This window comes from Alosa sapidissima, chromosome 16 (assembly GCF_018492685.1).
Source record: "Alosa sapidissima isolate fAloSap1 chromosome 16, fAloSap1.pri, whole genome shotgun sequence".
Taxonomy (NCBI): Eukaryota; Metazoa; Chordata; class Actinopteri; order Clupeiformes; family Clupeidae; genus Alosa; species Alosa sapidissima.
The window spans coordinates 31,222,931-31,348,518 of NC_055972.1; the positions used below are offsets into that span (position 1 = coordinate 31,222,931).

The 125,588-nt window shown below is 42.1% G+C and overlaps 6 protein-coding genes across 9 annotated transcripts; 2 read left to right on the forward strand and 4 right to left on the reverse strand.

The window, feature by feature from the left end:
- Positions 1-768: 768 nt before the first annotated feature.
- On the reverse strand, positions 769-22,608 carry abhd12 (abhydrolase domain containing 12, lysophospholipase). The gene is made up of 16 exons (XM_042065236.1): positions 22,569-22,608; positions 21,668-21,846; positions 12,428-12,580; positions 11,297-11,353; positions 9,837-9,958; positions 7,824-7,929; positions 6,960-7,079; positions 6,402-6,432; positions 5,955-6,000; positions 5,680-5,809; positions 5,248-5,285; positions 4,298-4,377; positions 4,115-4,197; positions 3,277-3,355; positions 2,827-2,954; positions 769-2,288 (listed from the first exon to the last, which is right to left on the reverse strand). Exons 2-16 carry the CDS (start codon positions 21,835-21,837, stop codon positions 2,255-2,257), a joined length of 1,377 nt encoding a protein of 458 aa, XP_041921170.1. The 5' UTR covers positions 21,838-21,846; positions 22,569-22,608; the 3' UTR covers positions 769-2,254.
- A 212-nt stretch (positions 22,609-22,820) lies between these two features.
- On the forward strand, positions 22,821-25,099 carry gins1 (GINS complex subunit 1 (Psf1 homolog)). Of its 2 annotated transcripts, XM_042065264.1 has the most exons (7): positions 22,826-23,055; positions 23,236-23,300; positions 23,388-23,486; positions 23,580-23,670; positions 23,829-23,945; positions 24,396-24,470; positions 24,605-25,099. In XM_042065264.1, the coding sequence occupies exons 1-7, from the start codon at positions 22,981-22,983 to the stop codon at positions 24,671-24,673; spliced, it is 591 nt and encodes a 196-aa protein (XP_041921198.1). In that variant the 5' UTR covers positions 22,826-22,980; the 3' UTR covers positions 24,674-25,099. The 2 variants fall into 2 exon arrangements, with proteins under 2 accessions (XP_041921199.1, XP_041921198.1); XM_042065265.1 differs by lacking the exon at positions 23,236-23,300 and having other exon boundaries at positions 22,821-23,055.
- Positions 24,756-53,270, reverse strand: ninl (ninein-like). Its single transcript, XM_042065272.1, has 28 exons — positions 53,034-53,270; positions 51,617-51,828; positions 51,344-51,440; positions 49,795-49,988; positions 45,603-45,669; positions 45,168-45,358; positions 44,046-44,201; positions 42,203-42,370; positions 41,357-41,493; positions 40,750-40,890; positions 40,097-40,271; positions 39,101-39,211; positions 38,635-38,724; positions 37,709-37,856; positions 37,398-37,466; positions 37,156-37,277; positions 36,497-36,855; positions 34,301-35,905; positions 33,589-33,693; positions 33,418-33,487; positions 33,000-33,284; positions 32,598-32,690; positions 32,343-32,489; positions 31,885-32,034; positions 31,602-31,715; positions 30,979-31,188; positions 28,065-28,178; positions 24,756-25,949 (listed from the first exon to the last, which is right to left on the reverse strand). The coding sequence occupies exons 2-28, from the start codon at positions 51,797-51,799 to the stop codon at positions 25,758-25,760; spliced, it is 5,493 nt and encodes a 1,830-aa protein (XP_041921206.1). The 5' UTR covers positions 51,800-51,828; positions 53,034-53,270; the 3' UTR covers positions 24,756-25,757.
- A 1,904-nt stretch (positions 53,271-55,174) lies between these two features.
- On the forward strand, positions 55,175-68,385 carry aifm2 (apoptosis inducing factor mitochondria associated 2). Of its 2 annotated transcripts, XM_042065240.1 has the most exons (9): positions 55,175-55,290; positions 55,689-55,870; positions 57,673-57,788; positions 57,930-58,049; positions 58,186-58,278; positions 58,515-58,623; positions 60,467-60,619; positions 61,756-61,956; positions 67,770-68,385. In XM_042065240.1, exons 2-9 carry the CDS (start codon positions 55,696-55,698, stop codon positions 67,919-67,921), a joined length of 1,119 nt encoding a protein of 372 aa, XP_041921174.1. In that variant the 5' UTR covers positions 55,175-55,290; positions 55,689-55,695; the 3' UTR covers positions 67,922-68,385. The 2 variants fall into 2 exon arrangements, with proteins under 2 accessions (XP_041921174.1, XP_041921175.1); XM_042065241.1 differs by lacking the exon at positions 60,467-60,619.
- elovl6l (ELOVL family member 6, elongation of long chain fatty acids like) lies at positions 66,233-73,402 on the reverse strand. 2 transcript variants are annotated; one of them, XR_006023230.1, is made up of 5 exons: positions 73,126-73,402; positions 72,635-72,766; positions 71,423-71,574; positions 70,633-71,288; positions 66,233-66,243 (listed from the first exon to the last, which is right to left on the reverse strand). XR_006023230.1 is itself a non-coding variant. In XM_042065244.1 (4 exons), exons 1-4 carry the CDS (start codon positions 73,224-73,226, stop codon positions 70,843-70,845), a joined length of 831 nt encoding a protein of 276 aa, XP_041921178.1. In that variant the 5' UTR covers positions 73,227-73,402; the 3' UTR covers positions 69,156-70,842. The 2 variants fall into 2 exon arrangements, 1 of the variants encoding a protein (XP_041921178.1); XM_042065244.1 differs by lacking the exon at positions 66,233-66,243 and having other exon boundaries at positions 69,156-71,288.
- Positions 73,403-85,232: 11,830 nt separating this feature from the next.
- LOC121685008 (complement C1q tumor necrosis factor-related protein 4-like) lies at positions 85,233-112,743 on the reverse strand. The gene is made up of 7 exons (XM_042065235.1): positions 112,537-112,743; positions 112,294-112,434; positions 105,694-106,005; positions 103,579-103,719; positions 100,423-100,734; positions 99,441-99,581; positions 85,233-85,668 (listed from the first exon to the last, which is right to left on the reverse strand). Exons 1-7 carry the CDS (start codon positions 112,625-112,627, stop codon positions 85,361-85,363), a joined length of 1,446 nt encoding a protein of 481 aa, XP_041921169.1. The 5' UTR covers positions 112,628-112,743; the 3' UTR covers positions 85,233-85,360.
- Positions 112,744-125,588: the final 12,845 nt, after the last annotated feature.

The window sequence follows — 125,588 nt, forward strand, 5'->3', positions numbered from 1 at the left end:
TAAAACTTTTTCCTGTTTTTGCGATGGCTTAAAATGCAAATCACTCTGACCTCCTTCACCCAAATCATGATGCGCTCACGTGGCTCCATAACCTCCATCATCAGCCCAACTGACCGCTTACTACACGGGAGGAATGTTAGAAGACTGTAAAGGACGTCTGGACATTTGAATAATAATAATAAAATAAAATAAAATAAACTCTCCACACTCTTCAGCAGTAGGTCTTTAAATAGTGCTGTGACTAATAACATTAACATAGGCTATTAGGGAAGTGGGTCATGACTGTTGTTGTTTTTTTTTTAAGTGCAAGAGAGCATTAAAATCACCAGAAGAGATGTAAAGATATGAAGTGTCACCACAAGCGCCCGCTGAGCTAATGTGAGAGGATTTGCTGCCACAAGCTCTCTGTGGTTAATGAAGCTCTTTTAAAAGAAAGAGAAGAGGGAGGTGGTGGTGGTGGCCTTCGGCACTGCCAACGCCCATGTAATCTCTGCCTAAAAACAGCAAGGGGAGGCAGAAGGAGGGAAGAGATGAGGGGAAAAGAGAAAGAAGGCTCTCCTCCCCACATCCCTCTCCCCTCTGAGTCAGCCTGAACATAAACCACAAAAAAGGTCAGAGAAGCAGTGATCCACTCTGAGTAATACCAAAGAAAACCACAAAAAACAAAACAAATCAACACTACTGCCTCAGACAGCCTCCTCTTCCCCAATAGTTGCAGGACCTGCAGGACCTGCAGGACCTGCAGGCCACCACCCCCCCCCTCTCTCCCCCCTCCCAAATTGACCCTCCAGCCCCACCCTGACAGTAATCTCTGCTAGATCAGGTTCCAGCGACTGGCAACCATGCCTAGTTATAATGAACCTTAACAAGCTCCGGACGGTCACCCATAGCGCCAGACAAATGCCCATGCCACTCTTCCCAGATACGGTAGGGCTGCCGCTGAATGAACATGCTCAGAAGGCCGTCTAACCAAAACAAATGGTAGGAAGTAGGAGAGACAAGACCTCTGGAGTCACTGTTGCATAAGAATGTGCTGCATAGAAGCCATAGCGCTCATCATGGAGACAGTGTCATTGTCTTTATTGGTAACACTAGTTGAAGGCAACCACCATCTTCTGTTGAGCTGTAACATTATTCATTAAAAGTCTCAGAGTATCTTATGAGACTAACTGTGACCAAACAAGTGTGTGGTGCGCGTGTGCGTTTGTTCGTTCGTTGTGTGTGTGTGTGTGTGTGTGTGTGTGTGTGTGTGTGTGTGTGTGTGTGTGTACGCATGCGCATACACAGGGGGCAGAGGGAAGTGCAAAGAAATTTAAACATCAGAAGCAAAAAGGAAAAAAGATAAAATTACATTTCCATACATTGTACAAGTTTAAGTATATGACATACTTCACAAATATAAAGTTGCGTGGTGTCCTTGGTCTTCCACTAGGCGCTTCAGGACAAAATAACATTTGGAGTTCACATTATAGCAAGAGGTTAGAAGAATTTGATTGGTGCGAGCGGTCATTTTAGAGATCTGTTTCAGTTGCAATATGTCCAAGAAGATGTGAGGGTGAATAAATAGAACAAAGCTAATCTGAAAAATAAAAACACACTACTGGCCCTCATCTTTTTTTGTAACCTCCCACTCTTCTACATCTCTGAGATGGCAGAGAGAGTACCGGGTAGTACTGTAGACATCTCCTGAGACCATATTCACAATTCACCTCATCTTCTTTCTCTCTCTCATAACCCTTTTTTTCTCTCTTTCCTTACATTGTGCAGTTAAAAACAACTTCAGTGGTGACGCCTGATCTGTTTCCTTCTCCAGTGTTGGCTGATGCCACTCGTTCGTGACGAGGTCTCGTTAAGTTGATGCGTGTTTCGTAGCCTTGTGCCCGAGCTCAGCTGCATTCAGTGACTTGGTAACCGGTGAACACAGGGCCATGCAGATTTTCAAAGTTGCTTTGCATTGCGTTTGTTCATTAGTCATCCCTTCCTCCTTTCCTTCTTTCTTTCTCTTCCTCCATCTCTTTATCTCTCTGTCATCCTGCAGGCATGTCAGTAGCTTAAGGGGAAAAGGACTGGGATGGTGCGAGTCTTCTTTCAGTCCATGCTCCTGTGTACAGTACTAGATCTGTTTCGTGTATGCAATGCGTGTGTTTGAGATGTATCAACTACACAAATTTACGAGTGTGTTTATGTTCTTATGAGTAAAAGGTATGTATGCATGTATGTGTGTATGTGTGTATGTGTCAACCACACTTCTCAGCTACACGTGGGGATGTGTTGTGCCAAGAAAGTCACTAGAGGAGAGACAAACAGGAGAAAAGAACACATGAAAATATACACACACACACACACACACACACACACACACACACACACACACACACACACACACACACAAAATAGAACAGAGAATTAAGCAGCGTCTCATCTCGCCCAACTCTGGTGAAACGTGAAACGTCTCCGCTGAAGGACGAGGGAGGCAGAGAGCTCATTAACTCATTGTCCTCACAATCAATACTTTAATGAGATAGGTACAGTAGGGTTCAATCCAATTGATGATCATTGACCACAGGTCTTACTGTATGGGACAGTAGGGCCGGGTGGTTCTAAGCTCTTCATCAGAGTCAGAGCTCTGACACCATCAAAGTTCCTTTTAATGGGTAAAGGACCAAATTAAGAGCAGTCTTTGAGTCTATGAGAGTGTTGATTACAAAGCCCAATGCTGGCCATTAGGCTTTGTAATCAACAAACTGTGTTAATGAGGGCATGGGTTACAGATCCTGCAAGGGCCAAACAGGGTCTGAATGGCCATTTTGCAGCCCTGTGTTGTACCTGAGTATATGTGGCAGCTCGGGACTCCTGTAGATGAATTTGTGTCGGTAGCCCAGGCTGACGGGGAAAGGGATGAACTGGACCTTGTGTCCACTCAGACTCTTGGACTGGGCAGCGATGTTGTACAGCTGAGCAATGGGAAGAAGAGGTAAGGCGTGAGCACTCACTCTCACACAAACAAAGACACACACACGCACACACACACACACGTTTTCCAGCTGACAACAGATGCTGACTGGCAAATGAAATTCAAAGAAGAAACGGTCATCTGAGAGAATGTGTTATGAGCGGTCTCATGTTAGGAATGTACAACACAGCACAGAGAAAGCAATCATTACAAGAGGGCTTGGAGGAGAAAAACAGTTCCAAATTACTAAGTGGTCTCTGTGTGTGTGTGTGTGTGTGTGTGTGTGTGTGTGTGTGTGTGTGAGCGAGCTTGATCACCCATACCTTCTTTCCAAGGTGGAAGGGTACAACTGTGTCGTCCTCTGCATGCAGGATGAGAACAGGGCACGATATGTGGTTCACGCTGAAACAGCAACAGAAACAGAAAGAGAGAGAGAAAGAAAAAAAGAAAGAAAGGAAGAAAGAAAGAGAGAGAAAGAGAACGACATAGATCTGAGTGAGGCTTAACTCATATGGGAGCATAACAGAGCTTAAAGGAGAAATCCAGCCAATTTTAACACAGAGCTCAGTTGATCATGTTCACAGAATACTGTTGGTCGGAAAAAACTTGAAAAAAATTGGTGCTGTCTGGCACAAGTTAGCCGGCTAGCGGTTAAAGCCGGCAACGTGCCTATAAGCTGTTCTATGAGGGCATGTTCTAAACTGTACCTTTGGGCCTCCTAACAGACTCATAATGTTCAACCCAATAATTGTGAAGGAACAGTAGAAATCCTGTTTTTTGTAAGCCGTCAGCCTACCTGTTCCCGCACGTTGGCTGCTTTAGCCACTAGCCGGCTAACTCGCGTCAGACAGCACCGTTTTTTTCCCACAATTTTTCCGGCCAACAGTATTCTGTGAAAATGATCAACTGAGCTCCGTGTTAAAATTGGCCGGATTTCTCCTTTAAACTCCACATTTTGCAAAGACAAGGCAGCACCCCAAGCAGCATAACCCCAAAAGTGGCCCAACGTGTACCCCATGAAAACACAACAAAAGTAGCTGTCCTATTCTGTTTACCCCACTGAAGATACTGAATGGCTTTCCCCAGGCTTGGCCTTCTTTTCCTGTGTGCACTGGGGTCATACTCTCCTTGGTGAACTTCACAACATGGAGGCAAACTTACTTCTCATCGCTGGCAAATCGAATGTCATTTGCTGTTATGGAATCCAAAAAGAACCAATCAAATCCAGGTAGGTATCTGTAGACCTGTAGCAAGAGTATGAAAAGGAAATGACTTTATAACCGTTTTACCATTAGAATAATGTTTCGAAAGCTTGAAGAGTTACAACAGACATTACATGTTTACCATGGAGAAAGGATGGCTTTTGGCTTCCTCTCGAATATTGGTGAACGGAGACTCCAGTATCAAAGAGTCCGGTGGCGTTCCTGCAAGTTGAAAGGGTTTTGCATTGGGTACTTAATTACCAGGAGATGGAGGAACTGAAACAAATATCAGACTGTAAATAAGATGAAAGGACCACTATATACAGTCTTGTAACTTCCCCCCTCCCACTCACATTGCTATTGACTGGGTCGGGGTAGTGGGGTGGGGGGGGGGGGGGGGGGGGTAATGTGTAATGTGTTGAAACTGAGCTGCCCCTAGAGGTGAAGGGAAACCAATACCTCTGGCTGTAATTCAGGAATCAGAAACCTGAGCCCTAGTGTCAGAACAGGACCTGTGGGTTATCAAGGGTGTGTGTGTGTGTGTGCGTGCGTGTGTGTGTGTGTGTGTGTGTGTGTGCCTAGAAACCACAAAGGATGATCTAGTTTCTCCTCTGCGGTGTGGCATGCCTTCATAGCCACATACCAAACAAGAATGAACCACTGATAACCTTGACTTTGATCTCCATGCTACTGCTGCTGTTGATATGCCTCATCTCTACCTTTAATTCAAGAGCCTATAGTCACTCTCACCCGCCCACCCTCCTCCACCCCCAAAAGCAGTCTTGCACACAGGAAGGACATTCAGACATAGGTCTGCTACTGCACTGTACTGTATATATAGAAGGTTTTTATGGACAAGCTGAACGCGCACTCTGCTGCCAGTGTCCCTTTCTGCTGACCTCTCATTATTCTGCCGAATGGCGCGGCTAGTGTGGTATAGCGCAGCAGGAGCGTGGTGGGGGTGGGGGGGGGGGTCCGAGGGGGAGCAGCAGGTTGAGCTTGAGCCCTGGCTGGGTTAGCAGAGCCTGAAGAACTCAAGGCTACAGGGAGAGAGTGCTAAATTTAGCGCTGGAATAATGAGCACACGCTTACCTCGCTCACACAGATGTCGGACAAGGTTTGTGGCCACGCTGGGGAGGGGGGGGGAAGAGAGAGAGCATCTCATTTGTCACATGAACACATCTTATTAGTCATGATTCAGCAGTTTACCCAGGCGCGCGCGCACACACACACACACACACACACACACACACACACAATTGCCAATTTTGGCTCTTCTTCTGCCTAATTTAAAAATATGTGTTGCATACAAAAAAATAAATATAAATATAAAAATAGAGAAAAAATAATTTGATCTTGTATGTCACTCTGCTTTTGTCAAGGAAGCAGAAAATACAGCATTTGTTTGCAAGTCATTCGTTCACGTGGTCTATCGAGAGCCTAGTTCTCATGGTCCTCATTGATTAGTTTGGAAATGTGGCTCCCTCCCGTGACACCGAGCGACCCTCCAGGCCCACCACTCACCCAGTGCCCAGCGAGTGGCCCCAGATGTAGAGCGGCTTCCTGCCGATCCTCTGCTTCACCCACTGGTAGATGAAGTGGGCATCTGAGGTCATGCCCTTCTCAGAGGGACTGCCTTCAGAATCGCCCCAACCTGAAAAAAAACACACACACACACACACACACTCATAAGTTCCATTCCTGTTGGGTCATGATACATTATGTTACAATGAGCTGTAGAATTCTGAATGAAAAATATTTAAAAAATAAACAAATAAAAATAAAAATGTCACACTTACCCCTATAATCAAATGTGACTACATGGTAGCCCAATGAACTGAGAACCTGATAAACATAGAATGTAGAATTGGGTTAGCATTCCAGAGCATGCCTTATGCCTTTCATGCTCTTTAAACTAGACTCGGATATTTTTCACTTCTGCCATTAAGCTTACAGAAAAGGCTGAAGAATCAACAACAGACAATAAGCCTGAATGCTCATCTGAAATATTTATACATTTTTACAATAAAATACCATGTTCATGGAACAATCCCCTGATGAAAGCTCACCCAAGGCAACAGCACCATGATGGTATTCTTAACATATGGAACCAACTTTTGTCCATATATGCTTCTCTGTCAGATGTTCAGTTGAGTTGAGTTAAATACAAATGTAAACGACAGCAAACAAATGCAGATGCTTTCCACCAGTAGCGGGATCCAGCAGCTAGGTGTGTCCACACTCACCTTATAGAGCTGCACCCTGTGGTCTCCTCCCCTGGAATAGCAGAGATATGGAACTCAGCACACATGACAGGACAGGCGCTGTTCCACGCCTACACTGAAGCCTACACTGTGGGCAGAGGGGGCGGGTGGCGTGTCTCTTGGCAGCCTCGTAGTCATTACCAATTTCAAAAACCAGAGTTGACAGAGTGAGTTCAGAGTTGACAGTTAAGTCCTGTGAGGGCTGAATGTGGGCCACAAAGGGATCACTGAAGCCAAACTTTAATTCAGTACAAAATGGGATCGCTGTCCAGGAAACGTACAAGCCATATTGTGAAGACCCATTTAGTAGGACACTTTATTCAGAGCACGTTCCCAGTGGATCATGTTTGGAGAGTGGGGGTGGTGGTGGATTATATTTTCATTTGAAATTTGGAGTCCAACTACCTAGCTTTTCACACAAGAGAGACTTCAAATCAATGTGCTTATTATAAATACAGTAATACACACTTTTTTTGCTTCCGATACAGAAATCTTGAGGGGGGGGGGGGGGGGGGGAGACACTAACGCCCAGTTTCTTACCTGGTACCAGCGTTTCCGTGGAGATAGAGCATGACTGGATGGAAGGACTGAAGCGTGCTCTCATACCACTCGCGGTCCTTTCCCTGAGCTTCCTTCCACATGTGTGTGGGGACCGTGTGCCTGAGAGACAAACACACACACACACACACACAGAGGAAGATAAATCAGACACTGGAAGAGGACAGGCACAAGAGACACTGCCTCTCAATGAATACTACAGGTTTAGAGGCTGCATTTGTAAGAGTTTGGATAGAGAACAGGGCTTTCTATCTATAATAGAATAGAATAATACAATAATCTATCGATCATTTTATTGTGGGTTTTCCATTCTGCTCTGTATTTCCATTTCTTCTAATGTGCTCAGTAGCAGCCTGTTCCTGTGGTGAACACACTGATGGGTGAAACTTCATGATCATGGCAGTTTATTGTGCACACATCACAAGCTTGCACTTTGGATGTGCAGAGGACCCACGAGCCTGCTCTGTCCTTTTCACTAAAACTAAATGTCCCCCAGCCCTGTGGGCAAGATCCACAAGGTCCTCTGTGTCCTTTCCGCAATCACTCACACAGATAACAGCTGACACAAAGTCTCTTTCCTCACACTCACACACACACACACTCTCCCTGGGCAATAAACTGTGCATCGGTGCCCTCAGACTTAAGGCACTTTTCACACCCTTATGGGTGATGGCTCAAGGGTGAACAAGGAAAAGACGGGGGGGGGGGGGATAGAAAGAAAGAACAGAGGACAGAAAACAAGAACAAAAGCTTCTAATTCTGTCCCTGTGTCCTTCCCCTTGCTCACTCACTAGTGAGGATAAAGGGCACAGGAGCCCTCGAGCATGGGCACTGGTGCCAACGTACCACACGCCGATGTTGATGCCCTCCTCCGGCTGCAGGTAGAAGTTGTGCGTGTGGTTGAGGCCCTGGTCATGGGGCCGCTTCAGGTCGATGAAGTAGGGCATCCGCACTGTGAGGAGAGGAGGAGGAAGAGGAGAAAAGAAAGGAGAGATGGAGAGAGGAAGAGGAGAGGAGAGGGAAAGAGAGGAGAAAATGGAGAAGCGAGGAGAAAAGAGGGGAGGAGAGGAGAGAAAGAATGAGAGAGGAGATGGGGACAGAGGACAGAACAGAACAGGTTAGTTTACAGCTACACCATCATGGCTGGGGACACAGTAACAGAAACAAATGACCCTTGCTGTGAGGCGAGGGATGGGGGAGGGTGGAGTCTGTGGTGGTGATGGGGGTGGGAGGGGGACTGCAGAGTGGGAAGAGTGTGACTGATGCTTTACCAGATAAGGCACCCAGTTAAGACTTCCTGTGCAGACAGGCCTGTGAAGACTAGCGTCATTCACTTCATTTGATATCACTGGCTGCCTAAAGGCTAGCGCTGCCATCACTCGTTACATCCAGAGCAAGAAAACCTGCTTAAAAAAGCTCAATAGTCGCGGCTAGGAGCAGTTCCTATTTACAGCGCCCGAGGAGAATCGTCCCACTAACTGATCTAGTGGAGGGATGGATTTCATGTTACATAAATGCAGTCTGACATATTGAAGCAAAAAGAACAAAAAAAGATCTCCATGATAAAATAAATAAATGTTTTAATAATGATGCTTTCTGAGTGATCACCATGGCTTGGCTCTGTACATTAACTAATAAAACAGCAGACTATTGTGGCCGTTTGTGTGGAGCGTCATGGCAGATGAGCTGCTGACTGAATGAATGAATGTTTTAAGCGCAGGGTGGCTTCTCCCCGGGCCCAGGCAAGCGAGGAGGCTGGGGAGGGCGTTTGGGTTGCAGGTGCCCACAGAGAATATCAGATGGAGCGGCCCGCTTATGCCGCGCCGGCAGATGGAATATCCGCTGCCGCGCTCCACTTCCGTATGGGGTTCCACATAGGGTCCGGTTTCAGGGTCAGTCGACATGTGTTGAATGAATGCTCTCACTCACTCTCACACACACACACTTACATGTGCACACGCGCACACACTCACGTACACACATGCACAGCTGAAAGTCACCCTCAGTAATGTACAATAGTCAATTTAAATCAATAGAATCCTATTTTGTGTAACAGACTGGATTCATGGACTGCATTCAGGACAACACTAAAGTAGTGGTTCTTAACTGGTCTGGCCAAAGATCCTTGATTACCGCTTGAACTCTCTCTGGTCTGGCTTTGGGACCCACAATTTCCCATGTTCATCAAATCACGACCCATATATAACTTCTTAGTGTTCAACTCAAGACAACAGATATGGTGAGCTACATGCTAAGACACGCAAAGTGCCTGTAGTGCAAAGTGCCTGTAGGCCCATTTGTTTGGAACATGCTCATGTTTGTGAAGTCTTCAACTCTAGATGTCACCTTTCAAAGTAGGCTACTCGGCATGTTTGTCTTTGACAGGGGTGCTTGGTTTCCATGTGACATTTTAGTTTAGATGGTTTCATGCCCTCATGTGCCAGCAATTCACTGCACACCACACACTGGGGTTTCTGACCGTCCCATTTTGTTTACTTGTGTTTACCCCTAAAATGATGTCTAACATGACCGGTCACATAAACACTGTCTATCTATGTCCGTGGCAATGACGACATATGAATAAAGTCTATCAAAATAAAGGTCCAATATTAGATTTGATAAGCATTTTAAATGAGCGATTTCTTATTTTTTAACACAAGCTCTGTGACCCACCCAGAACGGTTCCGCTACCCACTTTTGGGTCGCGACCCACCAGTTAAGAAACACTGCACTGCTAAGGATCTGCACACATAGAAATCCTCATAGAGAAAGCTTGAGTGTGGGATCATATCTCCAGCTTGGTTTAAAAAGAAGGCCGTGAATCCTATCTGTGTGTTATGAGAAGACGGCCGAACTCACCAAAATTTAAAAAGACTAGTTTGGCTTGAATGGAGGGGCAGAACTTGATGATGACCGGGATGGCCAGGTAGAAGCCCAGCAACCACATCAACATCCTCCTGAGTCTCCACAGAAGGCCCCTCCTGGAGAACACACACACACACTCATAAGACAAACCATGTCATTGGCAGCAACACTCCTCATCATCAACAACATTTAAGGCAAACCATATTAGTCGCACCAGGTATTTCACAAAGCAACAACAACAAGCAGCTCAATAAAAAAGCAATTGGGCTCCTGGGTGAATGAGCACACAAAAAAACACTGATGGATTACATTTTTATTCCTAACTTGTTTTATTAATGGCATCGCAAATTATATGGAAACAAGCAATCAAACAAATGCGAAAACATTCAGGAAAGGCTTTATGGATTTGTTTTTGGGAAATTCAAAGTCCACCCACCCAACCCAATATGGAATATATGGATATGCAAAAGGCAAATACATGTGAAATGTAGAAGGCTGCATGCCTGGCTGGCTGACTGACTCTCTCGCTCTCCTCCAACCCCCCAGGAGTTTCTGCATCATATGATTCCACACCCGCGCTTCTAATTTGATGATAAGAGCTCCTGACTAATGCAGGGCCTTTAGTGCACAGGAGCTGAGCAGTCGACTCATCATTCTACGGCATGACCCTCACCCCAGCACATACAGTAGTGCACGCCGCCCACATACATTACAAATACCTCCTGCACAGACAGAGCCCAAAAGGAAGCCCATTACAGACAGCTAAAGCAACACCCAGCATTCAGACCTTATTTGAAATTCATGCCCGTTGTACTACTAGGCCTTCTGAAGATACCTCATCCACACAAGACTCTAAACCCAAAGAGCCAGACTCATGTCTAGCTGGCTGAATTTGACACAGATACATGATCATCTGTCTGGGCCATTACAATGTCATGTTCTGGAGAAGCTCAGATACTCAAAACAACATGTACGTATGCTTGTGTGTGCATGTCTGTGTGTAATTTGAGTGGGGAGTGTTTTGTTCCCAATGAGTTGAGGGCTGCCTGGCATCCTTTGGTTTCCCACGGTCTTTGGGCTGGGGGCTGGGTGTCTGACCTGCTTTTACGCCCTCAGCCACACCTGACCGTCAGCCCGCGCTATCGGCAAGCCTCCCCAGGCACAGTGACAGGAGCATTACATCACCACATTTCTATTTGTGTTGCATAAGCCTCCCAGCAGCGTGTGGCGCATAAGCCCGGCATCATGTGTACAAGTGTGTGCCTATCTGTGTGTGTGTGTGTATCTACAGCCAGCCTAGCGAGCAGCCTAACTAGCAGGGGCAGCCTTGGGGACACAGCGCTGCAGGACAGGGGTGGTAATGACGGCATGGTTGCGGTGACTCAGACACAGTGAACACAGGTTTTTTCTGGGTGGGAGTTATTTTGTGTTGGGGGGGGAGGGGGGGGCCTTACCCCTGTGGGAGGCAGCAGAAGGTGATGAGGCCTGGGCCCACGCATACTGCCAAGGCCCTGTTGTGCAAGAACACAAACAGCGGTGACTGCAATGAAGGTTTGTTTAAAAGTGTACTGTGATTCTTAACTGATAGACATTTGCTCCTCGTGGTCCTTTCCGTGTTTGTGATTGTTTTTTAGCATACAACCAGTCCTGGGTCTGCAGATGTGTAATAAACACAATGGCTTGCAAGAGGTCATATACCATTTCAACCGCACAACATGCTGCTTCTTTTTGCCAGAATCAAAGAGAACCAGTAATTCTATATGTTACTCCTCATGACAATACATTGTCTCACCATACCCCCAGAAGGTGTGTGTGTGTGTGTGTGTGTGTGTGGTGGTGGTGGGTGAGGGGAAGTAAGTTGGTCCTTGATTCAGCAGTCGATGACCTCTTTTGCCCTCCGGTGACCTTTGGGTCCGGTGCAGAGCTGTGGGCACTGACATGTCATGATGAGGTGGCTCAACCGTCAGTCAGCCAGGGAGGTAGCACATTGCCATGGCAACCCTCAGGCCACACACTCACATGGACTGCTTATTTCAAACTAAAGGTAGGGCATAACCTTTAGAGCCCTGGCCTCTATATACACATACATAATGATGCATGTGTGAGTGTGTAAGAATGTCATGTGACTTGAGCATGAATAAGCCATATAGGGGTTTGTGCCAACAAGATATCTGGAACTGCATGGTTATTTCTCTGTGAGAAATAATCTATTGGAATAACTAGTCTTTGTTTATGTCCAGTTCCTTCCTGTGGTTCTGTAATAAAAAAGTCAGCACAGCAGTACCTTTGAACCTATAATTATTCCCTATGTAAAAAACACAGAATGTACTTTGTGCTGGACCCAACAGGAGCAGCAGTGGCCTTTCATTACCCAGATCGCATGGTAGCCTTGATATCAGTCAGTCACTGTTGCTCTTGTTTTCCAGTCTTCCTAAGAGAAACGTGATTCTAACTAACAAACATAAACAAAAATATTTGACTCTCTCCCTCTCTGACAGACACACACACTCTCTCTCCACCCCAACTCACTCACTTTATCTCTTTTCCTGTCTCCTGCTCTCTCACACTCAGCTATCTGTACTTACTGTAGATGTGTCTTGTGCAGTGAAGTCTGTGTGAGATGCCAACGCCCTCTGACAGAGTGCACCGAGAGCTCTTCCTTGGCACCATGAATTATGCAGCTCATTTGAAAAGAGACTTTTAGACTCATACAATGCCATTGAGGAGCCGGGGTGAGACTGATAAAGAGAGACATGGAGAGAGAGACAGAGAGAGAGGGTGCGCTCAGAGACACAGGGAGACAAAAAAACAGGGGCAGGTAAAGTGAGATTGAACGCAAAAAGTTAGTGAGGGAATGAGAGAAAGAGAGTTGTGTTGGTGTGTGAATTGTGTTGGTGTGTGAATCTGTGAGTGTGTCTGTGTCAGTGAGCGAGTGAGTGATGCTAATGTGCAATTGTTTACCCTCCTCTTCACATCTTAAAAGGATGCCAATAAGACTTTCTCAGGCTTACCAAGGCATAGGCCTACCCAAACCTTCACCTGGTCTGTAACATCACCAGGCTACGCCCCTGATAGAGACAGAAGAGAATCAAACCACTCCACCTACCCTTCACACACAAACCTCTAACTGTGTCCTCATGATGTGAAATGGAAAAGGGACTGAGATCATTGTGTGACACAGAGAAACAGGATGGTTGTGGCGAGGCCTCCTGCATCATGACTGTGTGTGTAGGCAGTAGGCAGCATGTCAGCCTCTCTGGGTCCACCCAGCTGAGCTTTGAACCAGGCCACAGGGGAGGACCGCTTCCTGGAGGCCTGCCTATGCTGGGAGGCGTCTCTGTTGCCCTGATGGATTAAACTCACGGGGTTTCTTATTCTAAATGCATGTGTGTGTGTGTGTGTGTGTGTGTGTGTGTGTGTGTGTGTGTGTGTGTATGTGGGTGGGTGGGTGTTAGCATAACAGTGACCTGCTGCTTCAGCTGTGGTGCATGCTGTAAGTTGTGAATAACCTGATGTCTATTAATCAATTCCGTGTCTTTGCATGGACCAGGGGAGCAAATGTTAGTGTTTGTTCCGGTGGGTGTGTGTGTGTGTGTGTGTGTGCGTGTTTCCCTGGTGAGTGTGATCACTCCTCCACATGGAGTGGAAAGAGGAAAGATGGAAACACCTGCTATTCAAAACATGGCTTCACAAAGCCCTGACCAAAGTCTGGCTTGACTGGACAGTCACTGTCCTCCTACCTCCCAACCCACCCTCACAACCCCACCCCCAAAACCAGGCCAACAGATGGTAGCCAGAACTGTGGAGCATGTGAGGTGGAGCCTCCACCTCCGCCAAACACATCACACTCAAATATACACCGCTCATGTTGGCTGCAGCAGAACTAACCTCACATCCACCTTCAGCACAAATCAATATGTCAGCAGCACAGAGTCTTATCAGCTATTGTTCAATAGCCTCCTACAATGAAGGGTCGCCCATGTCCTCATCTGATCTGTAAAATGACCAGGTGCTGCCATGCAGAGCGTGGGAGGGAGAGACTAATACAGGAGGAGAGAGAGAGAGAGAGAGAGAGAGAGAGAGAGAGAGAGAGAGAGAGAGAGAGCGCGAGGTGTGATGTGTCTGTGATCCGCTGTGCAGAGTAGACTGAAATACCTGCACGTTTAACACCCTTCCAGCTAATGTATTTAGTGGAGCAGCCAGTCACACAAATCTTCTGCCATCTGGCCCTTATTATGCTCGCGGACATGAAAGGGTGGGGGTGCTCCACACGTCCCGCCGGATGAGACTTATCAGCGGCTTGGTGCAAGACCACTTAAGGCATCCTTGCATGTCCAAAAAGTCCTCCATGGAGCGGAAAAACAAATACTTTCTAGGATTGTGTAGGACTTTCTAGTCTACACATTTATCGTGGCATAATTCATTGATATTGGCAAACACAAAAAGATATCCTCTTTAACTGATGGTGATGAAGTACTTGTTATTGGTTACTGTTAGACTAAAGTCCTGACTCCCCCCCCACCTCCCCCACACACACACTCCCGGTCACCCTCGCCCTGGCCAAGGTCAGTGCGGCTGGGAGGACCTTGAGACACCCGTGGCTGGCAGAATGGGTGCAATCAGAGCCGGTGCGCTAATGCACCCTGACAACGGAGGAGGAGGAGGAGGAGGAGGAAGAGGAGAGGGCATTTCAGAGCAGGACTGCCACGGCGGCACCATCTGCCTCCATCATAGCTGGGCCTGAGGATGAGCGGGAGTGGGTAAATGGGGTCTGGAGGGAGCCGGGTTGAAATGCGGTTCGGGGGTCAGATGTTTTATTGGGGGGGGGTTAGGGTTTGGGGGGGGGGGGGGGGGAGGCGGAGGGGATGCTGTGTGCAGAACAGTCACACTGCAACTAAAGCCCGACCGATATGGGATTTTGAAGACAGATACTGATTACAATATTTGAGGATTTCAAAAAACAATAAACGATAAATAAGCCAATATTCATTTTTAACAAACATAATGTAAAAATGTACTCTAATATTTAACATATTGAAAAAAGTTCTGATTCCAAATGAAAGGCTCTTACAATAAATTATGAAATAATTATTATAAATGTGGGACATTCTACTAGAAATGTACATTTCCTGTTCTGGGATTGTTTCAGTGAATGAAACTTGTATAATACAAAAATGTCGTAAAGTGACTAGATGATCGATTTCTAGGAGTTGTTCTGTGAAAGGATATGTAATTCATTAGGCTCTCTGATCGTTCACATCAATATATTAAAAACATGAAATTAAACATAAATTCAAGAAATAAATGGAAATGTACAACTGTCTGCAAGTTTTTGTCATGCCCCATCATGGTTACATAAAACACTACATAAAAAATGTGCTTTCCAAATGTGCTTTTAAAAGACTGTGACATCATTTAGCCAAGGTGATACTGAAATTGGTCAAGCGTAAGTTCTTTCATTAAATTATTTGCTTTTAAACTTTTATTTTTTGCATGCTGTTTTTGAAGTGAACAATCTAAAGGGTCAGGGCCCATTACACTAAAATATTAAAGGAAATAATGGAATTGTTGTATATCTAAAAAAGGTCACTAGACTCCATGCTTACATGCTAACAGTTTTGATTCTAGCATGTTCTCAGGCATAGAAATGGCCATTAAATTGACTGACTGTGCGGTCCCGTCACGTCAGGCCCTGTATATACGTCACGTCAGCCCTACATAACTGCCATAGATGGCGCGTAACGGGGCCTGACAAATATCTTTGACAAATATCTTTTCAAGATATTTGCTTTATGATGCCATTTTTTGTGTTTTTTACATACCATTAGCAGCATTAAACTGGACAGTTTTAAAAATGTAAGGAGTAGAAAGTAGATATTTCAGTATCCACAGTAAAGTACAGATTAGGCCACACGTACTGGATTTTTACCAGGATTGTTCTTTTTTTTGAGTGACTGTCCCGGATAATTAATAATAAAAAATGAAACGGCTATTCGGTTTTGTTCCTGGTTGAGTTTATCATACATCAACTCCTGTGTAGCCTACATACACAGACATGAAAGGCATGCTTTTTGTTGATTGACAGCAGAAAATTGGTTTATCTTATGACCTAGCAACTGATGCGCAACCACAGCTATGACCCCAGACCCCATTTTGTAGTTACACGCGTCTGTCTAGTAGCCTAGTTGCTCTATAATGTAGAAAGGGACAGCAGCAGGGAAAGAAGTCCAAAGCGAGTGTGTGTGTCTGCGTCAAGGAGTGCATCAGAGCAAATCTAGGTAAGAGACCATAGGAAATGTTTCAACATGGTATATAGGCTACTACACAGTACTGCCGCTCCCAACACCCGCATCATGCACAAGGGCACCAAGGGAACAGAGGGGATATGTAGCCAATAAAAAGCTTTACTTGAACTGCTGTTCTCTCTTCGAGGATGTTTACGATGTCAAAATGCACCAACTCCGTGTTACATGGAAGGAAGATACTCTAATTAATTGGGAACGCAAATTGTGTGCGCATCTGAAAGAGAGAGAGAGGCTGGCAAGCTTCAGGTGGCTCGTCATTGTTATTATCTCCTTTTTAATAGATCTGATCATATCTGATTGTAATAACTTAGTATTATGCATAGTATTGTTAATATTGTGACAAACAAGTCTAGAGTTTATGGATTAGCCTTATATCTTACAAGAGCTGCTGAAAGGGCTTTATGAGAATCGTTTAGACTGAGTGACCTTAAAGTGACAATGCACCATATAAGTTAACAATGCGAATGTAGTTTTTTCTACTCATAAGCCTCATTTGCTGTGGAGTCCTTGCATCATCGCTACTTACAAGCATTGTCTACTGGAAAATAAGATGGAGGATCAGTAGTTCACATTCCATTACTTAAATTAAAATAGTTATCAGATGATATAAATGGCCATACGGATAGATCGGCAAATAGCACCGGTAATATCAGCACACTGATTTTAATCGTCAAAAATTGTCTCTGAGAAAGCCTGTTTCTGCATCGTTAACGGACACTGTTTGGTTTCCTTATCCAACTAAGACAGTTAACAGTAACAAGGTGGGGTCACTATAATAATCCCCATTTTCTCAAAGGGGTAAAGATTGTTAAGCAAACATTTCACACATGACAGAGATAAATGAGCCAAAGGAAGACATCAAGATGCTACATACTATTCCTATTTATGCACCAGCATGCAAAATTTGAGCCTCCTACATGGTTTAGTTCTGGCGCTGTGGGATTGTGAACTTTGACAAAAAAAAAGAGGCCGAACAAAATCAACACCCCCCTCCCCCTGTAAAACTATCTGTATCTTGGAAAGTATTGACCTTATATAAGAGTAATTTTACAGTGTGTCTCCTGGGTAACATAGGTACACCTGGTAATTTTTTCAGAATTTTTTGAGACCTAAGTGCGTGGGCCCTGGTTGAATTGACATGGAATGACCCTACTTATTTCTGCAACAATCAAAGAGATATGTTTGTCTTTTGTAATATGTATCTTACAGTAGCTCAGTACTTCTGCGAGTAATCTTAGATATCTGGAAAGAGCCTTGTTTCTAAAATTGTACAACCGCAACTGGCACTGCACCTCCCCCATGCATGCATATAGGTGCGCACGCGCACGCATACACACACACGCACACACACACATGCATGCATGCACACACGCACAACAGACACTCCACCGAGGAGCGATGCTGGTGAGCAAAAAGGATAAAAAAATATCTGCAGTTCATGACACAGCCAATCTACAGGCACAAGCTCAACACACAGACACAGATTCAAAGAGGGAGAGGGAGAGAGAAAGAAAACAGAACATGGCTTATCAAAACACACCAATTCAGATTTGCTTGAGTGAACAAACAGCTTATTCAAAATATACACTTAAGTCTCTGGCCAACAATGTGTCTCCCTGCTGTGTGTATTGTGCTGGATGTAGCACAATACACGGCTTTATCAGCTGCCTTGGCTCAGGTCAGTCTCCGCAGCAACGTGCTGTTGCACCCACTCCTTCAGAGCGAGCCACTGCTTGGTTATGGTTCTTAGAGAAGACTGTCCTAAGAACTTTTATCAGCTGCTGATCCTTGGGTATAGTTCTAGATAAGACAAAGAACCAATTTTGAGAACTCTCAGGTGATCTGTGGGTAGAATTTTGGATAAAATAAAGCATTGCTGCTAAATAATTCTAAGTTGATCTGTGAGTGTCCAGTACATTGGCGGTTCAGGCACTGATTTAACACAGGCTTCTAGCCTGAAGGGCATCATGAGTAAGGGCTTCATTCTGATCCATGAAAAATGACAAGACGGAAACGACAAGAAAAATTGCCGTCTCGTGTCACAACAAGGATGGATGGAGGAAAGCCACTGGGAGATGCTTCCGGAAGAAAAAGGAGCCGTCTGTGGCCCTCACACAGGCCACTTCAGTGGGACCCGTCAGGTGTGCTAAGATAAACTACCTGCAGCAACCTCCAAACTCTCCACAGAAGTTACAGGTCAGGGAGAGAGAGCGTGAGAGAGAGAGAGACAGAGGGAGTGTGTGTGTGTGTGTGTGAGAGAGAGAGAGAGTCCACACAGTAAGACAGTGGCTGAGCACTTGGCTGGGAGGCCTCTTTGCTGCAGAACAAATCAATCAGCTTTAATAGAGCGATTAAGCATTAGGGCTCTTACTGACAAACTGTGGCTGAATTTGTTAGTTAATGCATGCACAACGGCACAGGACTGCAAGTCTTCCTATTTCTATCAACAAGCCCCTTTTGATTATGTAACACAGACTCCTGGTTTAAAATAGATGCCCTCTGAGTTTTGTACAAAATGCACAGCCTTCCTGTTTTGTGCTGTATATTTCAAAGCTGTACCGTGGATCACTCTATCAGCAATTGTAAATCTGCAAAGCTGTAAATCATGTTGTCTCAGGGAATCATAATTCAAATTTCCTTCCTTACTATACTTATACTTAAATCAATGACCACAACCACCCGACTGAAAAAGAGGTATCTATGTGACCTAAATATAGGCTAGACAGTGAGTGCAGTGCTGAAAACCATGGAAAAAAATATATAAAAGGTATTTCCCCATCTCTGTTGCTTAGCCGCCATAATGCACAATGACAGTGAAGTCAAAGCCACCACATGCAGAGCACAGCCTAAGGGGAGAGGAGAACAGAGTCAGGTGGCAGGGATGCAACCCTGGCAGGCGAGTTCTTCGAGACCCACTGTGGAGCTGGGGAGGAGGTAGGGGATACAGTGCCACGCACTTTTAAATCCTATTCAGATGTATGCTGAACCAAGAATGGTTTGAATGGTTTGAGGAAGACAGACAATAAGAGGGTAACTGGAGTAAATGAGCAATCTCTCTCTCTTGCTTTCTCTCTTTTACACAAACATAGACATACACACACAGTTTTTTCCTTTTGTTGAGTCCTCAGCATTCTTCAGTCTTTCTTCCTTCTTATTTCCCCCCACATTCTACCTCTCTCTTCCCCTATTTTTTCATCTCCTTCCTTCTCCATGCAAAAAGAAGAGGGTCAGCTAAAACCCAGTGGCAGATAGCTTTGTACACTATAGCCTACAAAAAAAAGAAAAAAATATTGCACAAGGCTTCTTTACAGTCCCACCAATGGAACATGGCAACTAACGAAGTAACTTAAAACAGCACTGTTTCTTTCTGCTGCCTTTTAGTGGTTCCAGAATATATTCTAGAGTTCATTGAACTTGAGTGAAAAAGAAACAGGTTACTAGTTCTAACAGAGTTCAAAGCATGACTCAGAGAACCGATCTGTCTGGGTCTTTATGAGGGATGTGGCAATCCTGTGGAGACATGCAACTGTCCACTATCAGTGAGTGAAACTCAATGAGATCGTCCAGTCCCTGGTACAAAGAGGATGGGTATATATAGTTACTGTCCAAATGAGCAGAGCACAAAGGTGTGCGATTTCACATCTAGTGTCGAATCACAGGAGGACAGCACTCTGTGTCTTCTGCCGGCTGGTGTGTGTGTGTGTGTGTGTGTGTGTGTGTGTGTGTGTGTGTGGGGGGGGGGGGGGGGGGGGTACAGAAAAGAGTGACTTCCTCCACAGCAACAGTTCAATAAAACTAAATCTAAGACTATCTCTCCTCTGGAAGCCTTTCTGCTGCTTCTTTGCTTTGCCCACATGTGTATGCCGGTCATATCTACAGAGCGGCTGCTACGCTTCCAAACACCCCTGAGCAAGCCAGCATATTTGAATAAAGCCTAAGGGTACTGTACATGCCAGCAGGAAACTGTTTTTCATCTGCTAGTAATTTTTTGTTAAATGAGATGAATGACTAGCGTGGAATGACTTGGAAGATGGCTACTATTGCAAATCAGGCCATAAGCTTCAACCTTACGTGATAAAACAGAGGATGCAGGTCATGGGTATGGAGAAGCTTTTTTGCTGACTTGGCGTCCTATTCACCTAATACCCTGTCTGACGCACTGAGCAGGCGGAGGGCTGCTTCCTCTGAGCTAAACCCAGACTGTCCTCACAAACAGAACAGCTTTGCGCCACACAAGTGCTCTTCACGAGATCTGTGCAGTGTTAGAGTAAGAGAGAGCTGTTTAATGTCACACTATCAGGGTTCCCACTCTAAGTCAAATGTAAAATTCCATGAGATTTCCCTGACTTTCCCTGACAAAAAAATGAATTCCCATGACTTACTATATAATTAATAGTACACTGGTCCTTTTGGGGCGATATTTCAAACCTTACATAGGTATTGGTTTATCAACAACACAAATTAACAGCATACTTCCCGACATAAATGTAACACTAATGTGTTAAATATTTTAAACATGAGCTTCAATTGTCTAATGACTAAAGTAAGTAAAAGTCAAATCAATATCAATTAATTCAACACTAGACACTCAGGACTGTATTAATACCAGACGTTCAACTTAAGACTGGGGATAATTGTGAAATTCCCAGCTCTGAGAACACAGGCCATTTAAAATGACATGAGCAACACAGGGCATGTGAGGCCCCTTTATGTACCACTATGTGCTCCTTATTTAATGACATTAGTGTGTAAATTAGACTCTCTCACAGGACTCACAATTCAGGATCAGGGGTAGTGGTTACACAAACCAGAATCAAAATCAATCAAAGACCACTGCCCATGTGCACATGAGGAGAAGAGGAGTGGACATTAATCCCACTTAAGTGACACCCATCACTAGCCTATTAATGTAAGTCATTATAAATATCTACAAAACAACTGTGTCATCAAGGATTTTTTAAGTCTCAGATGTAGTAAGTGCCCACTGTTGACCTTTAAGCTTGTAGCATGCAAGCAGCATCAGCGTGCTGTACTCAATGTAAGCACTGGTTAAAGCTTCTTTGGTAGAACAGCCTTCTATTTTTATTGACACCATCTCAACTACCTTTACTGTGGAGTGCAAGTCACCAGACACCCCACCCAGCGTTGTTGCTCCAGACACGAGTGAAATTAGATAGGCTACTTTTTGATTCAAAAAGATGAGGTCGTTTCGAACTTAAGGACTTGGTTCCCCATGAATTCCTCTGCTCTAACTACATCTTAACACCGGGAAAGTGTCAGTAACCTATATGTATGCAACGCATGAGACACAAAACTACATTCTACATTGAAATAACAAGTCTGATTGATCAATACGTTTATTTATGTCTACCCCAAGTGAGACTCCTTTGAGAGCTACTGTGGAGCTTGGAGAGCTACATAACTCGTCTGGCACTGTAGTTAATAAGATTAACGAAATAATTAGCAAGCAAGAGCAGGCACCGAGCAGTTTGTTAGTTACAACGCGTCGATATCTCTCACCTTCTGAATGCTCTCCCCATCGTCTTGTCCGGGTCTGCAGAATTGTACTGGGCTCCAGAGTCTGTGTTCCCCTCTCCTATCTTGTTACAGTATTTCAGACTGCTGTCCGGCAATGTTTTGGTAACAGAGCTGTCATTATCTTGAGTGGGCGAGTTATTCCGCTTTCGCATCACTGAAATCTGAAGGACCAATTAAAAAATATAAAGCAAATATAACCGCAGCAACAAATAACGCTTCAACCTTGCTTAATGTCGTTCGCTAAACGATGCCGGTTTGTTCGCTAAAGACGGAGGGAGCTGCTGTTGTTGAAAAACGCTTCGAAGTGCAGAAGGCAGTGTACGCCACCAATCCCTCTACCGTTGTATCCACTCCCAGCGCAACCGACATTCAGCACTTTTTCTACATTGTTTGCAGAAGTCCTATATCTGCAGAGACCAGCTGATCAATTCAACCTTTCCCCTAAGTTGCAACTGCAGCCAATCAGAGAAGACCTGTCAGCCATGTTTGCGACAGTCGTAAAGTTAGCTAAATATGTAGCTGTAATCATATGCTCGTAAAGTTAAGTCAGTTTAAATACTACATCTTTAATTTCCCTACATGCTACTTGTCAAAACTACTTGAAATACTGTTGAAGAAAAACTTAGGGTTATCAAGACATTCAAATGTGTACTTGTCTATTGCTTACATCACAAAACGAAGGGGTTAGCTTGCTAGTTAGCCTAGACGGGAGGATCATAGAATTTCGAGTAACTTTAGCACATTTTAAAGTTGGTGGCTCTGGCTCTTTAGTAAGGCAGTTGTTTTCAAGTAAGAGCAGATGGTTTTAGATCTAGAGCTTCAAATCGCCCATACAAACGAGAAAACTTCCACCAATGTGCATTCGCATAATACAAGCACTTACATGTTTAGCCACCAGAGGCAGACACTTTGCTTTATGCACGGTTGAGCTAACCCTAGTTGATTCGGCTTTAATGTTAGCCAACTACTAACGTTCAATGTGTAGATCAGCCAGAATGTTACAAAACGTAATTATGGTAAGAAATCAACTACATTTGTTTAAAGTATACTGACAATATAAATTAGTTTACTTTAGAAACAAGTTAGAAGTAAAAGTGATTTTGAACAACCTGCTCATCTTGAAACTTCAAAGACTCCCCATACCAGTTCACGAATGTCCCTTACAGTGTCCCTTAGTTTGGACATGGTCACGTGATCATCACAAACCTCATTGCCGCGAAATTACTCGTTTGCGTGTTCACTTGCTAAGGCTATTGATCAATCGTTATTGCTTATTTAACTGTTACATTAGTAAAATGTTTTGTGAAAAGGCAGTTGAACTTATTCGAGAACTTCATCGGATGGGTGATGGACAATTACCAGCTTTTAATGTAAGTCTGAGTGCTACGTTTGTTATCCTTTCATGAAAGTGGTCTGCTAACTATTAGCATCAAGCATCATAGTTATTTCTGTAACATTAAGTTAACGTTACTTACATTAAAATCCCTGAATGCTTTGGAATGTTCAAATAATAAGTTCATTTGCCAACATCAAAATGTCAATTGCAATAGGAGGATGGCATCCGACAGGTCCTCGAAGAAATGAAGGCGTTATATGAACAAAACCAAAGTGATGTGTAAGTGATTGACATGATGTTAACAATAGTCGAGTACAACAACCTGTGTTGGCAAATGAGATTTCACTTTTTCCCCTGTCATTTTAGAAATGAGGCGAAAGCTGAGGGCAAAAGTGAACTGATTCCTACCATCAAATTCCGTCACTGTTGCCTGTTGAGGAATCAACGCTGTGTCGCTGCATATCTGTAAGCGTTGTGCTTAATAATTTGTTGACCCTTGCCTTTGACATGTTAGTTTATTCTATATCGGCTTTGTGCCAATAAATCTCTATTCTACAGGTACGATCGCTTACTTAGGATACGAGCCCTTAGGTGGGAATATGGAAGTGTCCTTCCTACAAATATTCGTTTTCACATGTGCGCAGAAGAGGTAAATTCGTTTTGTTTTGGGTATCTGTCTGCCATTAATAACATTAGCTTGCCAGTGATATCCGCATGCATGTTTGAGCTTTAGGGGATCATTATTATTTTTCTGTCCAGATAAAGCTCTCTTTGAAGTTTATGCGTTTGTCTTCAAATGTTAAACAGCTGGAATGGTTCAACCAGTACAAAAAGTCCCTTGCCACCTATATGAGATCAATTGGTGGAGAAGGTGGGCTGGACATAACACAGGACATGAAACCTCCCAAGAGCCTTTATATAGAGGTGAGAAAGATGCAAAGGGCATAGTAAACACTCAGTGGCATTGTGAGGAATGAAGTTGTGTAGAATAAGTGTACGTTCTGTTATGCCTGCTTACTATATTGCAGTTCTTGTTTTTCTCAAGTTTACTTACTTATTCACTCGGCTGACGCAATTGACTAATATGTCAATTATTACAAGGGCTGGTCTCCCCAGAAGTTAAGTGCCTTGTTGAAGGGCACAACATTGGCAGCTGGGAATTGAACCTACACCTCTCGGACTACTGCATGCCAGCCCAGCTCTTTAGATATTAGGCTACCACTGTTCTTATTGATCGAGTGATCTAAAGTCATAGCGGCAGACTGCAGCCTTTCCTACTTCATTCAAATCTCTTGCTCTTGTCTGACTTAATGATAAATAATAGGAAATTTGTTACCGTATTAGACTTCCTGAGATATTTTTGTTTGTGTGTAGGTTCGCTGTCTGAAAGACCATGGTGAGTTTGAAATAGATGATGGCACAGTTATCCTGCTGAAGAAAAATAGCCAGGTATGCTCCAGCAACACTTTCCATTCAAATTTGTTTACAAATATTGAATTGATTAATATTTAGGTAAATGTTTCAAGAAAGTGCCATTGTGTATAACCTAGTTTTAACTTGCTCATGCATAATCTTGTTTACAGCATTTTCTCCCACGTTGGAAATGTGAGCAGCTGATTCGGCAAGGTGTCCTGGAGCATGTCATCTCTTGAGGTCACAATAGAAGAGTGTATAAGATATACAGAATTACATGGAAATATGTTAATGTGGGGAAAAAGGTTCTGAAAGCATGTGTTCAAGGGAAGAGGTTTTACTTGGTAAACATTTGTACATTAATTTATACAGTGATGTAGGGCAATAATACATTTACATCCTACTTAATAACAATTACTCTTCATAGAATAATATCACTGTCTGGGGAAAAAATAGGATAATGTTAACCACCATCTCAAATGTTCTTTCCACAATCTTTTGTGATTCTACAAGCTTGAATTGTACAGTAGTGCATAAAGATTTCAAAATGTGCAAGTGTCAAAATGTAGCACCCGTGTATCAAAACTATACATTATGAAATACTGTACTTTTGGTTGCTATTACAAGTTTATTAAGAACACTTTCATAAATATCATTCATTGTTATGACCGGGCATATGATTGTGCCAAACTTGGATCCATGTTAACAGAAGAACCAGTGGGAAGAAAAAGAAGCACCCTGATTTCCCTGTGATGTTAAGATTGGGACCGAAACCCAAGCAGCACATGGATGTAGCATTCCTACATCCACTCAAACATATACAAAGACAGGGATTGACCTGTGAAACTGGAGGCTTTCAGGGGACAGGTTGTCACTGTAGAGGTGGTCCAGGACTACACTTTATCCATGTCTTTACAACAACTTAGCCATAGGATTATACTATGGGTTTTAAGAAAGCAGTAATATTGTAGCATGGTCCGCTACCGGTCATTTGTCTCAACCCACTTCATCAGACACTATAAAAAGCACAATAATTGAACCTATGATTTAAAACCTGCAACTGGTCTTACCTCACAAGAGGTGAAAAAAATAGAGAGCAAAAATTGTACTCGGTACCCTAGATGAAAATACCAAGTTACCTGCTTGGTTTGTGCTCGAACAATATACATGAGGATCAATTATTGCTTTGAGGTGACTAAGGACAATGCAACACCTGCCCCACTAAGCTGTAACTGCATCCTACTTGGTTGTGGTGATAGAGGATAGAGGTATGTCACAATAGTATATATGGCTCTTGTGTAAGCTTGTAGGGAAAGACGTGCTCTAGGCAGACAGGGATGCAGGAGCAATTTTACGAAGGAGTTTGTTAAGAGCAGCCACTTTCTCCTCGAGTAAGAAGCTCTTCTTCTCAGCACTCTTCTGACGTTGTTCTGTGATCTGCAGTGCCTTCATGAGCTGGGAATTCTCCACGTACAAGTCCTTCAACAGGAGATCGGACTTGGCATTCTTGGTCAACTGTAAAACAAAGATTGATCCAAATATGGTGTCTTGAAAAGCCAAGTTATTTGTGTAATTTCTCTCCCAAATTATGAGTTTAGAAATTATTATAACACAATAAGAGTTGCTAAACAAGCCACTGCAGACATGGTTAAAAAAACATTACAAATAAGTCAGATAGCTGCTTAGTTTTTACATCATTCAGAAGCCTCAAGTCTGGAAAGTACAACCAATGCCTACACTGATTTAGCTTGGTTTTCAAATAAAACTTTTACATTAATTTACTAAACCTGCAAGTGACCAATAGGCTACATGCACAAAAGGCTCTCGGTGCACTCATTTGTTTCCGGCAGAGCCAGGTGTGTTTGAACCTGCCTGTGTTAGTTAGTGTCAACACGGACCCAGTTGGGTGTTGCACCTAGTGAATCAGCCTGTTACGATAAAGAAGGATTTATGCGTGTGTTAAAATTATTATTGGGCAAAACAAGATATTCAGTATCAGAGTGAAGATGTAAGGAGCAGAATACCACAGAAGATGCCATTACAACACAGCTCCACCGGAAACAAACAAGCTACCTGACAAGCCTGTCATACATGTAGCCTATTTAGGGCCCGTCCACACGGAGACGCTTTTTAGGTTAAACGCAGAGGTTTTGCTTCGTCTTGGCCGAGCGTCCAAACGAATCCTGTAAACGCACTGCCCGAAACCGCACTTTTCTGAAACCTGGTCCCAGAGTGGAGAAATCTGAAACTGTAGCCCATTTGAATTCGTTTAGACAGCGAAACCGCACATCCTGCTTGCGTATCGATGATGTCATCGCCACACCTCAGCTGCCCTGGACTTGCACTTATAGTATTGCCTAACAATACTAGTTTTCATACATGACATTACCTACGATTACACTCCGTAAGATAAATATCACAACTGGTGCTGCGCAGCGCCGATAGCTTATGACTTGGTGGACTGAACACTGTTTTCCCGGTGTTTTTTAATGCATTCTAGCTACTGTCAGTGACGCGAGAGAACTTAAGTTATTAGGAAAGTGCGGTGTAAGTTTAGGCTACATTAATTTGTGCGTAGTGCCAGTGTCATTCATTTATTTTACATGTCTTACAACATATATACATGCATTCAGTCGAGTGAAATCAGATATAAGCATACAAAGACGCTTAGAACTCACGTTAAGCCGATGGTAGCACACTGAATGCAAATGCGCGATTTGATGCAGGCAAACGTATTGACTGTTACTAACGAAGGTTTTATAGCAATATTATAAATGTGGCGACAGAGTAGCCTAGAACTTGGGTAAGCCTTGCGTTTAGTAGCCTAATTGCGCTGATAGCCAAAACTAATGTGAATCACGGACTATCCTACAACCAAAGAAAGTAAAGGTGATTAGTAGGCCTACCTGCGTTAGCCAAATAAAGGACGGGACTGCACCCTTCACAAACCGTAAAATAAAGTTTATTAGTTTTACAGTTGACAGTTCACCATCAGTCCACACAAACAATTCTGGTTTCCTTACACTAGCCATTACATAGCCTATTCTGTCTGTTTGTAAAGCACAAACTTTGGTCAATTTCTGTAAAGAAACAGTGCTAACTATAGGCCTGGGGGATGAAGTAATGTGTTGAGTCGTGTTGAGATGGATCCGTTTGGACGCAAATATTCTTGATGCGGTTTCAGGGAAGACGGAGGAAAAAAAGATCGGTTTCGTATGTGTGGACTAGCCCTTAATTTTGATTCAATTTAACATGTACATCAAATGGATCAACTGACATCAGCCTTTGTTGAGGTGGAGAATATGATGTCTCAGTAAGCTGGATGGACTTAACTAGCCAAACTTTTTGTAATCATTTACTCAGCATCAGCCCCTACCTAATTCAGTAGAACATGGATTGATGCTTACAGGCCAATTACAATTCAATGGAGCATTTCCAGCCAACAAGCAGTTTGGCAGAGCTAGACAAGCTCCCTGTAGCTTAATGATCAGATTAAATTGAAGAGGGCAGTGTTTAGCTTGGCTGATAGAAATCATGAATGTGCATTTCCTTGGAAAAGGATTGTGGATCTCAGGTGCTTCCTGACAGTTTAAGTTTAAGGGTCACTAGGATTGAGTGATAAGAACCCACCTGCTCTTTTAGCTGATTGACCTTCTCTTGTAACATCATCCGAACATTCTTCAGTTTAGCCTCCACCTCCTCCATCCTTTCCTGCATATGCCCCATTACCTTCTCGTATTGCTCCTGGAGGGAAGGACAGGATGGAAAAGATGTTACTATGGACATGTGGACCTGTTAATGCATCCTGGGTGCTGCAGCCTTTGTGTATCAGATCAATACAGCCATTTATGCTGCACAGGTCTAGTGACTTACTTCAAGAGTTAAATATAATTTTGCCATAATTTGGTCACTTTCACGCTGTACTGCCCACGAGTATCTTTTAAAATGTTAAGGTGAACAATGTAAGATTAAGTCCAACTTTAATGCCATGACTGTCTCAGAACTGAGCTGAATGTTCAAATGACACTAAGGCAGTGGTCCCCAAACTACGGCCCGCCACCTCATTTTGGGTGGCCCCCCAAAACATGTCCGTGGTATATAGCAACCGTCCCGCACGGGAGTAGTCGCTTTGGTTAAAAAGCGTCAGCCAAATGTAATGTAATGTAATGTAATGTACGACATCGTCAAACTATAACCTCCGCAATTTCCCCCATTCATTCTCTATGGCGAGTCTTAACAGTACACATGTAATATTCTTTTTGTCCACTGGTGGTTATTTTGGCGCTGTTTCGCGTTTGCCATCAAAAACGGAATGAAATGTAGGCCTACCTGCAAACAATGTAAGAGGCCTATGCTGACTGCATTAGTGCTCAAAAGTATTCTAAAAGTTTATCAATTAATTGTTAATAACTAACTAACTTCTATTCAAGTCATATTTCTGGGACTTTCTGGGATAATTATTTCTATTTTGTATTCACTCGTTCAAATGTTCAGGCCTACAAAGAGGTCACAAGTTCAGGTGAGTGAAAGTTAGAATGGTGGTCATTTCAGACCACTTCAGCGCTTCATAAAATTCTCATAGTTTGAGAACTTTACATTTTCAGAGTTCACCCATTTTTAATAAAATATACTTTTGGGCAGTGGTGGAATGTAACGAAGTACAAATACTTCGTTACTGTACTTAAGTAAATTTTCCACGTATTTGTACTTTACTTAAGTAACATTTATAGTGCATACTTTTGACTTTTACTTCGTTACATTTTACAGCAATTATCTGTACTTTTACTCCGCTACATTTCTACAACACCATCGTTCCTTTTTACGATACATTTTATGATCAGTTTTTTTTATCTCTCTGACAAACACGTTTGTTTTACCGGGGGGTTGCTACCAAAGATTCTGGAGCGCTACGTGCATTCTTAGAAACATAAGCTTCTAGTCTAGACCAGGCAAAGCGTGAGCTTGTAGCCATCTGCATTCGGTAGGCTATATTCACCAGACCCATGGCTACACTGTACATGCAACTGTGTTCTGTGCCTTTCTCTGTCTGTTATCTGCAGCGTTAGGGCCTCCTCTCCGATGAGATTGCTATCCGCGGATCAGCGAAGTTACAGGCTATGTCCATGCTTCTGTCACACGTCTGATCATTTGCGGCACAAATGAATGGTAGACTATTAATGAACCGGTGGCCGGAAAAAACGTAACATTTTCCAGATTAGGAAATATTCCTTAATTGTGTGTGATTAAATAAAGATGCATAGCCTACAATTGGGGGGTAGTAACGTGAGCGCTCATTCAATGTCTATGCGTCTGCGCAAGTGAAACTGAACTTAATCATAAAGACACCTTTCTCAGCAACTTTTCTGTTCAATCAGCATAATTGGCATTACGATCCACCCGACGTTTCCCTTGTCTACCCCGTTAAACTTCAGGCTCTCGTGTTTTGCTGAATGATATTACTCAGCAGATCACCCTAGTAGATAACCAGAATTACAGTCTCTAGAATTGTAGGTCAGAATGTAAACTGGGCCACAGATGGTAAGCACAATTGCATTAACTTAAAACTATCTAGTCGAGTATAACCTAAAACTAGCTTAATTAAAATGCCACAGCCCATACTGATTTTTCCTTTTAGAATATAGATATTAAGAGAATAAATCATTATGCAAATACTTTTACTTTTAATACTTAAAGTACATTTAAAAGCAGGTACTTTTTACTTTTACTTAAGTAGGGTTGTCATTGTGGTACTTTTACTTTTACTAAAGTAAATATTTCTCTGTGTATTTGTACTTTTACTTAAGTAGGCTACTGAGGTTCAGTACTTCCTCCACCACTGCTTTTGGGAATGCAAAAGTCTTTTTATTAGTATTATTTAATTTGAGTTACACACTAATATGGCATGGCAATATAAACACAGCTAACAATGGTATTAAATTGCAATAGCCTATAGATTAAATGTAATGGAATATTCGACTAAGGTAGACTGCTGTTGTTCACAGCACTAAGCTATTTATGGTTACTGATATACTCCGAGTCTCTGGCCCTCTCTTAGAGCCAGGCATAGCAAGCTGGCCCTCGGAAGAAAAAGTTTGGGGACCACTGCACTAAGGTATGAGCTACACCAGGCGAGTAACTGAATTGTTCCGTTTGCGTAGCGTCTGCTGGAACAATTAGCTTCCACTATAATCAATGGAAGTAGCTACACCAGACGTGACAGCGGCGCGTACGTTCAAAAAAAATAGACCAGTCTTTAAAATGGATTTTACGCGTTGCGAACCGAACGCTTCAGTTACGCGCCTGGTGTAGCTCATACCTAAGGGTATGGGGGTTGGGGAGGCTCACAGCCAGCGCAGACCAGAAGATAAATGAAACTAAACACTAGCTGAAATTGGAAAACTGAGTACCCGGCCAGTTGCTGATTGCCTGAAGTTTTAAATAAAAAAAATACCACCGTGTCCCATGTGCTCTGTGCATGTCCTTGGCAGTGGAAAAGTGTTCTCACCGATACTGTAGCCCTTAGTGCTGGATGGCTGCCCCTTACCTGCTGCAGTGCCAGTTGTGTGCTAGCCTTCTGCGCCTGCGAACGGAGCATCTCCTCCAGCTGCTGGCCCCGGCGCTGGTGCCCAGCCAGCTGAGCCTGGAGGGGACCCAGCTGCTCCCTGGAGCCAGCACCCACCTGCTCCCGCATGTCCTGCAGCGCCCGCACATGCTGCGCCTGTGCCACGGACAGGGCCGTGTCCGCCTGCAGCGCCTGAGTGGACACGCAGCATCGGGGGGGTCAGACACAAGTGCCCAGACACACACTCAGGCACGCACACACACACACACACACATGCAGGCACAAACATACACTCAAGTCTGGAGTTTTCAATTCTGCCATATGAGCATGGATAACATGTAATCACTGAGGTCAAAGCACCTCTGCATACAATAAACGTGAATGGGTCAACGGTTAATCTCACTGATTTTGTAGTAGAGGAGTTTAAAAATGCCTACTTTAGTTATAATAAGACTTAATGGCACTGACTGGAATCTGCATGGATGCAATGCCATCAGTGCTGGCTATTGTTTCAAATCAGAGTTTAATCATTGCCTGGCATTCTGTGCATTCTATGACCAAGGGGTATTTTGGACTATGTTAATTTAGAGAGAAGAAAGGCTCACTTGATTCTTGGCATCTTGTGTAGCTGTCTCTAACTGTGTCTGTTTGTGTTTTAGAGTCAGGCACTCTTGAGTCAGCTTCCGCAGTTCCTTTTCGTGAGCCTGTAGCTGTGCCACCTGCCACAGGAAATTAAATTGTGTTTACTCTGATTATTTTCAACATGGATCTGGTTAATTATCAATCTCTGTATCTCTGTATTTCTGGACTAGAGACATTAAAAAAAAGAAAAAAAATAATTCCATTACCATCGTGCATCATGAGAATGTAAAACAGGGTCATATTAACCTTTTGAAGCAGGTCCTGGTTTTGTTTATGAAGCCTTTGGCATTCTTCTTCCATAGTGCGAGAGGCTTCATCCTCATGCTGCCTTCTGGCCCTCTGCAGTTCTTCCTTCTCTCTGCACAGCTGACCCATACTCATCTCCAGCTCCCTCACCTGAGAGACATCAAGTGAACACACACACACACACACACACACACACACACACACACACACACATTCAGAGTTTAGTCTATAGTACACAGTGCTTAAAGTTCTTAGGCTAGGTCATTCAAGATTTAAGCATAGATAATTATGTTTAGCGGCTTCTGATAATGGAACAAGGCTTTCCATTTCCATTGCTTTAAGCCCTGAGTGCTTCATATGCTGTATGTATTTGACAGAATGAATAACCTGTTCCAGCAATCACTACTTTTTTTACTGAGAGTGATGTGACACGAGGAAAGTATGCATTTGTGGGCTACCTTGTCCTGGGAGTCTTGCAACATTCTCTGCAGTGCTGCAGTTTCCTGGTTGTGCATATGACTCTCCTGGGATGCCGCTTGGAGCTGGGAGCGCAGCTGCTCTGTCTGAGTGTCAACAGCATGGAGTGACTCCTGGAGTTTCTCAACCTGTCAAGACATTAAACAAAGTTATTTTTAAATACACAGAACCACGCGCATGGATTCAGCAAATAGAGAGCACGTTAGGAAGGCAACCTGAGAACTGTTCCCCCCTACCTTGTGCTTTCTCTCCTCTGCCTCTTTAAGCAGCCGCTCATTGTCTTGCTGAAGCCACTGGTGCTCTAACTCAACTTCAGACAGCTGCTGAATCTGCATTCCACACAGAAAAGTAAAATATCACAACCAGAGTCACCAACATAGGATAGACATAGTGTAATTTATGACCAGCTGACTGTTTCTCTAACATCCCACACATGAAATATCAGCAAGACAATGGTAATAGACACTTTAGATCAAAACATCACCTTGTGCATATTCTCAGTAAGTTCCATAGCTTATTATGCTACTATGAAAGAATTTAAGGTTATTCCCAGAGGAGTTTTAAAACCAATGTTCTATCAATTTTACTGATGACCGATGCTTGCATTAGCTCTCAGAACTTGGCCTCCATGAGCATACCTTCTCCTTAGCTGCGGTCAGCTCTCTCTCCAGCCGCTCACGCTCCAGTTTCCAGCTGGCCTGGAGCTGTGCTCCGTCCCGCTCCTGCTGACTGGACACCTCCTGCAGCTGCCGCATGGTGGTCTTCCCGTCCTCCTGCTCTCGGCACACCTGGGCCAGACGTTCTGTCAGCATCTGGACGGCTCCCTGGTCGGCACGGAGACGCGAGCTCAGCTCAGCATTCTCAGTGCTAAGCTGGAGGTTACGCGAGCTGAGGTCCAGAACCTCCTCACGGTATTTTGCATTCTGAGCAAAGCGAAGATAAAGAAAGTCTTAGCAAAGCGAAGAAAACGAAAGCTTTGACAAGTTTTAAATATGCATGTTATGTGTGAGTGTCTTTTGAGAGAAAACAGGTCTGTGGAGGGTAAAACACATTCACCTCTTTGTGCAGCTTTTCCTCCTCCTGTCTTTCCTTCTCATGTTCTCGCTCCATTTCATCCAGTCTCCTCCTGGCCACACATAAAAGTAAATAATACATATTCATATCATAGCGTTCATATTATACAGCTCTGTAACACTACCCCTTGATCATTCCTAGGTTTAAACTCACCTCTTTTTGTCAACCTCCTCTTCAAGCGATTTCACATCTTGTTGTAGCATAGTCAGTCGGTCTTTTAGGGCACAATTCTCAGAATTTACGTCATCAAGTTTAGCCCTGATGCAAACAGCACATAAACATGGTTAACATCTCCATGATGTGACATCAACACCACCAAGCCAAATTTATGGATGGACAATATGGATTCACACAATCACAGTCAGTGAACTAGAACAATGAAACATAAGGTAAAGGCATTTTTTCCAAACGCACAAAAATGGCTTTCCGTTTTCAAAGCAAATCAATCTAGATTAGTTGTGACAAACTGCAGGCGCACGGCACACAGAGCCAAGACCTTCTGCGATGCTGGTGTTATTTGCAACATCTACTACCATGCAATCAAAAGAAATCATTCAGTTAGTGGATGAAAAATGTTTCGCACAATTGTGAATTCCACAAAGTCTGAGTTGAAACTGTGCAAGAGATGCGAGGAGAAAGAGATTGTAGTTAATAATCATTCCATTAGATACAAAACATTCGGAGAGAAAAAAAATAATAATTAAAAAAGTTAGACACACACACACACACACTTGAAGCTACAGTTATTCAGTTCATTGCATCCAACAGTCAGCAGGCATAAATGTCTCAGATCATGGCGGGTGTGGGTTAGTCATTGTTTTTATTGCCTCATTTCCTGGGTTGACCAGTCCGCACGGCGACAAACCTGTGTGGACTGGCAGGGTCCATGCCCTCCTCCAGAGCCATGACCAGCTTCTCCATCTCCAAGAGCTGCTCCCTCATCCTTGTCTTCTCCCCATCAAACTCCTCCTCCACCCGGCTCTGCTCCTCTTGGGATCTCTCCAGGGATTTCTGGAGCTGTGTGTTCGCTCCTTCTGCCTCCTCCAGAGCCATGACCAAGTTCTCCATCTCCAGGAGCTGCTCCCTCATGTTCGTCTTCTCCCGCTCAAACTCCTCCTCCGCCCGGCTCAGATCCTCCAGGGATTTCTGGAGCTGGGCGTTAGCTCCGTCCACCTCCTGTCTGACAGCGCTGAGCTCTTTCTCTTTGTCCACCAGCTGACCCCTCAGCTCCTCCACCTCCCCGGAGAGGCTCTTGCCCTGCTCAAACAAGTGCACCTTCCTTTGGACTCCGGCCCACAGCTTTTCCATCTCCGCCGTCTGAGCGTCCAGCTGGGCGCGAAGCTCCTCTACCAGGCAGTCTCTCCTGCCCAGCTCCCGGGTCATACGCTGGACATCCTCCCGGAACCCGTCGGCCTCCGCCTCCATCTCCACAATCTGTGCGGAGAGCTGGTTGGTCAGCCCACGGTAGGCCGCGTTTTCCTGAGTGAGGCAATCCCTCTCTTCTTTATCCAGCTCCAGTGTTGACCGGATGTCGGTCACCTTGCTCTGCTCCGATCGAAAGGCCTCCTGCAAGCTCAGCTTGCTCTTCCTCATTTGCTCCAAGTCTGTCGTCAGACTTTGGAGACGTGTCTGCAAATGCTCCATGTCTGTCGTCTGCCTTCTCAGCTGTTCGCCGAGCTTGGTTCTCTCCGCTTGAAGAACTTCCAGATCTGCGACTTGTCTCGTGAGTACTGCCTCTTTGAGCCTTACTACTTCTTGGGACTTCTCCATGTTTGCCCTCAATGCGCTCATCTCCTCGTCTGTCTCCTTGAACTGCGCTTGCTGCAGGGCAAAGGCACTTGACAGGTGGTTACAGTTCCCCTCGATCAGTTCCTTTTCGCTGCGCAGTGCGGCCGCCTCCGCCTGAGCGCTGTCCAGTTCCTGCGTCAGGTGGGAGAGCTTTCGGAGCAGCTCCTCCGCCCGGGTCCTCTCTGCCTCCAGCTCCTTCTCCCTCCGGAGCAGGTCGGACGTCAGGCGCTGGATGGCGGCGTCCTGCGACTTCAGGTGGACCGTGTTCTCTTCCAGCTGCTCGCACATCTCCTCCAGCTTAGCCTCCAGGCGCTTCCGCAGCTCCTGCGCCTCCACCTCAGCCCGCTCCTCCAGCTCCACCCGTGTCCGGAGGCCATGGATCTCCTCCCGCAGGAGCTGCACCTCCTCCTGGTGCGATTGGTCCAGGCGCCTCTTCTCCAGGGCCGCACCGTGGCAGATCTGGGCCTGCTCCTCGCCGGTGCGCTCCTCGTGGCGCAGGCGCTCCCTGCGCGCCTCCTGCTCCAGCTGGTGGAGGCGCGCTTCCCAGCGGCCCTGCTGGTGGCGCTGCTGCTCGCCCTGCTCGTGCAGGCGGCGGCGCTCACAGTGCAGCTGGTGCAGGAGGCTGCGCTGGGCCTCGCTGTACTGCTGCTTGCACTGACAGAGCTGCCTGTCCATCTCCTCCCTGATTCAGCACACAGTCACAGCTTGTAAAAACGCATATACATTTACAGTGCAAGGGCATATTTCTTTTCCACCTATGGTATGAATGTGTGTGTGTACACACACAGAGTCTACATGCATACGGTCACAACATGACAGCATTACAAGTTCACACACTCACACAGTACTTAAACATTGAAGGAAACAGTGCTGCTGAATGGAGATTCTGTATATTGGTTGGTTATGCAAATGAGTCAAGGCATTTAGGTGGCAAGACATGCATAATTTGAGAATGGCACCTAAATGTTGACTCATTTCTGTATAAAAGGGGAAGATGATGCGTGTTAGCCATCCGGCAAGAAACCCAATTTCATCGCGTGCATGGCTTTAACTGATGAACAATGGCTGTTTTAGGGATGCAAGATTGGGATTCAATATTATCTGTGGTCAGCTGAGAAATAGACCAGCAACCTGGTCAAAACACTACAATTATAAGAATTTAGGGAATTCCACTCCAAAAACTGAGACTTCTAGTGCAAATGACCTGCTAACCCACAATAGTCCTCAACAGTCCGTCCTCTTGAAATCAATAAAAACAAGCCTGGCCACCCACCTGACCAGTAGCACTTCCTGATCCATCTTCAGCTTCAGCTCGGCCTCCAGCTGGTCCTTCTCGGACGTGAGCCGCTGCACGATGTTGCTCATCTCACGGGCGTAGTTCTGCTCCAGCTCGGCCCGCTCCCGCTGGAGCCGGCGGTCCAGCTCCGAGCCCCAGGCCAGCCCCTCGGCCCGGGCCTGCAGCTGGGCCTCCAGCTTCTCTGCGCTCTGCTTCAGCCTCTCCGCCCGCTCCTCGGCCTGGGCCTTCTGCTCCTCCAGCTCGCTGATCTCCACCTTGAAGCTCTGCGAGATGTCCTTGCGCTCCACCTCCATGTTGCGCCGCATCAGCTCCATGCTGCGCTCGTAGAAGTTCACCTGTGCGCAGGTAGAGAGGAGACAAGCTCACATGACGTCTGAGGCCTCTGTAAATGTGGCCATTCTCAGTACAAGTCAGTATCTCAGTACGGTTAATATGACGCTCACAAAATCATCTGCCTTTTGTCTCTCCCAGGGAGGCTGATGATGGATACCTGTGTAATGTGTACCCTGTTTATCCATTTTCCTATGTCTGCCTCACTGTGTGCACATCTGTCCCAATGGTAATATTTCTAGTATTTCTACAGATCTCGGACCAGATTTCCACTACTATGTTCTCTGTGTCTGTTTGCTCCATACCTTTGTCTCCAGCTGGATCTTGAGATCCTGCACCTCCTGTTCATACTTCTCCTTCAGCTGCTCCATGGCCAGCTCAGTCTCTATACTGACAGGTGCAGACAGACTCTCCAAGGAGCCCAATGCTGAAACACACACACACACACACACACACACACACACACACACACACACACTAAATCCCATTCTGATATAATTCAAGGTAAGTTTATGGTGAGGGTTTTTACACTGTTGCTATTTCTTACCACTTTTATTTTCCACTTCAAGTTTTTTCTTGACTTGAGGAGAACTGCCTTTCTTCATCTCAGGGTCATCTAGAAGTGCAAATCAGAGTGGGAACAGAGAGGCTGACCAGAGAGACATATGCAGCTACTTCATACAGCAGCAAATAAAAAGCAAACCTACTTCTGTGTGGAGGGGTGTGGCTTTGCGCAAGTGACTTGTGAAATGAGGGGGTGGGGCTTTAGTAGTAGTACACACAAAACGTTTACGCTACAACCCACATTCTGTGATCCCAATTAGTGCAGGTGAAAATCCTAATGCGCCCTGAGTGTACCTGAATCAGACTCGTTGGCGAGCGCTCGGCGACCAGACCAGGTGGGAGAGGAGAGGCTCTCCCTCGAGCGTCTGGGTTTCCTGGTCAGGGTCTGGTTCTTCAGCATCTCCAGCTCCGAGCTCAACTCGTCGTTCCTGTCTCGCAACTCCTGCATGGCATACATTCCAACCAGTTAACAGTGCTGGTGTCTCATAGACAAAAACACACGGCAAAAAACAAACACACAGACACACACTTCTAGCAACTTTCATCTATAGGTGTCAGCAAAAGGAGAGAACATCCAGCCTTTTTACAAGCTGGCATGCAACTCAATGGCAAATTTCATTCCTATGCCAGCCTCTTAGCACTACCATCACACAGCTATCAGAAAGCAATCAAAGCCCTGTACACAGGCTCACCTTCACTTTCTTAGTCCCCACAGAGAGAGTGCATTTAAATACAAATCACTCAATTAGCGGTGAAACTTTAGGCACTTTATGTCAGTTTCAACTTCCACACGTCAACTCCCACAAAACAATGGCAGACGCTAGGTTTCAACGCAAGCCAAAGCAAGCAGACCATTACATTCCTTTAAAATAACCACACGTGAAACACTTTCGGAGATCATCAAGTCCGCAGAAAGTCTGATCTAATTTCATGCCCGGCCCACACAGACAGCCTGGACACTTAATCTTCTGCTCTAGATGATGAAGACAAAGGGGAAGTACAAGGGGGGCGAGCATCTGCCTGAGTCATCACTTCAATTACACATTGACAACAGGCACACAAACAAACAAAATAAACTAACAGGTACAGGTGACCCAAGGTCACTTCCTCTGATATACATCAGTCCCGTTTGGGGAATACAGGAAGACAGACTAAATAGACTTATGTCCCCAGCTGTATATGAAAGTCTTAGTTGACATGCGCATGTGTGACGTACTCACCCTGCACTGGACTTCATACTCCTTAATGATATCAGAGAAACGCTCCTCCTGGTTTTCCAGGACAGCTGGGCTCTGATCCAGGCTGGCAAACTGACAAAAATCCATAATTTTAGACAGGAAATTCATGGAATTATGGTTGGAATTATGATTCTGACGAGGCACGATATGTCTCTCAATCCAACACACAAATATGTTCCCATAGGAATAGAGTGAGGGAGTAATAATGGAATTCAATCTGGGGGAAAACATACATTAAAAATGATTGATTCCATGTGTGTGTATAGAAAAGTCCTCCGTTTGTTTCCTTACAAAAGATCTCATAGTCTTTATGAAGTACTTCTTTTGGTTTGTGTCTGTAGGCAGTATGAGCAGGATTTGGGTGAAGCTGCTGCAGCAGGCCCACCTCACCCTCCACCCAGTTCTCACCTCGCGCTGTAACAGGCCTCCTCCCCCAGCCAGCGCTCACCTTGTCCTGCAGCAGGTGCTCCAGGTCCTTCTGCAGCCTGGCCACGGTGCTCTCGGTCTCGGCTAGCTTCCCCTTCAACGTGCTCGCCTCATCCTCCAGCCGAGCGTTCTCCTGTGACAGCGAAGCAGCTGTTATTTAACACCGTGCAAACACACGCGGCAGGGAAACACACACCGGTCAACTACTAGGCAACAACAGGCCTCATAATAACTGCTATTAATCTGGAGGCACAGAGTGTGTGATGCAGGCAATCAGGAAGTATGGATACGGTAGCTGTACACAGCATGTACACCTAGGAGGTTGCTAAATGGTTGATGGTTTGATGGCAGCTTGACTGCCTAGTCATGTCTCTGTCCCTTTAAATCAGGGGTGTCAAACATAAGGCCCGGGGCCAGATCAGGCCCCCCAAGATGTTTTGGGTAGGAAGGAAAAATTAGAAAGAAAAGATATTCACATCCAGCTATCTTCAACAATTTGTAATAAGCAATATCTGTGATAAATTGATTAAACCTAGCACTACAGACCATCCTCAGGAAGGAAGAGGCCAAAAAACTGACATGGAAGTAGGGTGTTTCAAGAGAGAAAGAGCAGGATATGACGAGTAAATGATTTGTACTTGTTTGCTCATGAGTGGGTATAGTAAAGGAGTACATAATGTAACAACACTCTGATACCAATGCAGAGAAATGAAAATGACCATGACAATGACGGCCCCCATGAGGTCTCATTCCAACAAATCTGGCCCACTGCCTAATATGAGTTTGACACCCCTGCTTTAAATGATGCTTGGAGGTAAAGCCTACAATGAATTGCCACAAGCTAGAAGCATTTGTGTTACCACAAACTAGCAGCAGCAACATGGTAGTCACTAACTGAGAATACAGTGCATGACAGCTACCACATCCAAGCATGTCTGACTATGAACTGCACATCTGAACTGTGACCATCAGTGGGTGGCGCCCAGCTCACAGTGTTGACCATGACGGCTCTCCTCACCTGGGTGACGTTGCACACCTCCTCCTGCAGGCTGACGTCTTTGGCCTGCAGGGCCTCCACCTCCTCGCGGAGTTTGACGCGCTCCCATTCCAGCTGCTGCATCAGCACCTCACTCTCCTGCTCCGTCTCGCTCCGCAACGCCGTCAGCTTCTCCCGGAAGTCCTGCTCCAGACCCCTGGCCAATCAGAGAGCAGGACAGTCACAACCAGAGCCTTTTTTGTTGTTCTGATTCAATTTAAAGGCATTTTTAGAAAAGAATGTCACTATATATATATAAAAACCTCGATGCAAGCTGAGGGCAGCAGTGCAAAATTAATGAAAGCTGTGGTCTTTGGTAAATAAAATAATTATTAACCTAATATAATTCTGTGTTCACCTACTATACAAATGCTTAGGAAGTCTTACAGCATCAGTCCAAAGAATGTTTGTTTTTCAAAATAATCTCTCTCAAAAGTACAGTCACCCTACTACGTCATTGTGCTTCACCATTAATTACAATGACAACATGAAGGGTGTGACTCTTTGGCATTCTTGCAACCTGAGACTCTTTAACCAGTAAAGCAGGCTGCACTGATTGTCTGGTTTACAGGAATAACTGCGCATATGGACTACCGGTATATGTGTCTTTGGAGGGAGGGCGTGTAATCGCTCACTTGATTTTTGTTTCATTGAGTGACTCCATGGTGGCGTGACGGTCATCCACCTCCCTGACCAGCTGCAAGTTCCTTCGGTCAGCCCATTCCAGGTCAGCCTTGGCTTTATCCCGTTCTCGACATGCCTGATCAGCCAGAGTCCTTTAAAAAAAAAAAAAAAACATCAAACAATGGACCACCTCACTGTGTCACTTAATACAGAGTACATACCCACTACACAAAAAGCGCACCATTGTATCCACAAGATTTAAAGATTTGAAAAGTGCATGACCCCAGACCAACATGGATGGTGCAACCATATTAATGCCATGCATTTACTACAAAGGCAGTAAAATGGCATGCTACGACACATTGCAATTGTTCCAAAACTGGGAATTAAGATCACTGCACAATGAAACCAGTCCAGCATGTACCAGACAGCATCACAAAATTAGTGCCACCTCTAGATGGAGACAAAATTGAACAAACATGTTCTTTTGATATACATTGGGGATGTTTGGATTTGGATTATGGAGGAGAAATGGGTCAAGCTTTTTTTTTTTTGACTGCAGTTGAATGTCATGTTCAAGCAAAGCAAATTAAAGTGAATGCAATGTAGGCCACCCACTGTAGGAAGTGGATCTCGTTCTTGTAGGAGATGAGTGCAGCCTGGTGGATGCCATTGCCGCTGACCAGCAGCTCGTTGTCCAGCGCTAGGGTGAGCTCGACCAGGCTCAGCCGCTCGTCCAGCGAGAAGTCCAGAGTCTGGAAGACCATGACACATTTCAAAACCTTCCTTCAACCTCAAATGTCAACCACAAATATCTTTATCCCAGTGTAAAAAAAAAATCTTTAACCAATTGTAAAGATCAACAATGTTACTTGACAAAATGAAAAGCTTTAAAGCAGTCACCGGTCATTGGACATACTAGCACACACTAGCAGATAAAGCATGCAAGCGCCATGTGTCGTTACATGATCAGGCATAAGGGTTTGAACTCTGGAAAGGACAAACTCATTATATGAGGTTAATTTAGTCCATTAATTAACCACCCGTAAAACAAAAACTCTACTTCCATCCATTACATTTAAAAATGCACACAGTATTAAGGCAAGGAGGAGTCATGCACAAGTATGTTATGGAGTACACAAACAGCTAATTAGTTATGAAGAAAAGCATTGGACCCCAGAGAGTTTAAGCACATCAAAAAAAGTGGTGCAGGGAGAGCAATTACATTTTTCAAGGGCACATCTGAAAATAACTCAAATCACTCACGGTGACCTCCATATCCCTGTCAAAAGGAAATCCAGATAGCCACTAATGAATAACATCCATTGTTGTAACTAAAGACACAATGTCACCTTCACATCTCCTATCAGCCTGCGCAGTGATAGCTGACAGCAGAGTGTTGAAATTCCTAACAGATATACCAGCCTATCAGGGCAGACATGTAAGGGCATGAGACTGACTGACCTGTAGGATGTCCCTGCTGTTGCGGATGCCCTCCTCGGTCCAGAGGGCGATGACCCGCTCTGGACTGGTGCAGCCGCTCCCATCGTCCAGCCGGGTCAGGAGCTTCTGGCCCACGGTGGCCGAGAGCAGAGACGGGGAGGTGGACCGCGCCACCCTCTCATCGAACGCCTGCTGAAACACAGAGCGGGCCATGACATGAGCATGTGTAGCAGGCCACCCCGAGAAGGATCACGATCTGCCAAGTGCACAGTCGCAGGCGGACTCGACCCCTTTCTCCCCTGACCTCCACCTCACGCTGTGCCGTACAAGCCCTCATTGGTCAAAAGATTGGGACCAGCATAAATAAAATTTCACGCACGACTAATAAGTGTCTTTTTTTTTGCTGGTGTAACCCATAATCTGGCTTAGCCTACTTTCCTTGCCCAGGCGCTTATGTCATGGAGCCAGTGCAATATTCACCATCTACACAGACTCTGGAGACAGCATTGTGTGTTGAGGCGAAACTCTTAACATCTGCTTGTCTACACCAGACAGCATAAGCTATTGTTTCAGAACTTCACAATGAGTTAAATACCCCGATATACAGATTAGGAACTTAATAGTATAAAGCTGAGTGTAGATAAACATTAGGGAATGAAAACAATTATGTTTTATAATATTCACCCTTGGTGAGCCACCACTGTCCGCCTTCAGAGAACAAATGTTAACTTTAATTTTGCGCCTTAACAGGCCACAGCTAGATATGAGGCCTGAAGTGCAGTACATCATAAAGATCTTGCTTGCTTCTGAGTGATAGCGTTAAACAGAACTGAGAGTGGGAGCTCCACCCATCTATCAATTAACTCAACTGGTTACAGGCTGAGGTTACATCACTCATCAGGGTTTTTAAAATGTGGTCCTACTCAGCAGGAAGGTAAACACTTGGCTGCCCTGGCTCTGTGCCTGAATAAAAAGTTCTGCCATACATAAATTATGTTTTTATCTTTGATCATCTGTGGAGCTGAAGTCATTTATCCATTCCAAACATTTGATTTGTTTGAGTTTTTACGCAGTTCAGCTCAGTTTGTTTTCATTTTCGCACACTATTTACAGACAAGCCAACAACAGCCAACAGTTCTCGTTGTGATGCAATTACAATATCCCCACCTCAGAAAAAGGGAGTATTGTGCATTGCACAATTTGCCACATACTCTTTATTCGCACTGATTTCAAATGGGCATTTCGTTCAGATGAAAACATTTCATTTACGCAATGTGAGAGGGAGTGGTTTATCAAGGGATACTGGCACTGGTTTGCTGCAATGATAGGTATGAGGTAAGAGATCAACCCTTGTATGACCTCAAACCTAATAATCTATTGTTGCAAGAGCATAATACGATTAAATGTGACTTAAAATATCTCAGTAGGAGTGTTTCTACATATTCCTCCACCTTCAATCTAGACGCTGCTGATAGGCAAGTTTCACATAGGCCAGATATGCTGGTTACGGAACAAATGACTTCACCAATAAATCCACAATGTATTGAGATAATATCACCCATTTCACCAGCTCTGAGAAAAACACAATGGTAGGCTGGAACCCTAGGTTAACCACCAGTTCCCGTTAATCCCCCAGCTGGCCTCCGAGCTCCCCGCTACGAGTCCTCACAGTCTCTAGAGTCCCATCAACAGCCTCTACGTTACCAGCATCCAATAATCTCTCTACAGTCAGCTTTATAGTCAGAAAATGGGATGGGGGTATTTGTGTATTTGTGTGTGTGTGTGTGTGTGTGTGTGTGTGTGTGTGTGTGTGTGTGTGTGTGTGTGTGTGTGTGTGTGTGTGTGTGCTCTTTCTCTGACTGACCTGTAACAGTGACAGCTGGGCCTTAGGCCTCAGTGGGGTGGACGAGGACTTTGGAGCGGGCAGATCTCCATGGTTGAAGAGGCCTATCTGGAACTCTTGCAGGCTGACTCGGCCATCTTGGTCCTTATCAAGCTTCCTGAAGAGAGCATCCAGCTCCTACACACACACACACACACACACACACACACACACACAAGAACAGATTGAATGATGTCCTCAGGGATTTCATACACTCAGGTAATGATGTTCTGGGGCAGAGTGTTTGTTACAACTTGACACTTTATGGCATAAAATAAGCAGTGCAAAAATCAAAGTAACTAGTGTTACAACCAGTAGCACACAAAATACTTGCATGTCATTCTTCAAAATTGGCTTGGGTCCAAATTGGGTCCTGTTGTATAATATTGTTTGTTGGTGAAGGATTTGTGAGTAGCTGTAACTGTCATCTCACCTAACCCTTGAGACACCTAAAGTATAAGTATAGTATAAGTTTTGATCTTTGATCCCGTGAGGGAAATTTGGTCTCTGCATTTATCCCAATCCGTGAATTAGTGAAACACACTCAGCACACACACTAATCCTGGCGCAGTGAGCTGCCTGCAACAACAGCGGCGCTCGGGGAGCAGTGAGGGTTTAGGTGCCTTGCTCAAGGGCACTTCAGCCGTTCCTACTGGTCGGGGTTCGAACCGGCAACCCTCCGGTTACAAGTCCGAAGCACTAACCAGTAGGCCACGGCTGCCCCAGACTGTGACCAGGGGTGAACAACGTCTTCATTGGGAAGCCAAACTGGGGAGTATCTAGCTACTGGTTCTCCATTCAACTGTCCCACAGCTTCCACAACTTTCCAATATGAGGCCCCAAGGGCGAGCTCAAACCTTCACAAACAAGCAGTCAAGACCTTCAAGACAGGCACTCAAAGCCTGAAAATGGTTTAAAGTCTGTATGTTTTTAGTCTTGTCTTTATCTTGCCAACAATATTGTATGTTGTCACAAAAGAGAACGGTGATCTTGTCCCATATTAATCATGTAAAAATATGACAATCATGAATCATTGTCATTGTCTTCATTAACGAAATGACCACTGGTGTGTGTGTATATGTGTGTGTAGGTAGCTCTGCTGACCTCTGACTGCAGGTTCTTGAGGCCGATGTGCTCGCACACGAGTGACAGCTCCTGTCGGCTGAGTGAGCCCCCGGCACCGACGCCCAGTTCTTCCCAAACCGCCCTCACTTGCCCATCGGTCACTTTCTCCCGCAGACCCGGTGAGTGCAGGCCACTGCCTGTGCTGTCCGGCTTCCAGCGCTTCTGCTGGCCTGCAGACACACACACACATGTGCGTGTGCACACACACAAACACGCACACACACAGACACACAAACACACAGAAAGACATATGGCACCAGCCACCGTTTTAAATGAATGTCAAAATAATGGGCTTTAAACAAAATATCTGAAATAACGATGCTAGATTTGCAAATTTGTTCTTGAGACTTAAGACCGCACAAATAATGTCCAATACCTTTACACCACATACAGTATAATGAAGAACCCAAGTACCTTGTGCTTCAAAAGAAGAGAGAAAGGCCTCCTTGTTGCTCCCAGTCTCTTCATCAGACTTCAGACTCTGAAACATAGACATTGAGGTAGAGTCACCTAAGTCCTTAGACATGGAAATATATGTACTCAAGGGAGCTTAGATAACATCTTTCACTTGCTTGCTACATAATACACTGATAGTGTTTTTGTGGGTTCCCTTTTCCCTGTGTATGCGTGTGTGTGTGTATGTGAGTATGTGAGTGTGTGTGTGTGTGTGTGTGTGTGTGTGTGTGTGTGTGTGTGTGTGTGTGTGTGTGTGTGTGTGTGTGTGTGTGTGTGAGTGAAAAAGAGCGGGATAGTGAAAAAGAGAGTACAGGGTACCCCATGTCTGTGCACAGGGTAGTAACAAAAGACAAAACAATGCAGTGACCATAAGGAATTCCCACCCGCCAACATTACTTCCACAACACTGAGCAAGGACAACCAGCAGACTGTAATGTCAAGCTAAAGAGCAGAGCAGCGCCAGCTCACAACATATGGGCCCTGCACTCCTATCTAAGGGGCTTATCATGCACGTGCGTCTGTTTAAAAGAGAGAGAGAGTGAGTGAGTGGTTGTTTGTGTGTGTGCGTGTGTGTGTATGTGTGTGTATGTGTGTGTGTGTGGGTGGGGGGGGGGGTGGCGCGAGTGAGTGAGTGAGTGAGTTTATGTGTGTGTGAGAACGAGCGTGTGTGTGTGTGTGTGTGTGTATGCGTGTGTATCTGTATGTATGTATACATAACACCCGGTACCAATTCCCAATTATCGATGAGAAAATCCATACTGGTGTCATAATTTATTCCTTTAATGGTACATGACATCACGCATGCCATCAAAACTTAAACTAAATCTCTGTGAACATGGCAATGCATGCGTGTCATTTTGAATTGTATAATTACTGTGTCGGTACAGGCTATGCATGTTTGCGTGTGTAGTTGTTGCCATTTTTGGTGTAAAACTGTGATTGTGTTGTGCACTGGCGCCAACCAGTGGGCAATCCTCTTAAGCACATGAGGAAAAACCTAACTAATTACTTGCTGTTCTTCGTTCTTAATTTACATGTTTTACAGTCTTCCACCTTACACACCCTACCTCTATGTTATTTAATTCATATAAATATTATATAAATAAAATCAGATTGACACGGCACTGCATTGTGACATTCCGCCACACAAACAAAAAGGGCAGCACCAGCAACCACAAAGAAACATGAATAACTCTGCATGTCAGTCAAACACAATCACATGAGCAGGTCAGCATGAGCGAACCACATCGACTTAATCCCTAAGTCATGACCAGAGTCAATCAGCCCACAGCCCTGGGCAAACAGCAGGAGAGGAGGAGGAAGGGGGGAAGGATAGATGTGGCACTGCCGCAATGTGGGACAAGCCACAATCAATTTTCATCAGCTTGAAATATTGAACAACATTACGTAATGGCCCACAAAACCAAACCCTACTGAGGGAGGAGGAGAGAGGGAGTAGGACACTTTGTCTTCCTATTGTCTTCTGTGTGTCTGTGGTGGGATCCCCCTTAAGGCCTGGTACACACAGAGAGAGAGAGAGAGAGAGAGAGAGAGAGAGAGAGAGAGAGAGAGAGAGAGAGAGAAAGAGAGAGAGAAGCCAGTCAGGGAGAGAGGCTGGGTGCCTGGGAGCTCGCTAAATGCACTGGCAGCCTTCACCTGCACTGATTACACATGAGCAAGTATTTATTTCTGGCTCCTGCCCAGTCACACAGTGTCGCTGTGCAGACTGCACTGACATAACACACAAATCTGTGAGCACTGACTTACAGGGATGAACTCCAATTTTTAACATTATGTTAACATTGGATTATTACTCTTCTTCTCATTTTATAACAGAGAGTAGTGGTGGTAGTGCTTCAACAAAAGATTCAACACATATTGACAGCAAGGGGCATTTTTCTAGCTTCAAGCGCATGATATTCACTTCTATTGGCTTTTACCAGTCTTTGCCATGTGACTGGAGAATAAGCCAAAGTAAAAGTTGTCTGCCCCATTTGGCAAATTTAAAACAAAATAAGTTATGCAACACAAAAAAGCATGGATCCAGAAATATACAATATTTATGAGAACTGGTTCAATTATTTACAAAACAAGTGCTCGCTCGGAGCAAAATTCCACAAGAATACCTAGCCCGGAATTTCTGTGTCATAGCAACCAATGTGTGCCCACCCCCTCCCCCAACAAACGTGTGCACACACCCATGACTCCATCATCCAACTTGCCACCCATATTACATGTGCCTAACTGAACTAGCCAGAGATATGTTATGTCAGAAGATTTTATAGTAATGAAATGCCACTTTGTTTGTATGGAAGGCTGGATATATGTATGTGTGTGAAATTTTGCAATTTTATTTTGTCACTATTTATTGCTCTCACTCCAAATCTCTACTTCCTGTTTCCCCTTTGAATCTAGTAGGAATCCAGAGAGGTTTAAGCCTTTTACATAATGTGTAAACAGTTGAAATGTTAAACTATTTAAAAGAGATTACAGACAGGGTGGGAGGGGTTTACAGTTGCAATGAGCAACATGGAACAACTGGATTCGTGGCATGATGCGCCAGACAGAGAGAGAGAGAGAGAGAGAGAGAGAGAGAGAGAGAGCGGTGGCTTTAAAACACATGTAATCTCCCAAGCCACGGAGGCTGCCAGTACAGCATTACATAAAAGGCCTAAATATTTCAAAGCAACCGGCAAAAAATACAAGGAAAGGAAGACACTCCGGGATAAGAGGATGTGATTCTAAAAACAAGTGATGAATTTTGGCTTGTGGAGCATTAGGGTCAAACATTGTTTTTGTTGTGGTATGTGTGATCTGACCCAAGTCTCTCATATCACGTCTCCACCCATCCACCCACATACACTACTTCTCATTATCTGTGTAATCTTTCTTTCTCTTTCTGTTTCTCTTTCTCTTTCTCTCTCACACACACACATACACACACACACGTATACTCTAATGTCTGACATCACATTTTCACAGGGCCAAATGGCTCCCCATAAGCTATCAGACATGTTTATGGACCCCCCACTATGACCCAGTAAGCCTGGTCAGCTCTTAACACTGAGCAGAAAATCTTTGTCACTTAGAACAATAGGAAGGAGACCCCCAACTTTTCACACCTCACAGGGGATTGCCTGTGATCCTCCCTACCACTGATATAATAGAGACAATTTGCGACCCATAACAAAGAACACTAGCACACAAGGCCATCCTCTTGCCATTGTCTTTAAGGCCTTAATGGAATCCATAACAATTATATACAGTAGGCATTCTGGCCACTTTTTGCCCTCACTCTATTGTTTTTCAAAAGATATGGACAAATCGAAAGTAGGAAATTGAAACTACTGCTAAGCAGATGCCAAGCTATTTTTCTTTTCCTTCTCAAACTGCATGGTTCATTCCAATGTCTCAGTCGGTCACAAGAAAAGGACAAGCAAAGGGTGAAGTATGCATAAAAGACTGACTAATTTCCTCTCCATTTCCAAAAATTTTAAAAGGGAAGAGGGAGAGGGTGATATAAAGAGAGGAAGAGAAAGAGTAAGAGAGAAAGAAAGCAAGAGGAAAGTAAGAACCCTGCATGAGAAAGAGGACAATAAGGAGGAAATGACAGAGTGAGGGCAGGTAGAGAAAGAGGTGGAGCAGTAAGGAAGACTTTAACAAGAAAGAAAACGAAAAGGATAACAGGAGAGAGCGTGACAGAGCAAGAGAGAACGCAGGGCACACAGCTTTGATCTCCAGCCAAGAGCACCACGAAGGGGTGAGGGTGGGGGCGGCTAGGCTAGGCTCAATGGGCTCCCACTCTCACATTCCAAACACCACCACACTTCCTGAGGCCAGGGGAGACCGCCTCAAATTTGCTTACCTAGGGGGTTCAGAGCCTAGACTCAGGTATGTAATACCCTCCGCACACCAAACTGGTCTTACACTCTCCATACCCAAAGTGAATCTAGCACAATGCTTCTGTCTTTTTTTTTTCTTTTTCTAGAAGCTTCTGTGGTCCTAGTGCCAGGAGTAATCCATCTAGCTATAGTGGACTCTGCGTGTTTGCCTCTTTTAGAATCCTGCGCCTGGCTGCAATCATGAACTCCAGCCAACCCTCCACAGGCTTTTTCTCAAATGACTCAAGCGGAAGCCGTCGGCCCGTTACCTCCACACTTTCCAGCGAAGTGGAGCGTCGGAGTTTGGCCCTTCTCACTCCTGTGGTTTCACTCGGGTCGGTGTGGAAAGGTCCTGTCTCGTCGGTATCAGCAGTCCGCTCTGAATTGGGTCGGTCCGGCCGGCTCTTACGCCCATAGCGTTTTGCTCCTTTCACAAACTTGGGCTGCACCTCCTCTGGAATCACTAGACAAATCATGAAATGGGGACAAGGAAAAGAAGGGCAAATACAGCTGTGAGCATAAAGATTTACAAAACAATTGGACAAGGCTAGAACTGTGATCTGCCTGGGTCTCTTGTATGAGCATAGTCCCTCTTAAATAAACTTCAAATAAATAAATGAATATATTGGTTAGAAAAATGTTTTGAGTTCAGAAGAGCACAAAATCTATTGAAAATGACCACCATAGATGTTCTTTACCATACTGGCTGGTCTCACATCTGTTTGATATTATACGTTTCTCTATTTAGGTCTCTCCCCAAATGCAGTCCTTCAAAACCATCAGACCTGACAGGACCTCAATTATACACAACTCTAAGTGTGCTACTGACACAAGCAAAACTAAACGAATTATAAGAGGCTACTGAAATGTTACAATGAAATACATACAAAATGGCCGGTTATACAATAATTGCCCTGACCATATTTGGTCTCATCTTCATACAGTGGTATCCAAATAAGCTGAGTTTGAACAAAATGAATGTAATCAAAACATCAGCCTTCCCCACTCAGCCCAACCACAGCTAAGATGACCCATTACTTCTTATTAGACCTAGGCGTTTCCTGCATTTCTTTTAAGCATACTTTTTTGAAAAGATGTAACATTTGTAGCCCCTAAAGCATTAAACAGTCCAAGTAAAGAAACAATGTTATTCTGAAATATGCTCTTTTGGATTAAATTGAAAGTGTATATATCTAAACATTCAACTAAATCTAAAACAACTACAGCTAACTGCTGATTACAATGTGGATGACAAAACTGTACTGATATAATAACACACACAACAAGAAAGGAGACTGACTTTCAGATGGTGATAACATATCCAGCAGAAGTCATCACATGTGTTTACCACCACAGCCAGACAGTAAACAGTATACTGTTCAATAACCAAATCTGTTAGGCCTATCCTTCACGCCAGCACAGACCACTGATCCAATCACAGTACTGATTAAGTGTTTACATAAAGCACTCAACAATCTTGAGTACAACATGTAACAAGTTAACAAATCTGACCATTGTTTAACAAGAGAATTTCAGATAAGCTAAACCCAGCTTCCCTGACATTCCATTCCAAAATGTTAATGCATAACATTCATTGTATACACTTAAAGATTCATTGAATCAATAGTATACTGTAAAACAAACAAATTTAAGACAAAGATGATGCTTATTCTGCACATTGTGTCTTCTGGGGGTATCAATAGGTTTATAGAAAATCCAAACAACTTGTTGTTTATTTAGATGTTTATTTAGTTTAATCTTGCAATCTGATAGACACAAAAAAACCTGATACGGATGTTTTATTTTATTTTGTCTTACCTGGCTCCAGATAACTGCTATCCTCCTCAGAAGTACTGAACTCCAGAGAGCGTGACAACACTGCCACAAAGCCCTCTTTGAATTCTTCAAAATTCACCTGAACACAGAGTGTGAAAAGATGCTAATGCGTCACAGGACAACAAAAGACTGATGATCATGTCTCACACATATTGCAAATACCATTTAGGAGGTCTTTCAAGTTTATGTCTCTACATTAAGGGCAAAGGTGCACAGAGTGAGGAAGTTTAATATGGCATGGTGCATCCCTCTTACCCTGGCATAATGATGTGGCCCCAGCAAGGTATCCAGCATCAGGGGCAGATGTGCATCCAGGTGTAGCTTCTGGCAAAGCACCGAAAGCTCCTCTTTGTCCAAGTAACCGGTGCCAGTGGTGTCACAGCTGTCGAATTCCTCCTTCAGCTGGGCCACATAGCGGTTTTGCTCTTCCTCATCCATCCCACCACATACTGCTGGGCTACGCCGCTCTATCGGTGGGGGTGGGGGAGGTTCAGCGGGGAAAGCCACAATGTCAACAACGGTGAAAGGTGCACGACTTGCACTTGATCGGATGTTGACAAATACTCTGACCTCTCCGAATGTTGTACAAGCGGGGAACTTACACGACGCCCTACTCGGTCGGAGCTCTGTTACCGTAAACTATCACTGGGGAGAGTGCATAGCTGTGGCTAGACTTTTTGCGTCCCTCCAGTAGTGGATCGGTCCTCCGCATTCCAGCGAGGAGTGAGAGGCCAAAATCGTCTGCCTGGGTAGTCATGTCTCGTAGGGGCTACTCAATTCCTTTTGACGTTTTGGAGGTCTCGATTGTGCTTACATAACCTCGAGGGGCACAAAGTGCTACTTGCTGACCTTATTTCGGTGGCAAAACAGACGTAAAAACCAACAATCACACTCTATTTGAACACAGTGACTATTCTTGACAAAACCAACAGCTTTTCATAGAGGATAGGCATAAATTACACAACTCTATAATAAAATAATGCATCAATAGTGATCTTAATCTGAATTTTCTCGACAATGCAAAGTGCCAACTCTCCAGGGATGCTGCACTAATATTTCAAGGCCTGGGGCTTCCCTGATAATCGATGTATTGGTTTGACCCATATTCAGACATCTAGACCAAAACTGACTTCGATTAAACATGTAGCTTCTACAGGCACCGGTTGGGTCAAAGTTGCAAAGATTTCGGAATTTTCGGATCTTCCCCGTCAAACAAGATCATCTTGATGGTCACACACGATTGGGACACAACCTTACTAGGATATAATTTGTCACAACTTTATTGAATGAAAATATCCACTGGTTGATGGCGCAGAATGCATTAATCGCTACTGTTGTGTGTCGCTACTGTATACGTAATTCACAAAACAACACCAAATAAACGCATACATGTACGCAGAGCTTATCTTTTGGGTAGCTCTTTAGCTTCCCAGCGGCATGAGTGAAGTACGCTTCACCATGGGAACGGGAAACTAAGCGAAACAAAAGGTCGTACAAAATGGAGAAAAGCGGACAGTAAAAATACAAGTTGATTTCTACCGTCTTGCTGCGTAAAGTAGATTAAAATATTGTCTCTAAGCATTTAACAGATAAGTTCATACATTGTGTTGCCGATTGTGTGACTAGTGAACACTCGAAGACGTATTATAACAAAATGAAATTTGAGTCTTACCGTTTCAACTGCATTGTGGTCACCACTGTAAAATTCACGTACACGCTTTACGCCTTAATTGTCCTCCCATTATTGACTTATGAGGTTACAGTAGGGTTACTCTTGGTTTGTTGTAGAACACATCTGCAGAGTGACCAAGTGGACTACATTCTCTGTACATTCTCTGAGCAGGGGCAGCGCAAGGGATTCTGGCGCCTGGCACTAGAGGGTACTGAGAGATGCCGTTCTACACTCATCAGGGAAATGAGCTCCACACAGGACACAGCGGCTCACATCCCCTACTGGTTAGGCGGTCGATCACGATGAGCGGTGTCCAAGTGTGAGTGGTAGTGAACAAAATTGGGTATGGAATGTTGACGGATTTCCGTAGGGCAACTGATGGACAAAATCCTAAAATCAATCAATCATACAACTTCTCACTTGAATGTTTGTGCGGGGGCACACATATCAACTATTCCGTAGAATTAGTCGGAAACAGAGCCAGACTATTTAGATTAGAATGTGTATTTAGGACATATGGAGGTGTAACTGCAAGATATTTTTTGTGTATATCCAGAAAAGGTTCACTCATTCTACTAAATTATATGCTCATTTTTAGTAAATTGTGCTCTCATTTTACTAGAATGTGCTCTCAGTTTAGATTGTGCTCTCAATTTAGTACATCGTGTGCACATTTTACTACAACACCAAATCAGAACAAGTTGAGACGTTGTGTAAAATGTAAATAAAAACAAAATGTGATAATATACAAGTCTCATAAACCCATATTTAGCAACAAAAAGGACATAGACAACATATCAAATGTTAATTTAATGAAAATGTGGACTATTTAATGGAAAATAGGCCTATAGGCTATGTTCATTTTGAATTAGATGCCAGCAACATCCAAAAGAGGTGTTGCTTCACCTCTTCATTTAACAAAATTCTGTAAATGTGGAACTGAGGAGACCAGTTGGCTAGAGATTAAATGTTGTCCCATTACTGCCCGATATAGGGTTTCAGTTGCTCAACAGTATGGGGTATTCTTAGTCATGTTTTTCATTCCATGATGCACCTAATTTGACAGGTCTGGACGGCATACAGGCAATTTTAGAACCTGGACTTATCCTCTATGGAGAAATACTGTTTAAATGCAGAATTCATTCTGACATTGTTTTCCTGAAATACATTTTCCAGGTTTTCCCTGGAAAAGACATTGCCTGGATGGCAGTATATATTGCTCAAAACCTGTATCATTCAGAATTGATTGTGCTTTGCCAGATGTGCAAGATGACCATGCTGTAGACACTAATGTACATCATTAGTGTCTACAGCATTATTAGTTGGGGTTCGAACCGAGCACTAAAACAAGTTGGATATGTTGGATACTTGGATATAAGGAGAGTGGCTACAAGGGGGGCAGTGAGTGGGAACTGCATAGCATAGGGGCGCAAACCTCTTTCGGCTAGTCATGTTTTTCAGTGATAGGGACCTATTTTTGTAATGATTTACCAACTGAAATAAAAAACAAACTGAACTGAAAACATTTAACAGGTGGCTGAAAGAAAACACTGCATGGCTGAAAACCAAACATGTAGCCACTGAGTCAGATCCATAAATGCATACACACATAGCAGCCCAGGCCCCTCACTATCGAGGTGGTTATAGGTGAACGGGTGTGAGCGGCTGGGTGTTTGGGGTTTGTGTTGTTATGTGATCTGCTGTTTTGCGGTGTTCTTTATGTAAAAAAAAAAAATGCAAACAGGGAGTGCGCTGCTCATGTAATGTGGTCATGAATCTGTGGAATGTTGATGCAATGTATTAGTATACAATGTATCTGCATGACTGTGAAACTCACTCATGTAGTTCATTAAAGACTACTTTCAATTAATCAATTAATCAACTAACAAATCAAACGCTTTGCATTGAACACTGGCTACATTCATAATTTATTTTAAAATTTGTAGGTTATAGTTAGGACGCAGTCAATCATATCTAGTCAAAATGTAAGGTATTTCATTTCATGCACCAAAAAGAAAGACTGAAAGAAAGAAGAAATGACAGTAGTTACAACCAATCGAGTATCTATTTCCGCTATCTGTACAAATTCAAGAATTGTCATTGGCTTAATGCAGACAAGCCCTGCCCACAATCCTCCAGAGTAATCGTACCATTGGACAAAATGTTGTGTAAATTGCCTAGAGAGCGAAACATCTTGGTTACAAAACTAGTGTTATGAAGTGAACATATCCTACTTAGAAGACACTATTCGTCTCACGTAAGTAGGCCCTAGTCTATTTTTTGTCGACACTGGGCCTATTCTAATAAAATCTTTCATTTTTATTGAATGGGACGTCACGGGCTACTTTATCTAGAATAGAATGTTATTTCGTTCGTAATGTTCTTGTAGCCAAATGTGAGTCACATCATCAAGTTGTTGTTATGTGATGAGGTTAGTATAATAGCCAAAGTTTAACTGCCTGGTAGCTTATGAAATGCTTAGTCATTCTACCGCGTGGTTCTGTAAACAACTTGTTTTTTTTTTTAAATATATTTTGAATTCTCATAGGAAGAGGTCACTTCCTGTGTTTTTATTATTGGCACCTCATTGCTCGATAGTAGCCTAGCCTACTTTGTACAGATTTTGCGTGTCTGTGTTCAATTCTACTTTTGCAGGTTAACGATGGGTGCCAGCATATCGGTAGATCCAGATACACATGTCGTAGTGGTTGGTGGCGGTTTTGGGGGTATAGCAGCGGCACAACAACTCAAATCCAATGGCATAAAATTTACACTCATCGACTTGCGGGACGCTTTTCATCATAACGTCGCCGCGCTGCGCGCTTCTGTTCAAAGTGGTGAGCACTGAGCAGAAGGGTATTCCAGAAAGCAGGTTTACTGGCGTAACTGGGTATGTTAACACAGAGTTAGCGGTAAACCTGGGATTTCAGTTCCAGAACACTGAAATATGATCAGGCTATGTAAGTAACTATGGTAACATAGGCTCTGAACTGAACTGGGTATGTAAACCCAGAGTAAACGGTAAACCTGGGATTTCAGTTCCAGAAAGCTCAAAAATGATCAGGCTATGCAAGTAACTATGGTAACATAGGCTCTGAACTTAACCTGGTAGGGGGTAGGTTTTGTTCAGGTTATGTTCAATTATGTTCGGTTATTTCAGTGCATGTTCAATCAGGCCGCTATTTTTACACTTGTCACACAATGGCGTTTCATTTTGACGAAGGTCCGATTGACAAAGAAGTACAAAGTCATGTAATATTCATCCGTGCAATTCACCGTGAGAGGGCGATAAGACCACGACATCACATGATGGCCTATCCATTCTTTTCCAAACGAGTTTTTCAAGAGCGCTAGAGTTTTTCAGCTGAATCCTAAATATAGGCTACTTGAAAAGCAGCATGGTGGATTAGAATAGAATAAAATAAATCTTTAATGTAGCCTACACCATATTGGACATTTGTGTTTGGCTCACCAGACAGATGGACAAACAACATCTCAGACACATTGAAGATATAATTAAAACAAGTACAGTACAAAAAAGGGGAAACATAGCCTATAAAAAATTGATAAATAAGTTTAAATATAGCTGTACAGCTCAGCCGGGTATGCATGTTGTCACTAAGTTTGGTTAAGAATGCTGATGGCATTTGGGATAAAATATTTTTTTAATAGGCTACACACGCTCTCCGACTGGGAGTTTTTGTAGTGTTGGAGACGCAGAGCATATCGGCAAGCTGTCGGTCGGTGCGTAAAGTTTGCCTTGCGCTAAAGCAGTCCCGGCGCAACTTCATTCGTTTTCCTGGAAACAAACCCACGAGGATCATTAATGTGTAGTTTCACCAACTGGCACGTCAGCATCACTTTATTAAATTTTCCAAATGTGCCCAATAGGCTACCCATGCCTTCCGACATTCACCCTTCCGATGATGGAGCGCAAAAGTCAGCAGCTGTAGAACCCGTGTTAAAATAGAAAATTACATTTGGGATTCTCAAAGAATTCTATGGCCCACTCAATCTGTGATAAGGTAGGCTAGTTTAAGAAAGCATCATTCAAATCAGTCAATACAATACGTGATGTCGAGTGAATTATTTAATTGTGCTTTTGACATTAAATAGGCTATCCTAAACGTACGCATTTACACGGTCAGTTAGTCTATTCTCTGCCAAGCAAGGTCTCGGACGCAGGCGCTTAAGTATTGCTCTTTTTTTGTTATTACAGTTCTCTCCTCGTAAGCCTCGACTATACTCCGCCTCTGAAAAATACGATGCTCTTCGTTTCGCCGGTTTCACTTATTGTTTCGACTCTCAATAGATGATGCCTTTATAAGTTCGCCGTGAACGCGCACAACTCTAGGTTATCTAACACAGGGTTGATTGAACTAACTGGTAACCGGTGTTTTGGAACCGACAGCTCGGGTTTAGTCGCCACAGGTTCAGACAACTCAGAGGTTAAGTTTTATCTCAGTGTTTGTTAAACCTCCTTTCTGGAATACCCCTCAGGTCTTCTAGATACATATTTTGTCGTAGGCATAATAGAGTAATGATAACAATTCTGAATTTTATGGTAGAAACAAGGTTTTATTCTTATAAAACCTTTATTTTGTTTTGAAAGACTTTAATTTGCATGTGCTCCTTACAGGCTTTGCCAAAAAGACCTTTATCCCATACAAGGAAACCTTTGGAGAGAGCTTTCTCCAGGGTCGAGTAGTGAAGGTAGACACAGATGCAAGAGTCATTGTTCTGGAAGATGGACGGGTAGGCTATGGCTATGAAACATGTCCTCAGATGCAAATGAAAGCTTGCAACAGTGCAACCTGTGCATATTTCAAAATGTAAACATGCATGGCTCGTTGAGATAAGTATCTGACTAATTACTTGAATGTCTTGGTCTCAAAGGAAGTGTGTTATACACACCTTATCCTGTCTACTGGAACAGACGGCCCTTTTCCTGGGAAATTCAATGCCGTGGCCACCTACAAAACAGCCATTGAAGCTTATGAGAATTTTATCAAAGAGGTACCTTTGTGGTGTTTTTCTTACTGAAAAGTCTTAGTTCCTCCGTCTTCACTAATGTGTGTCAGGTTTGTAACCAAATATCTTAAATGCAGTAACCTATTAATCGTTGTTTCATATTTGTGTCTGCTGCTTTCAGATCCAATCTGCAGAGTCTGTATTGGTGGTTGGTGGTGGTTCGACTGGTGTAGAGATGGCAGCTGAAGTCAAAACAGAATACCCCAACAAGAAGGTAACTTTCAGACCAACCCTGAGTGGTCTCCGTGTTAGTACGCAATCAGTCAAGCAGACTCTATCACACACATAGACCTGCACCCATCTGTACACACACGCATGCATGCACGTGCGCGCGCACACACACACACACACACACACACACAGAGAAAGAGGGAGGGAGAGAGAGAGATAGATAGAGATACGCACACACACACGATTCTAACCACAGATCTTTAAACACCCAACACCCAGGTTATCCTGATCCACTCCCATATTGGCTTGGCAGACCCAGAGCTGCTCTCTAGTGTGAGACAGCAGGCCAAAGATGTGCTGTTGGAGAAAGGGGTGGAGCTTGTGTTAGGTAATATATCACTTCTGCTAATAAATAATTGATATGTAAGTCCCATAAGGAACCTGTGTTGCATGTGGGGCAGAGATATGGCTTATACAGCGATTCCCATACATTGACTTATTTGTGGCGGCCTACCACAATATCAACATTGACCACCACGCAATGATTTTCCAGGTTGTAGCCTACTAAATTGTGCTTAAATCTGGTTAGCATCATAACCACGCTATGCTAATTTGTTAAAAACTGTTCCATTCAAGTTAATTCTGCAAACCAACCACCACAAATGGAATTCAATTCTGTGGGAAACACTGTTATAGGACTTTAATTTTGTGAATTCTTTATATTTGTGGATTTCCTGAGTTAATACTGGTGAAAATGTCTACAGTACTTACTGAAAAAAAGTGTGCTTTCAATACTTATTTCTCCCACTGTAGATAATGGGATAAGCGTGGATTATAAGATCTTTGCGGTATGTTAATCTACCGCACCTATGTAGTCATGAATCATGATTTATGCGTTATATAACCCAATCAATCATGGGGCGAGTCCCAAAAACTGTACTTTTGCCAAGACTGTGTGACCTTTGTATTTTTGTATTAGCAAACACTTATTCAGTACAGCAAGAGAGGGGACATGTTGTAAACTTGGTGGAGTAAAAGCTGTTTTGAAATAAACTTTGCTCTGCAGTTTCCAGAATAGGGCAGCCGTGGCCTACTGGTTAGCACTTCGGACTTGTGACCGGAGGGTTGCCGGTTCGAACCGTAGGCCACGGCTGAAGTGCCCTTGAGCAAGGGACCTAAACCCTCACTGCTCCCCGAGCGCCGCTGTTGTTGCAGGCAGCTCACTGCGCCGGGATTAGTGTGTGCTTCACCTCACTGTGTGTTCACTGTGTGCTCACTGTGTGCTGTGTTCACTAATTCACGGATTGGGATAAATGCAGAGACCAAATTTCCCTCATGGGATCAAAAGAGTATATATACTTATACTTAATAAACTAGTGACAGCTTTATCTTGCTTATGTCTAAAATAATCATCAGCTATTTTGGTAATTATTAATCGGTTTGTGTCCATTTTTAAGAAATTAAGCTCAAATTTCTCTTATTTTACCACCTTAAACTTATTTTTTGATTTACTTAGGCTACTCCTCTATGACAATTGTTGCATGTGGACTAAACAAGGCATTTGAGGACATATTCTTGGATGGACTTGGGGAAACAAAATGACATTTTCTGTCATTTTATCGATTCAACGTCTACTCAATTAATCAATAAGGCAATCAATAGATTAATTGACTATCAAAAATTATTTGTTGCAGCCCTGAAAATCCATGTAGGGAAAACATTTACTTTGTAAGTGGTTCTCTGCTGCATCTGCCACATATTCCTGATCACACAGCAGCTCAACATGCAGTGTGCACTTCCGTTTCCTGAAGCCCTGTGAGGCTTTTGTTCATTTCACCCAATAGCTACTCCCAGGCTGTGCAATAAGCAGGGTGATATGGCAATGTATGTCTTTCTCCTATGCAAACATTTGAAACTGTTTAGTTAGTAGCAGACTAGAAACAATAAGAGGTTCTAGAAAAGCTAACTTCCGTCACAATCTTGGTATAGTTACAACTCTCGTTTCAGCTGTCGAGTTTTTGATATGCAATACTTGACAGTTGTCTATAATAACTGAGATGCAGTTTACAGGTATGGCACAGATTTACTGTGCATTAATCCTATCTTTCAGCATCTATAACTTCATTTGAAAATTATTCTATTAGTACACAACAGAGTTTCTTGCTGTGAGTTTTATATCGCTCCGATCTTATTCAATTGTTTTCATATTGTTTGTTGGCTGATCTGTTTAGGCCAGAAGGTTGCTAACCTGAAGGATCTGACGTTAAATGTGACCCAGAAGGACATGATCATCACAACAGATAAAGGCACAGAGATCAAAGTTGATCTCGTCATCTGCTGCACAGGGAACAAGATCAACTCACAAGCATACAGCAGCACAATGAGTATGTGTGTTTTATGTGTGTTTGCTGTGCACATGGCGGCATGCCTGTCTGTGATTGTGCATGGTTTTGTTTCTCGGGGTGTGTTTGTTTATGAGTATAACCACAGCTATGCCTTACAAGTAAGAGGTCCCTGGGAATCGGCTATACACAGTGACACAGCAGTGCAGTGCTTGTTTACAGTGTGGGTGTATATTGATATAGACCTGTGCCCAGATACGATTGAGTTTAAATTACCGTCAGGCTGGGACAGAGGCCAAACAAATATTCATACCAATCAATCAATCTATATATATATATATATATATATATATGACATTTTCTTACTACATTCTGATAAATACAAATCCAAAGCCTTTAATGCATTAGTCATTTTTAACTTATTGAAAATAACTTCCTGTAGTGTCGCAAATTCTCTTATATATCCACCAGGGAGAGCCATTGTGTTTAGAATGTCGGCTGGATTTCAGACCTTTCGCAGATACCTTTTGCCAACTGCCACAATAACTGACCACCCCTATTGCTTGTAGATGCCTAATAAGGAAAACAACAAAAATAGTTAACCCTGCTGATGTTCATGACATGAAAAGTTAAGTGTGTTCATGACATGAACAGTTATACAGGCATATTCAAGTGGTCCTTCATACCCTGATTATTATTATTAATGGTTAATGATAATCTAGGAGACCTTAATTCTAGCCATATGTATCATCATAACACATCTGCAAACATTTGTCTGCCCCTCATTTCTTTTTTGCTTTGATTTGTCTTGTGCTGTACTGAGGTTTGTCTGAAATCATATGTGATGGAAATATTTCACACATCCTGATTAACATTACATGTACACTTGCTCAACTAGTCAAGCAGGTTTGCTCTCTCCTTCACCCAATCAGTACTCCCGTGGACGTGACTTTCTTACCCCCTGCTTACTCACAGATTTGCCCCAGTGATGTGTGCTTTTGTTTACGTGAAGCTCATTGTGGGGGGATAGTAATCGTGCACATATACAGATAACATCAGTGTATGTGGAAGGAGTGAGCTTGTGCTAGAGGGGTGATTGGATTGTGTGACTGGCTGGCTGACAACTTTGAACCCTTTCTCATCTGACTTTTTGAGTTTCTTATTGCTGTGTCTTAAAGGTGAATGTCTAGCTCAGAATGGAGCCTTGAAGGTGAACGAGCACCTTCAGGTGAGGGGTTTCGACAGGATCTATGCTGTCGGGGACTGTACCAACATCAAGGAGCCCAAAACGGCGTACCATGCAGGGCTCCACGCCGGAATCGCCGTCACAAACATCATCAACAGCCTCACCGGAAAGCCTCTGGTCTCATACCGCACAGGTGACTAAGCCTGGCATGCAAAGACAGTCATCATTTGTCATTTGGGGAAAAAAGAAAAATGAGCTGTTGTCATTTGTCCCCGCCACATTCCAGAGCCACACCCCACTAAAAGAACTCCTCCCACGTAGGTGGATGTTGTTGATGTCAGACAGGTGCACCCTGGGCGGGGTATTATGAGTATGTGGTTTAGTAACAAAAAGTTCGCTAAAAGTAAGAGGTCAGCGTTTTTTAAATATTTGCTAGGAGTGTGAAGCCTGAGGACTCCTGTCAGGAGGGTTACAACTTAATTAATGTTCATGTAGAAGATGTCAGACAGACCGAGCCAACAAGCAGATAGACGATGAATACACACATGTCGATTAATTTTGATACCACAGATGAATGAATGAATGAATACCCCCCTGGACACAAACTACTTACGAATATAAATCTTACTTTCCAATATTCACAGTGTGCAAATTATATTTTAGACTGGTAGATAATCTAATGCAGTGTTTCTTAAAGGTGCTCTAAGCGAAGCAAGGTCTCTGTAGACAGCCCAGAGGGGTATTGCAGAAAGGAGGTTTAACAAACACTGAGATAAAACTTAACCTCTGGGTTGTCTGAACCTGTGGTAAACCCGAGCTGTCGGTTCCAAAACACCGGTTACCAGTTAGTTCAATCAACACTGTGTTAGATAACCTAGAGTTGTGCACGTTCACGGCGAACTTATAAAGGCATCATCTATTGAGAGTAGAAACCATGAGTGAAACCGGCGAAACGAAGAGCACCGTATTTTTCGGAGTAGTCGAGGCTTAGAAGGAGAGAACTGTAATAACAAAGAAAGAGCAATACTTAAGCGTCTGCGTCCGAGATCTTGCTTGGCAGAGAATAGCCTAACTGACCGTGTAAATGCGTAGGCCTACGTTTAGGATAGCCTATATTTCAGGGCCCTAGTCACCATAGACATTGAGCGGGACGTGTCCCCCCCCCCCCCCCAACGTACGTTTACGTAATCAAACGTAAATAACGCACAAATTAGTGACCTATGGTTCCAGAGTAGCCTACACCCCTGAGTGGTTTGTCCTGGTGATTTAACGTTTTTCGTTAGTGGCGTGCGCTATCAAAAGCTTCCATTTACTGCACTATACTGCGATGAGGTAGGGCTGTCAACAATATCGCAAAAGTTACTGGTACAATTTTCACAAAACTTCTTGGAAAGGTGTAGCACAGGCTAAGGAAATCCCATACATGTTTGGACCCGATCAGACTGAAAGGGAACATTTTCCATATTGTAGACTATTCTCGCAATGATAGCGAAAGTGAAACGTTTTATTTTAAATGATGAATTTGTGCAAGCCTGTGTAATTTCTTTCACGTCTTTCAACATAAATAATGCATTCATATGCTAGTAGTAATGCCAGAAAATACCGTATAGGCCTCTTAGAAATTATTGTTGCATCTTGCATATTATTTAGATGCGCACTCAATCGCGCATCCATGCAGGCAAAACGTGATAAAATGTGGCGACATTTACAATACGTGATAGCCTACAGTTAATGTGAATCGCGGACAATAACCAAAGAAAGAAATTTGCACCTCCATTCACCAATTAAAGGCTGTAGTAGGCCTAGTGTTTCTACATGTTGGCACAAAACGTAATTTCTGTCAGAAGCCAGTCTATAATGCATACAGGGGTAACATGAGGTGAATCAAGTTTGCAGATGACAGTGATCTTGGGCCTGATTAGTAACAACAATGAACAGCTCTACTTGGATCAGGTTGATGAGGTGGCACAGTGGTGTCAATCTAACAGCTTGACACTGAATATCAATAAAACCAAGGAAATGGTAGTGGATTACAGAAGGCAGCAGCAGAACTACAGTTACACCCCACTAATGATCAGCGGGCAACCTGTAGAGAGAGTCACAAGTTTTAAATACCTTGGTGTCCACATTACTGAAGACCTAACATGAAGACTGTTAACACTCTATGTTCTGAAGAAGTCCAGACAACGACTCTACTTCCTTCGTCAGCTAAGGAAATTCAAAGTTTCTACATCCATCATGAAGGCCTTCTACACTTCAGCGGTTGAGAGTGTTCTAACTGGTAGCATCATCACCTGGTATGGGAACTCCACAGTTAGAGATTGTAGTACTCTGCAGAGAGTAGTGCGCTCAGCTGAACGTACTATACGAACTCAACTCCCTGCTCTACAAGATATCTATTCCAGAAGAGTACTCCTAAGAGCCCAAAAGATTCTGAAGGACTCTTCTCATCCTAACAATGGATTATTCCTACCGCTGAAATCAAGAAGATGCCTATGTAGTCACAAAGCCAGAACTGAGAGACTCAGGAGAAGTTTTTATCCCCAGGCCATCCGAACTCTGAACTCACACTATACTGACTTTGCACACATTCACTCTTCAGCACTCTCAAACATTTCCCAACTCTGAACCCCCCCCCCCAACACACACCTACAAGACTTTTAGCACTTTTACATCCCTCACCCTATGCTATAGACCTTTTATTTATTTTCTTATTTCATCACACGTCAAAACACACACACACACACACACACATATCTGACTTTCTCCAACTTTTGCACATCTCCATAGAACTTTTTATTTATTATTTTTGATTTCTCCTTCATCTACCCATGTCCTTGATTGCCTAGCCTTTCTGCCCCCCCCCCCCCCCCCCCCCCAACCCCACCCCACCCCACACCACACACACACAAAACACACACACTTACATCATCACTGTCATCACCTCACATACATACAGCACACTGCTTGCTACAGTAAGCCTCCTCTACTTGCTGCACACTGCCCCCCCTCCCTATACACACAGCACATTGTCTTCAGGATCTTCTCCAACACACATCCTCTACATATTTACAGCACACTGCCCCCACCTACCCACACGCACACTACACACACACACACAGTCACTGCTACACTCCCCTCCCGCCCACACACACATCTTCATCACTCACATACATCATACATACAGTACTCTGCTTGCAATAGTAAGTCCCTTCACCATACTTGCAGTACACTGCCCCCCCCCCCTCTCCCCTACATACACAGCACATTATTTCATCAGGAAGCTTCTCCAACACACATCCCCAACATGCTTACAGCACACTGTCCCCCCCCCAATACACAGCACATTGTCTCATGTGGAAGCTTCTCCAACACACATATTGCACACTGCCCTCTCCCCACATACACAGCACACTATCCCATCTCCCCTGTCATCCCCCCAACACACACACCAAGACCCCTGGCAGTTGGGTTAGCCCCTTGAGCCGTGGATCTGCCCAAGGTTTCTTCCTTGGTAAGGGAGTTTTTCCTTGCCCCTGTTGCTCTTGGGTGCTCCTTGTTGCTGCCCCCCCCCCCAATTCCAATCCTCCCCCACCTTTCTTATGCAGCCCTTGCCACTTAATCTACTAAACCCCTCTTCTACTGCACTTTTTACCCCCCCCACTTTGCACAAATAGGCTGACACCAGACATAATTTCACTGCATTTCTTACTTCCAGTAACTATATGCATGTGACAATAAACTTCCTTGTATCCTTGTCAGACAGAAGAGGGGCCTGTCTTAAGTGCGCCACATACTTGACGCACCCGATCTGTAGCGCGACAATGTGACGTCACAGAAGCGCCGTAACCATTTATACTCGCGCATCGTGGTCACGACACTAGTTGCAATATTCTCCTGAACAGAGGTGTCACTGTTGTGAAAAGATTAACGCTAACTACGTTACACAGCAGAAGAAGCTGCATTAAGAAACACTAGTAGCAGAGAATGTAAACGGGCTCTGCTATTAGCTAGCCTCTGTGATGGTACTTCAGACTTTGGTTGCTACTATTCACAACTACCACCATCATTATCATCTAGTTTCCAAGGTGTGCGCACAGGTGGATAGATAGATAGATAGATAGATAGATAGATAGATAGATACTTTAGTCATCCCGAGGGAAATTTTAATAATTTAAACAGTTTAGTTAGCTGGCTAGCTAGCTAGCAGCTGGCTGAGTTTGCGTAATTTCCTGAAGTGGAAAGAGATTTTGTTCAGGCCTTAATAGATATCCTTTGTTTGAAAATAAATCGTTTCTATTCTTTCCTCTTAATTCCATGTGTTGCAACTCTCGCTGGTAACTTTATTAACTTATCCAGCAAACTATTACAAATTTACGACTGTAACAAAACACTGCAACTCTCGCTTGCCCTCGAACTAGTCCATCTTCCTGTTTCCGCTTTGTCGCGCTCGTCTGAAAAAAAATGAGTGGTGCGCTACCTCGCGCTACCTGGCTAAAATCCTGGCGCGCCAGCAAGATCTACGTCATTTTGACGTCACGGTGTCGCGCTACCGGTCGGGTGTGTCGAGTATGTAGAACGCCTTAGAGGCCGTTTACACGACACCGCCGGGTGGATTTTCTCTTACCGCTTTCACACCTTTAACGACTCCGGCAAGAAAAAACCTCGCGTGTACACACAGAGGTGTAACCGGCTAAATGTGCTGTAGTGCATATGCCAGACCAGTCGATGGCGCCGCTGTGCAGAAGATTCACGATAATTTTGCGTGCATCGCGTAGAAGAAAACATTGTTGAGTTTGTTAAGCCAGAGAATGTCTAATAAGTGCTCTAGTTAAGCAGTCGCATGAAATAAGGAGACTACAGACAATTCGGTTTTCAATTCAACTGTTAAACTAATAAAGTTCATTTTCAAGGTATGTGACTGCTATGTGAAATTTCAAATGCTTAGCCTACGCATTGCATTAGGTCTGAGCACCACTGGAGAAAACACTAACATGCAGTAAGTTAATGTTTAACTAAGTTAAGCTAACTTAGCCACTAAAGGCTGATAGGGGAAAGAAAAACATTTTAATATGATAAATAAAAGGTTTGGTTTGTTTTGAAATGCAACATGTCAGGTCGAGTGCCGTGGCTGAGTTGAGAGGTGGGGCTATGTCGTCATAAAGTTGCCGGCTTCGCACCTACAGGCGTCTACACGGCGAAAGTTAGCCGGCGGTTTCAAAAGTTCCCACTTCGGAAGCCGGTTTCAAAAGCTATCGGTTTCAGTCTCCTAAACTGCCGGCGTTGTGTACATGCAAGGCGTAACCGTTAACAAAACCTCACCGGTTTCACAAAAACCGGCGTCGTGTGCACGGCCCCTTAGTAGCCTATTCCTGAATCCTGTCCCTTTCAGTTTCAATTGCACGGGAGGGAGGGGCGAGCTAGCTGATGTTACCCAACATCGCTTAGAGCACCTTTAACTGGTGGTTCTCAGAATTGTTCTGGTCCCAGAGCTTGTGGTAAAAAAAATGGGCTATTTAAAATGCTACCCTTTCAGCAGATCTAATGTCAGCCCTTTATTTTGATAGACTATTCGTATGACAGTCGTTTTATTTAGCAGTTGTTTCATTTTAGCATTAGGCGGGCCTAAATATGGTGAAACGCAAGTAGCCTATGACCCTGAATATTTGAAGTATTCACTAATGTTGAGGACAAAAAGGGGCAGAATCCCCAGTGTATGGTGTGCAGTGAATTGCTGGCACATGAGAGCATGAAACCATCAAAACTAAAATGCCACATAGAAACAAAGCACCCTGCTGTCAAAGACAAAACCTGTTGAGTAGCCTACTTTGAAAGGTGACACCAGGAGTTGAGGACTTTGCAAATGTGCCTAACATCAGCATGTCCCAAACAAGTAGCCTAGCCTACAGGCACTTTGTGCGACCTAATGTCCAGGGAATGGGAGGGTCGCAAGGCCAGACCAGTTAGGAAGTCTTTACTGACCTAATGTGTTTTTGTATTTGACAGGCAATGTGACCATGCTTCTGGCCATGGGGTGTGATGATGGAGTGGGACAGTTCAACGGCTACAGGCTTCCTCGCTTCCTTGTCATTCAAGGCAAGAGCAAAAGCCTTCTCCTGTGGAAGAGTTGGAAAGACATGGGACAGACATCCCCATAGGATGTGTCAGCCAGAAGTGTAACATTGTCCGTCCATCACATCTGTGGCTATGAACCTTTGTCCTCACAGTTGACTTCTTTATTTGTGTAGAAACAGTGCCTTTTGATACACGACCATAAAAAGGATAGACATTTGTTCTAATATAAAGCCATCTTTTTTCCAGTTTTGTTTTAATCACAGATGGAATATTCCACCATTTTAATTTGATATGCCAACTGTGCAAAGGTACATGTTATTGCATGTGTGCATCTATCATTTAGCACATTTGTTTAAATTGTATGTTGCTGCCAAATGCCATAATATGCTATGGGGATCAGATTTATATTATGCCATATGTTTTTCCAAATGTGGAAGTGTCTCTTATTCAAAAAAGAATACAATGCAATAATGTTAATATGGTTTACAAGAGATTTCTATTGTATGACATAGAACTTACTCAATAAATATGTCACAAAATATTGTTACATTGCAGTATCCCAACTGAATATTTATTCTGTAGTATACAGTATAAGTATATATACTCTTTTGATCCTGTGAGGGAAATTTGGTCTCTGCATTTATCCCAATCCGTGAATTAGTGAAACACACTCAGCACACAGTGAACAAACAGTGAGGTGAAGCACACACTAATCCCGGCGCAGTGAGCTGCCTGCAACAACAGCGGCGCTCGGGGAGCAGTGAGGGGTTAGGTGCCTTGCTCAAGGGCACTTCAGCCGTGGCTACTGGTCGGGGTTCGAACCGACAATCCTCCGGTTACAAGTCCGAAGCGCTAACCGGTAGGCCACGGCTGCCCCAATACATACTTATTCTGACACATGGACAGTGGTAAAACACAGCACAGTGTGAACACAGTTTAAAGGCCACATGTGCTCCTTATGGAAAAGGACAGGACTACAGCTGGAACTGAGCCATATACAATTCCAGCCAAACATAATGTAATATGTTGTTTCATGAGTAAGGAAGGTAGAATTGTAATTGTGTTAGCTTTTGAGTTTAAAACATACCCATAACAAAAACTTTGAGATAATTTTGGATACAAAGAGGTCTTCTGAATGATTAAACATTATTACAGATCATGGATTATCTACCACCTCAGGGTTTCAAACATGCAACATAGGAATTGTATGATTTTTAAAAGATCCAGATTGCAAATCCAGCCATATTCAATCAGAAGACACCAGTGTGTTTTGGATCATTTGAAGGCCACCCAAGTGAAATGACTTAACAATCAAGATATGGTAAAATAGCAGCTTTATTATATTACACTGAATAAGTATTAATGACATTAATTTAAAAATGCACCTGTTCAAACAAACTGATAATTAAACAATGGCTGAAGTCATCCAAAATTGGCAAGGATTACCTCCAAGAACCAATACACCCTTGTAACATACTAAAAGCACTGGAACTGTTGGCACACAAATCTTTTTTTTCTGTCAGTATTTAACTATAAGTGATAGGTGAAATACATCTTAACAGTGTATAAATAAAACAAACCCATCACCTCAGTCACTTGAATAATCAAAATGATGTAAACAAATATGATTAAACAGAAAAAAAACCTGACTGATGCACACAAATCTGAAGGGAAAAAACTAGGCCAAATCCAACACCAGTTCTCAATGTAGAAAAAGAGAAACAATGAAATATTACAATTAAATATTAAAACTGCCTCCTCAGGAGTAGTCAAGAGAATATGAACCATCAGGGACATTCCAAGTTCTTTCTACTGACATTCCTTAGCAAGACATAAATGAGGTAGAGATTTTTATTTTTAAAATTATATTCTCAAAGAGAAAAAAATATTTGGCTAGATACTATATACGTGTACGTCAGCAATGAATCCTCACCAGTATACACACATGGTCAAAACCTGCCTAGGACACATGCCAATCCCTTAATGTAGAAAAGGCAACGAACATACAAGCACATATTTAAGTACAAACATATATAAAAAAAACACTTGACAGGCGAAACATCGTGGGCAAGACATATCCCGCATTATCCATTAATGCCATCATACAATCTTGTAATAAATACTAAAATAAATAAGTCTTAGAATAATACAGGGTAGGCTTGAGAGAGAACCGTTCAGAGAGCACAGCTATGAACGTCTTTACACAAATACCAAAAAAAAAAAAAAATTAGTTTGCAAACCTATTTCTGTCAGACTTCCTATGTACTTGTAACAAGTAGGTCATGTCTCTGAACAGAACAAGCACACTTGGTAAGAGTTGAGAAATGTTGAGAATGATTGGGGTGGAAAAGGGGGGGGGGGGGGGGGTCATTCTCATCCAGTCATCCATGCTTCAAAGGGAGCCTCACAGGTTTCACCACAGAACAAGTCTGGCCAACAAACATCAGAAGATTTCTTGCAATCTCTCTGTCTCAATGTGCATAGATATAGAAAACTAGCAAACATATTCAACCCTTGGTATGCCTGAAGAACTAGACACACATGGTGCTCAAAACTCACAACTCAGCATCAGCATAGGAACTGTTAATCAAAAGGACAGTTTAATTTAAGTCAGGTTAGTTTGGGACACTTGGACAAAAGTACCTGTATCCTGCCAGAATCATAGGTTACATAATGCATGATTGTTATCTGCGCTTGTTTAGTTTAGATTTTATCTGAAATGTTTCCCCTAAATATACAGTTATATGAGCCAGTTAAAGGCCTTGTATTAATATTTATAGTACATTTGGGAGACACAGTGCAGAGGACATCAGAGAAGATTGCCACATAGGCCACAATCTCTCGGCACTTCCGTAATCATTAGCAAGCTACAGAATGATCTATGCACATTGAGGGAGATATGATGCCAGACCAAACCTTTGAGTTAAAAAAACAACATGACACACCTCCGAAACACAACAGTGAAGACTCCATTCTCACAGACAAAAAGCATTGCCTAAAAGGTCTACTCATCCTTAGTAGACTTAGCATCCTTAGCCGACTTCCCTTTCAAGCCCTTGAGGTAGGTCTGGTAGAAGAATGAGGCAAAGAGCACCAGATAGCTAAGGTACATGAGCGAGGCCCACACAATGTTGTCCAGGTACGACGGGCAGCCCTCATCCTGCATCCAACGGTAAACCAAGCCGACCACAGTCAGGCCCATGGCCATTTGGGCAATCTGGGCGGACGTGATGACCATGGCGAAGGGCTTGGGAATGCGGTAGCCAGCCGCACGGGCCGCATAGTAGCTGTACATCAGCGCGTGCACGGTGTAATTCATGGTCATGAACCAGCCTCCGCCGGCCACCTGGTCTTTGTAGGAGTACCAGGAGTAGAGCAGCACGGTGATGTGGTGGTACCAGTGCAAGAAGATGAGCCGCTGTTTACGGAGCACTATGAAGGCTGTGTCGCCTAAAGGACATGAGAAAAAGAAGAAAAAAAACCCACAACAAACAAGACCATTAAAATTAGTCTAAGACATAAACTCGTGTCCATGTTTGTGAATCTATCAGTGTGTTTAATGGGCTTGTATCAAGTGTGCTTACCCAGTTCCGGAGCTTTGCTAAGAACAAAGGCATAGGCCCAAAATCTGGTGATTGGTCCATTGTAGAAGCTCTGGTCACAGACTGACTGCTTAAAGCCATAGGTGTGAAGAATGTAAAGCATGTATATCCCAGTTCGGACAGCTCCAACAATGCTGTACAAAGAAAATAAAACTATGATGACAAAACTGGCCATAGAGTTTATTTCAGCTGTTGGTGAATCTTTTTAATCATCCTGAAGAGACGGTTTTATACGTTTTTTTTCCCAGAAGGGGAAAAATGAGTTCAGACAAAAATTTAACCTTTACGTTGTGCAACATAAATTTCATTCTCTGACAGACATGTACATCAAACAGGTATATCAGGTTGCTGTTTAGCCGAGACAGCATTTTGGGCTTACAACCACTTGAACCGAGGGGGTAACCATGTAAAGAAAGGCTGAGGAAGGCATTTGGTCACCTGTAAAGGGGGAAACCAAACTCCTCAATGTAACAAAAGCGCCTCAAATTTTCCTCCTCTAAACTGGACCGGGCCATTGTTTTAAGTAGTGACACATTCATGTTTTGCTTTGGTTACCTAGCTGTCTGTTTTGGAGGTGGTTCCCTTGGCATGTTCAACAATCAACCATGAAGAAGCTGACATGGTTGCTATGTTACACCCCCTGCCATTATGGGATACTGAAAATGGGTGTGACAAAAATAAACATGCCGCAATAAACCTTTATGGGGGAAGAGAACAGACAAAATGGGGATTTTGTCCTGCAAGCCTATTTATTTATATGGAATAATGACCCATCAACATAGTACGTCATGAATTGCTCTTTAGTTATTGTCTCTATAACATAACCTTCTGTTCCATTTTATCGGAGTTGTAGGCCTGTTTGTGGATTAGAGGCATGCACTCCTGACAAGTGCTAGTTTGTGGGTCAACCCTGCCAATGGATTAGGATTAACGGACATGGCCACAGGCTGTGCTGCAACTACTTACACACAATATAAAGCCAGAGCCAGTACAGCCACCAATGTGCATGCATCCAGATATCACACATGTACACACTCAAGAATAGCACAAGGTTACGAACATCAGAGAAATCCCCTCATGTCTAGTCAGGGAAACCTTTTGTCAACTCCATCAAACTATTCAGCACCCAGTCTGCCAGCTGATACCGAGTTTCTGACGTGGGTGGGGCCACTTTGCTGGTTTAGTTCCACTCACCTGAAAATGGCCAAACTCATTGACCACAGGATCAGAGGTTTGCGGAGGTCAAGTTTCTGTCTGTCCCTCATGAAGTGCTGTCCCCCAAACACCAGCGCCGCATATAGGCCACAGAATACAAAAGCATGACTCCTGGAAAACGTTTGAAAGAAGTCATCAGTTAGGAGAGGTTTTCAGAAAACTTGATATATCTGCATCCACACGGTTAGAATAGTCAGCACATCATACAAATACACAAGTGATTTCAAATTTAGCGATAAGCTAGTGCCTCGTGTTTATTGGGGGGTTGAGGAATGATTGACTAAAAATTCACCTATAACTTGGGAACATCTTAACTAAAAGACGATAGCTGTCATTAACAAGCTATCAACCACGGCACTTCTGTAGTTTCATCATAAACGTGATGGGGAAATCAAGTGACACGTGTGATGCGGACACTGTAACTTAGAGCTCCGAACGCAGGGAGGTAAACGCACGGACGCTGGACTTACCAGTTCTCCTGCATCCATTCGATAGCCAACCTTTCATCAAAGTGTCTTTCGAAGTTGTACTCGGAAAGAGTTAACTGTTGATAATTATCCGTTTCATTCATGTTAAACTTGTGTTGGCAGCAGAAGAGTGAAAGAGTAGTTTGAAGCTGTGATCACGCCGATGTTAACTGAAGACAAATTCCTGCCGGTGTGCCTCAATTAGTTTGTCTCTTCTGACCAGAGGAAGAAATATCTGGCACCTGAGAGGTGGCTCAGCCAAATTATCGGTTGTGGCTGATGATGTAATATCTCCTCCCTCCTTGGGGTGGATCTAAGGTTTCTTGGTTTCACTCAGCAAGTATTACTAGAATTTAGTAATGACATCATCGCGGTTAGGCTGTGATCTTTTGAAAATGAACGAATGAATGAATACATAAATAAAATTAACCCCTACTATTATGTTTAATTCATATTTGTAAACGAGCTATCACAAGTGGTTGAATACACCAGGCTTGTGTCGTGTGGCTAATCTATAGTACAACCTAGTGTGTTGTTACTTTTCCCAGATTGTGCAGCCTTGGTTGGTTCGTTTTTGGTTTAAAAAAAAATATAAGCCTACAATTTATCAAGAGCAGAGTGATAATTTGTTTGTCTAATCAGTTAAATATTGTAAATTAGGCTAGGTTAAATATTGGCCACTTAACTAGGCCTATAACATATTTTCAGGGTAAAATTATTTTGTCAAACATCAGGTTGAAGAATCTGCTGAAATTGAAGGCATCTATGTGAACCCAGTTGACTTACACAATGTTTGCTATGTGAATGGATGCAGAGATCTTTGTGAAATCTGTGTGCATAGTTTCCCTGAAGTCCTTGCTGAACCTTATTACAGACAGAACAAAATATGTGTATAGGTCCTATACAAAAATGTCATCTGTCCGGTCTGCACATATCTCAAGGCTCAATGGCCGATCAGATTTTCTCTCTCACAACATGGTTTCTGTGGTTCTCCTTCAAATCTACCAATGGCTAGCTTCAATCAGTATCAGCAGCAGACATTTGTCATAAGTAAAGCTACCCTCCCTCAGAACATTCAGCTAATTGGAAAACATGTGGGTCCCTTACAGATGCTGACACAACATCCCTCTAGAATGATCAGACACAGGTGATCTGCACATTGCAATGACACATGCATGAGATTTTGTAAAAGTCCTGCTTTTAGAAGAGATCTTCAACACTGGCTGTTGACCAGGTGAGTATCAGATATAAATCTGTGAATGAAATGTCCTGTAGCCTCAACATGAAATGGTGACATAAATATTTTGGGTCTCCCATAGCTGCCTACAAAGATGTGGATACTCATATACTGTATTTACAGATTGTTCTAACAATGAATAATAGTATGAAATCAAAGGTTGTTTCTGATTAGTCAATAGTTCAGTTGACACAATCAGGGCTTGGTATAATCCACAGGATTGAGAAAAAAGATGTAATTTCATAACAAACAGTTATAGTCATAGCCATGTGTAGGCTAGGCCTACCTTATGGATCTAAAGATCAATTTCCTCTTGTTTAACTGCCTATGACATTTAAGCAAACAAAGGAGAACATATAAAGTCTGTCATGCAGGTAGTCTTCATGCAACAATGCTTATTGATATTTGGTGATCTTGGACCAACAACATTCTACATAATAATTACAGCTCTGGTTGTTGTCACGTAAAAATATAAACACTATAAAATGTGTCTTTTCTATTTGATAAATATAAAAAAATGTGCAATTAAAAAAATCCATTCAGTCACCCTACCGAGTGTGATTTACAGTTGAGTGCCCCCTCTTCTGGACAGATATAGTACTACAGTTGAATATTTTTAGAATATTTTCTGTCAGCCCAACTCCTCTCGTCTGGCAGATGCTTCAGACAACCTCTGGTCTAGAGACCTTACAAGTTGAGAATGCCAACCATACTTGGACTTGTTTATATATTTGTTTATACAGTGTGCTGACATCTCATGTTTGTTTGTGTAAAGTGTGTGCTTGTTGTGATCTATCTATGTAAAGTGTCTGTGTAATGCAAGGCCGTAGTTCATGATGTCAACATTGGGGGGCCATGCAAAAATATTCTTAAAAATCACAAACAAGTCATTAGTTAAGTCAGTAAATTAGGGTATTCCAAACTTTTGGCGGGCATAGGCGTGGATGAATTATGAACCCCTGGGCACAGATGCAAAAAGTCCTCCCCAGTTAAGATAGAGGGGTCCGGGGGCATGCTGCCCCGTAAGATTTTTTTAAAAATGACCCTTACAATATACATTTTGGAGACAAATGGAGTCATACCACAGCTCTATGTCCAGGGATGGATTACTGAATGGGCCTACTGGGCCCAAGAGCTCAGGGGGCCCTGAAGCCCAAGACTCTGCGTGAAGTTGCTTCTCCGCCCTTTCCACAAAACTCACCAGAAGTCATAATTTAAAAGAAATGACAAACTAGAGTATCTTTGTTAACCTCTATATTACACAGAATGCAATGGCTCTTTGTCTAATTACTTACGCCTGAAGACTTTTTTAAACTAAGGCTTAGACTCATAGGTTTGGACCTTGGCTACTAAGACAGGCCGCACTTCTGTCTGACTCACCTCACATTACCCTGCATTATAGGCTAGTTAGGACAATTCTAAGGGCCCAGCACTGACAAGGGTTAGGACGATTCTATGGCCCCCCCCATAGATACATTGGACACAAATTATCTACCTGTGCGAATGCATTATTTTTGTTGCAAGACGCACAAATTCATCAATTAAAATAAAAGGTCACTACGTTTCACTTTCGCCATTATTGCGAGAAAATAGGCTACAATATTACAATATGGAAAATGCTTCAAAGTTCTCTTTGAGTCTAACATTATCAATAGAAGTTCAAATAACACTCTTCTATTTTCAACTGTTGAAAAGTTAACAAATCCCCCCTCACAATTAGCACCTGAACTTCTCTCAACTAATACATAAATAGAGTTTTCATCTTTTTTTAAAGGTAAAATTGACAAAATCAGACTCAACATATCTGCTCAATTACTAATTCAACAACCCGAACTTCCAGCAACAAACAGAGGGAAACTTAACTTGATGTCAGAGTTCAGCTTGATAGACTACGAAACACTTGAAAAAACGGTACAGAATCTCAGCTCTTCCACATGTGTCTTAGACACTCTGCCTACCAATTTCTTCAAAACTGTTTTTCACCTCATAGCGGCGGATGTCCTTCAAATTGTAAATGTATCACTGCTGTCTGGCACTTTTCCTAAGTCACTGAAAACAGCTGTTGTAAAGCCACTTCTTAAGAAGAATAACCTGGATGCCTCCATGCTAAACAATTACAGGCCCATATCCAATCTACCTTTTATTGGGAAAATTATTAAGTAGTCTTTAATCAATTAACCACCTTCCTAACATCACATGGGTATTTTGATTACTTTCAGTCTGGTTTTCGTGCAAATCACAGCACTGAAACAGCTCTCATTAAAGTTTTCAATGACATACGCCTCAACATAGATTCAGGTAAAACATCAGTCCTAGTGCTACTGGACCTTAGTGCAGCATTTGACACTGGTGATCACAATATTTTACTACACAGACTAGAACACTGGGTTAGATTTACAGGCATAGTTATCAGCTGGCTAAAATCATATCTACAAGAAAGGAGCTTCTTTGTTGCCATCGGAAACTATACCTCAACACCAACGTCCTTGACCTGTGGTGTTCCCCAGGGGTCGATCTTTGGGCCACTATTATTCAACCTCTATATGCTCCCACTTGGACAAATTTATCCAAAATAACTTGATTTCATATCATAGCTATGCAGATGACACACAAATTTGCTTGGTCCCCTTGAATCTATGTGTCATAGTATAGAACAAATCAACACCTGGATGTCTCAAAATTTCTTCAGCTGAACAAAGAAAAAACTGAAGTAATTATATTTGGTAAAAAGGAGGAAAGACTTAGGGTTGCCACTCTCCTTGACACAAAAGGGTTGAAGGCAAAGGATACTGTTGAAAATCTTGGTGTATTAATTGACAGTGATCTAAATTTCAACAGCCACATGAAAGTGATAACTAAATCAGCTTTATACCACCTCAAAAATATTGCCAAACTTAGAGGGCTGATGTCAAAACATGATTAAGAAAAACTCATTCATGCATTTATCTCCAGCAGGGTTGATTACTGCAATGGACTGTTCACAGGCCTTCCTAAAAAAGACTATTAAACAGCTTCAGGTGATACAAAATGCAGCAGCTAGGATTCTAACAAAAACTAAAAGAACTGACCACATTACTCCAATTCTTAAGTCCCTGCACTGACTTCCTAGCCTGGTGGGCCATCCTATATCATTAAAATGTATAGTCTGGAATCGAACCATTCACCTCACTTAATCCCAGTGGTGGAGGAAGTACTGAATCTCAGTACTTAAGTAAAAGTACAAATACACAGAGAAATATTTACTTTAGTAAAAGTAAAAGTACCACAATGACAACCCTACTTAAGTAAAAGTAAAAAGTACCTGCTTTTAAATGTACTTTAAGTATTAAAAGTAAAAGTATTTGCAAAATGATTTATTCTCTTAATATCTATATTCTAAAAGAAAGATTAGTATGGGCTGTGGCATTTTAATTAAGATAGTTTTAGGTTATACTCGACTAGATTTAAGCTAATGCAATTGTGCTTACCATCTGTGGCCCAGTTTATATTCTGACCTAAAATTCTAGAGACTGTAATTCTGGTTATCTACTAGGGTGATCTGCTGAGTAAAATATCATTCAGCAAAACACGAGAGCCTGAAGTTTAACGGGGTAGACAAGGGAAACGTCGGATGGATCGTAATGCCAATTCTGCTGATTGAACAGAAAAGTTGCTGAGAAAGGTGTTATGATTAGGTTCAGTTTCACTTGCGCAGACGCACATAGACATTGAATGAGCGCTCACATTTCTACCCCCCAATTGTAGGCTATGCCTCTTTATTTGATCACACACAATTAAGAAATATTTCCTAATCTGGAAAATGCTACGTTTTTTTCGGCCAGCGGTTCTATAATAGTCTACCATTCATTTGTGCCGCAAATGATCAGACGTGTGACAGAAGCATGGACATAGCCTGTAACTTCGCTGATCCGCGGATAGCAATCTCATCGCAGAGGAGGCCCTAACGCTTCAGATAACAGACAGAGAAAGGCACAGAACACAGTTGCATGTCCAGTGTAGCCATGGGTCTGGTGAATATAGCCTACCGAATGCAGATGGCTACAAGGTCACGCTTTGCCTGGTCTAGATTAGAAGCTTATGTTTTAAAGATTTAGAAGCTGGGCACGTAGCGCTCCAGAATCTTTGGTAGCAACCCCGCCGCCTGGTAAGAGAGAAAAAAAATCTGATCATAAAATGTATCGTAAAAAGGAATGGGATGAAGCTGGCATGAAAACAGCGAGAGCCAACCTGTCCCGTGGCATCAAGGAAGCAAAAAAGGAATACACTCACAAGATAACCACCCACTTCAAAGACAGCAGGAACGCACAAAGCCTATGGCAGGGCATTCAGGCCCTCACGGACTACAAGCCCGCGCCACAGAGCTGTGAGAGCAACATCCCTCTGCTCAACAACCTGAACCGCTTCTTTGCTCGCGTTGAAGCACAAAACAGCACCTGCCCACAGAAGACACATCCCCCTCTACATGAGCAGCCCCTGTGCCTCTCTGCCGACAGCGTGAAGAGGACACTTGCTGCTATCAACACCCGTAAGGCAACAGGTCCAGACAACATCCCAGGTCGTGCGCTGAAGGATTGCGCAGGGGAGCCTAAGGATGTCTTCACAGACATCTTTAACACTTCCCTGAAGCAAGCCATCGTCCCATTATGTTTCAAAGCTGCCACCATCATACCTGTGCCGAAGAAAACTGCTCCATCCTGCTTCAATGACTACCGCCCTGTGGCACTGACACCCATCATCATGAAGTGCTTCGAGCGGCTTGTCATGTCACATATCAAAGCCATTCTCCCCCCCACCCTGGACCCCTTCCAGTTTGCATACCGAGCCAAGCGGTCTACAGAGGATGCAATCTGCTCTGCCCTCCACCCAGCCCTCACCCACCTGGAAAAAAGAGACTCATATGTGAGATTGCTGTTTATAGACTTCAGTTCTGCATTCAACACCATAATACCACAACAACTCATCTGCAAACTTGACAAACTGGGACTCAGTACCTACCTCTGCAACTGGCTACTGGACTTCCTCTGTCAGAGGCCCCAAGTAGTACGTGTTGGCAACAATACCTCAAGCAGCATCACACTGAGCACAGGGGCCCCCCAAGGCTGCGTGCTCAGTCCGCTGCTCTTCACCCTGCTGACACATGACTGCACTGCAACCTACAGCAACAATCACATAGTGAAATTTGCTGACGACACAACTCTGGTGGGTCTCATCACTAAGGGCGACGAGACTCAATACAGGTTGGAGGTCGACCATCTGACCACGTGGTGCAGGGACAACAACCTCCTGCTGAACGTCAGCAAGACCAAAGAGATTGTTGTTGACTTCCGGAGAGGTCACACCCAACACCTGCCACTGACCATCGACGGTGCTGTGGTGGAGAGAGCGAGCAGCACCAAATTCCTGGGGGTGCACATCAGTGAAGACCTCTCCTGGACCACCAACACTGCATCACTGGCGAAGAGAGCTCAGCGCCGCCTGTACTTCCTGCGGAAACTCAGGCGAGCAAGTGCTCCACCAGCCATCATGACCACATTCTACCGAGGCACCATTGAGAGCATCCTCTCCAGCTGTATCGCTGTGTGGGGCGGAAGCTGCACTGAATACAACAGGAAAGCCCTGCAGCGCATAGTGAACACAGCTGGAAGGATTATTGGTGCTTCACTCCCCTCCCTGAAGGACATTTACACCACCCACCTCACCCGCGAGGCGACCAAAATTGTGAGTGATGCAAGTCACCCCGCTCACAATCTGTTTGATCTACTGCCCTCTGGGAAGAGGTACAGAAGCCTGCGCTCCCGCACTACCAGACTCACCAACAGCTTCATACACCAAGCTGTAAGGATGCTGAACTCTCTCCCTCCTCTCCCCCCTCCACCCTCAGCTACATAACATCCTGGACATTGGACCCAAAATGGCCGCCTGCACTACTCCACTTGCACACTTGCACACTTGTACACTTTACAACTTGGTGTTGTTGTCCTGAAAACACAACACTTCTGCTGCTCTTACATAACTTGCACCACTATGCCACTTTCTTTCTTACTTAGGTCAAACAGAACTACCCAAGCCTTTTATTGGCCTGACTTTGCACTAGTATTTTATTGACTGTCTATGCACAATTTCAACCAAATTTTGCTGCTCTTATTTTTTCATTATTATATGTGCCCTCTTATTTACTTATTTACTTACTTTTTTGTTTACTTGAATGTTATGTTTGTCTGTGGACCTAAATTGGCAAAATATGTCTTGTCTTCACCGTGGGATAGTGAGAAACGTAATTTCGATCTCTTTGTATGTCTGGAACATGTGAAGAAATTGACAATAAAGCTGACTTTGACTTTGACTTTGAACGATGCTGTTGTAGAAATGTAGCGGAGTAAAAGTACAGATAATTGCTGTAAAATGTAAAGAAGTAAACGTCAAAAGTATGCACTATAAATTCTACTTAAGTAAAGTACAAATACGTGGAAAATTTACTTAAGTACAGTAACGAAGTATTTGTACTTCGTTACATTCCACCACTGCTTAATCCAAGGGGCGGGCAGAGAATTGTCTTTCAAACTGTCTAGGCATGCAATAGGCCAGCGCTACGACCATATCCGTATCCGGTCGGCAAAACGGCAAATACATCCTTCTTCGAAAGGAATGACTTAAGTGCATTGTGTTGCTCTACTTTCAAAGAAAAGCACAAGTCCAACTCCTCCAAAGTTGACGCCAACGCCGATTCAAACAACCACTCTTCGTTCGCCATAGCCACCTTCCTTGTTGTTCACCGTCGCAGGACTGTCGTTATCCTGTTAAGCCCGCCTTAAGACTCTCTAACAAAATAGAGCGCTGTGATTGGATGACGTCCACGGCGTCAGCCAATAGAAATCCCTATGGTTTGATACTAGACGTACAGGCTGAGCAAATTAATTTGCCGCCGCTAGTGTGCGTCTAGATTTCTAGGCTACTGACTTCCAGTAAGTCACAGAATTGACTTTAAAGCACTGCTGCTTGTTTATAAATCAGTAAATGGAGCAGGATAGTTTTAAATCTAGACTTAAGACCAAACTGTTCTCAGATGCTTTCTGCTAACTGCGCTGAGTTCTGGCAAATTCTGAATCTGCCTTGATTATTCTACCTTGTCTTTTATTACTTTCATTACTACTTTTGCCTTTTTTTTTGTTTTTTTGCTTATTAATTATTCTTTATTTTTAAATGATTTTACCTTGTGCGTTTTATGTTTTCTTTTTATTATGATCTTTATTATTATTCTTTACTTTTTAAACTATTCTTTGACTATTGCCCTTCTATGCTTTTATCAGCTATTCCTGTTTGCTTTTGTTTATGTAAAGCACATTCAATGACCTCTGTGTATGAAATGTGCTATATGAATAAAGTTGACTTGATGACTTGACATCAAGTTTGGGGTGACCAGAGGGTCTGGGCGAAAATAATGAAAAAAAAAAATTCACCAATATTAGCTTTTGAGATGTCTTGAGATGAGCTTTAAAGGGGGGGGGGGGTTGTCAGTGTTTACACAGAATCAGTGTTTGCATATTTAATGTTTCATACACTCCTTGCAACACTGCATGATTAGCATTTCGGTTGTTACCTTACCAAAATAGATACGCATGCCAGTAACTGACCTGCTGCCTTCCTCCAAAACACCAAAGCTGCTCCAAAGATTATGTTCCAAGGACACAATTTGCCTATTCCGTATCAACAATGCTCAATAACAGTTAAAATGTGATGTGTTAAACACCACATTTCTTCTAGCAATTTGACAAACTAGGCTATTCAACTAGCCCGCTTGCTTAAGAGACTTATTGCCTACGCAGTGTGCACCCGCTTCCTTATTTGGGTTTTGGGTTGCCAGGTTTTATGACAAAAGGGTTGAAATTGAAAGTAAGTCATTGTGTAGGCCAGGGGTGTCAAACATAAGGCCCGGGGGCCAGATCAGGCCCACCAGCAGGTTTCATACGATAGTTAGATAAGATATTCACATCCAGTTGTCTTTAACAATGTGTAATAAGCTATGTCTGTGATAAATTGATTAAAACAAGCACTACAAACCATCATCAGGAAGAAGAGGCCAAAAAACTGATATGGAAGTAGGGTGTTTCAAGAGAGACAGAGCAGGATATGATGGCAGTAGATGATTTGTACTTGTGTGTTCTCAAGTGATATAGTAAAAGAGCATATCACCAAACAACACTGATACCAGTGCAGAGAAATGATAATGACCATGACAGTGACGGCCCCCACGAGGTCTCATTCCAACAAATCTGGCCCACTGCCTAAAATGAGTTTGACACCCCTGGTGTAGGCTATTGTGTAGGGTGTATATCATACTCAATTTGGCAACCCGGGAAATGTCAGACTAACAAAAAAAAAAATGGATCCGTGATTTTAAAATTAAGTTTGATGGTAATGCAAATTCCGTGAGTTTCCCGGGAGAAATAACAAAACGGGAGGGCAAGATGACCTTGAAATACGGGAGAAACCCGGGAAAAATGGGAGTGTTGACAGGTATGTGACAAACAGGCAGCATTTTAATGCCTCTGTCATATTTCATATTTGTTAAATAAACCACAGTGAAACATTAACTGCAGCCATTGGTCAATTCCTCTATAGGTTATCTGACAGCCCAGTGTGAAAGGCGCAAGCAGCACAACATTGTTTATTTTTGCAGCCAATCACTGCTGTTGTTTTATTTTATTGATTTTATTTTATTCATGGAGACTAGATTTGAAGGCAGGCCGGAGATAAAATCCAACGGGCCACATTCGCCCCGCAGGCCAATAGCCCTCTCCTAGAGCTTTTGAGATATTGCCACTGCTCCAACACTGAAAGGCACTTTTAGAATTCTTGGATCAAGCCAGGTTGAACGTGGCATATTCCACTGTCTGCTCACGTTGGTGACCGCACCAGAGCAAGCACACTTTGCAGTTCCTCTGGAAATACATTCTAGTTATTCCTTTCAGCCCACTTTTTTGGCCAGCTCCTGCCCTTAGTACTTTTGAGATATCGACACCGTTCCAGCTCTAAAATGTCCGGCCGGTGTAAGTTGCTCGCGAAGATGGCATCACTGACCTTTGACTGACCATCACTGACCTTTTGGCATCAAGCAGTGTTCAAGGCACCCTATGACGTCAATTTCCGCCATATTGGATTTTCCGCCATATTAGATTTTAGCGAAAGCGAAACTAGGTCACAAATTTTGTCTGATCTTTACAAACACTTTATACCATCTTCAGACCATGCCTCACAGAAGTTGTATAAAGGATTTTTGATATTTGAAAGCGTACACCCATCACAACCAATCAAAATCAGTCACGAAGCCGCCAAAGGAAGCGAGTTCATATCTCAGCAAAACCTTCAGATATCAAAACCAAACTTCGTACATAGACTTGGGACTCGATTGTGAAGACGAGCAAAAAAACGTATGCCATATGACCTTTGGGGGATGCTGCAACTACCAAAAATATATATTGGTGTTTTGGATGTGTCAATGCATAGGACTTTGATCCATATAATAGCCTGATGTTGAAAAATGGATACTATTGGACTCTATTGAGAGGATACACATACTCTATTGAGAGGATACACATACAGTTTAAAAAAAAAAAAATACAACAACCATAACTCAGTTGACATACCCACTTTTCCATATCAATCCACCTACTGCGATACTTCTTCTACCATGTGACTGCTGTAATGCATTGCCGGTGTACACATTGTCTCTCTACCTTGTCATGCTCTGCAATTCCATGTCCTGCTACAGGCTATGTGAAGGATGTATACATGGATGTATGTGAAGGATGTATACAAGGATGTATGTGAAGGAACACATTCACTATTTAAAGCTGACATAACAGTAATTTTCACAGTCATGGTGTTTAACTCTCACTTATAACTACTCTTTTATTTTCATGATAGAGTATTATTCAAAATGTTACAAGTAGCCTACATAAGTATATGCAAATTCATGTGCCGTGATAGGAGCAAATGTGAGGGTTTTTTTCACAATGATGAGATGTACAAGAAGGCAACAGAGCATTACTTAACCATATGCAGACACCCCATTCTAATTCCGGTACCCCAGAATGACATCTCCTTCAGCTGGAGGAGAAACAGGGGGAAGCATATCTTCATCTGAAGGAGAAACTGCTTGAAACAAGTCTTTTAATTTGTTATCTACGTTATTACTTCAAAATCGTTTTAAAAAGTTATTTTTTTTTGCCTATAATTACATCTACATCGTGTGTGTATCGCCGTAAGAAAATGTGTGTGTTCACTTCAGCTGATTTTGGCTTGGTTTTCACTCTGACATACACCATCAACTGTGAGTCCTTAAAGAGATGTGTGCCTCTCCTACTAATGTCCAGTGAATTCATTTAGGCACAGGTGAACTCCAATCAAGTTGTAGAAGCATCTCAAGGACAGTTACAATCCTTGTAAGGTGTTCAGATTTTTTATTACTCAGCTAATGTTGCCAGGTCTGGTGGACCCACTACATTATAAGGTTTTTAAATCAACACAGTCATAACAATGTATCAGGTATTTACTTTAGCTCAATTACCAATGATATAGACATCATTTCCCTTGTGAGATCACATTTATTATCATATGAATGATTTGTTTGTTTTTTGTGAGAAAATGCAGTAAAAAAGGAAATTAAATGTTGAATTCAAATGTTTTTTGATCACACACACACTTTGTCATAGACACACTCACACAAACTCACTCACACTCTCTCTCTCACACACACACACACACTCTCTCACAGACACACTCTTACACAAACACACTCAGACAATCAGGTTACAAGGTAATAGAAGCAATTCCCATTCTGTATGTGTGTTTCTTAAAAAAATAAAAAACAACCTTTTTATTTTATTGGTTTATTTTATTGGTAGCCATGAAATCTTACACTGAATTTCCATGGTTTTAATCTTTTTTAAACTTTCCTCCTCTTACAGTAAAGCATCTGCTCTCACAAATCCATCAAATGGTCTACTGTGGTGTAGATGTGGGTGTGGAGTAGAGCAAAAATCCACTGAAAGTATGAATATTGGACTTTATACTGGCTGCAACCTGGTATCCTTTGGGAAGGCGCATGTACACCCTGTCCCCCACCTCTAGCTCCAGTAGTACCGAGTTGGAGGCATAGTCCTCATTGTCACCTTTGTCCTGCCATTCCCAAACCAGCAATACCTCCTCATTGTTCTTCATTAGCTTGACACCGATGTCTGCCTCTGCCACCCAGCTGTAGGTGGTGAAGGTAAAGAAGTAGACTCCTTTCACTGGAGCGGTAAACACACCTGTGACACAGGAGATAAGTTGGCATAGCTAAAAAATTAGTTAAAAGTATCCAATGCAGTTTCGTTTTATTATAAAAAAAATTCTACTGGGCTCCCTTTACAGTTGCATAGTATTTGCATTTACACAACAGTTGTAAATAACACTTGTGGTCACCTGGTTGACAAGGTAATATTACACGTTTTCACACAAATAGTAATTTGCTCGATTGCTATCACATATTGTTAATTTCGTCAGACAAGACAAGACGAAATATGTTCATCTACGACTTTTTGTGTCGTTGGTGATTGATAATGACTGACTGAGTGATTGATAATGACTGACTGACTCTATTATTGTGTTACATGCTCCAAATGTAAAGCACTTTGAGCTGCATTCTGTGTATGAAAGGTGCTATACAAATAAAGCTTATTATTGTAATAAAGCTTATATTATGACTCTTAGGGCCCTATTTTCGCCCTGGCGCATGGCAGAAAACAGGTTATTTTCTTGGCTTAATGTTTACATTTTGCACGTCTCTTTTTTTTAAGCAACACGCCAAGCTGTGTGGCTGGCAACTAACGACCTGAGGAGGGATCTGGCGCGCATTATGCCACTGACCAAGAGAAACCTGGTCAAAAGTCCATGGCAAGTTGTTTATGTTATTTTAAGAGCGCATTATCCGGGTGCACAACGCACTATGCTTCTCTCATCCACAAACGCACACCAGCACACATCTATGCAAAACATTACACATTATACAATTACAAAGGGAAACATAATTAGAATAAAGATATTACTAAATATATCTCACAATGAGTAGTTATTCACCATCATTTGCAAATTGGTATTGATGGAGAGGCAAATATGAAGCACAGCTGAAGACGCACTGTCACGAGATGTAAGCAACTCCTTTGCAGGGTAAACGTTTTTTATTCAGTCATTCGAACATTATTGGGGTAGCCTAAGTGTTGCTTTTTCCAAGGCTATGTTTTCAATGGTAACCCATTGTCAGTCAATAGTGAAAGTAATTAACTGTGTATTTACTGTTTTGTTGTTGACTGACACCACGGTGAAGTTAGTTTCACTTTGCCAATGCATGTAGGCTATATGCTAGGTTTTAGTAAACCATTTAGTGGAATAAATGGAAGCGTAAGCGTTAGTTCTGTTAGGAAGACTTAATTGGTCGCTCATCATTCATTACTTCCGTCCAATCACCTGTCTGCATCAGTCTTTACAATGACATGACTTTGCACCTGCATGTTGCTTTCAGGTGCCGATTTTCGATGTTCCGTATCCATTCATGGGTAGCTAGTCATTCACTTCGCCAAAACTTTAACTTGTGATGCAGTCACAGATCTTACCTTATGTTCGCTTTCAACTGTTTTGGATGCATCACCAAAGTCTCGGGGTTCCATTAACGTAGGAGGATATCTCTCGTAAACGTCGGAGAGTAGGTAGGCCAAATTGTTGCCACTTGTTCGGGTTGTCCGCTTGGTCTTATCTAGGCTTGGGAATCGGTTCCAGGTATCGGTAAGGAACTGGTTCCAAATGTTCCGATCCATCGGAATCGTACACATCCAAGCGTTAACGATTCCACTAACGATTCCAATACAAAGCTTTGTTTTAGAAATGTTTACTTTTTTAGAAATTTTAAAGTATTCAACTTCTGTATTGTTATTGCACACTTGATATTTATTCTCTAAAACCACTTTAAATTAGACATTCAAAGTCAACAACTCTTTTTTTTTTTTTCAAAGCCATCCTATAAGTGTTCAGCAAATGGTACGGGAATCGATAAGGAATCGCATCGACAAGCAGACTCGACAATGGCATCGATATCGATAATTTCTTAACGATGCCCATCCCTAGTCTTATCAACGTAAAGAAACAAGTTCCACGGCTTTTGAAGGTTTCTCTTTTTTACCCTAGTCTCGTTAAGATCCTAGTTGCGTGACATTGAGTGACATTCCCCGTCGTCAATCACCCCCCCCCCCCCCCCCCCCCCCCCCCGCCACGTCAACACACACTGGCATGGGAGTCGAACGCTCTAACCACTGAGCTAAAAGCCCAGGCTTCCAACTCAGCGGTTAGAAGCGTTCTTAAGGTTAGGGGTGTGAGGATTTACACGCGCAACTAGCATCACCAGCTAGCATACACCATCCCCAGGTCAGTTACTGATCCAATATTAGTTGTGCAGAAATATAGCCCGTCTTATACACACCAATTGAATTGAAATAGAAATTGTATTTGTATTGTATTTTTTGAAATTATTCCATATTTAGTGTAGTCATATCAGAACCTGAAGTAGCCTACAATCCAAATGCAAGCATGAAACGTATTACCTTTCATTTGAGGCCAAGATTATGCTTATGTGGGGTTCATATGCAGTAAGCATTTGATTGCCAGTATGCATTTTGGATAACCCAAAGTCCTATGGGGAGTTTTCATAGGGCATTTTACCAAATGCATGAGCATACCTTGGCAAATAATGGTCTAAAGTACTCATGTTGTCATTCTATATTGATCTACTTTTGCACATAGCATGACAAGACCTAATGCTAGGACTCAAGTCATATCAAGTCAAGACCTAGGGCTGAAATGTGGTCTGTTCAAAGATGCTTGTTATCCAGTAGAAAAAGAAAAGAATCATCTAGCCTTTGTAACTTTGTGACAGTACATCACACAGTTATTCTAATTGTTTTCCAACAGTGCCTCAGCTTTCCAAAAGAGAGCAGACGTTTGATTATTGGCTAAAGTATGTAGGAGCAATGCCCTCTAAGTCAAAATGGGGCAAAAGTATGATTTATAATTGCTCAGATTTGCAAAAGAAATGATTTGACACATGGCACTGACAATTCAATAATGGGCCTTTTCACCACCTCTGAGCATCCACTAACCTGGACCTTTTAGGGGGCTTTCCTCTCAGGGTGAATGAGAGGATGCTTAATTGCTTTTTACCCGACATTTTTGTATACAGATGCAATGATTAATGCATCCATGGCCAGGATATAATTATATAATATGACGTGATTTTAAAAGTGACCTATAACAATAGGCTATGCAATACACGTTAATTTGTTTAAGTATAAGTATAAGTATATATATACTTTTTTGATCCCGTGAGGGAAATTTGGTCTCTGCATTTAACCCAATCGGTGAATTAGTGAAACACACTGCACACAGTGAACACACAGTGAGGTGAAGCACACACTAATCCCGGCGCAGTGAGCTGCCTGCTTCAACGGCGGCGCTCGGGGAGCAGTGAGCAGTAGAATGATTAAGCCTATTTGGAGAGAGAGATGTTTAGAATGTGACAATATGTCAGTCATCATGTGAACGAAAGTATGACTAGGCATAGGCTACTTGTTCTGAGCAAGTGTTGTCAATGAACAGGCTGTGAAACTGTTGGCTAAGTTACAGACAGTCATGAACAACTGATCGCTAATTATCTGGGAAACATTCTCTATAGCAGCAGTCACGTTGTCATTGTTTGTGTCAAACAAGTTGTGGATTTGTTGTAACATTAAAAGATTAAACTTACTATGTGCTGAAACCATGAACTGATGCTCGAAGCTCCAAGGTGAACGAAACTTGGAAGACGTAGGTAACAGGTTCACGTTCAGTAATTCACGTTCAACAATTCCAGGATACGCGTTTTTCATTGGTTGTTGCGTTAAATCTTACCCAGATACAATACAGTTATTTTCTGATTGGCTATTGTGTAGCCCCTCTCGTTATTTTTGATTGGCTGATAAGTGGCAGGCTCAAGTCCAGGGGAGACGCCAGGGAGACGCGCTTGATTCCTGCCGGTTCCATAGTGAGAGCGGCGCGGCCAGAGACATTTTGGGCGCTGCCGCAGCATATTAAATATATAAATAGTTTTTTCTGCGTGAGAAATACAATGTGTGGCGGGAGAGCGTGACAAAAGACTGAAATGAGTGACTGTCACGCTCAATGCGTAACACTTGAGAGCCCTGCTTAATGATGTTTACGTTCCTATCGCTAACAATGCAATTGGTCGCTAAACCTTCTGACGGAAAAGGTCAGACTTATTAGGCTACGCTGTCACCATAAACACACGGAACCCTCTTAAACCTCAGTTATTCCAGTTAGCCTACTGTAGGCCTATCGACACTCGCGATGGTTTCCCTGCTATAACACCTTTGTGGCAAATTGGCTCGCTGGTTAGGCTACTGTTGTGTATGGAAGGCCAACAGGGACAAAAGTAGGCTACTTTCCTTGTTGGCTGCAGTGCACTGGTCTGTTTATGACTGCAGTTCAGGAGACGGGATGTTAGTTTGCAGAGATTTATGGTAGGCCTGGAATTGTCTGCAGGGCTATACTATCGTCATTAACCCATAATATTTCCGATGCACCTGAAGGCCATGATTAATCCATTTTCATTCTCATGTCTGGCTGATCATTATCGTGTCATTGTCTGTTACTGTCATGGTTAAATGTGTGTCTACATAATATGTAAGCCCATACATTGTTGATTTAACTAATGGCAATGTAAATGTTTCATGGCTGTTTATTTGCCCGTGTGCTAGGTCCTTTCGAAAATTCTGTATGTATGCTATTCTGTATGTCTCCTCTCTAACCACTCCATTCCTCCTTGCAGGTCTTCAGGCTGTAGGGACTAGTAGCCTACAAGAGCTTTCCACAAACTCTTTCTCTGCCGAAAGAGCAACACCTCTAGCAAGCACAAAATCTTCAGGCCAATACTGCACCCAGTCATTCACCTTTTTTCCAAGCACAATGCACTGTGCTTGTCGTCATTCGTAATCCCCCATTAAGTCATGGCAGCCGCAAGCACAGGGATGACATTACTTCCCAGTTCTTCATTAGGCCTACATTAACATCTTAATCTTTTAATTTCAGGAGCAGCTCCTCTTTGTTTAATGTAAATGCCTCACTCTCTAAGTTAAGGGTATGCATCTGTCAGCAGTGGAGTACTAGTCCCCTAACTCACTGTAATTATCTACTTCACGCATGGATGCGGGGCTGGTTCTCGTAGGCTATAGCCAAAACATTCATTGAGGGACAATGCCTTGGTTCATATTTAATCTTACTTCATCCAGGTCATGTGGTGCCAACTTAGATAAGGAGGTAAGTAAGCTATATCTAACCCTGTACTCTTCATGTCTTTATCCCACCACAGTAGGAGCAGCAGCATAGTGAACTTGCATTTCACTTTTAAATATCCATATGTCCCTGGATCTCAATCACATATTTCTCAATCGTCATATGATCAAATCAATTGATTATCAATTCTCAATCATCAATTATTCGGCTACATCACCAATTCACTCTAACTATCTACTTCTTTACAGGGACTGTGGTGCTGGTTCACATATACTAAACATCCATTTACTCTTTGCTCAGGAGCAGTGCATTGTTTAACATTGAATCTTTCACTCAGTCAGCATGATGAGGATTACTCTTCTATTTCTTGTCTTGTTTATTTAAGTTATATGCTAAATCATCCTCAGTGACCATTCATAAGTGGCAGTGTACTCCAGCTATGTATCTGTTGATTTGTATTCTGTCTTGTTTCAAGTTATGTTGTGCCCTTAGGTCTGCTTCTGGTTAGTTAACCCTGGTTCTGAGCTCTGCAAGCATTCTTTCAGCAGCTCTGTGTTTAATGGGTTCAACCAGGTGCTTTGCCTCAATGGTAGTCCTTCTGCATATGGGATTCACGGGAGGTCTTCCCTTATTTACATTCACAAGGTTCTGGTCTCATTTACTAACCTGATGTTACTAATGCACCCCTTCTTCTACCTGCTGTTTGTCTATGTCTAGGCCTAAAGAATGGTTCACAATTCATCTGCCATGGCTGAGAGATGTGGCCTCTACAATAGGCCTATACTGGTTGTTCGTTTAGTATTTGTACTGCCTCAACAGCAGCTGCACTAGGATTACCCGCTTCCTCAATCAAGTCGCTCGGGAGATGGTCCTCGTCTTTTATATATAAGACCTCAGGATCGAGTCATTCTGGACGCTCAAGTAGCGCTGTCAAGAATCTAAGGTAAGCTTCTTTGCAAAGGTCTGGTGGTGGTTCAAAGTCTCAGCTAAAGCCTTATCTCGATTGTCCCTAGCCATTCTTGATTTCAGTCACAAGAACTGAGCTTATGCAAGCTCCTGCACTTCGAATCGACCTCTGCATTACCAATGCTGGTTATGCTCATCTTTACACTCGAGAGCACTCATCTCCATGAACTGTTCTTATTCCTCGATCCCTATTCTAAAGAACTATTACCCATGGTCAATGTCTAATATTCATGTTTTCTTGTCTTGTTTAGCTAACGTTACCTATGCTGCTCATCTTATTTTGGGGGGTTTTCCAAGAGCAAGGTGCAAAAGCATGGCCTCCCTTATTTCACCTTGCCCTTGGGTCTGCTTTAGCTTCATTCTGTTGCAGGATGCGGCTTGCTCACAGAAACGGTAATCACTTTTTAATAGGAGTCGTCCTTAAATCAGATTTATTCTGTCTTGTAATCATGTACTTTCTCTTGCAAATGTCTGGTGGTGGTTATTATCTCAATTTAATCTTTATTCATCTTTTCTTCGCTTCGTTTGTTCCAGGGCTTTGGCTTGGTGGCATTTATGCAGCTGGCACCTTGTGCACTGGGTCCGGGTGCTTGTGAGTTGTCTCATTAGTACCGCTGCTCGAATAAGGCCAACTCGGGCCACCATGCATCGAATCATGTACCATGAGCTTCTGCAACTGCAGGCTCTCTTTCTTCTGCTCTAACCCTGAGCATTTGCAACGGCAAGCTCTATTTCTGCTTCACTACCCCGAGCATCTGCAACCTCTGTCCCGCTGCACTGACCCCAAGAATCTGCAACTGCGAGCTGAATCCTGCAGCACTGTTCCTGAGTATCTGCAACTGCAGGCTCTATTCCCCTGCTCTGACCCTGAGCATCTGCAACTGCAGGCTCCATTCCCCTGCTCTGACCCTGAGCATCTGCAACTGCAAGCTCATTGCCCTGCATGTCATTTGGGGGGCAATTGTGGCCTACTGGTTAGGGCTTCGGGCTTGCAACCTGAGGGTTGCCGGTTTGATCCCCGACCAGTAGGAGCGGCTGAAACGTCCTTGAGCAAGGCACCTGACCCCTCAATGTTCCCTGAGCGCCGCTGTAGCAAAGCAGTTCACCGCTTTGGGTTAGTGTGTACGTTTCACCTCTCTGTGTTCACTGTGTGCTCTGTGGTCACTAATTCATGGGTGGGATAAACGCAGAGACCAAATTCCTTGTATACATATGCAAGTATCCTATACAGAGAAACCTGATTTGCATTTAAATTTACATGTTAGTTAATGACATCTGCAAGCTTGACTCCCATCTATAGCACCAAATCAATCTTAAATCTTTGAGTTACAGGTGGTTGAATTATTATCAAATCATGAGTTATCTCATTAATAGTATATTTATTCAGGTCATCGGATACTCTTTCTTGCTTTCTCTGATTCATCTCCTGGGTTACAACATGCACTGTTTAATATTGTTATGCTCTATTTCAGAGAGGATGACCATCTAAACATTTCTGGTGGGTATCTTTATTTCTTATTCTTTGGGGGTAGGCTCCGCCACCTGCCGTTGCATTCCGGCAGGATCTGCAAGGGTCTGCACATTCAGTGACCTATTTTCTTATATAATAATAATAATAATAATAATAATAATTAAATCTTATTTTTGCTTATGTATTTTGTGTATCCTTTGATGGATTAAAACATGTGTTAACTTTCATTATACTTCCCTGAGTCTTTCTGATAGAACTGTTCTATACGGTCTCGCGTGCAAGCAGATTCCTTCAAATGTACCACTGACTATGAAAATACCGATGAGCTGTTTAAAATTGCGCTGCGCGCTGTTAAAGGGAAAGACTAATGTCATTCTCATTGGTTTAAATTATGTTATGCCCAAAGCACACCCATGACTGATTAAAAAACCTAGGAACGTCTTGTTGCTCTATCCACCTGACGTTTGATAACGAAAACACTCAGAATCTGGACTCGACATCCCACTAAATTTAAATAAGCTTTTCTCCACTGACCATGCGTTTTAGACTGTCATTACCTCGGTGTTAGGGTACTGCATACATCAACAGTGAGTGGAAACTTCAGTCATTTGCATTTACCATGCTAAAAAAACATCTTGCGAGAATCGTCAAACAGGCCTACTTTATCAATAGATATGCCTATAGCTCTTTGGAGAGAATTTCTGCCTGTCAGTCCTTCGCCTCCACAACAAAAGCATTTTCATTATGTACAAGGGGAACAAGCCATGAGTAGTAGGCTATTTGCAAAGTCAAATATAAATATATCGCGACTGTAGGTGGTAACTGATTGCTTTAAAGTCTATAATGTTGGTTTGGCTTTTCATTGATTCACTAATCTGCCAAATTTTGAATTGAAATATTTCATAGCAAAATTGGATGCATGTGATTAATTTAAATTAGTCACAGAGTAGGCCTATGTATTATTTTTTTTAATCACTTGACAGCCATAGTTTTTAACTATAATTACAAAGAGCTATTTCTAATACATCTCACCACATGCTATTTGTTAAATAAAAAATATATTATTTTGTGTTTCTAGTCACCTGACTCTCAGGAAGTACCTACAAGGAGGTAAATGTTTCAATGTTTGAGTGGCTTACTGATGTGGTCTAACATAATATTTTTCTCAAAAACACCATATCAGATTGATTAGATGAATAATTAGTACAACTAGGAACAACAAGATTTTCTTCTGTATTTTCCTGTTAAATTAAATATTTTATGGCGCGATTGCGCTGTACAGCCACCAGATGACGCCATTTCACTGCTTGCTTACATCCAAATAAGTCAGCGGCATTAGTTAGAGCACATTTTCAAAGTATTGTTGTGTATGTGTTGAATAGCGTGACAGCGATGACTGTAAGCCTAGGCTACTTGTTTTTGCTGGCAATCAAGCAAAAAGGTTCTTCTTTTTTCTACCCCTCCCCACCTCCGTCGTCTCCTTGTCACCACAAACACACAACAACATGGAATACACTACTGGAATACATGCTGAAAGCGGAGCATCTGCAACAAACTTCCCAGAACCTCAGCAGGCAGATGGAGACTCTGGATCAATTTTCAACCCCAACCTCCTTGATTTCCCATCACCACCCACACCCAATCACGTCCCCACCCAATCAAACTCCCCCAGCCACACAAACCCCCCTAATCTCCCATCACCATCCCCACCCCGTCATCCCACCACCCACTCAAACTCCACAGGATCCCCTGAATACCCATCACCATCCCCACCCAAGCACATGATGTTCCCTGCAAGAATGGAGAGACTGCTACCAGTAGCCATGCAGAGTTTTACTAGCCCAAGATCATTAGCACCAAAGAAGCAAAGGGCACCTCCACCCCCTCGCCCTCCCCCTCCCCGTTTAGAAGGATCTCTTAAGCAGCAGCAACCTCTTAGTTCATTTTCTCAGCCGGCATATAGCATGGAATGTGCAGTGGAAAATACAGATGGCAGCAGCAGGGGACAATTATATGATGACTGTATTGCATGATATTCTCAGGGTCCCTGCAATATAAATGGTACTGACAGTAGTTTTGAGAACATGCCGGGACCCAGTAAGCCCATGACATTCTCTATTCCTGTATTGACAAGAAATAGAACACAAATGCATCGAGCTTATAGGGTAAACCAGTCCAATCTCCTACCTGTACCACATCAACCTCAGATTTACCCCATGGATCATATTTCCCCAACACTTACAGCAAAACTAGCACTCCTAAATATCAGATCTCTTTCAAACAAATCATTCTTAATTTATGATCTAATTTGCACACACAACCTTGATTTTTTTACTTTTAACTGAGACATGGTTAGATCAAGCAAACAGTGCTGCTACTCTCATCGAATCAGCTCCCCCAAACGTTATTTGCTCTGGTAGCTTGAGTGCTACCAGAGCAAATAAGAGGTGGGGGGGATAGCCACAATTTTCAAGACGTCTTTTCAGTGCAATCAGTCGTCATTCGGTGACACTACTTCATTTGAATATCTGTGTGCATGCATTAAGTCTTCTCCTCAGATTTTATTACTGTCAATTTACAGGCCTCCAAAACATTCAGCTAAAGTTTTTCTTGAAGAGCTAGGTGAACTGCTATCAGTTGTTTGCATAGAGTTTGACTGTCTTATTATATCAGGGGATCTAAACTTGCATGTGGATAATCCTGAAAACAATTATGCCAAGGAATTCATTGCACTAATCGATACTTTCTCCCTAACACAGCATGTACAGGGGCCAACACACTCTCTCGGCCATACCCTCGACCTTGTTATCACAAAGGGTCTCGATGTCTCTACAGCTGTTAAAGACCTGGCCTTATCTGATCATTTCTGTGTGTTCTTTGATGTGTCTATGTCCCCACACACTCAAAACACAGCTATGATGGTAAAAAGGAGAATCATAAATGATCAGACAAGTGCTCTCTTTGAGCAAGCACTTTCACTAAAGTCAAGTCAACTGTCAGACTCTGAAGACTTATTTGATCACTTTAATGCAAAAATGGCAAACATTATGGATGACAATGCTCCATTACAATTCAAGAAAGTTAAGGACAAACAGAAAGCACCATGGAGGCAAAATCCAGCAGTTAAACTTCTAAAAAGAGAGTGTAGGAAGACTGAAAGAAAATGGCGTAAATACAAACTTCAGATCCACTATGAAATCCATAAAGATATGCTCCGCACATATAACTCTGAAATATGCAAAGCAAGACAGTCTTTCTTTTCTAACATTATCAATAGAAGTTCAAATAACACTCGTATTCTATTTTCAACTGTTGATAAGTTAACAAATCCCCCAATTAGTGCCTGAACTTCTCTCAACTAATAAATGCAATGAGTTTTCATCTTTTTTTAAAGGTAAAATTGACAAAATCAGACTCAACATATCTGCTCAATTACAAATTCAACAACCTGAACTTCCAGCAACAAACAGAGGGAAACTAAACTTGATGTCAGAGTTCAGCTTGATAGACTACGAAACACTTGAAAAAACGGTACAGAATCTCAGCTCTTCCACATGTGTCTTAGACACTCTGCCTACCAATTTCTTCAAAACTGTTTTTCACCTCATAGCGGCGGAAGTCCTTCAAATTGTAAATGTATCACTGCTGTCTGGCACTTTTCCTAAGTCACTGAAAACAGCTGTTGTAAAGCCACTTATCAAGAAGATTAACCTGGATGCCCCCATGCTAAACAATTACAGGCTCATATCCAATCTACCTTTTATTGGCAAAATTATTGAAAAAGTAGTCTTTAATCAATTAACCACCTTCCTAACATCAAATGGGTATTTTGATTACTTTCAGTCTGGTTTTCGGGCAAATCACAGCACTGAAACAGCTCTCATTAAAGTTTCCAATGACATACGCCTCAACACAGATTCAGGTAAAACATCAGTCCTAGTGCTACTGGACCTTAGTGCAGCATTTGACACTGTTGATCACAATATTTTACTACACAGACTAGAACACTGGGTTGGATTTACAGGCATAGTCATCAGCTGGCTAAAATCATATCTACAAGAAAGGAGCTTCTTTGTTGCCATCGGAAACTGTACCTCAACACTAACGTCCTTGACCTGTGGTGTTCCCCAGGGGTCGATCTTGGGCCACTATTATTCAACCTCTATATGCTCCCACTTGGACAAATCATTCAAAATAATTTGATTTCATATCATAGCTATGCAGATGACACACAAATTTACTTAGCTCTATCACCAAACGACTATGGTCCTCTTGAATCTATGTGTCAGTGTATAGAACAAATCAACACCTGGATGTCTCAAAATTTTCTTCAGCTGAACAAAGAAAAAACTGAAGTAATTATATTTGGTAAAAATGAGGAAAGACTTAGGGTTGCCACTCTCCTTGACACAAAAGGGTTGAAGGCAAAGGATACTGTTAAAAATCTTCTGTTAATTGACAGTGATCTAAATTTCAACAGCCACATGAAAGCGATAACTAAATCAGCTTTTTACCACCTCAAAAATATTGCCAAACTCAGAGGGCTGATGTCAAAACATGACTTAGAAAAACTCATTCATGCATTTATCTCCAGCAGGGTTGATTACTGCAATGGACTGTTCACAGGCCTTCCTAAAAAGACTATTAAACAGCTTCAGGTGATACAAAATGCAGCAGCTAGGACTAACAAAAACTAAAAGAACTGACCACATTACTCCAATTCTTAAGTCCTTGCACTGGCTTCCAGTAAGTCACAGAATTGACTTTAAAGCACTATTGCTTGTTTATAAATCAGTAAATGGAGCAGGACCTAAATACTTGTCAGACATGCTTCAGCAGTACACACCTTCTCGTCCTCTCAGGTGAAAAACCTGCTAGTAAAACCTACAGTTAGAACTAAACATGGTGAAGCAGCTTTTAGCTGCTATGCGGCTCAGCTGTGGAACCAACTTTCGGATGACATTAAAAAGGCCCCAACTGTAGCCAGTTTTAAATCTAGACTTAAGACCAAACTGTTCTCAGATGCTTTCTGCTAACTGTGCCGAGTTACAAATTCTGAATCTGCCTTGATAATTATTCTACTTTGTCTTTTATTACTTTTTTTTACTACTTTTGCCTTTGTTTTTGCTTACTAATTATTCTTTATTTTTAAATGATTTTACCTTGTGTTTTATGTTTTCTTTTTATTATGATCTTTACCTTTTAACTATTCTTTGACTATATTGACCTTCTATGCTTTTATTTGTTATTATTGTTTGGTTTTGTTTATGTAAAGCACATTGAATGACCTCTGTGTATGAAATGTGCTATATAAATAAACTTGACTTGACTTGACTTGACTTGACTATTAAAATGGAGCTGCAGGTGAACACGCTTAGAGGCCTCCTTGTTGGATTTACCATTGTCACGCATGATGTGCGATTATTCGTTCTTAGATTATTTTTCTCAAGACATTGGTTTTATTGCAAGACAGAGGACCCTTTTTTCTAAACATGCATAGCATTTCATCACACTGTAGGTCTACACCTTTTAGCATTCTTCCACGCTGGTTGGAAGATCTCGTTTTTGTTGGAGTGTAATTTTGCATTTGAACTGTTGGATTTATTCCGTTGACTGTGGGACTGATAGATCCTGACACTCTAGGACAGGGGTTGCCAAACTTTTCCATGACAAGGCCCCCCAAATACCATGAAGTTCTGGCTAAGCCTCCAGACAAGGTGGAATACCAGCCAATCAGAAAGATTATCACGGAAAATATAATGTTCAGATATGTGACAATTATTATAATGGTATTTTAGAACAATACTCATAATGATGTATATTTGTACGTTTTTTGTTTATTTATTTTTTGCTTTTATTTTTCCTTCCAACTTGATGGCGTCTCCTTGCGGCCGCCCACTTTGAAAACCATTGCCCTAGGAGACAATGATGTGTTTATTTCCAAGATTTACATTGTTTAACAAGTGTCAGGAGTTTTGATACATCCTTAATTAAGCGACCAAGGTGGTCACAATTTTATTTAATTTGTATCAGTACATGTATTTCATTTAGTCACTGTGTTTTTTCCGTTAAGGTAAAATTCTTCTTAAAGTTCTGAAAATGAGAGAGAGGTTTTCACCCAGCATAGTCGTTACTGTCCTATTTGGTTAACTCTGCTGGCAATGTTTCATGACAGTGAGAAACAAATCCTCCCGCGCCTTAAATATAGCATTTGTAGCTTTCCATGAATTAAATAAGCTCAAATTGTTAAACACTGAGAAGTGCATGTACCTATATTTGAATCATAGGCGCCTCCGACATTAGTCAGAGCTTTGCCGTGGACCAAGGTGATCTCGCTGTCAAAAGGTCCTATTCTCCCAAAACCACTATCATCCCATGATGAAGGCTGAAGAGCTGCAGTAAAGGCCACCTCTGAAAACAAAATCAAGTCAAACACACATTTAGTATGCTACATGGTCCAAAAATCAGAATATTTTAACTTCTTGTTTTGGAAATTACTATAAACATTGTGTCTCATCCCTGTGTGATTAACACTTGAATCACTCCCTCTACTGGCCAAATATTGTTCTACAGCTGCCGACTACCATAATCTGGTGGCATTTAGCTGTATGTTTGAGAAGTAGTCATAAATAGTCTGCCACTGTGTTGACCATTTTAATCAAATCCTATTGCCTTCATCTTGGTGTGTCTTTATCAAGCCAGTCACAACTGACTTTGCCAAATTCATATTAATATTTTACACTCTCAGGCAAAAATGAAAGCAATTCATAAATTGGACTTTATGCTGGCTGCAACCGGGCATCCTGGTGATTTTGTCAGTAGTCAAGAACCTATGTAATATTGCAGTGTGTGTGACACAGATTCATGCAACAATTAAAGCAATTCAATTCAATACCTCTTCACTGATCTTCACTGTTGTGAAAAGGGTAGCACTCACTGATGGACTTATTCTTATTGTACTAGACCTATTTTAAATTGTCCTGGAATTGTTGAAACTGTTAACCATGTTTTTAGTCGCTTTGGTTCAAAATGTGTCAGCCAAATATAATGTAATGTAATTTCAAATGTTCTGATCATTTACATAAAACATGTTCTTCTTAGGCTTGGTGAAGATACACCACTATCAAAATGGACTTGTAAAGCCTTAATTTGCTTTGCCAAATTTTTGTACACTTTTGGCACTTGTATAAGTAGGCAAAAATATCTATGATATCTTGACTCATGCAACAATTAAAGCAATTCAATTCAATACCTCTTGACTGATCTTCACTGTCGTGAAAAGGGTAGAGCAAGAATCCACTGAAAGTATGAATATTGGAGTTTTTGCTGGCTGCAACTTGGTATCCTTTGGGGAGGCGCATGTACACCTTGTCACCCACCTCTAGCTTCAGTAGCACCGAGTTGGAGGCATAGTCCTCATTGTCACCTTTGTCCTGCCATTCCCAAACCAGCAATACCTCCTCATTGTTCTTCATCAGCTTGACACCGATGTCCTCCTCCTTCACCCAGCTGTAGGTGGTAAAGGTAAAGAAGTAGACTCCTTTCACTGGAGCAGTGAACACACCTGTGATACAGGAGATAAGTTGGTATAATTGACCATAAGTTACAGGGAAAGCACTACCAGGAGATCTATACTTCTACAATTGCAACTTTAGTTAAAATGAGAAATCCAATTCCAAGGAATTATCAGTGCATGAAAATGCAAAACATATGATGTACAATATAGTGCTAAAACAGATAATAGATAATGTACATATAGTTACAATGGTTTTGCTTCTGGTTGTTGCGATGCTAAATGGAGCAGTTTCTATGATGGTTGACATTATATTGGCGGTTGCTAGGTTGTTGCTAGGGAACATGTGGTGGTTGCTATGCCAAATAAAACGGTTGCTATGCTGGTTGCTAGGGTAATCATGGTGGTTGCTAGGTTGTTTCTAGGGTAATTAAACTGGTTGCCAGGGTGTTACTAGGGTACATATGGTGGATGCTATGCCAAATAAAGTGGTTGCTATGGTGGTTGCTAGGTTGACATTATAGAGGTGGTAGCTAGGTTGTTGCTAGGGTAAATCATATGGTTGCTAGGGTGTTAACCAGGGTACTTATGGTGGTTGCTATGCTAAATAAAGAGGTTGCTATGGTGGTTGCTAAGGTAATAAAGATAGTTGCTAGGGTGTTGCTAGGGTACATATCATCTGGGTACCCAGAAGCTTGCATGGGCCAAAACCTTCATAACCGGAAGAGGCCTACTTTCAGAGACGCCCACTGATCTCACTTCTACTGTGTTCATGGGGAAAAGTTCCTACTGAAACCAGTGCAAAATGGCTGCCGATACAAACATAATTGAAGCATGATTAGAGTTTATTTTTGAAGAAATTGAAGTTCGTAACAACATTTGCTTTAAACCTCTGCAGAAGTTAAGCAAAGGACAGGACGTATTAGTTTGCTTGCCAACGGTATTTGGCAAAAGCCTCGTCTATCAAACCTGGCTGGTTATGGCTGACCGGCTAGCCAGAGATGGCTACAAAGGCAAACTAAACGGCATCGTTTTGGTTGTTAGTCCGCTGTCGGCGGTATTTTCATGAAACACCCAGTACATGTGCATACTTACAAGTCCTGCCCGCTCTCAGCGATTGGCTATTGAAAAAAGCTTTGTTCGAAATCAGAGACATTCCCCCTGCCCTATATCCCCCTTAATCCAGGCGTATTCCTCTAGACTAGGGTACATATTGGCTTTGTTGCTGTTGAAATTGTAAGTAGCCTACCTTTGGGTGAACTTCGTCTTTGTAATGTGGTTTGATATTCTCTTGAACAATGTGTTTGCTCGACTGTTTTATTGTGAGCCCTGTATGTGTTTAGCTTGGTTTCTTGATGGCTAGCTCGCCAGCTAGTGGGGGTTTAGGGGGAGCAGGGTGCAGGGGGTGCAGGGGGAGCAGGGGGAGCTGTGTAGTGAAAAATACAAGCCTAAATCTGACGAAAACCCAGAAACAGTGAAGGAATAACCAGACCTGCATAGTGCTTCTTTAAATAGATTAAGAAGGTCATTAATCATAAAATCGATGCCTTGGCAACACTACGTCATTGCTTCGGTACTCTATTACAGTGGTTCTTAAACTGGGGGTCAGGCGCCCCAAAGGGAGGTCGCCAAAAATATCAGAGGGGCCGCAAAATGATTTGCAGCTGAATTAAAGACATTTTTCTAAAAGTTTTTAGACCAACTGGGATATTCAGAGGCCTTAGTTGTAGGCTTTACCATTCAAAGTGTTTCCATAATGTTCTTCCAAAAGTGGATGCTCTGTTAATGCAAACTCAAATCTCTATCTCCGCTAGCGCGTCGTGCCTAACAACACCCCTTAGCTGTTGTAGAATCAGCGTAACCTACGGCCTCTCGGGGCTTATTGCTTAAATTGGACATGCAGTTCAACAATTAAAGCCCTCCTTACACTGACAGACTTTGGAAAGATTTGCAAAGATTTGGAAAAGATTTTTGAAAGACTACAGTCTCAGACCCTCTCACATCTAAAGACAAGTAATAGAGTTAAAAGTCACAGAGTATGATTTTGCAATGACTAGGGATCTTGCAGGGTCACTATTTACAAGACTGCAACTAGATTCCTTTTAAATTATTACCCATCGTGCAATAGATATCAACAGGAACTGAAATGATAGCCTAGCCTACTAAACTCAAAGGCATATTTCCGTGTTTCTGCAGCATTGTTTCATGCGTGACATCCCTAACCGATATAGAGTTGTTCTGTCACGCAGAAGAGCCGACTAATGATATATAAGAAACGAAATAACAAATTATCATATTCAAGGGTTTCATCAGGTCTCTTGCTACAGCTGTCGCCTTCCTGTTTGGTGTTGGAGAGAGGTCACTATTGGTTTTTATATTGTTCACGTCACTGTTTGCATGAGCCACGACTAGAAAGACTTGCGATAATATCAAACATGTTTGATATTGTCGTAACGGCAAAACTAGAAAAAGACTGACTCCGACTGGCTTAAAACCGCTAAGATTGGCACCTTACACTTAACGATTTAGTTGACGGGAGCGCGCCGCGATTCCAGTACAACTCCCATGATTTCTGTCCGACTTTGGAAATTTAGTCGCCGACTGTGAAAACAGACCAAAATCGTACAATGTAAGGCCGCCATAAGTCGTACCTCTAGCTTGATCCATTGTGGTGTTAGAGTATTGAAGGCGTCAACAAGAAACCTGGTAAGAAATAGCATGGGATTGTCCCTAGTAGTGTGCAAAATGTCAAAATCTTTTACACTGTACGGGCTGCCACAGACTCCAATGATGTACTAAGAAGTGGAATAATAAGAAAAGGTAGAAACACTATGAGTCCTTCTGCAACATAAGTCATCAAGACAATCATAGTTTCTCAACACAGGAATTGAATACCTATATTCGAATCATATGCGCGGCCAACATTTGTCAGAACTTTGCCATATTCCAAGGTGATCTCAGTGCCAAAAGGTCCTATTCTCCCAAAACCACTATCATCTGGTGATGAAGGCTGAAGAGCTGCAGTGAAGGCCACCTCTGAAAACAAGATGAGGTCAAACACATATTCAGTACACAGAGTGTCGCATGGTCCAAAAATGAGAGTGATATTTTCAATTATTGTTCATTATTTTAAATTCTTCAAAAAATAAACATGTTTATTATTTCAGTCTCCAAACAGGTCTCCTTTCACAGAACAATCTTCTGGGTCCTAATCAGCCTGGGTTTAACCTGTTGAGGAGTACGGTCACAAATATGTGATTAGAATGTTCGCAATCCGAGAGTTCCATATTATGATGCGACAATTACCCTCAGAGATTTTCCCCATAGACTGTATAAAGAACACTGAAACTATAGATTGTTTGCGTAGAATTCTAGAAGGAACCAGAAAAATAATTCACTCCTCAACAGTTTTTAAAAGCGGCCACTCTACCGAAACAGCTCTACTGTCTGTAACAGAAGCCTTAAAGGAAGCCAGGGCGCCCGCTCGGTCATCAGTACTCATTCTGCTTGACCTATCGGCTGCCTTTGACACGGTTAGTCACCGTATCCTTCTCTCTATACTCTCAAACATGGGAATCTTCGGCTCTGCTCTCTCCTGGTTTGAATCCTACCTCACAGGACGCTTGTTTAACGCATCATGGCTTGGATAGCTGTCCGCACCTCACTATCTCACCACAGGGGTCCCCCAGGGCTCAGTGCTAGGCCCCCTTCTCTTTGCTATCTACACCACCTCTTTGGGACAGATTATCCGTTCGCATGGCTTCTCAAACCACTGCTATGCAGACGACACACAGCTCTATCTGTCCTTTCCACCTGATGACCCCCTGGTCTCGGCACGGATCTCGGATTGCCTCTCAGACATATCTACATGGATGAAGGCACATCATCTCCAGCTAAACCTCTCAAAAACTGAACTGAACTGCTGGTCCTCCCAGCTAAACCTACCATAAATCATGACATCAACATCAAAATTGACTCCCTGTCTGTTGCGCCTACCAGGACTGCAAGAAATTTAGGAGTCATTCTTGACAACCAACTAACCTTCTCCGATCATGTTGCCTCGGTCGCCCGGTCATTTCGCACTTTACAACATACGGAAAATCAGGACTTACTTGACTTAAGATGCTACCCAACTCCTGGTACAGGAAATAGTCATCTCACGACTTGACTACTGTAATGCCCTCCTGACAGGTTTCCCAGTCTGCACAGTGAAACCCCTTCAGATGATTCAGAACGCAGCAGCATGTCTGGTCTACAACCAACCCAAAAGGGCACGTTACCCCGCTGCTCATCCAGCTACACTGGCTACCTATGGCTGCTTGCATCAAATTCAAGTCTCTAATGCTTGCCTACAAAGTAGTCTCTGGTTCTGCTCCCACTTACTTGAATGCCCTCATACAGGCATATGCTACCTCCAGACCGTTGCGCTCCACAGACGAACGACGTTTAGCTCTGCCAACGGTACGCTCAGGCCAATCCAAACTTTTACATCTGTTGTTCCTCATTGGTGGAACTCACTACCAGTTCTTTTTCAAAAAAAACTCCTGAAGACCCAGCTCTTCAGAGAACATCTGCTCTCGTAGCACTACTTACAACTAGTCTTGCTGATCCTAGCACTTACCACCTGACTAGAACTGACTCTCGATTGTTTAAAAAACAGCACTCACTGATGCACTTATTCTTATTGTACTAGACCTATTTTAAATTATCCTGGAATTGTTGAGAATTGTTGCTTTAAAAAGCTTTAACTGTTAACCATGTTGTTAGTCGCTTTGGTTCAAAATGTGTCAGCCAAATGTAATGTAATGTAATTTCAAATGGTCTGATCATTTACATAAAACATGTTCTTCTTAGTGGTGTATCTTCACCAAGACTATCAAAATGGACTTGTAAAGCCTTAATTTGCTTTGCCAAATTTTTGTACACTTTTGCCACTTGTATAAGTAGGCAAAAATATCTATGATAATGCAATATGACTCATGCAACAATTAAAGCAATTCAATTCAATACCTCTTGACTGATCTTCACTGTTGTGAAAAGGGTAGAGCAAGAATCCACTGAAAGTATGAATATTGGAGTTTTTGCTGGCTGCAACTTGGTATCCTTTGGGGAGGCGCATGTACACCTTGTCACCCACCTCTAGCTTCAGTAGCACCGAGTTGGAGGCATAGTCCTCATTGTCACCTTTGTCCTGCCATTCCCAAACCAGCAATACCTCCTCATTGTTCTTCATCAGCTTGACACCGATGTCTGCCTCTGCCACCCAGCTGTAGGTGGTGAAGGTAAAGAAGTAGACTCCTTTCACTGGAGCAGTGAACACACCTGTGACACAGGAGATAGACAGACAGGAGAACTGTAATTTCTACTGTATAAAGTTCTATTTATAGGCCTCTATTTTTGACTACTTTTCCATAGTTTAAACAGTTTAAACATATTTGCACATACTAGCACTCTGCAAATTTTCTTATGAAAAAGATGGGATTACTATTTCAGGTGAAATGAAAGACAAAAATAGATGTACTGCAGAGTGGTACAAAATATGACCGCCGCCCAGTCCTGCACATTCTCTCTGCAAAAATAAATCACGCTTGTCAATTCATCTTCATCTCCTACTCCATCCCCTACTTTTGTGTATGTAAATGAGTATGTGCATAGTGTGTGTTTGTCTTTGTGTATATGTGTGTGTGTGTGTGGGTTTTCTTGTGAGTGTGTGCGTGGGGGTAATGGGGTGTGAGTGTGTGTTTATCTGTGTGTGTGTGGGTGTGCCTGCTTGATTGCATGCGTGTGTGTTTTTAAAAGTGTGTATGTGTAGATGTGTTTATGGTTGTGTGTGCGCGTATATTGTGTGGGTGTGTTTATGTGTTATGTGTTATGGTTATGGGATTTGGCAGACGCTTTTGGCCAAATCGACATACAAATACAAACAATACAATAGTTAAATTTAACAGTGAACAATTTCAAATGTTGGTAAGACTACATTAAGGAGAATAGCAATAATATACAAACCATAACTTATAAGAAACGCTTAATTGACTAAGTGCGTGTTGAACAGAGATGCCTTTAAACCGTGCTTGAAAGACCCAAAACAACAGGAGACGGAGAGCACTGGGCAACTAATTCCACCAACAAGGAGCCACTGAGGAGAAGAGTCTTGAATCTGACCTAGCGTTTATGGCTGTTATCGACATAACAGACGCTTGAATTGAATTCTGGCCACTATAAGGAGCCAGTGAAGAGTAACTAGGAGAGGAATTACATGTGGAATCACCTGGTATGGGAACTCCACAGTTAGAGATTGTAGTACTCTGCAGAGAGTAGTGCGCTCAGCTGAACGTACTATAAGAACTCAACTCCCTGCTCTACAAGATATCTATTCCAGAAGAGTACTCCTAAGAGCGCAAAAGATTCTGGAGGACTCTTCTCATCCTAACAATGGATTATTCCTACCGCTGAAATCAAGAAGACGCCTATGTAGATACAAAGCCAGAACTGAGAGACTCAGGCGAAGTTTTTATCCCCAGGCCATCCGAACTCTGAACTCACACTATACTGACTTTGCACACATTCACTCCTCAGCACTCTCAAACATTTCCCAACTCTGAACTCACACTATACTGACTTTGCACTCATTCACTCCTCAGAACTCATGACCCCCCCCCCCCCACACACCTACAAGACTTTAGCACTTTTACATCCCTCTCCCTATGCTATTTTCTTATTTCATCACACGTCAAAACACACACACACACACACACACACACACACACATATCTGACTTTCTCCAACTTTTGCACATCTCCATAGAACTTTTTATTTATTATTTTTGATTTCTCCTCCATCTACCCATGTCCTTGATTGCCTAGCCTTTCTGCCCCCCAACTACCCCACCATCCCCAACACACACACAAAACACACACACACATCATCACTGTCATCATCTCACATACATACAGCACACTGCTTGCTACAGTAAGCCTCCTCTACATACTTGCTGCACACTGCCCCCCCCCCCCTCCCTACATACACAGCACATTGTCTTCAGGATCTTCTCCAACACACATCCTCTACATACTTACAGCACACTGCCCCCACCTACCCACACAGTCACTGCTCCACTCCCCTCCCGCCCACACACACACATCTTCACTGTCATCACTCACATACATCATACATACAGTACTCTGCTTGCAATAGTAAGTCCCTTCACCATACTTGCAGTACACTGCCCCCCCTCTCCCCTAAATACACAGCACATTATTTCATCAGGAAGCTTCTCCAACACACATCCCCAACATACTTACAGCACACTGTGCAGGACTGAGCGGTGGTCAAAGTTATGACATATTCCTTTTCCTCAGAATAAATGTGCTTCCCTTCAAGGTTGGATTTGTCCTTACCAACTGAAGATTTTTTTAATCCCTGTTTTTAGCCAACTTCACCATGGGTACCAATAATTCTGGAGGACAATGTATGTGTTGCCATGATCTGTTGTATAGGCAGGAAGGGATCCTGTCCTTGTTTTCAGTACAATAAGTGTAATGTAATAGGTACATAATCAATTTGTAATTTATGTCATATCACCATGCCCCCTGAATCTCTCCCTCGAGTTATTCTTTATTATGACTGCTGACCAAGCGAAGCGGCGGTCATACAGTATAGGTATAGGCAGTTTTTTTTTTCCAGAAATAGTCTTTCTGGGTTTAGTTAATGATCGGGCTATATATAATAAGACCACTTTTTAATAGTGGTTGGTGTAAACCGGGACATTTTAGCGTTCCGACAGGATTTTGTCGGAACTCAGGACACGCAACTCAAAATCGGGACTGTCCCGGTTAAACCGGGATGTCTGATCACTCTATTCTGTGTGCTAGTTGAATAACTTGCCTTTCCAGATGTCCAAACTGGTTTAAAAAGGCATGTGAACAGTCTCTAAAATAAGGGTAGCTTCTTTAGTATAGTGTCGTTGAAAATGTGCATGTTCTTTTATCTTTTTTTTTCTCTCTCACTCATTTGCTCTGCTACAATGAATCTTTTGTAAATTGCTTTACAATTACCGTCGGGCCTGGGTAGAATTCTCAATCTTTTTGGCCTCTATGTGTCCAGTTACATAGTCTCTGTCTTGGATTTTGTGAAATACATGTCTAAATAAATGCGACTTATAGTCTGGTGCGACTTGTGTATGTTTTCCACTCTTCGCGACGCATTTTTTAACTTATACTTATACTCCAGAGCGACCGTCCGGAAAATATGGTAAATGAAGAAATACAGAAAAAAAACAAGATATGACCAAAGTGTACATTCATTTATAGGCTACATCTCATAATTTCTGTCTACATTTATTTATTTATCCTGTCATCTTTGGTCGTCCATATTCCATTCAGTAGCGTGCAGCTGCAGACTCTCATTTGGAGCTTCCATGTTGTAACAGTCATTCATATTTATATATAAATATTAATAATAATAATATATATATATATATATATATATATATCGGTTAGGTGGCACAAAGGTAGCTACAGTTTAGAACATTCCCCCATAAGGTAGCTTGTAAGCACTTTTGGCCGCTAGCCGACTAACTCGCATCAGATGTTTTTTCTGACCGACAGTATTCCGTGAACATGATCAACTGAGCTCCTTGTTAAAATTGGCCGGATTTCTCCTTTAAGCAAATAGCCCAGAGAGGCCGTAGGTTACACTGATTTAAGAACAGCTACTACATATCTGGCAAGATTTCATAAAATAAAGGCACAGCAACGAGAAATGTAACGATTTATTCATAGATAATCATTCTTCCACCAAGAAGTATATTTCCTCTATCTGAATGGTTGCCAAGCAACGTCGAGACGCAGCTACTCTAACCATAGACTGTATATGACTCTAACTTTCAAATCAAGTTGTGGTAGCGCAGTAATACAGAGTAAAATGCTTCCTAGGTATATGTTTGTGCTGGATTTTACAACCATAGACATAATATACATAGACGCCGCATTGGCTGCTGGAAACAAGAAATGCGGCCGCCATCTTAGACCGGTCATACTCCTCGTTGCGTTGCAGCAGAAGACACAAGATGACAGCACTGTGCAGCATGTTCCTTCTCAAATCGGCGGACCATACTCGGGGGATTTACTTTTCACAAGTAAGATTTAACATAACCGTACTATTGGTTGTATTTTGTGAATAGAATATTACCAGAGCTGAGAAGGAGCAATCTTTGATATTACTGTATGAAAATCGTAGCCATCTATCTATAGCTAGGCTATGTTTACTCGGTGTTCACCCGGCTATGAACTGAGACTTGATAAGTCATATTCCATAACACTGACTTAGATTACAACTGACACAAGAAGGCTATTGTAGAAATAAATCGTACTAGATTTGGCCGGCGAATTTTACACAAGTGGCACAGACTAGCCTATTGGGCAATCGCTAGCTGCTACTTGTAGCCTAACTGTGTTGGTGGTAGCCTCACTATTTCCTGAATAAAGTAACTTTTCAATAGCTCAACTTCTTTATTTATCAAGTAGCTTAGCCAGACAAGCTACACTTTTCTTGTCGTGAAATTAGCACAATTTAAAGTAGCTTCCTATGTAGTGAACTAGCCTACTGCTGTGTTTGTGTTAGGCTACTAATACATTTGCCTGGGTGGTAGTTTTGTGTAGTGTTTTATTCATGGCAGAGTAACTGGTCGTTTAGCTCACTAAAATTTCGAAGTAGCTTGCCCAACACTGTATTATTCACATGTCATTTACCCTAACAAGAATAAGATGCCTCTCAAATTCCTTTTAATTCATTTATTTATTATTGTGTATCTCTCCAGAACAACTGCCTTGTTCAAGAAGACTGTGAATGAACTGAACGGTCTCCTCACACCCCTGGAACTGAGGAAGGTGCAGCTCTTCATTGCAGTACTGCAGGGCATCTGCTACACTGTGACTGAATGTTTGATTTATGAGCTCCACCTTCATCACCTGCATTCGCCACTCTGTGTCCCATTTTCCCATCGTCTGGTTGACTCAGTCCTCTTTTATGGAGTTTACCCAGTTTACTATGCCATCTTATTTGCCCACCTGCTGTCTGAAGCACTTTTGTTCTCAGCCAAAGTGTACCCAAGCAATTTTAGCAAGGTGGGAACATACAAAATGACATGCACCAGTTGTCGAAATCATAGAACCAACTGTATGACGGTAACTCTGTCTCACTGAGCCTGTGAAGACACTCCCTGATTCTTTACTGATTGCAATGAACGGGTTGATCTTAGCAGCAAATGTTTCTTAATTCCTTTTTATTTAATCTCTTCATTGGGGCTGGAACCTTTCTGTGAACTGTAAATAACAGATGCTGTTGATGAACCCATTGACACTGTACAAGTGACAAGTCACCTTTTTGTCTTGAATTGATGAACTGTTACACTTACTATGCCAAACCAATGTCTGTTTTTTAAGGATCAGAAACAAACCTACAAACTTGCGCTTTACAATATTTATGGAACTTGTCTAACAAATGCTGTTGATATTGAACCCAGTTACTCCATTTCCTTTATGCCACACCAATGTCTGTTCATCACTTTATTTTTGATGGCACTGAACTGAAAATGTTAATGGATTTTTTTCTGTAAATTTAACTCATTAAAACTTGTATCAAACCAGTTTTTGTCTATGCTGTCAAACGTGGATTAGTTATGTTCCCAGTTTTTATATTGGATGTCATCACTTTATAATATATCATATATCAGAATATTCTATTACTGTTAAGCCCACTATGAATATTAAAATACACACAACCATGTTTCCTGTATCATACAGCTTTTCTACTGGGAGGTTTACAACTTATTCTGAGTCAATTTACCCAAGTTTGTCACTAAACCACATAGGCCTACTTGGAATACCCCTCAGATGTCTGAATGGCACTGATCTCACTTAAATGTTTATGGAACCTTTCTGTGGACTGTGAATAATGCTGTTGATGGAACTTTTCTGTCAACTGAACTATATTTAACTCATTAAACTTGTATCAAACTAGTTTTGTCTATGCTGTCAAACATGGACTGTGTTCCCAGTTTTGATATCGGACGTCAGGTCACTTTATATCATATATCAGAATATTCTATTACTGTTAAACCCACTATGAATATTAAAATACGCTAAATCATGTGTCCTGTATCATAGCTACATGTATGACCTTTGCAGCAAAAAAAACCGCGTGAGAATCTGTTCGGTATTCAGTGAGATATGACTAATTAAGTGCGCTGACAGCTCATCTCACCGGCCAAACAGATTACACTGAGTGGAGTGGATGACCGGTCCAAGATGGCGGCTCCAAATCTCGTCAGCGCTAGTAAGGAGTAGCGGTCGATGCGGCATCTATGTATATTATGTCTATGTTTACAACGGCATGGAACGCGATTCAGCCAATCATAATCAAGGACTGGAACTATCCGTTTTAGAATACCTGATAAGAGTGACACAAATGTCCTCCCGAATTTCTGTTTACAACGCCATTGTTTGTTACACCTTACTTACCCAGTAGGCTACTCTGCAATTGGACCTAAGCTAGAATTTACATTTTTACTGCAAATTCCTAATTTGATATCATTCATTGAGAATTGAATACCTGTGGTTGAATCATAGGTGCGTCCAACATTAGTCAAAACGTTGCCATGTTCCAAGGTGATCTCCGTGTCGAAAGGTCCTATTTTCCCAAAACCACTATTATCCCATGATGAAGGCTGAAGAGCAGCAGTGAAGGCCACCTCTGAACACAAGATGAAGTCAAACACATTCAGTATACAGCATACAAAATTGTCAAAATATCAAAATGTTAATAGAATAATGGAATATAACTGCAGCAGCTTACCCTCCTTAGCTGTGATCAGTTCTTCTGTTAGCAGTGCTAGTTGAGCTGTACAGGAGTACAGAAATGCCAATAAAATAGTTAGAGTCCTCATCTTTGGCAATATAGGTAGCGGGAAGCTACGTTAAGGGATTTCGGAATGGGCCAGACCTCTCCAGTGAAGTAAAATTGTATAAATCAATCTCATGCAACCAGTGTTAAATTCTGACCCATCTATCTATTATTAATTAACTTTGGCCTGAGTCTGTCCACTTTGTGCGTCTGACTTCGCTCTTCGCCACTGAAAAACAAATACAGACTTTGTCCAAGACTGCAAAATGGTTAATAAATTATTGATGAATTGTGTAAGGGATAATGACTGCAGAGGTTTTGTGATCACCTCCCATGGTGGATGGTGAAAAGCAACAGCAGACTTCGCTCTTCGCCACTGAAAAACAAATACAAACTTTGTCCAAGACTGCAAAATGGTTAATAAATTATTGATGAATTGTGTAAGGGATAATGACTGCAGAGGTTTTGTGGTCACCTCCCAAGTGGATGGTGAAAAGCAACAGGTAGGATTTAAAGTGTGTGAGTGTGTTGGAGGCTTGCAAATATTCATGTTAACAGACTAACTAGCGTTTGCTAAGCATATGCCAATTGAAACATAACCTATTCCATTAAGATAGCTAGATGGCATGCTCATACTGAACTTTTAATGGCAAACTGCAAACAGAAATGTCACGCTAGAAACAACTCATTACATGTTTCCATTTCCTAACAATCCTAATAATAATAGCTTAATATTGTGCTAATAATGTGGCAAACAAAGGCTAGAGTTGGATCAGCCTTATCCTTTGTGAACAACAGCTGGCAAAAGGACGCTATGAGAACCGTTTATTAGACTCTCTTAAAGTGACAATGCACCATTTAACAATACTTCAAGTTGAAATTGGCGGAATTTCTTGTTTTACTTTAGTTGTTTGTGTTTTTTTTTTTTTTCTTTTGGGGGGGGGGGGGCGCCAATTTGTTGTTGCATACCCCGCAAAAAATGGGTAGCTGCGCCCCTGATTGCATTCTAAGTCCTGGTAAAAGCATTGGTAGTTTATTTACGATTTATACAGACAGTGCCTTCCATAGACAGTAAAAGATATGGACAGAGTCATCACGTAGACGTCAATCGAGGCGGGTGAAGCAAATTTCAACCGTTTCCTGTTGGTCGACGAGGCTTTCTGCGTAGGCTCAGGGGACGTAAATGTAACTAACATAGGCACGTAGTCTGACTCGTGTAACTCTTGTGATAGCTGCACCGAGAGATTGGGTATGTAGCCACTTACAGTGGTGTATTCACTCATTCTTCAAGATTGTGTGCTGTAATTTATGCGGAACATTGTTTGCCAATGCCAAAATGTGTTATTTGTTTAATGTGTGTCTGTCTGTTATCTGTTAATAAAATTATATTTTCTTATAACATCAGCTCCAATACTGTTCCTTCATTGGGCAGCCTGCATACAGATTGGTAAAGTATAGATTCTCTGGTTAGTGTGCATAAAGACACCCTGTTCGTCACACTTGGTATCATGTTTCAACACACTTTAGGTCAATATCACACCGAACTTCTCCTTTAAGGGTATAAGAAGTGAACACTTTCACAGACATGTTGTGACTGTCGCATCCCTTGACATGCCATCTCATTTCCCCTCTATCTTTTTCTATTTTTAGCCCCCGACAGCTTTTTTGCTGTATCCATCATTTTCCATAGACGAAAACTCACTACTCGTATCTGCTTACTCAGCGCTCACGGCGCCCCTACTTCCTTTCCTATGTCAAAATTCTATGATGGAATCTTATGAGATAGGGCGCCTACTCTACCCTGTTAGTCCTCTAAAATGTTATTTAACATTGAGGAAATGCAGAAATCATTTAGAAACGTACAACAGTAGCTACATATAGAATATACCAAATATATTATTATTATTATTTTTCATCGCTTTGGCGCCCCCATGGTGCTGCACCCCTATGCACCGCATATACCCACTTTTTGCACCACTGAATGCAATCACTGCACCTGTGCTCTCTCACTGACTGCAGCAACTTCAATTGAACATCTCTGTCTCTCCATTGAACTAGATAGCTCACATTTCTCTTCCCCACCTTTTCACTTCTTTTTCTTCACTTCATCTATTAAACTATCTGTCTATCAACATCCATTAAACTATCTACCTATACATATCTATTAATTCACTATTAAGACTACTCAACTATTGAACTGTTCAGCCATTCCAACTGTCAGTTGTCATCAACTATGACTCCAGCCAAATATTTTCTCTGCCTAAAACTGTTTCAAAGATAGAAGTCATCACTACAATAATTCCCTATTAAACAATTTAACAACTTAAACTATTCAACTATTTAACTGTTCAGCCATTCCAACTGTCAGTTGTCATCAATTATGACTCCTGCCAACTGTTTCCTCTGCCTACAACGGTTTCCAAATAAAAGTGGATAAAAGTTTTGTATTTTAATGCACTGGTAATTCCTCGGAATTACATTTTCTAATTGGGTATTGATATGATTGTTACATGTAAAAAATCCTGAGATATTCTATAAGAAAAGAATGCTCTCAAATCCCCTCTATTGTGTTCTAATACTAAGGATCCTATCTTGAGTGAAATGTGTGGTCTGAAGCATATGGTTTAAGCATATTTAGTGTGTGTCCAGTCTGAAATTGCTATCTTGACAGCGTAATAAGTACACACTTTCCATACTATAGTATAGTATAAGTATATATACTCTTTTGATCCCGTGAGGGAAATTTGGTCTCTGCATTTATCCCAATCCGTGAATTAGTAAAACACACTCAGCACACAGTGAACACACAGTGAGGTGAAGCACACACTAATCCCGGCGCAGTGAGCTGCCTGCAACAACAGCGGCGCTCGGGGAGCAGTGAGGGGTTAGGTGCCTTGCTCAAGGGGACTTCAGCCGTGCCTACTGGTCGGGGTTCGAACCAGCAACTAGTGATGGGCAAATAAAGCTTTGGTGAACCACTGAACCACAGCAGTGTGAACCTAGCGACACTAGCTGAAAAGCAAAAAGATGGGCGCCACACATACATTTTTCAACATAAAAGTCCTTTAACCAATATTTTTGGTTACATATACTGGATTGGGTAAGGACTTTTATGTTGAAAAATCTACATGTGGCAGCCATATTGGATTTTTTCATTAGTGTTGCTAGCTTCACACTGCTGTGGTTTAGTGGTTCACCAGAGAATGTCTAATAAGGGGAGAACTGCCACTCTCGGAAAACTTCCGGTTTCTGAACTGGTTGCAGTTCCTTCTGTGGTTCCACATGAGGGCGCTCGTCCACGAGTGCAGAATGCATGGAGGTCTATGGAGCTGTACCCCTCAAAATCCACTTTTCTTGGGATATAATTTTTTTTCAAGTAATTTGAGTATTGCATTCGAAAGGGGAGGCAAAGAAAATACACTTGGTTGAGTATTATATTTTTTAAAGTCACTTAATTGCTCTAAAAAGCCTTTCAAATGTGTCAATGACGTCATTCATTAGCACAATGCTAGCGTGTTATGTGCAACAACGACCCAACCTGTAAGAAATCAAAAGGACATAAGTACTCGTTCATTCAACTTTTGACCTATAACCCATGTTGAAGTTATACAAACCACAATCAAATCTGAGATTTGTCAACGACAATCAGGTGAAAGAGACCAATTTAGCTGTCTAGCTCCATTGACTCCCATTCATTCTGCACTCATGAAAGAAAAAAAAGTGCAGTAGAAGAGGGGTTTAGTAGATTAAGTGGCAAGGGCTGCATAAGAAAGGTGGGGGAGGATTGGGATGGGGGGCATCAACAAGGATCACCCAAGAGCAACAGGGGCAAGGAAAAACTCCCTTACCAAGGAAGAAACCTTGGGCAGATCCACGGCTCAAGGGGCTAACCCAACTGCCAGAGGTCTTGGTGTGTGTGTTGGGGGGATTACAAGGGAGATGGGATAGTGTGCTGTGTATGTGGGGAGAGGGCAGTGTGCAATATGTGTGTTGGAGAAGCTTCCTCATGAGACAATGTGCTGTGTATTGGGGGGGTGCTGTAGTTGGGGATGTGTGTTGGAGAAGCTTCCTGATGAAATAATGGGAGAGGGGGGGCAGTGTACTGCAAGTATGGTGAAGGGACTTACTATTGCAAGCAGAGTACTGTATGTATGATGTATTTCGCGACCAGTTTGATCCAGTTTGGATTTTCCGATAATGATAGCATCTCGTGATGCTGATATTGAATTTTAAGCTTCTGTGCTTGAAGTTGTGACAGACTAGCCTAACGTTAACGGTTTTATAGTTTTAACCACAAAGCCTGTCTACCTTAGGCCTACTAAATTGTTTAATTAACACCTTGTCATTTCGCGTTTGTCCAGCCATTCACCTCCGTGAACCTTGCACCCCATGCCATCTAAGACATATTTCGGGATAGCCATCTCACCATGAGAAATCGTAACGTTATAGTGACAGTGCTAAGAGATCAAAGCTTTGGCATGCTTAGTAAACATTAGTCTTGCACATAATATTGAGCTGAATATTTAGTGGAAATAGCCTACTGTAGCATTGTGCTGATAGATAAAAAGTCGCCTATTTAAAGGCGCAGCCTGCATTTTAACCCTAGCTCTCCATTTACTGTGTGCGCTTGTAAAACTGTTGTAGCCTACAAATCCTGGCGCAGTAGCATATAACAGTTAGAGCCTACCATTTATTTTAGGAGGAGAGGTGTAGGACCTACAGTGTTACTTTAGGAGGAGAGGGAGCAATGTAATTTGATTCTCTTTGGAACTGAAATATCAACAACCTTCGAGTTGCAATCTCTTTAATCAGCATCAATAGGCTATAGTCCAGTCATTTTAAGCCAAAATAGGGGTCAACGTTGAACAAATTGCAACAGAAGAAAACTTAAAGGAATTATCCGGAGTAAAATGCACTTTAGATCGATTTACGGATGATTGGGAGTACATACGTTGAGTTAACATCCAAATCATGTCATTTGGATGTGTTTTGAGAAAGTTCGATGTTACCGTTTTTAGTCAAAGCTCGTTAGCGTGGAAGTGAGAAGGGCATATTATTTCGCCGCTACAAAACGCTATTTTTATACCTCTTCTACAGTTCCAAACAACATTGCACTTACGTGGTAGTGAGTAGAGGGTCCCTAAAGCCAAACCAAAGTATCCCGAGGTCTTTATGTGGTCGGATAGAGAGTCCAGAATGAATTTCATCAAGCCAGTACCTTTCCGGAAATGTTTAAAAAAAAAAAAAAAAAAACATAGTCCAGTATTTCTTTTGAAATTGAAATGAAGTTGTATGGACTGGACTATGTTTTTTTGTTTTTTGTTTTTTTTTAAACAGCGACGAAATTGTGAATTTCCAGAGCACACTTGGCAATCGAGATGGCAACATTTCCCAATCATCCGTAAATTGATCTAAAGTGCATTTTACTCCGGATAATTCCTTTAACTCATTTTGTATCCTCAATATGTCCTGAGTAAGGAAAAAAAGCCCCGAAGAATCCCAATAGGGGAAAGTTTAGAAAAATAAACCATATTCATGCGCCTATACACTATTTTTCTCACGCAAATAGGGGAAAAAAAATAATCTTCACATATCACCATGAAAATAACTGAGTTGATTACTTAGCCTACATCAAGACAAACGAAAAATGTATTATAAGTTTTTTGAAATTGTTTGTTAACATGGGCAAACAGGGCATAATGTAATTATGTATAGCTATAGGCAAAGTAAGGTCTGACCCAAAACTAATTGCAACATTTGACAAACAAATTGTCCAAGGCATGGAAATGATGGGGAATGTCTTAAATGGAGTTATATCTCTTCCAGAGGGTATATGCTTTCAGAAATATATAGTTTAGGGTGTTTAATTTGTTTCCCTTAATAGTGCAGGCCAAAATGTATCAGCTGTTCACTTGATTCGCCTATACATAATAGAGGAGTATATGTTATGCATGGTATGGAGGAAGATGGGAAATGTCTTAAATGGTGTTCTATCTCCTCTAGAGGTATGCTTTCAGAAAATATATAGTTTATGGTGTTTAATGTGTTTCCCTTAATAGTGCAAGCCAAAATGTATCAGCTGTTTACTTGATTCGCCTATACATAATAGAGGAGTATGTGTTATGCATGGTATGGAGGAAGATGGGACATAAGTTGATTGATGCTATATTGCATGTACAGTATGCTTTTAGAATATGTATCGTTTTGACTGTTCTAGTACTTTGGTAAAACCATGACCCATGCATAGGCATGCATTGTTAATTATTAATCTTAAACTATATTTATTAGTATAGCATGCACCTTTTTGCCAGATGTCACAACAGAGTCACCTTTTTGGAGGCTAACTGCAGTTATCCCATCCTCACCCTTCTGTCGAATTTGGACATTATCATGTCCATCTTCAACAATTTTCCTGCATTCACCAACATAAACATACTGTGCTGTCTGATTATTGTTTTAGACAAAATTAAAGGGGCATCATACAGGCCCCTCTGATTGGACAGACAGTCTATCAGTCAACCCCTGGGCAAGAGGTCAATTATTTAATAGTGAATTATTGTAGTGAGGACATTTATTTTGAAACAGTTGTGGGCAGAGGAAATAGTAGTCTTAAGAGAGCCAGATTGTATGCTTAAAGCCTGAGACAAGAGTATATAGTTGAATGTAGATAGTGTAATGGATGTTGATAGACAGAAAGTTGAATGGATGTTGATAGGCAGATTGTTTAATGGATGTTGATGGATAGTTTAATGGGTGGATGAGTGAATGGTTTGAAGAGGATAAATGGATAGAAAGTTGGATGGAATGTGCCTTATATCCTTGTAGAATGGAGAGACACAGAGAGTTGGCCTAGTTAAGCAGAAAGCAGTTGATACAGGTGCAATCAGTTTAACTGGCCCTTTGATGGGTCCTAGTTGAGCAGCTGGAAGTTGATAAAGGTGCAAATCAAGTTAATTAGTCCATTGTGATGTCATAGTGCTAATGCAAAGTCTATGGGGAAAAATAAGCTTATTTTTTATTAATATCTCAAAAAGTATAAAGTTTACAAAAGTGAAAAATACATTCCCCACGTGTCCTTTTCAAGACCTACGTTACAAAGTTTGAACAAAGTTTCTACGTTAAACGGTTAAAGCTGAATTAGACGCAGAAATTTGGTGGGAAGAATAATAATAACTAGAAAAGCATTTCCTGAAGGAAATACAGTGCATGAAAATGCAAAAATATGATGTAAAATATCATACAGAGTAAAAACAAACTATATTGGTTGCTAAGTAGATGAGGTTTAATATAGTTGGAATGACTGAACAGTTAAATAGGTGGATAGTTTAAATGGTTAAATTATTTAGGTAGATAGTTGACGATAACTGACAGTTGGAATGGCTCTAATGTTTGCTAGCAGTTATGCTAACTATGTTAACAAAGATAATAATGTTAACAAAGTTACTATGCTAACTAGCATGCTAACTATGCTAACCATGTTACTTAGCTAATCGTTTTTAGTAGTTTTGCTAAAAATGCTAACTAGCATGCTAACATGCTAGCGCTAGCATGCTAACCACGTTACTTAGCTGACTTAGCTAATCGTTTTTAGCGGTTTTGCTAAAAATGCTAACTAGCATGCTAACATTCTAGCATGCTAACTATGCTAACCACGTTACTTAGCTGACTTAGCTAATCGTTTTTAGCAGTTTTGCTAAAAATGCTAACTAGCATGCTAACATGCTAACTATGCTAACCATGTTACTTAGCTAACTTAGCTAACTAGCTACAGTGGGTAGGAGTCATAGTTGATGACAAGTAACAGTTACAATGGCTGAACAGTTAAAAAGTTCAGTAGTTTAAAGGGTTACATTGTTTAACAGTGAAATATTGTAGTGAGGACTTTTATTTTGAAACAGTTTTTGGCAGAGGAAGCAGTTGAACAGGATGTGTAGTCTTAATAGGGCCAGTTTGTATGCTTAAAGCCTGAGACTGGCAGTTGATCCAGGTGGCCCGAACACCCATAGACATAATATACATAGATGCCGCATCGACCGCTACTCCTTACTAGCGCTGACGAGATTTGGAGCCGCCATCTTGGACCGGTCATCCACTCCACTCAGTGTAATCTGTTTGGCCGGTGAGATGAGCTGTCAGCGCACTTAATTAGTCATATCTCACTGAATACCGAACAGATTCTCACGCGGTTTTTTTTGCTGCAAAGGTCATACATGTAGCTATGATACAGGACACATGATTTAGCGTATTTTAATATTCATAGTGGGTTTAACAGTAATAGAATATTCTGATATATGATATAAAGTGACCTGACGTCCGATATCAAAACTGGGAACACAGTCCATGTTTGACAGCATAGACAAAACTAGTTTGATACAAGTTTAATGAGTTAAATATAGTTCAGTTGACAGAAAAGTTCCATCAACAGCATTATTCACAGTCCACAGAAAGGTTCCATAAACATTTAAGTGAGATCAGTGCCATTCAGACATCTGAGGGGTATTCCAAGTAGGCCTATGTGGTTTAGTGACAAACTTGGGTAAATTGACTCAGAATAAGTTGTAAACCTCCCAGTAGAAAAGCTGTATGATACAGGAAACATGGTTGTGTGTATTTTAATATTCATAGTGGGCTTAACAGTAATAGAATATTCTGATATATGATATATTATAAAGTGATGACATCCAATATAAAAACTGGGAACATAACTAATCCACGTTTGACAGCATAGACAAAAACTGGTTTGATACAAGTTTTAATGAGTTAAATTTACAGAAAAAAATCCATTAACATTTTCAGTTCAGTGCCATCAAAAATAAAGTGATGAACAGACATTGGTGTGGCATAAAGGAAATGGAGTAACTGGGTTCAATATCAACAGCATTTGTTAGACAAGTTCCATAAATATTGTAAAGCGCAAGTTTGTAGGTTTGTTTCTGATCCTTAAAAAACAGACATTGGTTTGGCATAGTAAGTGTAACAGTTCATCAATTCAAGACAAAAAGGTGACTTGTCACTTGTACAGTGTCAATGGGTTCATCAACAGCATCTGTTATTTACAGTTCACAGAAAGGTTCCAGCCCCAATGAAGAGATTAAATAAAAAGGAATTAAGAAACATTTGCTGCTAAGATCAACCCGTTCATTGCAATCAGTAAAGAATCAGGGAGTGTCTTCACAGGCTCAGTGAGACAGAGTTACCGTCATACAGTTGGTTCTATGATTTCGACAACTGGTGCATGTCATTTTGTATGTTCCCACCTTGCTAAAATTGCTTGGGTACACTTTGGCTGAGAACAAAAGTGCTTCAGACAGCAGGTGGGCAAATAAGATGGCATAGTAAACTGGGTAAACTCCATAAAAGAGGACTGAGTCAACCAGACGATGGGAAAATGGGACACAGAGTGGCGAATGCAGGTGATGAAGGTGGAGCTCATAAATCAAACATTCAGTCACAGTGTAGCAGATGCCCTGCAGTACTGCAATGAAGAGCTGCACCTTCCTCAGTTCCAGGGGTGTGAGGAGACCGTTCAGTTCATTCACAGTCTTCTTGAACAAGGCAGTTGTTCTGGAGAGATACACAATAATAAATAAATGAATTAAAAGGAATTTGAGAGGCATCTTATTCTTGTTAGGGTAAATGACATGTGAATAATACAGTGTTGGGCAAGCTACTTCGAAATTTTAGTGAGCTAAACGACCAGTTACTCTGCCATGAATAAAACACTACACAAAACTACCACCCAGGCAAATGTATTAGTAGCCTAACACAAACACAGCAGTAGGCTAGTTCACTACATAGGAAGCTACTTTAAATTGTGCTAATTTCACGACAAGAAAAGTGTAGCTTGTCTGGCTAAGCTACTTGATAAATAAAGAAGTTGAGCTATTGAAAAGTTACTTTATTCAGGAAATAGTGAGGCTACCACCAACACAGTTAGGCTACAAGTAGCAGCTAGCGATTGCCCAATAGGCTAGTCTGTGCCACTTGTGTAAAATTCGCCGGCCAAATCTAGTACGATTTATTTCTACAATAGCCTTCTTGTGTCAGTTGTAATCTAAGTCAGTGTTATGGAATATGACTTATCAAGTCTCAGTTCATAGCCGGGTGAACACCGAGTAAACATAGCCTAGCTATAGATAGATGGCTACGATTTTCATACAGTAATATCAAAGATTGCTCCTTCTCAGCTCTGGTAATATTCTATTCACAAAATACAACCAATAGTACGGTTATGTTAAATCTTACTTGTGAAAAGTAAATCCCCCGAGTATGGTCCGCCGATTTGAGAAGGAACATGCTGCACAGTGCTGTCATCTTGTGTCTTCTGCTGCAACGCAACGAGGAGTATGACCGGTCTAAGATGGCGGCCGCATTTCTTGTTTCCAGCAGCCAATGCGGCGTCTATGTATATTATGTCTATGCGAACACCTACCATAGGATTCTAATTGCTTAACGGCTCTATTGTGATGTCATCAGCCCATGTTAAGTCTATGGGGAAATTTTGACTAGTTTTTAATTAATAGTTTAAAAAGTATAAAAGTTACAAAGCTGAAAAATACATAGCACCCATGTCCTAAGTAAGACCTACGTAACATAGTTTGAATGAAGTTTCTACGTTAAACGGTTGAAGCTGCATTAAACGCGTTAGAAGAAGAAGAATAAGAAGAAGCCTAGGAAGAACAGTACAGTGCATTTTCATGCACTGTAATAAGAACTAGAAAAGCATTTCCTGAAGGAAATACAGTGCATGAAAATGCAAAAATATGATGTAAAATATCATACAGAGTAAAAACAAACTATATTGGTTGCTAGGTAGATGAGGTTTAATATAGTTGGAATGACTGAACAGTTAAATAAGTGGATAGTTTAAATGGTTAAATTATTTAGGTAGATAGTTGACGATAACTGACACTTGGAATGGCTCTAATGTTTGCTAGCAGTTATGCTAACTATGTTAACAAAGATAATAATGTTAACCAAGTATGCTAACTAGCATGCTAACAATGTTAAAATGCTAAGTATATTAACCATGTGACTTAGCTAACTTAGCTAATCATTTTTAGCAGTTATGCTAACTATACTAACTAACATGCTAACTATGCTAACCATGTGACCTAGCTAATCATTTTTAGCAGTTTTGCTAAAAATGCTAACTAGCATGTAAACATGCTAGCATGCTAACTTTGCTAACCATGTGACTTAGCTAACTTAGCTAATCATTATAAGTAGTTTTGCTAAAAATGCTAACTAGCATGCTAACATGCTAGCATGCTAACTATGCTAACCATGTGACTTAGCTAACTTAGCTAATCATTTTAAGCAGTTTTGCTAAAAATGCTAACTAGCATGTTAACATGCTAGCATGCTAACTATGCTAACCACGTTACTTAGCTAACTTAGCTAATTGTTTTTAGCAGTTATGCTAACTATGCTAACTAGCATGCTAACTATGCTAACCATGTGACTTAGCTAACTTAGCTAATCATTTTAAGCAGTTTTGCTAAAAAATGCTAACTAGCATGCTAACATGCTAGCATGCTAACTATGCTAACCATGTGACTTAGCTAACTTAGCTAATCATTTTAAGCAGTTTTGCTAAAAATGCTAACTTACATGCTAACATGCTAGCATGCTAACTATGCTAACCATGTGACTTAGCTAACTAGCTACAGTGGGTAGGAGTCATAGTTGATGACAAGTAACAGTTACAATGGCTAAACAGTTAAAAAGTTTAGTAGTTTAAAGGGTTAAATTGTTTAACAGTAAAATATTATAGTGAGGACTTTTATTTTGAAACAGTTTTTGGCAGAGGAAGCAGTTGAACAGGATGTGTAGTCTTAATAGGGCCAGTTTGTATGCTTAAAGCCTGAGACTGGCAGTTGGTCCAGGTGGCCCGAACACCTGCCATAGGATTCTAATTGCTTAACGGCCGTATTGTGATGTCATAATCATAATGTTAAGTCAATGGGGAAATTTTGAGTAGTTTTTAATTAATAGTTTAAAAAGTATAAAAGTTACAAAGCTGAAAAATACATAGCACCCATGTCCTAAGTAAGACCTACGTAACATAGTTTGAATGAAGTTTCTACGTTAAACGGTTGAAGCTGCATTAAGTGCGTTAGAAGAAGAAGAAGAAGAAGAACTAGAAAAGCATTTCCTGAAGGAAATACAGTGCATGAAAATGCAAAAAATATGATGTAAAATATCATACAGAGTAAAAACAAACTATATTGGTTGCTAGGTAGATGAGGTTTAATATAGTTGGCATGACTGAACAGTTAAATAGGTGGATAGTTTATATAGGTAAATGATTTACTTGGTAGATAAGGTTTAATATAGTTGGAATGATTGAATGGTTAAATAAGTGGATAGTTTAAATGGTTAAATTATTTAGGTAGATAGTTGACGATAACTGACACTTGGAATGGCTCTAATGTTTGCTAGTAGTTATGCTAACTATGTTAACAAAGATAATAATGCTAACCAAATTACTATGCTAACTAGCATGCTAACACACTAGCATGCTAACTATGCTAACCACGTTACTTAACTAACTTAGCTAATCATTTTTAGCAGTTTTGCTAAAAATGCTAACTAGCATGTTAACATGCTAGCATGCTAACTATGTTAACCATGTGACTTAGCTAACTTAGCTAATCATTTTAAGCAGTTTTGCTAAAAATGCTAACTAGCATGCTAACTATGCTAACCATGTGACTTAGCTAACTTAGCTAATCATTTTTAGCAGTTTTGCTAAAAATGCTAACTAGCATGCTAACATGCTAGCATGCTAACTATGCTAACCATGTGACTTAGCTAACTTAGCTAACTAGCTACAGTGGGTAGGAGTCATAGTTTATGACAGGTAACAGTTACAATGGCTGAACAGTTAAAAAGTTCAGTAGTTTAAAGGGTTAAATTGTTTAACAGTGAAATATTGTAGTGAGGACTTTTATTTTGAAACAGTTGTTGGCAGAGGAAGCAGTTGAACAGGATGTGTAGTC

Coding starts and splice junctions, on each gene's coding strand:
- abhd12 (XM_042065236.1), bottom strand. CDS start 21,837: ATGCGAAAGCGGAATAACTCGCCCACTCAAGATAATGACAGCTCTGTT. Junction 6,001..6,401: donor ACAGGGTGCAGCTCTATAAG/GTGAGTGTGGAC, acceptor TATGTTTATCAG/GTTCTCAGTTCATTGGGCTA. Junction 2,289..2,826: donor GAGCTGCCACATATACTCAG/GTACAACACAGG, acceptor TCTCTCCTCTAG/TGACTTTCTTGGCACAACAC.
- gins1 (XM_042065264.1), top strand. CDS start 22,981: ATGTTTTGTGAAAAGGCAGTTGAACTTATTCGAGAACTTCATCGGATG. Junction 23,487..23,579: donor CGCTGTGTCGCTGCATATCT/GTAAGCGTTGTG, acceptor TCTATTCTACAG/GTACGATCGCTTACTTAGGA. Junction 23,671..23,828: donor TTCACATGTGCGCAGAAGAG/GTAAATTCGTTT, acceptor AATGTTAAACAG/CTGGAATGGTTCAACCAGTA.
- ninl (XM_042065272.1), bottom strand. CDS start 51,799: ATGGATGAGGAAGAGCAAAACCGCTATGTGGCCCAGCTGAAGGAGGAA. Junction 51,441..51,616: donor GGCCACATCATTATGCCAGG/GTAAGAGGGATG, acceptor CTCTGTGTTCAG/GTGAATTTTGAAGAATTCAA. Junction 32,035..32,342: donor TGCAAGACTCCCAGGACAAG/GTAGCCCACAAA, acceptor GATGTCTCTCAG/GTGAGGGAGCTGGAGATGAG.
- aifm2 (XM_042065240.1), top strand. CDS start 55,696: ATGGGTGCCAGCATATCGGTAGATCCAGATACACATGTCGTAGTGGTT. Junction 57,789..57,929: donor TTGTTCTGGAAGATGGACGG/GTAGGCTATGGC, acceptor TTGGTCTCAAAG/GAAGTGTGTTATACACACCT. Junction 60,620..61,755: donor AGCATACAGCAGCACAATGA/GTATGTGTGTTT, acceptor TGTGTCTTAAAG/GTGAATGTCTAGCTCAGAAT.
- elovl6l (XM_042065244.1), bottom strand. CDS start 73,226: ATGAATGAAACGGATAATTATCAACAGTTAACTCTTTCCGAGTACAAC. Junction 71,575..72,634: donor ATGAGTTTGGCCATTTTCAG/GTGAGTGGAACT, acceptor TTCTTTGTACAG/CATTGTTGGAGCTGTCCGAA. Junction 71,289..71,422: donor TAGCAAAGCTCCGGAACTGG/GTAAGCACACTT, acceptor CATGTCCTTTAG/GCGACACAGCCTTCATAGTG.
- LOC121685008 (XM_042065235.1), bottom strand. CDS start 112,627: ATGAGGACTCTAACTATTTTATTGGCATTTCTGTACTCCTGTACAGCT. Junction 100,735..103,578: donor CGCATATGATTCGAATATAG/GTATTCAATTCC, acceptor CCTGTATCACAG/GTGTGTTCACTGCTCCAGTG. Junction 99,582..100,422: donor CAGTGAAGATCAGTCAAGAG/GTATTGAATTGA, acceptor TTTTGTTTTCAG/AGGTGGCCTTTACTGCAGCT.